Source organism: Myotis yumanensis, unplaced genomic scaffold, assembly GCF_028538775.1.
Source record: "Myotis yumanensis isolate MYYU_CA2020_CCGP unplaced genomic scaffold, mMyoYum1.0.hap1 SCAF_18, whole genome shotgun sequence".
Classification (NCBI taxonomy): domain Eukaryota; kingdom Metazoa; phylum Chordata; class Mammalia; order Chiroptera; family Vespertilionidae; genus Myotis; species Myotis yumanensis.
Window position 1 is genome coordinate 14,726,613 of NW_027223769.1, and position 107,883 is coordinate 14,834,495.

General features: G+C 52.9%; 1 protein-coding gene across 1 annotated transcript; it reads right to left on the reverse strand.

Annotated features, from left to right (window-relative positions):
• Positions 1–41,945: 41,945 nt before the first annotated feature.
• Positions 41,946–107,112, reverse strand: CRISPLD2 (cysteine rich secretory protein LCCL domain containing 2). Its single transcript, XM_070398188.1, has 15 exons — positions 107,002–107,112; positions 89,926–90,239; positions 84,238–84,356; positions 81,604–81,736; positions 81,080–81,195; positions 76,759–76,859; positions 71,122–71,256; positions 69,446–69,506; positions 66,608–66,674; positions 66,007–66,137; positions 64,314–64,357; positions 63,040–63,112; positions 60,327–60,402; positions 53,525–53,658; positions 41,946–44,388 (listed from the first exon to the last, which is right to left on the reverse strand). The coding sequence occupies exons 2-15, from the start codon at positions 90,163–90,165 to the stop codon at positions 44,334–44,336; spliced, it is 1,485 nt and encodes a 494-aa protein (XP_070254289.1). The 5' UTR covers positions 90,166–90,239; positions 107,002–107,112; the 3' UTR covers positions 41,946–44,333.
• Between the last annotated feature and the right edge of the window lie 771 nt (positions 107,113–107,883).

Genomic DNA, 107,883 nt, shown 5'->3' on the forward strand with positions numbered 1-107,883 from the left:
GGAAAGCGATCTAACAAGTTTGTCCTCAATGTGGGAGGAGGAGGGAGAGGGACTTACCTGGCGCCTCAGTTAGCATCAGGGAAGAGCCCTGGAGCCTCAGTTTCCCCTTTAGAAATGCGTGATGACCCAGAGGCCTGCCAGGCCCGCCGTAAGCCTCAGGCGGACGAGAGGCAACCGTGAGCCGTGATCATCAGTCCGCACCTGGCGCCCAAGGCCACCACGGAAGGAGCTTCTTTCTGGTTGGTTTGGGCCCGTCCACGGTGTTCAACTACCCACGTCCCTTTCTGACCAAGATGAGCTGGCAGTAAAGTGCGATCAAGACAAAGTGCCAGCTCTGGCCGAGCCTGTCGGCCCGGCCCTGCCATCCCCCACCAGGATCTGCCTGCAGGCAGCCTGGCCTCCTCACGCTGTTCTTGCTAATGAGAGGTGAGTGGCAGGCTGTGGGCAAGAAATGCCTTAGCGATGGCAGGTGGGCCGAAGGCAGATAAAATGGGCCAGAGTGGGGGGTCATTTAAACACTCACGTAGGATGAAGAGCCAGAGCTGGACGGGCACCGGGCAGGAAGCGTGGTCTGCTTCGAGCTGGACAGTATCTTTAAGTGGAAATGGTCGATCGACTTTTCGAGGAAGACTCGGTCCTTGGAGAGAAGCCAAGTCCTTCCCAGGACAACAGCCTCGGGCGGTGCACAGGCTGACCCAGAGTGGAGGCGCTCCTACGTGCAGTAGGGAGTTGGGGGGTGTTGAGGACCCCCCAAATGGGGCTGAAGAATAAGGAGGAGAGCTGTGTCATTCCCTCCCTCCCTCCTTGCCTTCCTTCCTTCTTTCTTTTCTATTCTTTCCCTCCCTCCCTCCGTTCCTTCCCCCCCACTTTTTTTTAAAATATGTTTTTATTGATTTCAGAGAGGAAGGGAGAGGAGGAGAGAGATAGAAACATCAATGATGAGAGAGAACCATGGATTGGCTGCCTCCTCATGCACCCCACTGGGGATCGGGCCCACAACCTGGGTTGGTGGCCTGACAGGGAATTGAACCGTGACCTCCTGGTTCATAATTGACGCTCAAACCACTGAGCTATACTGGCCAGGCCTTTTTTTTGTTTTGTTGAATTTTTATTAAATTTTTATTATGTCCCAGATACTCTGCTAGGCACTGGGGATACAGCAATGAGGAAAATGAACAAAATTTAAAAATTATGCCTTTGCAGATCTTACATTTTCATGGGATAGACAATATAACAAATAAGTAAAAAAAAATGTTTTAAAAATGTGCAGAAGAGAACAAATGAGTAAGGAAGGGCGGGGCTGCAGAACTTGTAGCTCAGGTTGCCAGGGAAGAAAGGTCTCCCTGAGAAGGTGGTAAGATCACTGGGGAAGGGCATTCCAGGCAGTGGGAACAGCAGGTGCAAAGGGCCTGGGGCAGCACTGTGTGTGTGAGTAACAACAAGAAGGCTCAGCCCTAGCTGGTTTGGTTCAGTGGATAGAGCGTTGGCCTGAGGACTGAAGAGTCCCAGGTTCGATTCTGGTCAAGGGCATGTGCCCGGGTTGTGGGCCTGATCCCCAGTGGGGTGCGTGCAGGAGGCAGTGATGATTCTCTCTCATAATTGATGTTTCTGTCTCTCTCCCCCCTCTCCCTTTCTCTCTGAAATCAATGAAAAAAAATATTTTTTTTAAAGAAGAAGGCTCAAACAGCCCTAGCCAGTTTTCTCAGTGGTTAGAGCATCGGCCCGTGACTGAAGGGTCATGGGTTCAATTCTGGTCGAGGGCACATGCCTTGGTTGCAGGCTCAATCCCTGGCCTGGTTGGGGCATGTGCGGGAGGCAACTAATCAATGTGTCTCTCACATGGATGTTTCTCCCTCCTCCTCCCTTCCACTCCTTCCAAAAATCAATGGGAAAACATCCTTGAGTTAGGATTAACAAATAAAAGGAAAAAAAAAGAAGGCTCAAACGTACCCAAGTCCTTTCTATGGAGTATCGCAGACGCCTTCTCTCTGTCCCCTGCTTCCAGTTCTCTCTCTCTGAGCCATGGATGGGTTACAAGTACCCATGTGGGTGAGGGGGGGTGGGGGGGTGGGGCAGGGACACTCAGGTGGGAAAACTGACACAGGTCTGCCCTCCTGGGGGTGACAGTCTGGTCCAGAGAGTGAACATTGGCAGCTCCTGGGCTCACCTTGACCAAAAGGCTTGTTTCGTTTGGCCGCGATACATGTTTTCTTATTTGGTAACTTTTACTTTTGATAGAGTTTCACACTCACAGAGAAGTCGCAAGAATAGTACATGAAACTCCCATACACTCTTTCTACAGACTCACCAAGTGCTTAGATTTTGCCCATTTACGTCATCGTCTGTGCTGTCCCTCTCCAGGTGCACTGACCTGCCGGCGTCTTCCCTGCACCATTTGGGAGTGAGTCACAGCCCCTCCTCCCCATAAGTACTTCGGTGAGATTGAAGCCAGTTAAGTGTCCGTGGTGGGCGGGTAGATAAAGAAAATGTAGTCTGGCCACACGATGGACGGTTATTCAGCCTCCGGCCTTAAGACAAACCTGTGCGGCAGCGCGGAATGAACCTTGAGGACATTGTGCTAAATTAAAGGAGCCAGACCCCGCAGCTCAAACACTCCCCGGTAACTCTTACAGGACGAGTCCCACCCTCACAGAAGCAGAGAAGGGTCGAGGGCGTGTGGTTACTGCACAGCACGGAGCCTACAGTTGACAATCATGCATTGTGTACTTAATAACTTGCTAAAAGGATAAGCCTGATGTGAGGTGTTTTTACCACACACAGAAATAAAAGATAAATAGAGAGCCGGGAACCCTTTCGGCGTGAAGGAGATGTTTAGGGCATAGATTGTGGTGGTGGTTTCACACAAACCCATCGGGTTGTACACACTGAATAGGTACAGCTTTTATTTCTAAAATGTTTTTATTGGTTTTTAGAGAGAGAGAGTGGAAGGAAGAGGGATAGAGAAATAGAAACATCGATGAGAAAGAAATCGCGATTGGCTGCCTCCTGCACACCCCCTCCTGGGGATCGAGCCCACAACCTGAGCATGTGCCCTGACCTGGAATTGAACTGGTGACCTCTTGGTTCATGCTCAGCTACTGAGCCACACTGGCAGACACTAGGTACAGCTTTTTGAGTGTCAATAGCTCCTCGATAAAGTGGTTACAGAAATATCTGGGTGTGTGGTCCAGAGAATAAAGACATGCTCTCACATAAGCACCGGGGAGATCAAAGGTAGGAAACGCACTGAAACAAGTCTAGGATCTATGCCACCCTAGTCCTACTTCATAACCTGCTCTAGCTCACATTCAAACTTCATCAGCCATCCCAATACATGTCTTTGATAGCTGCATTTCCCAACCCCCCCTTAAAATCTGATTCAGGAGCACAAAGTGCATCAGTCGTGTCTCTTTTCACTCCTTTATTTTTGTCTCCCATGATGTTGACATCTTTGAGTTGCCCGGGCTAGTTATTTTATAGCGTGACTCTCATTTTGGGTCCGTCTCACAGTTAGACTAGTGTCTGGTGTGGGGCGGGATTAGCACAGAAGTGAGGCTATGTCCTTCTGAGTTCATCTTATCCACAGATGCATGACTCAATATGCGTGATCTTAATGTTTTTGAATTAAAAGTTTATTAGCCCTAGAAAAAAATTGATTCCTCAAAATCAACTTTTTTTTTTACTTTATTTCCAACTTTTTAAAAAAAAATTAAACCTTTATTGTTCAGATTATTACATTGGTTCCTCTTTTTTCCCCCCATAACTCCCCTCCTCCCAGTTCCCACCCCACCCTCCGCCCTCACTCCCCACCCACTGTCCTCGTCCATAGGTGCACGATTTTTGTCCAGTCTCTTCCCACATCTCCCACACCCCTTTCCCCCCCAAGAATAGTCAGTCCATTCCCTTTCTATGCCCCTGATTCCATTATAATCACCAGTTCATTCTGTTCATCAGATTATTTACTCACTTGATTCTTAGATTCACTTGTTGATAGATGCATATTTGTTGTTCATAATTTGTATCTTTACCTTTTTCTTCTTCTTCCTCTTCTTCTTAAAGGATATCTTTCAGCATTTCATATAATACTGGTTTGGTGATGATGAACTCCTTTAGCTTTTCCTTGTCTGTGAAGCTCTTTATCTGACCTTCAATTCTGAATGATAGCTTTGCTGGATAAAGTAATCTTGGTTGTAGGTTCTTGGTATTCATCACTTTAAATATTTCTTGCCACTCCCTTCTGGCCTGCAAAGTTTCTGTTGAGAAATCAGCTGACAGTCGTATGGGTACTCCCTTGTAGGTAACTGACTTTCTTTCTCTTGCTGCTTTTGGGATTCTCTTTGTCTTTTGCTCTTGGCATTTTAATTATGATGTGTCTTGGTGTGGTCCTCTTTGGATTCCTTTTGTTTGGGGTTCTCTGCGCTTCCTGGACTTGGAAGTCTATCTCTTTCACCAGGTAGGGAAAGTTTTCTGTCATTATTTCTTCAAATAGGTTTTCAATATCTTGCTCTCTCTCTTCTTCTGGCACCCCTATAATTCAGATGTTGGTACGCTTGAAGCTGTCCCAGAGGCTCCTTACACTATCTTCGTATTTTTGGATTCTCTTTTCATTTTGCTTTTCTGGTTGGGTGTTTTTTGCTTCTTCTCATTTCAAATCTTTGACTTGATTCTTGCGCTCCTCTGGTCTGCTGTTGGGAGTCTGTGTAATATTCTTTATTTCAGTCAGTGTATGCTTAATTTCTAGTTGGTTCTTTATCTCAACATCGAGGGTCTCACTAGACAAAAATCAACTTTTATTAAGTTCCCTGTGAAATCGTGAGCATACAGAACCCTTCCATTCCATGAACAGAACATCACTGATTTTTAAGTGTCTAACCACAAAAAAAAGAAAGAAAGAAAACCACTATGTTTTTGGTCCAAGATATGTTGGGTTTTGTCCTTCTTCTACCGATGGGTAGAGCTGCCTCTGTGAACTAGTGCAACGTGAATACAGACGTGATGAGTAGGAGACTCGTAACCAATGCCTGCGCAGGCCCACCTGGAGCCCAAGTGAATCTCCTGTGCAGTCTCCACGTGCCCCCAGTGCCTGCCTCAGTCTTCTTCCAGCCCGAATGTACTCCTTGTTCCGCACTGGAGATTGTCCTTTTCCCCGGGGATCAGCCCCTGCTCTGCTGGGACAGCTCCCTGAGGAGCCCGAGTGGGTGCCACAGGGTTGGGACCCGCATGCTGGGCGGTGGCAGGGGCTGAAGAGGATAGGATGGCTGGGAAGTTGTGGATGTCAGTTTTGATCACTTGACACGCTTGTGTCTGCTTTCTGCACTGAAAAGTTATCATTTTCCCCTTGTCACTAATAAATAATTTGTGGAGAAATACTTTGAGCCCATAAATATCCTGTTCCTCCAAAAATCATCACTAGTTTTCAGCTTCCACTGATGCTCTAACTCCATCATTCTGAACATATTTGTTAGTTGGCAAACATTAATTGGCAGATAGACAGTTGGCAAAGAGAAGCTTCAGTTTCAAAGACAGCTTTCTCTTCTCCCTCACTTGTTTATTTATTTCTGTCAGCGTGGCGTGGGTGTTTCAGCCATGAAAGGATCATTCTGGCTGATTTAAGGAGATCGGATGGAGGTGGCGGTGGGCGTATTAGTCAGCTATTGCTGTGTAACAAATCACAAAGCCTTGATTTGTAAATATTTATTCTCTCTTATGGTCTCGGTGGGCCAGGTATTTGGGAACAGCCAGAGGGGCTGGTATGGTTTGGGGTTTCTTGGGGTCAAGATGCAGCCTGAAGGCTTCATTGCAGATGGAGGATCCACTCCCACGGCTGCCATGCAGTGTTGGTGTTGGCGGAGGCCCCAGCCCCTCTTCACAGGCTGTCTGAGTGTCCTCGCGGCATGGTAGCTGGCTTCCCCGGAGCGAGTGGTCTGAGAGAGGGAGAGCCAGGCGGAGGCTGTCCTTCCCAGGCCCTGCCCTTAGAGGCGGCACAGCACAGCTTCCACCACATCCTGCCGGTCAGGAGGGACACTTCGCGAGTCTGGCCCAAGCTGAAGGGGGAGGGAATGAGCCCCCATCCTTCAAAAGGAGGCCAAAGAATGTGCAGGCATTTGTGGGTTCCTCAGAAAGCTAAACACGGAGTCACCTGATGACCCAGATATCCCCTCCTAGGTACAAACCCTGAGAATCACAGCAGGGGCTCACACAAGTAGCTGTACACGCATGCTCACGGCAGCACCATCCACAGGGAAAAGGTGGAGATGGCCCACGTGTCCATCACCCGATGAGTGGGCAGCCTAGATGTCCTTTGCTTATCCAATGGGGTATGATTTGGTCATAAAAGGAGCGAAGCCCTGAGGCATACTACCGAGTGGATCAACCCTAAAACCCCTGTGCTGCGTGGAAGAGGCCAGACACAAAAGGTCACCAATCATGTGACTCCATTTATATGAAATGTCCAGCATAGAGACACCCATGGAAGCAGAAGGACTGGTGGGTGCCAGGGGCTGGGGGAGATGGAATTGGGTGGGGTCGGGTTTGACTTTGGGGAGGTGGACATGTTTGGGACTAGAGGGAGGTCGTGTTTGTACAGCACCGGGAATGTTCTACATGCCACTGAACGGATCACTTCAAATGGTTAGGTTTTTGTTACTGTGAGTTCACCTCAGTAAATTATTCTAAAAAACAAAAACAGAAACAGAAAACACCACAGTGAGCCCGACTGGACCCTGCGAGGCCAGCTGGAGCCGCGGTGGATCGGAGAGGGGGCGGCGAGGGCAGGCTGGAGAGGAGGCCAAGGTGGGCAGAGGGCGTGCAGACGGCTGGCCCCCTGCCTGGAGGGGTCAGAGGGGAGGGAAGGAGGGAGATGCCCAGCTTTGAGAGCATGGGGGTGGGGGTGAGGGGGGGGGGCTCAGTGGCGTCTGGAACACCCTGGTCCCCAGAAGCTCCTGGAAGAAGAGGGAGAGGCTGTTTGGATGTTGGCTTTGTGGTGCAGGGGAGCCTCCGGGGGCTGCTCATGTGAGCATCTTCCAGGAATGAGTCAGAGGGAGGATGTGCTAATGGCATCTATCAAAAAAACAGGCTGAGTGTCCTGTCATCTAAAACCATCCCTCCCCACATTCCGGGGTGAGCCCCAATGTCAGAGGGCTGGCGCTGAATGTGTCTGTGCGGTGTGGGGTGGGGCCGTGTGGGCTTGGGGTGCTCGTGGGGGGCTGGGGCTGCGCTCTGTCAGAGGCACGCCCTGGGACCCCCTGTGCTCCCTCAAACTGCAGGGCCACCTCCCTTGCGTTTAGTGGAGTTCCCTTCGCCCAGTTCTCCTTTGGGGGCTGGAATCTGGCCCCTTGGTGCCAGGCAGTCCATTCCTGCTCTGGAAAATGCCCAGCAGTGAGACCACTAGGGACCAGATGGATGGCATTTTCATCAACACCGCGCCCGAACAGCATTTATGAGGATGTGAATCCCTACTTAAGAAGGTGGGCGAGTGGACAGCAGTCACCACCGTGGCACGTTTTGGGGTACACCACAGGGTAATGAACTTGGGCTCGGGGTCAGATGGACTTGCTCTCCGTCCCCCTCACTAGCACTGGACTTCCCTGTGCCTCGACTTCCCCTTCTGTAGACGGGGGTGAGGCCTGCCCGGTAGCCCTGTGAGAAGCCTGGACATGCTGGGCGCCGGGCACACGAGGCGTGGTTACCAGCGACGATCTTCACATCATTCGGATGTGCCCGGTGTCGGCTGAACCTCACCTAGTCCCCCTCCTAACAACCCTCTGGGGTGAGGACAGTGCTCCCCATTTTCTTAGGGGAAGGAAGCGAGGCTCGGTTCAGGCGTGATCAGGGGGTGGGTCACACATCTGTCTGATTTTAAAATTCACCTGCTTTTCTTCACTCCGCGAGCCCCTCACAACCTGTGCACATCCTGTTCGGGGACACATCTGAGAGGCTTGCTTCTTGAAACGGCCCCGGGGTAGGGACTTACAGAGAGTTCACCTCGGCTGGGAGCAGCTCCGGGTGGGACCGGGCAGCCATGGAATAAGAAGTTTCTGTTTGTTTCAGGACCTACAGGGTCATGGGCAAGCCACGGGTCAGGAAAGGTGCTGGGCAGGGCAGGCCCCTGGGCACCGAGGGAGGCAAGGAGCCCTCTAGTGCCCAGGTGTGGGCAGGGAAAGTGGCGGCTGCTCCCTGGCTGGTAAGGGCAGTGGGCGGCGGGCACCAGGGCCTGAGGGTGGAGAGTGGATGTGGAAGCCCGGCGGGAGCCGTCAGACAAGCCCGCGTCCTCCAAGGCCAGCATCCTAGGCCGGGAGGGCCCCCATCAGGAGCCCTGGGGGCTGCCTAGGGGCTGCAGGTGAGCCGGTGGGCATCCCGGCCCCCAGGCCTCTCACACACACATGACCTCCTGAGAGGGGCGGGAGCCTTGTCCTGCTGTGTGTAAGCCTCAGGAAGCCAAACAAACAGTCCCTCTTAGAAGCCAGGTTCGGATTTGCCATGGACATCTAGAGAATGTTACCCTGATTCCCAATCTCCGCTGACTGCCCTCGGGCTGTGGGAGCGTGGCCCTGGGTGGTGAGTGTGGGGGGCAGAGGTCTTCCCTGCAGGCTGAGCCGACAGGGGCCAGGGAACCTGAGAGATGTCACTGTGGACGCCAGAGGGACAGCTAAGGGCACACCTCACTTGCTGTGGTGCCACGCGAGGCCGGGCATGTGAGCAGGGTGTTCTGGACCCTTCAGGGAGGTGCAAGAGGCGTAGCTGAGGCTCTCTTACCGAACCCCAGGCTTCCTTCATTTCCCAACACGCCCCAGCCCCGTATGGCTGCGGGGCCCCCAGCCCTGCTGCCTGCGTGTGGAATGCGCGCCCAGCCCTGCACCCCCACTGCCCTCCCTCTCAGATCTCACGGACACATTCCCCACCGTCTTCAACTGGATCCGAGCCTATTGTGGGCCCTTAGAGCCCCCGTTTCCGTAATAAATCGCAGGGGCTGCCTCCCCAGCTGTCAGCCCAGCAGGCAGGGGAGTGTCCGTCTGGCTCATGTCTGTGTCCATGCCTCGTACGTGGTCGAAGCCAGTAAAGAATTTGTTGAATAAATGCATGGACCTTTGAAAACCCCTGATAAAGGGTGTTTCCGACTCCAACTGTTTTCTCCTCTTGTGAATGTGTTAGAAACACGTGGATGACAAAGTTCCTAACTTTTCTGAGATACGTTTTTGATGTTTTAGAGGAAAAAGTAGCGACAAGAAAAAGTGACTCGTCAAAGTTAAAGCGACCGTGAAAGTTGCCGTGGGACACTCTTCACAGCCCTTCAGCTGTTCTAACCCCCCCGGCCCCCAACCATGGCCCCCAGTGCAGGCAGAGCCGCCCATGGGGCTGGGCTGGCGATCGCTAGAATCCTGCATTAGCCTAAGCCTCAGGCAAACTCATTAGTCAGCAGAGCCAAATATCAACAGTACGATTGAAATTTCTTTTGAGAGCCAAATTTTTTAAACTTAAACTATATAGGTAGGTACATTGTTATTAACTTAATCAGGGTACTCCTAAGGCTTAGGAAGAGCCACACTCAAGGGGCCAAAGAGCCGCATGTGGCTCGAGAGCCGCAGTTTGCCGACCACGGGCCTAAGGGACTCTTTCCTTCAGTGAATGAGCTTAAGCCGAAGCCTTGGGCTCCGACTGTGTTTAGGAGCTACGGTACAGGATTCAGCCTGGCCCGGTTTTCTTCAGGAGAGCAGGGACGTGCAAGCAGGCGCCTAAAGGCAGGCTCCTGGGCCTGCTGACCCCAGAGACCTGGCTGGGCCCTTGGCAGGGAGGCGCTTGCAGGAGCTCAGGCTGATGGGACGGCCTGTGTCCTCTCCATGAGAGCACCCCAAGCCTGGAGCCTTAGGGGCAGGAACCCTAATGAACTATTCACGTTTCGACAGCCCCCACTTTGGTGACTTTGCCTGAAGATAACTGGGAAGCGGGGTGCCCTGGTTAGCACTTAGATAAACAGAACCGTTTGACTCATCAACAGCCTCTCAGAAGACCAGGTCTGGAAAACTTGAACAAGAAAAAAAAAAAAAGTTGAAATAAACAAATACGAAAAAAGGAGGAAAACGTTTTTAAAAGGCTGGAACCAATTTGGGGGTTAAACCCAGCTGCCCACACAGATTCATTTCAGCTTTTCAAGCGTTATTCTATATGATTTATTTCCTGCTAGAGCATTTGACAGCTATTGTATAAATGGTTTCCATTTATTCTGGAAAGGCGTCTTCTCCTGCTCCGGGGAGGTCCGACCAGGACCCAACGAAATCAAAACAACAACAACTGGGTTTGATTTGGAACAACAAAACCCACAGGAAGACAGAAGAGTAGACTAAATGCTGATCCCGGAGGAATCTTCAGACACTGTGGAATGAGTCACCCAGGGCACCTCTGGCCCTCTGAGAAACCTAGGCCTGAGGCCTGCTGTGTGTCCCTGGGCCAATTACTTAACCTCTCTGAGCCCCTGTTTCCTGATCTATAAAATGGGGACAGTGGATGGACCACCTCTCAGGGAGGTGGTGAGCATTAAGAGAGACTGGACATGGCACACTATAAACACTTAAAATGGTAGCAGTTAGTATTCTTATAAAATAGAAACATTTGCCCCAGCTGGTTTGGTTCAGTGGATAGAGCATCGGCCTGCAGACTGAAGGGTCCTGGGTTTGATTCCGGTCAAGGTTACATGCCCGGGTTGCGGGCTCAATGCCCAGTAGGGGGCGTGCAGGAGGCAGCCAGTCAATGATTCTCTCTCATCATTGATGTTTCTATCTCCCTCTCCCTTCCTCTCTGAAATCAATAAAAAGATATTTTAAAAAAATAAAATAGAAATATTCGAAGCATAAAGGACTTCACCTCACTATGCAAGGGCTCCGAGGGGAGCTGACACACCTGGACTCCAGCTGTGGCCATAGAAGTGCTTGCTGCAGAGCACACGCATCAGGTTCCGGAAAGGACAGGGATTCATTTGTCTGAGGGCTCACAGTCCACCACAGTTGTCTTTTGAATCTAAAAGAATCTTTTCATATGAAAGAAGGAGGACCCTCCTCGAGAAAAAAGTGGTTTCCAACCTCACAATCAAGTCATTCTTTCATGGCTTTGACCAAAAAAAAGAAATTTTTTTTTTTAATTTGGCCAATTCTGTGAAGCTAGCTGGAGAAAAAATAAAAACTTTCCATGAGCTGATAGGGAGGCAGCATGGAAAGCTCATCAGGGTGGGAAGAGAGCGGGTTTCCTGCAACGTGTGCCGGGTCTGGGCAGTTTGAAAGGTTGGATTTTGCCCTGAGTGTGGGGCGGGGGCAGGGGCCGGGCAGGGTCACTTGCCGCTTGCACAACGCCAGATGCTGCCGACGCTCTGCACTGTGGAGCTGGGTCCAGAGGCCACGTCAATGGATGCCCCTGGCCTTAGCCGAGAGCAGCTGGGGCCCCCAGGCTGGTGCAAGAAGGCTACCCTGACCCAAGTCCGCCAGCTCAGCCAAGGCCCCTGAGGTCAGGGCACAGGGAAGGGCGCTGTCAGCCTGGTAAGTTCATCAGCACATCTGGGCACCCAGTGGCAATAGGGCGAGAGAGGCCAGGGGCTGGAGGCCAAGCAAACGATTTGAGGTCAGCACCGGCAGAGCCAAGCAAAGGAGAGGGAGCAAGTGCAGGCCAGGCCAGCAGGCCATGTCAGCTCCTGGGCGCCACACCAAGCCGCGGCCGAGTGCCGGCCAGAGTCAGCACAGGGATGCTGACTGGGCCTCGGAGAGCCTGGCAATGGCCAGGGCGCTGCCTCCCAGCCCCGGGTTCCCGGCAGTGACCCAGGCTGCTGCCCGAGGACACAGACCGCTCACCCTTGGCTATGACCTTGGCTGCCTCCTGCTGGGAGAGGCAGATGCAGGGCTAGAGGGGGAGGCAGCCGTGGCAGAGCAGCTGGGATGACCTAAGCGTCTGGGGAGGCACCCATGGCTCTGGCTTCTTAGCTCAAGATCAGCTTATCACAGGCCTGGGGAGGGGGTGCTCAGGATGGACATCCCCAAATGCCAAGAATCTCCCTGGCAAGTCACAGGCAGCTCAGAGGGTTTGCTTAGTCTCCCTGTCCCCCACCCCCACCCCCCTACCCGCCCCTGCAATGTTCATAAGCTCCTCTGCCTTGTGATTAAGGTTGGGCTCTCCAGACACAGAACCTGAAGTGAGGGAGTGTGGGAGGGAGGTGGGTGGGGAAAGATGACAAAGAGAGCAGCCCTGAGTGGGGGGCTGGGGGCGTGCCTCAGAGTTGTCCCCCAGGAGGGGCAGGACCCAGGTCTGTACACCCAGGCTTGTCCTTCCCAGCGTGAAGCCTGCTCCCGAGACACTGCTCCGCCTCAAGGTGACCAGCCATCAGTGTTCCTGGGACGGAGGGTTTCTGCATTGAGACTTTCAGTGCCAAAGCCAGGAATGCCCTGTGCAAACTGGTACGAGTTGGCCACCCTACTCTCTGGTCCTTCTGGGGACTCCTGGCACACGCTGAGTTTGCTTCCGTGGCCAGAGAACAGCCTTGGACAGGGCACCGCAGTAAGAGTCTGTTAGCATGAGCCACAACCGCACGTTTAGAGGAGACGTGGGCAAGGGACATCCAGCAGCATCTGCTACACCAGACCAGCCACACCCGTGCCCTGCGACTGTCTCACCCCCCCCCCCCCCCCCCCGCCCCGTACCCTTCCTGCTGCCTCCTCTTACTTACCAGCCTGTGTTCCACAGACACTGTGCCCGCACCGCCCACCTTAGGGCCTTTCGTACACGGGTTGTTCCCTTTGCCTGGAAATCGCTTCCCTGGACTCGCCCATGTGTAACCTTTGTGAGGGGAGTGGTTGGGCATGACCAGCACACTGTTCCCTGGCACATAGTAAACACCCAAATACATCAACAAAAGTGATCTAAAAACCACACACAGCAGGAACAATGGTCTCAGATGCACCTGGAGATGAGACTCCAGGCCTCTCCATCCAAGGCGATTGCTTCCTCCACAGGGAATTGGGGAACTGTGAAACGCGGACGCCTGGAGAGAGCTGGGGTCTCTGGCGGCAGCCTCACACCGAGAGCCTCCTGCACCCCCTGAAATCAGCACTAGAGGAGGCGTGGCCCGGACCCAGGACTTTCAGACGCCTCTACGGTACAGGTTAATCTACCTAGGACCCCAGCAAGTTAATCCAAAAATGTGGTTTTGCCTTCATTAAACAGGCCTTCCCGCTTGGGGGGCCCAAAGGACAACCCAGGAATCTGGGGACAGCTTAGCAGAAGGACAGATACAAGGCTCTGAAGGGCTGAGACCAGAGCTTCTCACTTAGTGGCATGCACCCCCATTTGCTGGGGGTCGTGTTAAATGCATTTGGTGCCGACGGTGTGGGCCGGAGCCAGGGCCTCTGCGTTTCTAACCAGCTCCAGGTGATGCCTCTGGTCTGTGGCTGAGGCTCTGAGCATGCCCACAGGGGGGAGTGCCCCTCTCCTGGAGTCGGGAGAATTTGATCATCTTGCCTGCAGTGTCCACGGCTCGGCAGTGGTGAGGCGCAGGAGAGGGCCCGTGGGGCCACCGGCAGTGTGAGGGATGAGGAAGCTTCTTGGGCACACAGGCCCATGTGTCTGAGTCAGGGTACTGAGTGTGCTGCTGTGACAATGAGGCCCCCTGAAACACTGGCTTACGCAAGATAGGCATATCTTTCTCTCACCGTCCAGAGGGTGGTGCCTACTGGTGGGACAACTTTGCTAGCTCCAACACCTGGTTTTTATTTCTAAATCCAACGTGGTTGCCGCAGCTCCTGTCACCACATAGTGGGAAGAGTCCACATAGTGGGAAGAAGGGAAAGCAAAGGGGGCTCATGACCATTCTTGTTAAGGGCCTAACCCAGCAGGAACTTCCGTGCACACTCACTGGCCCGGCACAGTCATGTGATCATTCCTAGCTGCAAAGGAGGCGGGAAAGCTGAGGCATTCTATCACTAAAGGAAGTAGGGGGTATGGATATTGGCTGCATTGATAGCAAGAGAAGCTATTACTATATTGAAACTCTAACATTGAATTTGTATAAATAATATTTTAACAACCTGATTGGACAGAGGCTGCCTGCTCACGTGGTAGGTGGAATAATGGCCCCCAAAGACGTCCACGTTCCAGTCCTCAGAACTTGTAAATATGTTATTTTATGTGACAAAAGGGACTTTGCAGATGTGACTCCGTTAAGAACCGTGAGTTGGGAAGATTGCCCCGGAGTATCTGGTGGGCCCAATGTGATCACAAGGATCCTTACAAGGAGGGGGCAGGAGGGGCAGAGTCAGAGGTGGAGATGGGATGACAGAAGCGGAGGCTGGAGGGATGCACACTGAAGACAGAGGAAGCGGCTATGAGCCAAGGGAAGCAGGTGGCCGCTGGAAGTTGGAAAAGGCAAGGAAACAGATCCTCCCCGGAGCCTCCAGCAGGAACGCAGCCCTGTCAACACCCCGACGTTAGCCTGTAAGACTCATTTGGGACTGCTGGCCTCCAGAACCGTAAGAGAATACATTTATGTTGTTTTAAACTGTTAAGTCTGTGACCTTTTGTTGCAGCAGCCAGGGAAAACTGACACAGCTAGGAAAAAACACCCTACTTAGCTTCGCTGGGTCCTTCGCATTTGGAAACACAGTCACAGCGCCCTGGGCCCCGTATTGGCCCCACGGGGGTCTGCTCTGAGAGTGGTGTCTGCACCCTGACTTCCGCCAGGCCTTCTGTGGGCTGAAAAGACCACTTTTTGGTCTGGCACCCGTCCCCCTTCTCCAGCCTCCTTAAAAATTGTAAAAGGCAAATGAAAAATCGTGTCTTACCTACAATTATCAGTGATTCTGTTTGTGTGTATGATCTCTCTCTGTGATATGTATGTTTGTCCATGTTTATATATGGTATGGTGTTTTCTACCTCCAGATGGTACTACTGGTTTGATTAGTGTAAAGGAATTAAATTCTTATATAAATTAAGAAGGAGATATAATAGAAATGAACACAAATGCTTTCCAGGATCAAATGATCTAGGGAAATATTTGATATGAAAGCTATTTTAAGTGTGGTTTGGTTAAATAGACATGTCTTTTAGAGTTATTAACATCAAATATGGTACTTTTGTCTTACCTGGGTTTGTAGAATAAGTGCATGTTCTGTTACAAATTTGTCAAGAAAATAGCTTGGGTAATAATTGACTTTGAAATATCATCATGTCATTAAGAACTAATAATCTATATATATATAAGCCTAAGCGACTGTTTGACTGCTCGACCGGTAGCTATGATGTGCACTGACCACCAGGGGGCAGACGCTCAATGTACAGGCATGGAAACATGGAACAGACTGATGAATCTCAGAGGGAAGGGGGAAGGGAGGGAAGAGATTAAGCAAAGATCATATGCATATTAGAGGCCCGGTGCATGGATTTGTACACCAGTGGGGTTCCTCCTGTGGGGATGGGGCCGAAACCAGCAGTCCAACATCCCCTGAGGGGTCCTGGATTGCGAGAGGGCGCAGGCCAGGCTGAGGGACACCACCAGTGCATGAGTCTATGCTCCAGGCCTCTAGTACAGTGGTTCTCAACCTTCTGGCTCTTTAAATACAGTTCCTCATGTTGTGACCCAACCATAAAATTATTTTCGTTGTTACTTCATAACTGTAATGTTGGTACTGTTATGAATCATAATGTAAATATCTGATATGCAGGATGGTCTTAGGCGACCCCTGTGAAAGGGTCGTTCGACCGCCAAAGGGGTCGCAACCCACAGGTTGAGAACTGCTGCTCTAGTAGATAGAAAGAAAATGAAAGACTCTGATAAAACTTTCAGCAATAATTGTTAAAATATGTTTAATCACAGTTTTCCAAAATCTGTTGGTAACTTGAAACTTTAGAGTTTTACTAAATAAGTTGAATGATGAAAATGATTGAATATCTAAATATTTCAAAATATTGTTCTAAAACATTCATAGAGTAATCTAAAATTACCCACTTTTGGCTTCTTATTACAGAAAATATAAACACTTGATTTGGATCTGTATTTTATTAAATATATGTTTATAAAAATTGTGAATCTATTTGCCAATGAAAGAGCTTATATCTCTAAAGACTATGAAATGTATTCATACATTTGCCAGTTTAAAGAAAACTAATGACTTACTTTTTAGTTGTCATTATGAATTAAGGTTTCTAAGAGTTAAGAGACCCAATTAAGATGGAAAAAACAGTGCCCTAGCTGGTTTGGCTCAGTGGATAGAGCGTAGGCCTGCGGACCCAAGGGCCTCAGGTTCGATTCCAGTCAAGAGCACGTACCACGGTTGCAGTCTCCTCCCTGGCCTGGGCCCCGGTCAGGGCACGTACAGGAGGCAACCACTCGATGTGTTTCTCTCACGTATGTGTTTCTCTCTGTCTCTCCCTCTCTCTTCCACTCTCTCTAAAAAATCAATGGAAAAATATCCTCGGGTGAGGATTAAAAACAAAAAAAGATGGAAAGAAACTGTATGTCTTTGTAATGGAAGGTATGAGGTACAGAGATATATTTGAAGAAATTAAAGGAAAAAGTTTTGTCCTAAAGTTGGTTATTTCTGAATGAGGCAAACTAAAAGGGACAAGGAAAGTTGTAGAAGGTTTGCGAGAGAAATCTTAAATAAATTGTGTAGATGGTAAAGTTGAATAAGGTTGGAATAAATAAAATTAAGTAAATGAATTTAAATATCAAAGGTGAGCTGTTGCAAAACCAGAATTTAGTTCTTTTTCAGGCTGTGGGGGAAGTTCCTCCTGCATCTGCCTACCAAGCCAAGATTCTGTTTCATTAGAATAGTTCTGTGTCAGATTGTCTTAAGCAAATCCTTGCTTATTCAAAACAACCTTCTCAGTCCTAAGAACTAGCCCATATTTACGTCTCATACTTTTTATTATCACTTTGGGTAAATGAATCATTTAATATTGTCTCATAATGATATGTGATCTTGTAGGTCAAGAATGTTTGATTAACTTCCCAGGGTTTAATTTTTAAAAGGAAATTCTTTTCTTGGAAATAGCGTTGGGTTATTCCAATGGGCCCCTGGAATACCTCAAAGATTTGTTCTCTATTTTTTCATTTATTTTTTTAAAATATATTTTTTATTGATTTGAGAGAGAGAGAGAAAGGGAGAGAGAAACATTGATGGGAGAGAAACATTGATTGACTGCCCCCTGCATGCCCCCACTGGGGACAGAGCAATCCAGGCCTGTGCCCTGACCGGGAATTGAACCTGTGACCTCCTGGTTCAGACTCCAGGCCCTGGAGGGAGTGACTTGCCCAAGGGCCTGAAGATGCAACCTGGTGGAACCTTTGGATGACAGCCTGTGCAAAGGCCCGGGGGTGCGAGGGAGCTGGGAGAAGTGTCAACAAGTCTGTAGTCTCTGTAGAGGCAGCCAGAGGCCTGGCCATGGGACCTGAGGACCCCCTCACCCCAAGCCGGAAGGCCATGTCAATGATCAAATGTAAATGATGAGTGATGAGCGAAGGTCTGAGCCGGGAGGAGGCCGGGGTGCAGAATCCTGCAGCCCCTCGGGAAGCCTGCGTGCCAGAGCCCCATCCGCTCCCTGCTCAGCGACTTGTTCCAACAAGGAGGGGAGGAGACCTTCTGCCTGGTGGGGGCTGTGGGGCCGCCTCGCCCCCTGAAACTCTGCCTGAGCCTTCTTCTTCTGGACAGACATTTCAGGGCAGGGACATTTCCTCCTGGAGATAAGGCCCGGGCAGGCCTCCCTGGCTGGGGCCTTCGTGGATGGCTGGGATTTGGAGTCTGGCTCTCTGCGCATGGAGATGCTGGAATTTTTCTGACGATCAGTTAGCCTCAAGTTCCCGAAGATCCCGGGGGCTTAACCCACCTCAAAGTCTGCATGGTGTTTACAAACAAAACCCAACTGGAAAGTCTGCAGCCTTAAAAAAATATACAGCCCACAATTTGATGGGCTGCTTTGCTTGGCTGTGTTAACAAGGCCTGTCCTTGAACGAGGGGCCCTAGGACAGAGCCTCTAACTCGGGAGATGTAATCAAACTCAAGTATCTTTTCTAACTGTTTTTGCTTAGGGGTCAATTTTGGAAAACTTAAAATGTCCATAGGTCACCCTCCCCACCCCCTTCCAAATTAACAATAAAAATAACTCAGGGCATCTCATGGGAAAACATCTTTTTTTTTTTAGCAGCTCTCTTGAGATCTAATTCACATATCACACAATTCGCCTGTTTAAAGTGCATAATTCAGCCTTGGCCAGTGCGGCTCAGTGGATTGGAGCATTGTCCCGTGCACCGAAGGGTTGTGGGTTCAATTCCCAGTCAGGACACATACAGGAGGCAACCAAGATGTTTCTCTCTCTCAAATCAATAAAAACATATCCTCGGTGAGGATAAAATAAACAGATAAAGTGCACAATTCAATGTTTTGTTTTTAGCATATTCACAGTCAGGCAACCATCAATACAATTAATTTTAGAACACTTACTCACCCTCCGAAGAAACCCGTATGCTTAGTCATCAGCCCAATCCCCCCAACGCCAGCCCAGCTTCCACAACCACTAATCTACTCTCTGTTGCTGTAGATCAAACATGTCAAACTCGCAGCCGGCGGGCCACACGCCTCGTTTATTTAGCCCGTGTTAGCCTTTGAGTTTGACATGCTTGCTGTAGATTTACTATTCTTGTTGTTTCATATACAGGGAATCCTACAGTGTGAGGTCTTTGTGACTGGCTTATTTCCCTCAGCCGAATGGTCTAAGGCTTATCAAGAAGTCTGTGGTACGGGGCCGTCTCAGTGCAGATGTTCATGGCATGGCGGTGCCCAGCCACACACTCATTCAGCTGGAGAGGTGGTTCACAGCCACAGGCCAGACTCGTGTCGCTGTAGTCAGACCACCCCAGGCCAGGCAGCGGCTGTTCCTCATGATGGGAAGCTTGTGGGTGGGGACTCGACCAGCAGGCCCGAGGCCTTGAGATGCTGCAGCACGTCTGAAGCCAACCGCTGACAGAGGATGACGGAAAGGCGTCCCCAGCATTCAGCTGCACCCCACAGCCCTGACTCTGTCAATCAGGATGGAAGTTCAGCTCCAGGTCCAGAAAAGCAGCAAAACCAGACCCCGACCCCATGGCTGACCTCAGGACCAGCGGCATTGAATAATGACCCCCTGCCCTGGTGCCAGCCAGTCAATCAGTGGAGACCACCAGCCTGCCAGGACACACCCGGAAGACTGCTGGATATTCTACTGAGATCTTCTCCTGGGGCCTCCCCTAAAATCTCCACCCTTAAACCCTTAGGATGGAGGAGCCAGTGCGCTCTTCCTCCCGCTCTTCCTCCCCAGAGCACACTAGTGCCTTTCCCTTTCCCTTCTCCCCTTCCCCTCCCTGCCCAGGCGTCACCATTAGCTCCCTCACTCCCAAGCTCCTAGGGCCCTTCCTTTACCTCTATAACTTGTTTCCTAAACCCACTTCTAGGAATTATTTTCTACCTCTGTGATTAGCCAAATAAATGTTCTCTTCTTTAAAAGAAGGAGGAGGAGGAGGAGGAGAAGGAAAAGGAGAAGGAGAAGGAGAAGGAGAAGGAGAAGGAGAAGGAGAAGGAGAAGGAGAAGGAGAAGGAGAAGGAGAAGGAGAAGGAGAAGGAGAAGGAGAAGGAGAAGGAGAAGAAGGAGGAGAAGGAGAAGGAGAAGGAGAAGGAGAAGGAGAAGGAGAAGGAGAAGGAGAAGGAGAAGGAGAAGGAGAAGGAGAAGAAGGAGGAGAAGGAGAAGGAGAAGGAGAAGGAGAAGGAGAAGGAGAAGAAGGAGGAGAAGGAGAAGGAGAAGGAGAGGGAGAAGGAGAAGGAGAAGGAGAAGGAGAAGGAGAAGGAGAAGAAGGAGGAGAAGGAGAAGGAGAAGGAGAAGGAGAAGAAGGAGGAGAAGGAGAAGGAGAAGGAGAAGGAGAAGGAGAAGGAGAAGGAGAAGGAGAAGGAGGAGGAGGAGGAGGAGGAGAAGGAGAAGGAGAAGGAGAAGGAGAAGGAGAAGGAGAAGGAGAAGGAGAAGGAGAAGAAGGAGGAGAAGGAGAAGGAGAAGGAGGAGGAAGAGGAAGAGGAGGAGGAGGAGGAGGAGGAGGAGGAGGAGGAGGAGGGAAGAAGAGAAGAAGTCATCGTCTTCGGGACGGGGCTGGTCCATAGGACCCTTCCTTGAATAACGTGTAAAGTGCTTCAGTGTCCCTTTCGGGACCTCCGCCTGGCGTTGTATGTAGGAGGCACGGGTGGAGCAGGCATTCAATCAGAAGGAAGGAGAGAGGCTGCCTAGACGGGGTCGGGGAGGAGTTTTACAAGTTATCCAGGTATAGATTCAGACCCTCCGTTTATAAAGCGATCCCTGGTGCACTGCTGCCCCCTAGTGGTGGGCAATTCTGCACCACCTCCCCTGGGAGGCTCCCCTTGATTGCTGCTGGAAGCTGGGGTCCTACACTAAGGACCCCAAGGCCAGGCTCTTCATATGACTCTGTCTTGGGAACTGGTCTGCTAGCAGTCATTTGTACCTTAGCGAGAGTCAATCCAAGTCCCTGATTCTCCTCTCCAGGGGAGATTTCCACTTAAACCCAAAGCTCGCCACTGAGAGCTGGAAGGTTCTGCCCTTGGCTTTAAGTTTTATGGACCATAGAAGAAGGAGATGGTGGGGTGTCCCTCTGAGAACCCTGCAAAGCAGCTGTCTCCCTGACCTGGAAACTGGGAGAACCTGGCGGAGGCCTGCTCCCAGCCCTGGGCGCCCTCCCTGGAGGGATGGGGGCGGGGGGTGCAGTTTGCATCCTCCTGGTAAGACGTAACCTCTGACTCTGAGCACTCACCTGTGATGAGCTTTAGTGCTGTAGCTCTCCGCACACTTATACCACCCTCCAATGTCAGTCACCATTAGCCTTATTGGACGGACACGGTGATGGGCTCAGACAGGCTGAGGGCTCGCTACCTCCACAGCTGGTAAGCTGGAGTGACTGGGAGACGTCGGGGGGAGAGGCCGGAGGCCAGCTGGCCCCATGCAAGAGCTGAAGCTGGGTGTGCGGTTACTGCACATGGATGCCCCTAAACCCAGGGATGCAGTGAGCTCTCCAAGGGAGGGTGGGTCCAATGAGAAGAAGCCCAGGGTCAGGTGTCAGAGGGGACAGGAAAGGACAAGATGGGAGGGTGGAGGCGGAAGGTGCAGATTGTAGGTGCTGACAGATGCCAATGGGAGTGTGTGGTCTCTAAGAAAACTCCATGTGACCAGCCCCTTTGCTGGCTGTGGTGCAAAGCCTGCCACTTCAGAGAGGGGCCCAGGGACAGCCTGAGGCTCCCCCCTGGGGTGGAATTGAACTCAGCTTCCTCCTCTGTTCTTTTGCTTGAAGACCAATTTGCAAGGGAAGAGAATGTGGTGGGGGGAACGGTGGCCTGTGAGAAGGTTTGTCCACGTCCTAACCCGAACGTGGGAAAGTGGACTGATTCGGAAAGAGAGTCTTTGCAGATGTGATCGAGTTAAGGATCTCAAGCCGGGATTGTCCTGAGTCATCCAGGTGGGCCTCATGCGTCCAGCTGGCTCATGAAAGACAGACCAGGAGACAGACACAGCGGAGAGGCCCGGTGACACGGGAGGCAGAGATGGAGTGAGGCGGCCACAGCCGAGGACCACCTGGGCCGATCGGGAGCTGGAAGAGGCAGGAAGGATGTTCTCGTAGAGCCTTCACACTGTGGGAGAATACACTTCTGTTCTTTTAAGCCACCCAGTTTGTGGTAATTTGATATGGCAGCCTGAGGAAACTCATGTAATATACTGTATATGAACATATTTATAACTATATCTCTATCCATCTATATTAATATATCTTTATATACATATATAAGATAAAATAGCTATCCTACCTTACATATAGATCATCTGTCATATAAATGAGACTATACCACCTGTCTTAGTGTTTCTCAAAGTGTGGCCCGAGGAACACCCGCGCCTAAACTGCCTGGGGACCTTGTAAAAAATAAAGACCCCCGGGCCCACTCCCAGACCTACAGAACTCAACCTCTGGGTGGGGCCCCCAAATGGGCGTTTCAAGCCAGATTTCCAGGCGATTCTGATGGACCTGGGGGTGTGGGACCCCTGGTCCTGGATACGGCGGTGAGCATGCATTGAGGGCAGGCAGGCAGGCTGTGCTGGCTGAGGGGAGGTCACGGATGTGCCCCCTTGGGGCTGGTTTGTGCTGTGGGCCAGATGTTTGGGGTCACGGGGACCGGCTCTGCCCTGGGCCAGCTGCTCCGCAGAAGGGCCAGGAACACACAAAGCCTGTTGTTGGGCTGATGTCCGCACTCGCACGCTTGGCTTCCCAGCAGTTTCAGCAGCTGCTTCGTGTTGGGCTGCTCTGGGAGTTCCGGGGCCCAGGAAAGTGGCTGGGGTGGGCCGCAGGGCCATCTGGAAGTTTCCGGGCCACAAGGAACACTTATGTAACTGTTTCAGAGGGGAGGTTTGATGAGGGGCCAAGGACAAACGCAGTGTTCCACACACTGGGCTGGGGGTGGGCCTGGGTGCCACCTCCAGGCCAGTCCTGGCAGCAGGGGCCTTCTCTTAGTCCTCCCCTCCCCTCTGCCCCCCAAAGTGCTGTCAAGCCTGGAAGAGCAGAGGAGGGGAGCGTCATCTCCACCAGCAGGGCCATCCACCTGTTCGCTGCATCACCACAGTGCTCACGCCAGGGCTTCTCACACGCAGGTCTCAGGAGGCGTTTGCTGAATGGACGGGGCATCAACCGGGTTTCTCCCGGGGGGGGGGGGGGGGCGGGGGGAGGGTCTGTACAGAGCAGGGCTCGGCGTGCTCCCGGCAGCATTAGCATCCCTGGGGACTTAGCAGGAGTGCGTGTGGCTTCATAGCCTGGCCCGGCCTCGGGAGGTGTCGGGGTTCTGATGCCCCTCAAGCGTGAGGGCCACTGTGTGGTGCGTGATCTTCAGCCCTGGCTGTGCTTTAGAATCAGGCACAGAGCCCCCAAGCATGAAGCCAACGCCAGCCCAGCCCATGCCCGCTTCGGACTGAACGGATCCGCGTCCCTGGAGGAGGGCAGGCCTTTAGATGTTCCCCTTGCTTCTCCTGGGCTGGGGGGGGGGGGGGGGGGGGGGGGCGGGGGGGGCGTGGAGATCGGCTGGTTGGATGAAAGGGTACACGGGGTGTGTGAAGTGACATCCAGGAACACACATTTGGATTCAAATCCTGGCCCTGCCCCTTAACAGCTGGGTGACTTTGGGCCAGTCACAAGCCCTGTGCCTCAGTTTCTTCATCTGCAAACCGAGGATAGTAATAACGTACCTGCCTCCCAGGTGTGGCGGGAATTCTTGTGTTCATTTCTATAAAGTACTTATGACAATGTTTGGGACACAACAAATAATAAATGGAAGCTGCTATTATTGGTAGTGGCAACATTGCTATTACTATTACTATCATGACTGTTATCATTACTAATCATTACTCCTATTAATATTACTACTATAACTACTACTACCCCCACCAGTATTACTATTGTTACTATCATTACTACTGCTATGACTTTTACTATTATTACTACTACTAGAGGCCCGGTGCACAAAAATTTGTGCACTCGGGGGGGAGGGGGGTCCCTCAGCCCGGCCTGTGCCCTCTTGCAGTCTGGGACCCCTCGGGAGATAACAACCTGCTGGCTTAGGCCTGCTCCCGGGTGGCAGAGGGCAGGCCCAATCCCTAGGTGCAGCCCCTGGTCGGGCTCAGAGCAGGGCCGATTGGAGAGTTGGGGCGCCGCCCCCTGTCATGCACAGAGCAGGGCGGATGAGGAGGTTGTGATGCCACCCTCAGTCACGCTCAGGGTAGGACCGATTGGGGGGTTGGGGCACCGCCCCCTGTCACACTCAAGGCAGGGTCGATGGGGAGGTTGTGGCGCCACCCCCTGTCATGCACAGAGCAGGGCCAATCAGGGGGGTTGGGGCTCCGTACCCTGTCACACACAGAGCAGGGTCAATCAGGGGGTTGGGGAGCTCCCCCCTGTCATGCACAGAGCAGGGCCGATCAGGGGGTTGAGGAGCTCCCCCCTGTCACTCACAGAGTAGGGCCGATAGGGGAGTTGGGGCACTGCCCCCTGTCACACACAGAGCAGGGCAGATCAGGGGGTTGGGGAGCTCCCCCCTGTCACACACAGAGCAGGGCCGATCAGGGGGTTGAGGAGCTCCCCCCTGTCACTCACAGAGTAGGGCCGATAGGGGAGTTGGGGCACTGCCCCCTGTCACACTCAGGGCAGGGCTGATGGGGAGGTTATGGCTCTACCCCGTCACACACAGAGCAGGGCCCATGGGGCGAGGGGGTTGGGGTGCCGCACCCTGTCACACACAGAGCAGGGCGATCAGGGGGTTTGGGAGCTCCCCCCTATCAGGCACAGAGCAGGGCTGATCAGGGGGTTGGGCGCCTTCCCCTGTCACGAACAGAGCAAGGCGGATAGGGAGGTTGTGGCCCCACCCCCTGTCACACACAGAGCCGCAGGGCGATCAGGGGGTTTGGGTGCTGCCCCCTGTCACGCTGATCCTGGTGCCAGGAGGCCTCGCAGTTCCGCTGATCCCGGTGCTGGGAGGCATATTACCCTTTTACTATATAGGATAGAGGCCTGGTGCATGGGTGGGGGCCAGCTGGTTTGCCCTGAAGGGTGTCCTGGATCAGGGTGGGGGTCCCCACTGAGGTGCCTGGCCAGCCTGGATGAGGGGATGATGGCTGTTTGCAGCTGGTCACACCCCCTTCAGGGTGGGGGTCCCCACTGGGGTGCCTGGCCAGTCTGGGTGAGGGGCTGAGGGCTGTTTTCAGGCTGGCGGGTGACTGAAGCTCCCAACCGCTCCTTTTTTTCTTTTTTCTTTTTTATTCTGGGCCAGCTTTAGCTCTGAGGCTTGGCTCCAGCTCTTAGGCCTCCGCTGCTGAAAGCAGGTATCTGATTTGTTTGGATTCTATAATCGAAACACTGTTTCAACTCCAGCTCTGAGATCCCGGCTGGCTGAAAGCAGATTTCTGGGGTTTTGTTTAGCTTCTATATTTGTAACAATGTTTCAAACTACAAGCTCAGAGGCTGGCAGCGGCAGGCGGGGAACGTTGGAGTCCTCCATCACTGAAGCAAGCAAGCCGCCTGTTAGCTTCAAGCTGCCTGGCTGCCGGCCGCCATCTTGGCTGGCAGTTAATTTGCATATTGCCCTGATTAGCCAATGGGAAGGGTAGCGGTGTGACACCAATTTGCATGTTTCTCTTTTATTAGTGTAGATGAATATTATTATCATCATTGCTATGATTTCCACCGCTACTACCATTATTAGTACTATTAGTACTATCATTATTATTACTATTGCTACCATTATTGCTACTACTATTGCTACTACTGTCATTATTACTGTGATTGCTGCTGCCACTACTGCCATCACTGCTATTACTACCCCTGTTAGTACTATATCATTATGACTGTGATCGGTACTGCTATCACTGTTATTGCTACCATTAATACTGTCATCATTATCGCTACTATTACTACCACATTACTACCATTACACTTTCTATGAGTGTGACTATTATTGTTTGTGCTATTGCTGTCATTATTATTACAACTATTACTATTTTGTCCGTCCTCCAGCTTTCCCAGGGAGGGGCAGTTGCCTCTCACGCGTGCTGATTCTGGGCTATGAGAGCAGGAACTCAACTGAAAGCCCTACTCTTTGCAGGACCACAGCCACCGGGGTCCAGGTCTCCCAGAACCCATGCAGAGGCCAAGAGAGGCTGTTAGAAATCACTGGCTGGAGGTGGCAGAGGCCCCCTCCCCCCACCTCACCCTGGGGGTTCATCTCCTCTGGAAGCAGTGCCCGCTTCCCAGAGGCTCCTGAAGGCCAGGCGCCACCACGCATGCCCAGTCTCTCGGGCTCACGTTTTAAAAGGATCTCAGCCAATCGTTTGCCTTTCCCAAGCGAACAGACAGGATTTGTGCTGGAGGTGTCTTCAAAGCAGTCCTTCCCTGCCCAAATCCTATCTTCTTGGGGCCAGAAATGAAACAAAACAGAGCGTCTCTCGGCTTTTGAAGCCAGAGAAGGGAACGCCTCTTGTTTTTTGAGAGGCCCGAGTGCTGCAGGGAAGGGCCAGCCACGGCAAGCTGGGCTTTGCTTTGCACGTCTCTTTAGGAGGAAGGGAGAACATGTAACATGAAAGTTTAAAGAAGAACTGGGCAATTAACGTTTAGAATTCACAACATAATTCGCGATCCCGGGTTTAATAAATGGAGCAAAAATCTCCCTCAGAGAGTGTCCCTCGGGGGAGGGCTGAGCCTGGCTTTCACTCCAAGTGGAAATGGGTGGGGTTAAGCCAAGTGTTCCCTCTCCCTGCTCTGACCAGCCAGAGTTCGTCTCTAAAAACTTACCTCCACAAGAGGCATGGAATGGCTCAAATGTGCATTTTCTCAAGTGTGGTTTCCCCTAACCATCGTATTATACTGATCATTAATGCACATTTGGGAAATGGAGAAGAGCAGAAAGAGGGAAATCCCGTGTTCAGAGAGGACCTCTGTGAGCCTTTAGCGGGTTTTCTTTCAGTCTTCTCTCTGTACATTTTGTTATTTTTTGCATGTTTTTATATTTTTATTGATTTCAGATAGGAAGGGAGAGGGATGCAGAGAGAGAAACATCAATGGTGAGCGAGAATCATTGATAGGATGCCTCCTTCACGCCCCCTACTGGGGACTGAGCCTGAAACTGGGGCATGTGCCCTGACCAACCGGGATGGAACCGTGACCTCGGTCGACGCTCAACCACTGAGCCACACAGGCCAGGTTCTCTGTACATTTTAAAACATAGATGATATCATACTGTAGGTCACATTTTGCATTTTTAACTTCCTGTGGCAAAGGTTTTTCTTTCTCCCTGGCCGAGGGTTACCTGGACTGCCAGCCCCTGGTCCAGTTTCACCCCAGAACCAGCTCTGGCCCTGCCTTCTTCCTCTTCCCAAACCCACGTACCCTCCAGGGGTGCCGCCCCAGTGTTCCCAGCCCGCCCACTTCTCTCCATGCCACAGCCAGCACCCAGGCTGCCGCCAGGCCGGACGCGGGGGGAAGCACTTTAGAAATAACTGGCTGAAAGCCTCGCACTGGTTAGGCTGCGACGCCCTAGTTTCCACCTTCGACTCTGAACCCTTCGATCCAGTTCACCGTGTCACCGAACAAGCCTTCAAAGTGCAAGTCTGATCACATCTCGCCCTGATTAAAACCCCCAGGGTCCTAGCCCGTTGCTTCTAGGATCAAGACCAGGTTCCTCCTTCAGGAGCCTCCCCGACTGCCCACACGAACACCCCACTTCACGGCTCCACATGCCGCTGCCGGCCATTCTCGCAGGTGTTTGTGGGTCCCCGTCTGCCCTCCCTGAATCGTGGCGCCTCTGGGAACCACTCAACCCGGTACTCAGTCTGAAACCGCATTTGTGGATGGAATGAATGAGAGAGCTGTCGCCGCAGGTCCATGAACAGCATGAAGCCGCATTATAATTCACATTGTGGAGCCGTGACTGTTCTCCCAAGCCTTGCCTTTCTGATGGAATGTGGGACATGCAGTCACCCAGCACAGTGCCCATCTGTGCACCCACCACACTTTGGCATCCACCGTCCCAACGCCGAGATCTCTCGATCGCTCGGATTTTATCAGGGAAGCAGATCTGGTTCTCAGGCTAAAGAATTTGTGGGAAAATAGCTCAGCACAGAGAGGAGACCACAGACAGCATTTCTCTGAAAATCCTGTTGGGTTACCTGCACTCCTGGCCTCCAGGGAGAGGGAGGCCCAACTCCCGCCATCAGATCTCCTTGCTCCCTGGAGCTTGGGGTGCAGTTGTCATGTCACTACACTGACCACTGCCTGCGGTTGTCGCCCAGTGAGCCGCCTGGGCCATTTGGCAGGACAGCTGCAGGGAAAGCGGAGGCCGCCGGTGTAGGACCCCCCGGGTGCCAGCCTGGAAGCACCCACGCAGTGGGTGCTTTTGTCTTCAATGAGGCCGGAGGAGGGGGGTGGAAATACTCAGCGCACGTGCGGCCTCTCCGGCTGAGCGTGCGGCCCACCTGACCTGCGATAACTTTAGGGTTGTCACTGAGCCCCTGGAGCCAATGCAGAGATGTCACAGGAGGAGGTCACTGTGGGCTGAGATGCGGAGAGTCTGAGGTCACCCCAAGCTGGGACCCATCGCTGCCGGCCCCTCAGGGCTTTCCTGCTGCAGTCGGCGTCCTTGGGGTTAAAATAATCTAGTCCCTGATTAAAGTGGCAGGCTTTGGGCAAGCAACAAGAGGAGAAACAAACCCACAGTCTGGAAGGAAAGGAGTTGGCCAAGGAGGGAGACCTGGACTAAGCTCCTTAGCAGCTGGGCCGTGAGTGGAGAGAATAACCAAGTGTGTGAGCCTGGAAACGCTGCTCATTCTGACCAGCATCGCTGCCGTCATGACGAAGCTTGCCCAGCACTGAGCCAAAGCCTTGGGCCTCATTTTTTCTTTATTTGGGGGGGGGGGGGGGGGGGGGACAGCACTCATGACCGTATTTAATAGACAAGAACGTGGAGGTTTAGACTCACGATCACAGGGCTCATACATGGTAGGGCTGGGTTTCCCTCACGGCGATTCCTTACCTGCTTGGCGACGCCTGCAGTGCCCCTGCTCCCCGTACGGCCAGGCAGCTCCAACCGGTAGAAGACTAAAGAAGTTGATGACACCCCGGAGCCTCAGTTTTTCCACCTATAAAGTGGGCTAGTGCCACCTAACTCACAGATTTGCTGGAAACCATTTTGCCTCCTTTCCTCTTCCCCTAGTTTTCTCCTCCTCTTTCAGGCCTGGGAATAAACTATTTGCACCTGGTGCCTTCCCAACTCCCACCTTGCCCCAGATCACGTGGGTTCCCATAGCACCTCGTGCCTCTCCCTAGGCCCTCTTCCTCTGTAATTCCTGTTCTGTGTCTGTGGGTTCCCTGAGGGCCAGGGCAAGTCTGTGTCTCCGTGATCACTGAGCCGCCAGGGTCAACTCCAGTGCCTGGCACTCAGTGGGTGCTTTTGTCTTCACTGGGACCGGAGGAGGGGGTGGAGATACTCAGCGCACGTGCGGCCTCCCCGGCTGAGCGTGCGCGCCCACCTGACCTGCGATCATTTCCAGCTCCCCTGGGTGGACTGAGAAGGCCCAGGTGTGTTTCAACGTTGCCCCAGATTCACTGCTACTTACTTTTTGGGGTTTTTTTGTTATTATTTTTTGTAACTTTTTATTTTGGTATAATTTCAAACTCACAAAAAAGTTGCAAGAAGAATATAAGGAATTCCTGAGCACCTTTCACCCGGATTCACCCGTCGTTTCCATTTTGCCCGTTTGCTTTATTCTTCTTTCTCTATACATGTTTCCATATGTAATATATTATATATAAATACAGTGGGGCCTTGACTTACGAGTTTAATTCGTTCCGAGACCGAGCTCTTTAAGGAGCTCGTTAACTCAAATTACTCTGTCAACTCAATGCAAAAAATCGGCAGAGAGACAGCTGGTATCGTAAAAAACTCATTAGTCGGGACACTCGTAAGTCAAGGCCCCACTGTACATGGATGCAAATAGCAAGCATCAGTCCCTTTTATCCATTGATATTGAAGTGTTTGTTTCCTAAGAACAGAACTTCCTTTTACCTAACTACAGGAGGAGGACATTTCACATCTAACCTAGATAAGCACTACGGTTGTGGTGTAGGACTTAGTCTGCTGTACATACTGCACTGCTATTCCTGACCCCGTCCACCGGCAAGCTCTCCCTCAGCCCAGTGAAGTCGCAGGCTGCCCTGTATCCCTGGGTCCCGCGTCCAGTGGGTGTAGCTCCCACATACCTTTCGTCTCTTCTCATTTGGACAGTCCCTCAGCCTTTATCTCTCTAAATTATTGTTTTTGAAGAGCGTGCTTCTTGTTTTGACCCATGAGTTGGGAACTATGAATTCCATTCTGAGTCAACTTTGGAGAATTTTGTGTATTATGAAATGGATGTCCCCACAAGTGGTCACGCCCTGTCCCATGGCTCCAAAGTGTGGCTGTGACCTACACTCTCTTTTCTAGGTTGGGGACTCCCTCTGAGGGTGACGTGGCCCACGGTTAGGAGCGTGCGCTCTGACCCGACGGCTCAGGCTCAGATCCCAGCTCTGTGCTGTCCAGCCTGTGTGGCCGTGGGTAAATCACGCCTCCTCTCTGTGCCTCAGTTTCCCTCGTCTGTGGAATGGGGATAATAATGGTGCCTACCTGATGGGGTTGTTATGAAGATTAACAAGTTAATATTTATAAAGAGCTGAGAACCGTGCCCGGCACATGCAAAACAAGGAGAATTTTTGGAATATGGATGCTTTCTGGTTTATTCACACGATCTTCAAGAGGCAGCTTGCGTCTCACCTTCTGGGCACAGTGGCTCAGTCACATGAAACATGTTCATGCTTCTCCCTCACAACAGCCACACCTTCCCTTCCCCTTGGGCTCTCTCTTCACATAAGCACACATGTCATGCATGCGCACGCGCACACACACACACACACACACACGAAACACAAGAGCTGGTTTCCTAGGCCCAGGACACCAGATAAGGGACTTCGTTCACTGCTTCCAAGACCCCGACCAGAAAGGGCTTGGTCACCGTGCGCAGCCACCTGGCCAGGAGAAAGGATCCCCTTGACGTCCTCCCCTACTTTAACCCCATCGTTGAACAGGGGCCCAGGTGACACCTGGGAAGACGGGAGTCACAGAAATAAATCCTCTTCTCACAGGGCTGAGAGCGTGGAGCAGGAAGCTGCCTGTTGCTCTGGCTCGTGGGTTCCTGCCAGGAAATCACACTTCACTCCCTTCCTTCGTGGGGGCCAGGTTACAACCACACACACCCAACCTGTAGCCAGAGCCCCACACCAGGAATGGGACCGGCTTCCGCACGCGTCTGCAGGGCCGGTCTAGTCACTCTTGTGTTCATTCACTCACTCGTTCATTCATCAGGGTTACTGTACCAGCACTTTGTTGCTCAGCTATTTTTAAGATTGTTCCCCTATTATTGTGATATCAGCAGACACATTTGCTGTGCTCTCTTTGTTATTGTCCTATCGATCAGTCTCTATGAAGCAGTCCAGGTGGACTCCTCATAACTACCCTGTGAAATAAGTACTGTAATTGTCCTCCTCGTCTGCATAAAGAAATGGAGGCACAGAGAGGTTAAGGCACCTGCCCAAGGTCACACAGCCAGAAGGGACCAGGCCAGGACTCTAATCTGTGGGCTCCTGGGGATGATAGTGGTGGGGTGGGTGATGATGAAAGCAGAAGGACCTGGGGTGTGACATCCTTGGAAGGGGGAAGTGCAGGGGTTTGTGAGATGCTGAGGAAGTGTCATGAGGTCACACTGGGGGGGGGGGGGGTGAAGCCCATCTCAAGCACTAGCAGTCGTGTGAGGGGACTCAGTGACTGTCTACACTTAGCAAGTCACCAGTGGAGCAGGACGACAGCGCAGGTTTGGGGGTTCTCGTGTGCATCTGGGTGCATGCCTGGGGGGGTGTCCCCAGCATCACGGCCCCGTTCACACAGGGCTGCTAGGTCTATGGGGAGCCGTGCCAAGGTTTGGTTCTGCCTCTTGTCTCCCGTGGCCAAATGATTTCATTCCAGCTTCAGTTTTCTCATCCGGCCAAAGGGCAGAATAATAGTCTATGCCTGGGGTTGCTGTGAGGGAAGATGACCGTTTCCGTAGGCTCAGGGCGATCGGAGTAGCAAACGGCCCTTCCTTTCAGGTTCCACATTCTGTTACCTTTCCGAAGGGAGCTGGGAAAACAGGGGCGGAGGGTGGCAGTATGGTTCGAATTAAGCTGTTTTTTTTGCATCCTTGTCCAGTGACAAATGGCTGTAGTGACGGAGAAGCGTGGTTTGAATTTTCCACTTGGGATGAGACGTCTCCTGGCGTGGCCAGCCTCCTCCGGAAGTGGGCAGGTCACCCCAGTGCCCTTGGGAGCCAGGGAAGGTAGATGTTGACCATCACACCGGCTCTGTGCCTGCTTGGGCCACCAGCCCAGCCCGGGGAGGAAGACACTCCTCGCAGACCCTGGGGCCGCTCTGGGACATTCAAACTGTCCTTGCACACTGGTGCCCACACACCCCTGAATGACAAGGTCATCTCATTTTGGGGCAAAACCAGTTAGCACATGTCCTCGCCCATCAGCACAGGCTTCCGTCTCAATCCTCAACCGACCCACTTAGCCAGAGCGGGCCAACCAGGCCAACAGGGAGGGTGGGGCGGCACAGGCAGGTGGAAGGGCGGGCCGGGCTTTGGTAATTTCCATCTTGATTTTCAAAGTCCTGTGGATGCAAAGGCAAGCCAGAGGCAACTCACACTGGAAGGAAGCTTACACCGAAGGTGCTCCATGGGGAAGGCAGACCTGGGGTCTGTGGCCGGGGACCCGGGCAAGGTGCTTCCCCTCATTGGGCCTCAGTTTCCTCACCTGTAAGTGGGGATTCAACACCTGCCTCATGGGCTTGTGGTGAGGATTCAACAAGAAGAGGCCTGAGTTTTTGAGCCACATGCTCAGGTGTGAGAGAAAAGATGCGTCTTTATTCTTCTATAATCAACCTGGACCTTTTGCTCTCTAGTCCTGCCCATTCCCCATCTCTAAGGAACTCGGCCGAATAAAACTGATCATTCAGAAAAAGGCACCCTGGTTTTTCTTGTTTCAAGTTTAAATCAGTGGATTCTCCGTTCCCCAGCCCCACCCACTCTGAGGTGGCATTCCTTTACAAACGGAAGTCAGAGCCCCCCTCTCCTGGGCTCCGAACCCTCCCATGGCTCCCAATTCTTTCCCCAGTCCTTCCCCCAGCCTGATGCCTTCTCTGGCCTGCCCACCTGCTCTCTGCCCTCAGGTCTCCTCTCTTGCTCTGCTCCCTCCCCTTCCTTGAAGCCCTCCTGGATTCCCTTGGGCCAAGCACACTCCTGTCTCAGCACTTTGGAGTTTGCTGCTTCCTCCACCTGCAACTCTCCTCCCTCTGATAGCCACCCTGCTCCTCCCTCACCTTCGTCTCTCCTTTTTCAACATCGCCTTCTCAGTGATCCCCACCTCACTTCCCCCGACCATCTGTTTTAAATTTAAAATACCAACAACCTCACCCTCTGGCGTTCCCCCTCCCATAACACTTCTCCTCACCTGATAATATGTGTAAGGGGGTTGCTGGTTTACTGCCTGCCTCTCCCGCACGAATGAAAATTTCACAGAGGAGAGGACACATTTGTGTGTTGTTGTTTTTAGGTGCTCAATAAATACTAGATGGAAGAATGGATTAATGGATGGATAGATGCATGGATGCATGGATGGATGGATGCATGGCTTCAGTCTGGGGAATTCTGCAAGTTCTGGGGAACAAGTTCCTTCTACATTCCAGTTTCTCAGAACTAATCTGAGAGCTTCCTCCCTTCCTCCCCACCTGATTTCAGTACGAGAGGCGTTCGCAGGCAGCCCTTCCCAGCCCCCTGCAGAAAAGGCATTTGTAACAAGGACATGGAGGGTCCCATCGCCTCTCAGGGAGGGCTGGAGGGCCAGACAGGATGGTCTGCAGCCAGAACCCAAGATCATGCCATCGACTGCTATGGTGGAAGCCACCTGCTGGGTGGCTGAGCCCTGAGCAACACAGTTTGCTAACGCAGCTCCCTGGGGCGGGCATCTGGACTCTCCTGTTAGTCAGGGTTGCCATATAAAACACAGGAGACCCAATTCCCTTTGAATGGCAGATAAGCAATGATTCACATTCTGGTAAGAGTAGGTTTCATATAATATTTTGTTATTATTTTGCTTTGTCTAAATCTGGCACCCCTATGTGCTACTCCTGAAACCCCCACTGCTCTGTGGAGAGAAGTCTCTGGACACAAGCTTCCTTGCGTCAGGGGCTCCCAATTCAGCCTCACAGAAGCATGTCGCCTGCGGGCACCCTAGCTGCAAGGGAACCTGGGAAAGCAAGCGTCAGGCACTCCGAGCTTCTACAGCAGGAAGGGCTGCCCCGCATGAAAGCGAGGAGCCCCTCAGGCTGTTAGCAGCTCCTGGGTCTAGGCTTCTGCTCTCCTATTGTCAGAGCCTTGGCCGGGAAGACGCAGGCTCTTCCAGAATGTGCTGTGCGTTCCCTGAGACACAGGCCTCTTTCCCCGCAATCGAGTTCCTCTGCCAGAGAGTTTTATGTCTATTTAGATATCATTTCCACTAAAAGGAACTGGGGCTCCTCGGAGAAATGGTTGATTCCAGCCCTGGGACAAGGAAAGTACAAGATGAGCCGGGAACATCTTGTTGTGCCAGAAAGTTGTGCCAAAACTGATGGGGCCACGTCAACAGCACACAGAAGGCAGCTGGAAGGAGCTCCCATTGTTCCAATCAGGGAGGATCTGAGCATCAAACTAAAACATGATAGTAAAGCATTGCAATCCACTGTGTAGAACAAGAAGGAATGACCCCATATCAATATGTGTGTGTGTGTGTATAATACATATAGGTAATGCATAGTATACAGATATGTAATGTATATATTTATAAAATATAAAATACATGTGTATGAATAAGCATACCGATAGGGGCAAAGGGGAAACTTTTCCTTATAGCAGTGGTTCTCAACCTTCCTAATGCTGTGACCCTTTAATACAGTTCCTCATGTTGTGGTGACCCCCAATTTCATTGCTACAAATTGAACATAATTAAAGCATAGTGATTAATCACAAAAACAATATGTAATTATATATGTGTTTTCTGATGGTCTTAGGCGACCCCTGCGAAAGGGTCGTTCGACCCCCAAAGGGGTCGCGACCCACAGGTTGAGAACCTCTGCCTTATAGGATGGTGACTAATAAATGTGGGATATGTGATGGATTTAGGAAAGCCACCACTTGGCAACATGTTAAAATGTTTGCTTAGGCAAGAGTCTTCAATAGAGGCTAAAACTTGTGAGCGAAGATTTTATGGGGTATCGGATTTTTACATACTCTCAATATCTCTCTCTATAAGGTCATTGTTTATTGCAAAAAACATAGGACTTTCACCTAGAGAAATCCGGCAGACACCTTCACCAAGAGGCCAGAATTGCCATCGACAGCAACAGGCCGAGTCGGCAGGCACACTGGGAAGCACACACGTCACTTCCGTGAGATTCCGGCCGACACGTGCAGCCTGACGCTGATGATGGAGAAACACTCGCTACACTCAATTTGAGGGACATTCCACAAAACAATTGGACAGCAATGTTTAAAAAAATGTCAACATCCTCAAAGAACATAAAGCGAGCAGCTTGTTCAGATTCAAGGACACGGAAAAGACCTGAAAACGTAATGCGATTCATGACCTGAGAGCTTCGTCTGCCATAATAGACATTCCTGGGACCAATGGCGAGCTCTGAGTAAGGCCGGCAGGCTAGGTCATAGAAGCATCCGTGTTAATTTCCCGATTTAGAGGCTTATACCAGGAAATGTAAGAAAATGCCTCCTTCTTACTAGGAGGATGTCCTTCTTTTAGGAAAATATACACTAAAGTACTTAGAGATAAAGGGGGTCTCATATCTGCAACCTCCTCTTAAATAGTTTAGAAAAGGAAGAGAGAAGGGAAATAATCAAGCAGAGGCCGGAGATGCTAATGTCTGGGGAACCTGAATGCAGGTTACATGGGAATTCTTTACGCTACGATTGCAGCGCTTCTGCCAGTCTGAAATTAGGTCAAAACAAAAAGGTAAGACAAACAAACAAGTCTGTTTAGAAACTCAAAAGCTAACATTGCGTCCTTTATTCCTGCAGTTCAGCTGTGGTCTCCCTTCCCTGAGAGAGAAGCCAGAATCATGGTTTAAGTAGCTGCAACCACCTCCATGTATTTAGTACTTGTTCTGTGCCAGGCTTCCCAGTGCTATTTAAAAAACCGTATTCCCTTGTTTGAGCCTCATAACAACCCTATGAAGTAGCTGCTCCTATGGTCCCCATGTTATATATGAGGAAACGGAGCCACAGAGAGGTTTCCAGGTCATAAGTGGTAGAGCTGGGATTTGAACTCACACCGTCTGGCTCCAGGCTTCTCTCCTGCCCCTCGGAAGGTCATATTGGGAAAATTTCAAAGGTGTAGACCATGAGAGACTGAAGAGGAAACATGGGATAAGGCACTCAGAGGTTCTGGACCCAATTCCAATGTGGGGAGGGGGAAATGTACCAACTCCTGCTCAGGAAAAAAAGACAATTGCCCTGCCCAGTGTGGCTCAGTGGTTAGAGTGTTGATCCGTGCACCGAAGAGTCATAGGTTCAATTCCCAGTCAAGGGCACATACCTGGGTTGCAGGTCTGATCCCTGGTCCTGGTCAGGGCACTTGCAGGAGGCAACCAATCGATGGTTCTTTCCCTCCCTCCTTCCCCCTCTCCTTTCTTCCCCTCCTCTCTCTCTCCTTTCCTTCTTCTCCCTTCTTTAATTCCGTCCACGCTTTCTAAAAATCAATGGAAAAAATATCCTCGGGTGAGGATTCACAAAAAGACAATCAACAGTGACTGACTCATGATGACGCAGATACAGGAATCCGTTCATCTCTAGGGTGTTCCAAAAACATGCACACACACACACTTTGAATAATTAGAAAGGCAGTGTTTATTAAAATACATTTCGTTTTCAAAATTGAGCTATCAGCTTTTAAAGTGCGTATACATTTTTGGGGGACGCCCTGTCTATCTCTGCTGAAGTTGAAAAGGAAAATATCTTCAAAATAAAGGAACGAGTGAGAAATTTTGCAGAAAATTAGAAAAACAAACAATTGGCCGTCCCATACTTGAAAATGTCTCTGAAATCAAAGGGACCGAAAGAGCTGCCATAGCGCTTCGCCTTTCGCCATAGTTCCTCTTGGCTCCCGGACATCCACCTGTGGCGCTGGAGGCGAAGCAGCCGGTCACCTTTCAGCCAGGAGGGCACAGGCCATGTGGAGGCTGACAGGTCGGAAGTGGGAGGAATCTGGTCCCTGGGGACTTCCCAAGCACTGTCCCCTGGACCTCCTACCTCCCACCGCAGGGCGTCTCCATTACACGAAGCTAAATGCATTTCTAACGGACACTTTGACAAATGAAATCAAATAGCCCCTGAATTATATTTGGCAAATATAATTGAATAAGCAAGTGCTTGAAAGACATGTGTGCTTATCAAATCAGATATAATATCCTTGGTGCCCTCCTGGTACCTAGCAGGCACGTGACACAATGAATTTCTTTGCCACCTTCCTGTGTCAGACAGGGGGTGGGGGCGGTGGGATGGAGAGGAAACATCCTTGGGACCACGGCCAGGATGGGTGAAAGGAGGTGAAAGCAGGTGAGCTGGGAGCCTGCCTGCTGACAAGCCGGCCCCTTCCCAGGGCACACAGGGAGGCTGTCTGCCGCTCGGGGCCAGGCCAGGCGCTGACAGAGGGAATTGGTTTAAGGGCCCGTCTTCCTGGTTCTTGGCTGAAGACTGCTACCAGTTCAGTTGGCCAAGATGAAAGAGTAAAAGGAATGTCATGAGGTTTTCAAAACCTGTGCCTTTGGCACCAAATTTGTTTTTTTAAGGGTCTAAGAGATTTTTTAAGGTCTAAAAGATTAGGACAGGTTTTGGCTTGGGGTGAAAAATTGGAAGGAAGGTGGATAAACGAATAAACAAAAATCAACCCACTAAAACCTAATGACTCCGGGACCACCTACATAGCTGTGGGGTTTGCTTGTGTGTTTTTTTCTTTTATAGAATCAAGTTGCCATGACTTGAGGATCCAGAATTCAATAGCTCCGTGTCCCCGCTTCCCTGGGTTCCCAGGCTCTTCTGGGCAGGACTGATGAGGGAAAGCCTTAAAGTCAATCTAGTCCAAGATTCTTCTACCTTCTGCTTGTATCCTTCCGGAGATGGGAAGCTCACTCCCTATTCACAGGAGCCATTTCATCTTTGGACAGTTCTGTCAATTATAGTGTTAGTGGCGGGGAAAAGGCACCAGGTGTTAACCTCCTTTCTGGCACCTCAGTTCTCGAGTTCTGGCTAAGAGAAGAATTCAGAGCCAAGACACAAATTATAAGAGAAAGTTTATTTAGAAAGTCACAGAGGTAGGGGGGTGGGGCAGGCTGGAAGGAATCAAGGAGGGAAATGGGGGGCCATATGTAATACGTTCAACAATAAAGAATTATTTTTTTTAAAAAAAAAGAAGAAGAGAGAAAAGAAAGTCACAGAGTTAGAAGAAGTAGCTGTAGAAGAAATGGGCTCAGGAAACAAGTCATTGCAAAAGAAGGGCCTTTGGAGCTTAGCGAGGAGAGAAAGAGAGAGAGAGAGAGAGAGAGAGAGAGAGAGAGAGAGAGAGAGAGAGAGAGAAGAGAAAGCCCTGCTGGGTCCTTTCCTGAGGGCTTCTATCTGAGGTCTCAGGGGGAGGATCTCAATAGAATATTCATCAGCTTTCCAGGTGTGTCGCCTCAGCATGTGCTTTCTACTGATTGGTGGGCGCCAGGGGAGGAGCTCATTAGTCCATGCGGCTGGTCCTGATGTCAGCGTGGCTTTACTCTGCCTGGTTTTGCTGCTCCTCTGGGCCGGGGGCCGAAACATACCCAAGGCCTAGGTATGTTAATGCTGAAGGAGTGGTCCTGCAAGAGCTTGCAGTTTTGCCGTTGCTAGGCATCCGGGGCTCTCCATCCTGGTAGCACTCTGCACCTGTCCCATCGTTCCTACTCTGCTCATGCCCATCTAGCTGCCTGCTCCAAACCTGTCTCCCTGCGACATGCCGTCATTGGCATTAGTTCTGCAAAACAATGAGAAGTGACCACCTGTGGCAGCTGTCTGCGCATGCCAAGTACTGAGCATGTCTCAAGTCTGACCTCATTTCACCACATCACCGCCCTGTGGAGTGGACACTGCTATCATCACCCTTTTGTGGAGGAGGACGCTGAGGCTCAGAGAGGTTCAGCAACTTGCCCGGCATCACACAGCAAGTAAAGAGCTGAGCTGGGATTCAAACTCAGGCATGTCCAAGTCCCGCCTCTTAACTCACCTCATACCTCCTCCTATGAGAGCACATTTTTATGTAAAGACAGCAGTCATGGTCTCCTAGTTCCCCTCTTTCCACTCTAAACCTTCCTGTTCCTTCAACAGTTGCTTGTGACAGATCTGGGAATAAACATATGATTGTTTATGATGAAAGGGATTTCAAAACAGGCCTACTGTGTGACACCAGGAAAGGTGTCCTTCCCTGGTCAAAGAGAGAACATGGGAGGAAGTCCTTCCACTGCCGTCCATCTTCCTGTCTCACATCAGTGTGTGGGCACAGCTGTGGCCCTGCCATGACCACAGGGGAGGGGACAAGCCTGGAGAGATGTCGCCGGGGTGTCCTGAGCTCACTGAACTGATGCCCCAGAATCACCTCCTCAGACTCCCGAGGCTGAGATATCGGGATGTCTTTAGAGTGATGCTCCTCCCACCAGAACCAGAGCCCCCCAGAGGCTGGTTAGCACGCAGGGTCTGGCTGACCTCCGAGGATCTGTAGGTCTAGGTGGGGGCCTGAGAACCTGCATTTCTATCAGGTCCTTGGCCATTCGATGGGATTTCTGTTACCTGCAGCCAAAAGCATTCCAACTGGGGCAAATAGTTAGCATCACCTGAGCACATACTTTGAGGACTTTTATCTACAGCTCCTCTAATCCAATCTTTACACGGCTATGAGGGGCCTATGATAAATTTCCTTTTTTGTTGTTGTTGTTGTTGTTAATCTTCACTAGAGGACATTTTCCCATTGATTTTTAGAGAGAGTGAAATTGAGGGAGAGAGAGAGGGAGGGTGAGAGGGAGGAAGAGAGAGGGAGAGAGAGAAACATCAATGTGAGAGAGATACACTGATTGGCCTCCCGCACGTGTCCCACCAGGTCTGTGCCCTTGACCAGAAATCAAACCTGCGATCCTTGGGTGTGCAGGCCAACACTCTAACCACTGAGCCCACCAGCCAGGGTGATAAATGTCCACTTTATAGATGACCAGCCTTAGGCCCAAAGTGGCACTTGACTGTCTGAGGTCCCGCAGCTGGTAAGAGGACTTTCAGGTCTGTGCTCTCTGTCCCTGTGTCACCAATTGATGGAGCTCCCTGTCCGTGGGTACCTGTGGCGAGCCGGCATGGCCATGGCATACTCAGCCCCAGGGCTCCTCAGTCAGGTTCAGTGACCCTGAGAGGGGGCGGTGAAGGATTGAGAAAAGACAGATAAGAGAAGAAAGCTGGGTCTGGGTGGGACGCTGCTCCCGGATGGAGAGACAGCACCACAGACTACAAGCCGTGTCTTTATTTTATAGCCAGATTTCACCAGGCAAAGTAAGGGCGTGGTCAAGATGTTTACAACATTCTCATGGGTTTCGATCCTACTCAACTGCATGCACCTGAACTCTATCAAGCCCACATCACTCAGGCACGTGGGGCCACGTGTTCGGACCATAGGTTCAAGCTTACAACTAGAGCTGTTGGCTATAATTGTGCTGGAAGGGCCCTGCCCTCCAAGTTGGGACTTGCACGTGGCCATGAGAGGACTGTGCCTGCTCTCACTGTAGCTGCTCTCCACAGGTCCCTAAGCAGCGTGACTTGGGACCAAGGTACTGCAGCATTCAACGTGAAGTTACACAACTCTCGCAGCCTTTGCCTCACCCCAGAATTCTGCAAAAAGGAAGCACCAGCCCTGCTCCCCACCCCACCCCCCCGCCCCCTGCTTTCTCCAGTGGTCACGGCAACGCTTACATGCCGGAGGTTTGGGGACAGGTGCTGGGGTGCAGGGGGGTGGCACCCTGGGATGTCAGACCCGGGGAAGGCTGGGAAGGCGGCAGATTCTGAGGGAGGCGGCCGGACAGGGGGGCTCTCCAACACCCTGGGGAGCTGCCCATGGGGTCCTTTCTGTGAACCTGGCAATGCTTTCGTCAGAAACCAGTGGTTCCCACACATCAGTCATTATCATCCAATCTCGGTGATTGTGGCAATTCATCCGCACAATTGGTTACTTAATACTGTAAAATTACCACCTAAAAAGCCTTCGCCATATTTAGAAAAGAGGAAAGCTCTCCCCCCATCAAGGAACAAGAGCATAAAGAGAGGGCCTGTGAAAGTGAAGGCGGAGCATTGATGGCGAGAGGAGAAAGGTCAGCCAGGGCCCCCAGCAGCGCTTGTGGGCTACAGTGCGTTGGAGCACGTGGGGACACAGGGCTGCGATCCCGTGAACGGGGGCTGATGGCTGTGAAGAAGGCGACTATTTGAGACTGAATTGTATCCCCTTCCCCAAGTTCACATGTTAAAGCCCTAACCCCCAATTTGACTGTATTTAAGGAGGTAGTTAAAGTTAACTGGGGTCATAAGGGTGGGGCCCTGATCCAGTAGGACTGGTGTCCTTATAAGAAGAGACACCAGGGATGCACTCAGAGAGAAAAGGAACACAGTCAAGAAGGTGGCCGTCTACAAGCCAAGGGGAGAGGCCTCAGGGGAAACCAGTCCTGCTAGCACCCTGATCTTGAACTTCCAGCCTCCAGAACTGAGAGCAATAAAATCTGTTGTTTAAGCCCCTGAGTGGTTTGTGGTCTTTTGTTATGGCAGCCCCAGCTGATTAAGACAGTGACAGAATGAGGCTGAGCCTGTCACCACTCGCCTCTCAGAGTAGGACAGGGATCAGCATGCCAGCATCACCAGGAGCTCCCGAGGAATGCAGACTCCGGCCCCACTGCACACCTGCTGGACCAGAATCCGAATTTGGCAAGTCCCCCACCCCCTGTGATACACACACTTTAAATGACACCTTTTCCTGCTTATCAGGTGGGGGTCTCCGAGAGCCTCTGGAAATACCGCAGTAATTAGCATCTCACCACGCTCCTTCCTGGTAGAAGCCATGTAAGCAAAAATAGGTAACAGCCTGTGAGGAGGTTTCCACAGTTGTATTTCACAAACTGTTCCGATTTCTCCATAAAAGAGACGTCACAGAAATGTTTTAGAAATCAAACCAGTTTTATTGAAACAATAGCAATGTGGTCCCTGTTCATGCAAAGCACACAAAAAAATTTTTTTACAGTAAACGTTTGTACATAGGAAGTAGTAAAATACATCATTTTTCATAGAAAAAAAGCACACATGTAAGCTGCGGGCCGAGTGAGCCTACAGACGATATGAAATCTCAGAACACAGGGCACAGAAATCCGGAGGAAACCGAAACTTTTCATGTCGGGGGCAGGAGACCCAGAAACCCTGTTGGCCTGATTCTCCATTTTCTTATGGGTTAAGTGCTGATGGCGCAATGGGTGTAAGCAGGCACCACCTCGAAACACATAGAGGTGGTCCCTGATGACAAGGGCTTATGATTTGTGGTCTTGGTTTTCATTTTCAGAAGAAAAATGGTTCCAGTTTCTAAATGTTCGTGAGGATGAAAAAGACACAAGGTCTGGCTCTGAGCAGGCCGCTCGACCGATGGGCCCACTCACGGAGGCACTCGGGGACCTGGGAGCATAAAGTGATGGGTCTGCTTACTCTGGAACCTCAGGTTCTGCCTCGGGCTCGAGGCTTCAGAAGCCACGGAAAGCCCCCTGGGCTGTCACTAATTCTGAAAGCCCAGCCTTGCAGGCTGGACAGAGCACAGCCACAACCACCAAAGGCTGGTGATGGACACGCAGGAGTCCAGCAGCAGAGCTGGTACTACCCAAAGTTTCCGAGGACTCGGGTCTTTGCAGGGAACCGGACACAATATCTGACAGGCTGACCCAATTCTTTCACTCTGGCACATGGGGTTGAATAGTCAGAACCTATGAATTACTACAAGCCCACAATGCACACGGCAAAAGCATGGCCCCACAGATTTCAGCTCCGTGCAGCGAAGAGCTTCATTGCTTATACAAACTCCCTGGAGCGGGGAGGGGAGAAGCTGTTCCCCTTCAGTTTTTGCATTAAGAATGCACTCAACGCACCAGTTGTGTTTTGTTTTTGGTTTTGTTTTTTTTTCCTGGTGATTCCTTTGCCTTTGAGATATTTTGATGGGGAGTGAAATCAAATTTGAAAACTGGTGCTCACAAAAGTGATCTACTGGCCAGCCTGATGCTGGAGGGTGGAATTTTACCTTCTGTAAAGAAACACTATTTACAAAAGGGTATTTTATTTCACTGTGGGTTTTGGTCTGGGCTTATGAAGAACTTTTATAAAGTGAAGGAAGCCAGAGAGCACCACACTCCTCGGAGTCTCAGGAACATTTGGCAAGAGTTGTTCCACAAAAACAGGAAGAGGAATCCTTCTAGAGTGTTACTCTCTCTTGTGGTTATTATGCCGCAGGACCATTTCATAACCACAGGCTGTTCCTCTTCCCAGAGCTGCTAACCTCGGCGAAGAAGGTATTAAGGAACCCATTCCTCCCACTGCTAAAAAATAGGTCATCTGACAGAAGTTGAATCTGCACGTTTAATTGTCACTTTTTAAAAGCAGCAACCAAACACCTCTTCTTTGGCTGTTCTTAGATATCTCGGTGAAACCAACAGAGACTAGGAGTGTTTTTGTTTTTTTAAGTGGGCTTCAAACAGAATCTCTTGCAAAGCAAATACCCCGGTGTGAACTATGACACATAAACTAGTCTGGGCTGGTGTGTGAGCCACAATGGGTAGGGGGTAAAGAAAGGGTCCTGGTTCATTAGTCCTCAACGAGACCAAACGTCACGACAGCAGACGGCCACATGGACGAAGGGAAGGACAAAGACAAGATAAATCTCTGGAGTTACTACTGAACTCTAAATAAACCAGCACTGCTGTTTATAGAATCAGCCTGCTCGAGGCAGGACGCCAGCCAGGACAGTTGCCAGGGCAGAGCCTGAGTCTCGCTTCCCCAGCCCCCTGTTCTGGCCCATTTGTCTGACCAGCAAACATTAAACTCATTTTTCTCCATTGATCTGAACGGACTGTGTTTTAAATTTTTTTTTAAATAACTACCTTCTACCCCATTCCTGAAACTCCCCTTGCGTGTGCTCAGCCTGCCTCCTCCTGCACCCCTGAAGGCCTCAACCTGGGATCCTCAAGTCTGGTGCTCTCTCCGCAGGTCTGGAATCCTCGCTCCCCATGAGGCTGCATGAGGAGGAGCATCTTGAGTGACTGCCTGTGCAGAGGGGGCAGCAGATGGAGGCCACCAGGCCTCGGCAGGACCAGTCGCCAGTTATCGGCCGGGCCACAGGGGATGCTGTTTCTCCACGGCACAGAGATGAAATGAAGGCACAAAGGACGCGACATTGAACACCACTCAAGGGAAGTTTCCTGCCACTCCATATCCCAGCCCACCCCCAAATGACAAAATAAAAACAAGAAGCAAAACCCAGAAGCCCTCTGGAAGACCCCCTTCTCCCCAGCACTGCAAGTTCACGGCCTGACAGCAAAGATCCGGAAGGCCTTTCCGTCCCGAGCCGCCTCCAAGCTGCAAAAGAAGGGGAGGGCGTGTTATCTGAGGAAGGGTGGCTTTCCACAGCGACTTGAGCGGGGAAGGAAGAGCTGGGTGTCCCGCGTGTCCCCGTGGGGGAAGGACCGGGGCGGAGGGACACCTCCCCACAGCTGCTGGAAACGGAGTCCGCCCCCGCCAGGAACAGCTGGCAAATTCCATTCTCCTTGCCTGGGTCTGAATCTAGGTCAGGGTTGTTAAGTTATTTTCTTTTAACTCTGGGACTTACTGGCCCCAGTCTGTCTGAATTGAATACCCCCTCCAAAACTCCTGCCTGGTTTTTACTAACACCTGTCAGCCCAAATAGTGGCCATCTGGCTGACAGATTAACCGGTTGGCATTATAACAATAATGCATGTGCTGCTGTCATTAAAATAGGCACGCCGAATGCACTCAGATTGTGTGTGAGCTCTGTGCAAAGCACTTTGTATGCGCCTTTTTACCTTCCTCCCCTGGTAGGTACCATTATGTATCCCATTTTGCAGGCAAGGAGATTATGCAATCATCTCAAATCTTATTTTAAATTATTACAATCACCACCACCACCACCACCACCACCACCACCACCCCCCCCCCCCCCCCCCCCGGCAAAAGATCTTTCATGACCATTTATAATCAACTAGAAATTCGTGCACGGGGGCGGGGGGAGGGGGGAGGGTCCCATCAGCCCAGCTGGGACCCCTCGGGGGATGTCCGACTGCCGGTTTAAACTGGCAGTCAAACATCCCTCTCGCAATCCAGGACCGCTGGCTCCTAACCGCTCACCTGCCTGCCTGCCTCATTGCCCCTAACCATCCTGCCTGCCTTCCTGCCTGATCGCCCCTAACTGCCTCTGCCTTGGCCCCCGCTACCACGGCTTCTTCAGGAAGGATGTCCGGAAGGTCGTTCAGCTGTCCGGTCTAATTAGCATATTACGGCTTTTATTATTATAGATTCCCCTCCTCTCAGGACCTGGGAACTTTTCTCTCTACAGATTTGCCTATTCTGAACATTTCGTGGAAATGGAATCCCACACCATGTGGCCTGTTGTGGCTGGCTTATTTCACCTAGCATAACATTTTTGAGGTTCGTTAATGTTGTAGCAGAGTCGGTACTTCATTCCTTTTTATTGCCAAATAATATTCCATTATATGGATATACCACTTTTGTTTATCCATTCTTCAGTTGATAGACATTTAGATTCCACCTTTGGCTATTATAAATAATGCTGCTATGTAAGTGAAATAAGTCAGTCAGAGAAAGACAAGTATCACATGATCTCACTCATGTGGAATCTAATTAACAAAATAAACTGATTAATGGAGTGGATCCAGAGACATGGAAACGTGGAACAGAGTACGGAATCTCAGAGGGAAGGTGGAGGAGGTTGGGTGGGTGGGAGATCATCAACCAAAGACCGTGTGTACATACATATATGCATAACCCATGGACCCAGACAAAAGGGTGGTGAAGGCCTGGGGTGGGGGTTTGGGGGTGGGGGGCTGGAGAGGGCCACTGGGGGGAAAAGGGGACATACCTGGTATGTAATATTTCAACAATCAAGATTTAAAAAATAATAATGCTGCTATGAACATTTGTGTACAAGTGTCTGTGTGGGCATTTGTTTCAGTTCTTTTGGGTGGATATCTGGGTGCAGAGTTGCTGGGTTGTATGTTAAATGGCCTGTTCAATTTCTTAAAAAACTTCCCAGCTGTTTTCAATAGCGGCTGCACCATTGTACATTCCCACCAGCAGTCCCTGGGGGGTTCCAGTGTCTTCACAGCCTCACCAGCATTTGTTACTATCTGTCTTTCAGCCATTGCTGGTGACCGTCTGCACATAGAGAGCTTCCTCAGGCTTTTTATTCAACTGCATAGCCTTCTGTTCTATTAAAGTATTATACTCAGGTAGCAGTGCCTTTAAATAGGTATTTAGTTATTTCTAATCTCTTGTTTTTGCAAACAGTGCTAAGGAGAACAGCCTTGTCCGTGGCTTTTCACGTATGTAGGAGGTGCCTGTGGACAAGCTCCTGGAGGTGAAATTGTTGGATCAAAGGATGTGGGCATTTGTAATTTGGAAAGCTCGCCAAATTGCCCTCCATAAAGATTCTACCAACTGACAACTCCCATCCACCAAGCAAATCATCTAGCTTTGTGTTCTCAGCCGATCTAAACTAGGCCATGGAATCCAAACAGTTTTAATTTGCATCTTGCTCATTATGCATGCGTTTGAGTGTAAGATGAAAGCCCAGCCATGATCCAAGCATGATTTCCTCAGAGTCCCCCCTCCAGATTGGAAACTGCTGGACTAGAGAGCTGCCCCCCACCCCCACCACCACCACCACCACCACCACCTCAGGCTGTTCGCAAGGTCAGGGATCCTCGGGAACAGGCTGCTGGAATTCCTCCTTTTTTCCCCTTTCCCCGTGGCCAGTCCAGGCTTTGGCTACCCTGGGATTGAACTTTGAAATGTGGATCTGATAGGAGCCCTTGGCGAGCTGGAGCTGTGAGGGAAGGCCAAGGGCCCAGAGAGAGCAGGATGCTTGGCCTCGGGGCCTGGGAGCCAGCTGTCCAGCAGACTACTCAGAGGGAGAGTGGCCACACAGGGGCTGGGTTACCCCGGCTGCCCTGCTGGTTTCTGGAGAGCTCAGATTCCAGGCCTTCCTCAGGCCTCCGGGCTGCAAGATTTCCCCGGATTCTTCGCCCAAATGAATCATCTGGGAGAACCACCCAGAGCCACAAGGCAGTTGGCTCTTCCACGTGGTGGGCAAGCCACACTGGGGAAAATGACCAGGGTGTGGGTCTCCTCTGACTCCTGATGGGGCAGGGGGTTCTCCCATTCCCAGGGCCCAAACAATCCAGGGGCCAGGGGGCCATTCAGGCTGGTGTCCAGATGGGTACCTGGAACCTGGACGTCTTGCCTGGATCTACCAAGCAGCCCCACTGAGCAACTCATCCTCCTCAGAGGCAAGCGCAGGCCCACTGAACTGGCGTGTGTTCATTAGCACATCAGACACCGTGCTGACTGCTGGAGGGTCAGGGAGACCACGCGCCGCTGCGGGCAGAGAATCCCCCTCGTTTGGGTTGCTCAGAACCTTCAGTGGGTCCATCTGTGCACACCTCAACTATTCACTGAGGCCCTCCAGGTAAGCTGACAGTTGTGTATGTTTGAAATGAGTGTGATTTGAGAAATCATACAATAACCTATCTTCCTAAATCTTGACCTCTGATTCTATTTTTGGATTAGCTTGTAACTCCCACACATATGTGAAGGGAGTGTAAAGTGGCAAAGCATTTCTTGGCAATTTTCATAAAAGGTATCGAGCAATTTTCATACAAAGGGTATTAAAAATCCCTCAATTAGTTCTGAACCAACTTCTGACCCAGCAATATGTCTGTCATTCGACCAATGTTGACTGATATGTGCTGGGCACTGGGTTAGGTGTTGGGGACATGGGGTTAACAAAACTAATAGGGCTCTTGTCTTCATGTCATTTACAGCCTGGGGGTGGGAGATAAGCAGCTAAATGTGTGAACGCAATAGTTTCAGAGAGAGGCGGGTCCTGGGAGGAACATAAAACCCGGGACAATGGGATCACATCAGATGGGGGAGGAGGAAAGCGGCTGTAGGCTCAGGGGAAGAAGAATGCTTCCTCAGGGAGGTGGCCTTTGTGTAGGTCCGAATGACAAGGGGGGGTCCAGCTGCAGGAACATATAGGAGCTGGGAGCGTCCAGGGTTGGATAAAGCACCAGCAAAGGCCCTACAGTGAGAATGACCTTGGCACATTCGAGGAGCAGAGAGAAAGCGAGTGAGGGAAGTGCTGTCCTGAGGAGGAGCAATGCGCCAAGAGAGGGTGCGGAAGTGGGCAGGGCTGGCCGCAGGCGTGACCTTGCGTGGTAAGAGGAGGGGGTTTTGTTCTCCATTGCAATGGAGAGCCGTTGGGGGCAGGGTTTAAACAGCAGAGAGAGAGAGAGACACCTGGGCCTTATATAAAGAGATCCACACGTCAGCGGTGCTATTCTACCACAAGGAAGTTACCTAAAGAAAGTGTCAATGCAGCACACGGGCTTGTGCAAAGGTGTTCTTTGCCGTGTTGTTTAATAAAAGAAAAGAGGAAGCAACACGATGCCCAGTGGCTGGGGAAATGGTGGTCTGTCCACGCAAGGGAACAGTGTGTAGCCCCTGAGGCGATGGTGTGGCGACATCGAGCCTGACTTGGAGCGACACTCGCAGCCTGTGGCTGACTGAGGAGCTAACAGGACGAGACGGATAGCACGGTCCCATTTTATAAAAAAGTAAAAAACAAGGTGCTTGTGTGTAATCAGAAGAAAATGGGAGGAAACATACCAGGATGTGGAGTGGTTCCTCCTAGGTGCTGGAGTTCAGTGACGGTAATTTCTTAAAATTAGTTGCAGTATTTTTTGAAGTTTCTCTAATCTTATTTTAAAAAGAAGGAAGGAGGGGAAAGAGAGAGAAAGGAAAAAGAAAGGGAGGGAGGAAGGGAGGAAGTCAGGAAGGGGAGAGGAGGGAGGGGAAACCAACACGAAAATTCCCCACAGAACTTGGAAGAGCGGGGGCGGGGGGGGGGGGGGTCCCTTTGGCTGACTCAGTTCATGCGGGGCCTCTGACCTACCTGACAGTGTGACAAGGTGCTCTGGGAAAGGTCTGCAGCCTCAGGCGGTGTCCCCGTCTCTGCCTGGTTACTGACTCCCAGCCTTCTGATGGCCATCACCCTGCCCCAGGCACTAACATTCACCTCCTGCCAGCAGCCCTGCCCGGCACACTCACTACACAACAGGTGCTGCCTCCATCCCAAGGCCTCACTTGTCATCCATTCCTTGCAGCCACCCCACGGGATCTCTAAGGTTCTTCCCACTTTCAGGGGGCAACCAGGGCTCTGAGAGGTGACACAATCAGCTCCAAATGAAACACCTGTTCCAGGTGCAGCTGGGATATGGACTCAGGATGTGGGACCCCTTTCTAACCGTTACCCTAAATGGACGGGCTGTGGCCAGGCCAGCCCTGAAGATGGCATTGGCTGACCCAGATGGCAGTGGGAGCCCCTCGGAGGCGGGGCCTGCAGGTCCACAAGGAGCTGCAAAGTTCAGGCTGAGTCCTAGAGGCTCCCCCGTCAGTGAGAAGATCCCCATTTGGCGCCGCACAACACAGACTGGATTAAAGAGAGAGGGCAGCTGGCAGTTCTGGGAGCAGGGTGACCTGTCCTGGGAAGGATGGAGGAGTTGTCCATGTCACTGGCGGCATATTTCCCAATCTCCTTGTGAAATCTGCCTTTAGAAATGGTCCTGGTCTAAGAAAACGTCTTGAACCAATATTCACCCAGACGTCCAGCTTCTTCCCCAGAATACTTGCACAAAGCCCAGTCCCAATATCAAAACCTCTCTCTGACGTCCTTTCCTTCCTCCGCTATCCTCCACGGGCACACGTGTGAGAGCAGGTGCCTGTCCCCTTACGCTGTCCTAATTCGGCACGGCCACCTTTCAAAACGTTCAGGAAATCCTCTTCTAGAAGTCATTGCCTAAACCAGGGGTGGGGAACCTTTTCCTGCCAAGGGCCATGTGGGTATTTCTAACATCACTTTCAGGCCATGCAAAATCATCAACTTAAAAATTAGCCTGCTATATTTGGTCAAACATTTGACCAACTCACCCCGAATGCCTTGGCAGGGCCAGACTAAATGAGTTCTCGGGCCTTCTACGGCCCGAGGGCCAGACGTTCCCCACCTGTAAACGTAAACCGATACCACTTTGAAGCAGGACCAGCTGTTGGCCGCGTGCTGGCAGTGCTGTTCGGGAGTTTTGTTGGTTTGAGTGATTGAAGGATTCCCTACATTTAGAACCCAGTTTGCTGGGAATGGGCTGCCGATGGCCAGGGCCCACATCTCCCTTGAGACTGACTGTGACCACTCCAGGGTCCCAGCCAACGTTGGGGACAGAGCCACCCCCTGGCCCAGATTGATCCCCACAGTCCCTAAGGGGAACAGGCTCTGGGGAAATTCCTCAGCCCTGGGCTCTGTGCAGGGTTGCTGAGGCCCCATCTGAACAAGGGGAGATGGGGCAGGGCCACCCTGGAGACGTCCAGCATCTGCTGCAGCCACGTCACCGAGCAGGCGCCTCTGGACAGTAAGTCGGGGTCCTGCTTGACACACTGAGCTCCCTGCACCTCCTTCTATAGCAGAACCACCCTGGGCCCTGCTACTACCGTATTTCCACGTCTTTCCCCCGAAAAGACTGTAAGTCCCACGAGGGCAGAGGGCAGGCAGGTTCCCTGCTGGTCCTAGTGCCTGGACACTAGGGCTCACCCTGCGTAAGACGTGTGATGTGAGTGCATGTTGGGAGGGTGATGCAAGAGGAAAGATTGCATTCCTTAACAAGCCTCTTCCTTGTCCTGAAAGGTAATCTATCTAAGGCTGTTTCTTATGATCAAGTTGATTGGCACCATGTTAAGAGCCACAGCATCTGGAGGTTCGCAGCAGACCTTAGAAGGAATGCCACAGGAAGAAGGGCCACCAGTTTCTTCGGACACTCACTATGAGCCACCAGTAAGCGCTTTGCACACACCGTCTCATTCATCGTCACAGCAACCTTTCCATGCGGCGGGACCGCGGCTGGGGGAGACTGCCTACCCAAGGACACACAGCGCAGCAGGGTCCCAAACGCCATCGATCCTACGTGCCCTCTGGCCTAGCCTCTTCCCTCCGTACGTGCAGGGTGGACCTTGTCATCTCGGTGCCATGGACCCCAGCACAGGTCCTGGCTCACCGTGTGTAGTAAATGAGTGACTCTTAATGGCAAAATGTCAGAATCATGTACAGTGTTGGCTACGTGTGCCGGGGACACGGTCCCCTTCCATCCCCCTCACAGTAGCGGCCGTCACCCTCCAGTGCGCCAGCCGAGCCCCTCCTGGAGTTTCTGACTCAGGTCTGAGGCGGCCCGAGGATCTGCTCTCTAACCAGTACCTGGTTGACTGGGACGCTGCCGGCCTGGGGAGCCCACGATGAGTTCCCCACCTCACCTCCACTCAGGGGACGGGAGCTCTCATTTCCCCCTTCACAGGGGAGGAAACCGAGGCCCAGAGAGTGGAGTAACCTGCGCAAATACCATCACAGATTCCAGCCTGTAGGATGCGGGGTGTGGGGCAGGGAGGAGTCCAGGGAAGAGGGGAGCAGAGTCCCCGCTAGGGGGGCGCTATGGAAGCTAACACTTTCTGAAAGTCACCAACACCTTCTGAACAGTGCAGCGGGCTTCGGCCACGCGGGGCCTGGGCAAGGCTGCCTGGCAGATGCTCATAACAACAGTGGCCATTCAGGTGGGTCCCTGGGGAGAGAGAACGAATGACGGGCCTCATGGGGAGGGGGCGTCACAGTGAACAAGAAGCCCATTCTGGGACCCCGTCTTGGCCCCCTGCCTTTCCCAGACACCCGCCTTTTGGAGGCCACACAATAAGCCCTTTTGCAGCCCTGGGAGCTGCTGTGATGTCCTCAGGATAGTACAGGCAGAGGACAGAGGCCGACCCACCACGCAGCTTCTCTTAAAGAGCTCAGTAGATTGGTGCGCTGGGATTTCTTCCCGGCCTGGCCAGGAAATTCCACCTCATGAGCTGCTTCATTTCCCTCCCATTAAATCAATGGAATTTCCCTTCATTAAGCTTTTCCCAAACAAAGGTTGCAAATGCTGAGGGAGAAATTGCATGAGCAGTTAGCTGTGGCTTCCGGGCTGAGGGCAGTGACTGTGCAGGGGCCCCTGGGAAGCAGCATGTGCGATTCCCGTCACGGGGTTCAGCCAGGTCTTCACACACAGCACCGCCCGGAGGCTGAGCGCGCTCCGGGAGGAGGGGACGGGGGGACAGGAGGATGGAGCCACGAGACCTTCAGGTTCAAGGGGCCTTAGCGCATCTTGTGTTCTTGACTTTATACACCTTTTCTAAAGAGGGCCCTCAAATGTAAAGTCTTCAGCATTCCCTGTGTTATGGGCTGAACTGAGCCCCCTCCCCAGCTCACATCCTGAAGCCCTGACCCCAGCACCCTCAGAATGGGACTGTACTTGGAGATGGGGCCGCTAAAGATGTACTTAAATTAAAGTGAGGTCACTGCGGCGGGTCCTGCCCCAGTACGGCCGGTGGGCTTCTAAAAAGAGCTGGGCATCATCTCAGGGAATCCCCCCTCCACCCTGAGAGGTAGAGACTACTGTTATCCCCCTATCACAGATGAGAAAACTGAGGCTCAAAGAAATCAGGCGGCTGTTCAAGGTCACAAAGCTGGTAAGAAGTAGAGCCTCCAGACTCTCTGCTCTCATTTATGTAACAATATGTAAGTACATTATTATGGAGCTATATCTAACCACTATCTAGATATATAAAAGCCCAGCAACCGTTATGGTGGAACAACCAGAACAACCGGTCACTATGACACACACTGACCACCAGGGGGCAGATGCTCAACGCAGGAGCTGCCCCCTGGTGGTCAGTGCGCTCCCACAAGGGGAGTGCTGCTCAGCCAGAAGCCAGGCTCATGGTTGGCGAGCACAGCAACAGTGGCAGGAGCCTCTCCCGCCTCCGATGCAGTGCTAAGGAGCAGCGAGCCTGGCTTCTCAGGGATTGGGCCTAAGCTGGCAGGCAGACATCCCCTGAGGGGTCCCGGACTGCAAGAGGGTGTAGGCCGGGCTGAGGGACTCCCTCCCCCAACCCCCCCGCCACCGCACCAAGTGCATGAATTTCATGCAGCTGGCCTCTAGTGTAACTATAATTTGATCCCACTGTTTGTGGGGGAAGCAGGAGACAGGCACACATGCACACATAGAAAAGGGACCATAGGCACAGGCACCAAACATCTAACAGCAACTCCCCCAGGTGACAGGTGATGGATGGCTGTTTTCCTATGGACTCCTCTGATGTTTCTAAATTTTCTAAAAAATTGTGCATTGGTAATAGAAAGAGACAAGCTTTTGCTTTGAAAAGAGAAAGGAAGAGGAAAGTACAGGCTTCTCGGGGTGTTCTGGTAAGAGCTAATGCAAGTCTGCCCGAGTTTCATCTTAACAAACATCATCCTGGGCCCTCTGCCGGGCCCCCCAGGGGCACCACTGTGGCCTTGGGTGTGGAGAGTCGAGGAGCACAGTCCTACCTTTCAGACTGGACCCCGTTCCTGAGCGAGCCCACGTACGTCTTCTTTTTATCGACCGGCATCACGTCCACGTAGCCCCCGCTGTCGTTCCTGATGACTCCCGCGTGCACGGCCGTCTTACAGATGCTCGAGGTCTGAAAGCACAGGAAGAGCTGTGGTCAATGTCGAGGGTCAGGCTCCGGGGTGAAGATCAGCCTCCTGCTGGGGGTCAGCCTCCTGCTTGGTGGCCAACCTTGAGGAAAGGACCGTCACTGCCTTGATTCCTCAGTGGTCTCTCCAGAGAGACCCGACATCATTCATTCGTTCGTTCATTCATTCATTTGTTCAACAAAAATGTTCTGTGCTGGGCACTGTCCTAGATGCAGCGGGGTTCCACAGGGAACAAGACGAAGACCTTGCCTTCACAGAGTGAAGGGAGACAAGTAAACAAATACAAAAACAAATAACTCGGGCTATGAACAAATAAAACCAGATCGTAAGATAAAATGACGAAGGACAGTTAATCAGGGAAGACTGTTCTTGATGGGCCATTTGCACTTAGACCTGAGTGACGAAAAGGAACCAGCCACAGCCATGGGAGCCTCTCTGGGCAGCAGAGCATCCCAGGCAGAGGAAGCAGCTTGTACAAAGGCCCTGGGGCCCTGTCCCAGGATCAAAAAGAGGACTGGGGGCTGAGTCAGGCAGAGTGTGGCGGGAGAGGTAGGAGAGGGGAGCAGGGGCCAGTCACGCGGGGCTGTGAGGACCACAGCGGGAGTCTGGATTTATTCTAGGTGCCAGGGGAGCCGCTGGCTTTCAAGCAGGGGCAGGGTGTGCTGTTTTCTATAGTCATCACGTAGTCCAATTCCTGTGTAATGAAACCCTCGAGTAAAACGTTCATTAGGGCCTTGACTTATCCAATAGAAAAGTGGGCTGGGTTGTCTGAGAGTCATGAATCAGCATTTCTCAAATTCGTTCAGGGGTGGAGTGGCTGGTGTTGGCTGAATGCCGGCTGCTGGGCCGCACCCTGACCTATGGATGCAGAGTCTCCCCAGACAAGGGCTGGTGGTCCTGATGCACTCAAGGCTAAGAACCTGGTAGGTAGCACCTCATGCCTCTCCTATGATCCTCCCAATGGCCTGTGCTAAAGCCCCACGCTAGCCGTGGCAGCGGGTCCCCATCTTCACAGCAACTCAGAGCACCTTTTCCGGATGACAATGCCTGGACCCCTCCCCTCCCAACCCCACCAGTTCGGTTGCTCTGGGATGAAGCTTAAGACTCATTGTGTGAACATGAGTGAACTTTTGGAAAGAGGGGGATACTTGTTGGTAGAAAACAGAGTCGCCCGGAGAATGGCCCCAGTGGCATCTAATGATACACTCAACCAGGCTGATGGAGCCGGCTGCTCAGTCTAGCTCAGCCATCTGCCGACTTAAAGATAAAAAGTCAGACCCGACACCACTGGGCAGGAAGACCGACTCCAGGCCCCACAGGGGCTCGGCCCGTGGCCTGTGGACTCCGTGGGGGCGGGGGTGGACAGGGTAGACGGGGCCAGGTTAGCTGTGCCTTAGTCCATCCTGTGGGCGCATGGAGTGGGGGACACAGGCCCCTGCCAACCTGTCCTGAGCGGGAAAACGTGAACATGCCACGCAGGCTCCCTCAGCAGGAGGCGGGCCTGGGCTTTGTGGTGGCTCCATGCCGCCCGCTGCACAGTACGGGGGACCAGTCATCACTCTGGGGCGACTGAGGTCCCAACCGCTGGTTAATCAACCAGCACCTCCTTCATGAAGAGAGCAAGAGAGGGAAGAAGACAAGCACATTCCACGTGCAGGGGGTACCTGAAGGAGTCAACCTCACAGACAGGGAAAGGAGAGTGGCGGCTCCCAGGGGCTGGGGGAGGGGGAGGGGAGGGGGAGGGGAGGCGCTGGGCAAGGGACAGAGCGTTTCAGATTTGCAAGGTGAAAAACTGGAGCTCTAGTGCCGGACAATGTGCATATAGTCAACACTGCCAACTGCACACTTACACATGGTTAAGAAGGAAAATTTCACGTTATGTATGGTTTCCCACAATAAGAGAAAGGAAAAGGAAGAGCAGGGGAGAGGGAGAGGGAGAGGGAGAAGGACAGGGGGAGAGAGGGAGAGGGGGAGAGAGGGAGAGAGGGAGAGGGAGACCGAGAACACACCCCAGCCTAGAGAACGCTTTCCTCCCAGAGCTAAGCAGCGCCCCCCTAAGCGTGGTCAGCCAGGCTCTGTCCCTGGCACGGCCCTCCACCTTTCTTTGTCCCCCTGTCCTTACCACTGTCCCTGGCCTGTCTGTGTTTGGAAAATGTACCCTGAACTGCTCTTTGAATGGGACAAGCAACCCACCTCGCAGGTTCCTAACACCAGACAGGAGAGGATAGATTCATTCTTTGAGGAGTGAAATATCACTGAGCTTCTTACTGCTCAGAACCCGCAGCCGTTCAAAAATTGCATCATGCCCTCTCAAGGGATATGCCCTTCAGATCTGCCCTTCAGCCACAGCCTTGTCCTTCGAAAAACCAGGTCATTCTGGAGAAGTTGCTGATTTTGCACAAGAAGAAAAATGCTTCATGCAGGAGACCCGTCACGGCCGGTCCCCTGGAAAGTTAGCTTGCTGTGAGAAAGGTGGAGAGTGCCCTGGCCGGCTGCTCAGTGGTTAGAGCATCAGCCTGTGGATTCCCAGTCAATGGCATGTACCTCGGTTGCAGGCTCAATCCCCAGTCTGGGTCACAGTGCATGTGGGAGGCAACCAATTGATCTCTCTCTCTCTCTCTCTCTCCCTCTCCCCCTCTCCACTCCTCCCTCCCTTCTACTCTCTCTAAGAATCAATGGGAAAATATCCTTGGGTGAGGATTTAAAAAAAAAGGTGGACAGCCCAGAGCCCACACACATTCATACTAAATGCTGGAGAACTGGACTTCTTGCTTCCCATGACTGATTTACCTGGTTTAACTGAAGGCCAGTTCCTTAAGTCCTGCCCCAACTCATCTCATCTTCTTCAATGACTAAATGAATGAGGGCAGGTTCCTTAGCCCGAAGTGGCCCGCAGGGGGTCTGTGAGGCCCTGAGGGTGCAGGCAGAGCTCTGGGTGTCTGTAGGGCCAGCAAGAACCTTCCCGGGGCCAGTGCTGAGCACAGGAAGCCCCTCCGTCCCAGGCCAACCCGGACAGTTGTCATCCTGTCACCACCTCCAGAGAAAGGACCCCCAACTTCTCAGTTCTCAACAGGGTCTGTGCCCTCGAAGCTGCAGAAGCAACCCCTTTACAGCCATCTCAGAGCGGCAGGGAGACGAGAGGGAAACGAACTTGCTGGGACTCCTCTGCGTTCGCGCTGGCGGGCGAGCTTTGTCAGTGGGCACAGCGCCCTTACTGCTCTCACTGGCAGCGGAAGTGGCATTTTTTTTTTCTCTCCTGGTATTGCTCACCCTGCTACCCAAGTTACCAGAAGTGGGGCCCTGGGGCTATTTCCAGGGGGACCAACACCTCTGCTGGCCCGCACTGGCCCTCCTGCAGGCCCTGCCTGGCGAGCCGAGCCGTACAGACTAACTGTTGCCAAGAGGCGGTGCCCTCCGGTTGTGTGCCCTCTGAGACAGGCCTTTCCTCCGCTGGAGGACCTCCGGATGCCAGAGGCAACACGAAGCCACGGCCAGGCCTACGCAAACCTCACACCCACGGCTGCTCTTTCTCACGCGATAGGCCCAGTGCTCGCCCTTATCTACACACATCTTCATCCTCCAGGCCGGGCAAACACTGTTCTTCCCTTTTCTCCCCCCCCGCCCCACCTTCTCCCACAGCGCTCCTCTCACCGTAAAGGGACAGGCTGTCCCTTTCCTCCTCGCAGGGCCCCACGTCACACGAATATCTGACTGTTTATTGACAACGGTCCTCAGCGGGATCTGTCTCCGTGAGGCTGGAGCCGCTCCACGCTGCCCGCGTGTCCCTGGGCGACTGTTAAGTCCCAGTGTCTCTATTTTCTAATGTAAAGGGGGGATCAGCTACAGTTTTGAGCACCCCCAAGGCAGGCCCTGCTCCCAGTGTTTCACATGCACTGATACAGTCAGCTCCCAACAACCCTGCAACGTAGGTGTTCTTAGTGGTCCCTCTTGACAGTCGGGCAGACTGGGGCTGGGGGAGGTTAAGTGTCAAACAGCAGAGCCCTGACCGCCACCCAGAGCCGGCGAGCTGCACCCTCTGCTCCAGGGGCCACCTCATCAATGGGCAGATGAAGCAATGGCTGAACGCAGGCTTGCACCTGAACACAGGCTTGCACACGGTCAGTGCTCAGTAGATGTTTGGTAACCAGACAAAGGCCACCACCCTAATCATCACGGTCACGCTATTATTGAAAATTCTCAAGGGACGGTCATCTCTCACCTGGTGGTCCTCTAAGTGTATTCCTGGACCAGTGTGGGAGCATCGCTGGGGATTCTGGCTCTACCCCAGACCCACTGAGTCAGAACTACTGGGGTGGGGCCCGGAAGTCTGTTGGAACAGCCCTCCGGGGATTCTGATGCATAAGAACGAATCCAACCACCAAGGGAGACAGGGAGGACAGATAAGAACACTGAGGTTCAGTGTGGTGTGTGTGTGGAGGGGGGGTCAGGGAGGGGCTTGCCCACCACCCCCCAACTAGTAAATGCCACAGGTGGGGCTTGAACGCTTGCCTTCTGACCCAGACTTTGTGCTTCGGGCTACACCCTGATGCTTCTCCCACCTGCAGCTCACCACAAAGTGAGGGGTCTGCCAAGTACACTGGGTGAGCAGGCAGGGACTGCAGCCCTGTGAGGCCCTTCGAAGATCTGGAGACAACGCTCCCAAAATAAATCTCTTAGCTAAACAAACACTTTCCAAAAGACATCACCATTTCCCAGAATACAGTGAGTGACCTAGAAACCAAGGCCAGAAAAGAACCTCTGGGACGGAGGTAGCTTTCTTCCTTCCTCCCCTCCTCCCCCTCCCCTCCCGGCCTCCTCCTCTCGTGTTCTTTCTCCCTCTCCTCCTTCCTTCTCTTGCTGTCCGAAGAGCTGTGTAAGTATTGACCACTGTGGCATCTTCATTGAGTTCGTTCTTCAACAAACGTTCATTGAACACTTGTTGTGTGCCAAGCTCTGCCCATGAGCACGGTGGTTCCCAAAACTCAAAACGCTAGAGAATGAGTTCAAGCCTTCACACAGGTTTCCGCCTCAGGCCTGCTAACATAGTGTCCCCATGAGTGCAGGTACATTCAGGCACAATGGGATGGAAGGAAGAGAGCCGAAGGCAAGACACACCTCATGGCATCTCACCTCGCCAGGTACCAGCTTGTGTGCTTTGGGCAGGTGATGGGACAGGTTATTCTGACCTTACTTTCCCGCTCTGTCAGATGGAGATAACAAAACCTGCAGGTGGTGTTCTTAAAGGCCCTGACACATAGGGAAAGGCAGCTTTATGTTATTACTCCGTTTGTATCCAGTTCTTGTATGTCTTACCTTTGGGGAAGGGCTTGTGTTTTAGACGGTGAGCTGCTATACTGTTTGCTGCAGGTAGACTTCGTTTTCATATCTTTATAGAGATGACACTTTTTGTGTCATTGCATAATGAATTGTGTTGTCCCATTCAGTATGCTTAACCTTCGATTCTACTTTATAGGATAGAAATATTGCCACTCCTACTTCATTTGTTTGCTTCTTTGTATTTTGCTGGAATCACTTTAAGTCATTTCAAAGTCAAAGTCTCTGTCTTTTAAAAGCAGACTTTGGTTCAGACATTTAGTATAATAGCGTGTGTGTGTGTGTGTGTGTGTGTAATTTTACTCCTTTATTAAACTTTTAGAACTCAGTTTTGGCCAAGCAGTTTTTGAGGAAAAACAATGACTCATTTAAAGAGGAAAGAAAAAAAGATAGGAAAAATGTTGGCCATTAGGCGGCTCTGACCTCGTAGAACTCATGTCCTCACCTTCACAGGGATCCAGAACAAACGAAGGCGGATGAAGGCAAAGACAGACGGCGATGGTGTGTGAGAGAGAACCACACCAGTGAAGGTGAGAAACAGTGGAGGGAAAATGCTTGCTGGGGATGAGTGGTGCTAATCTAATCATGGGAATCCAGATCTAGAAGAGGCCCTGGACTAGAAAGCCCCAGCTGGCTCGTTTCACAGTGAGGTGAATGACTTGGCGAGATCACACAGGCTGCTGGGCAGAGCAGCGACCATACTCACATCTGCTGGGTCACCATGTCCCTAAACCCTGGGCAGCTGGAGGGAGCAGACTACGTCCTGAAGGGCTTACTTAAGGAAAATCAGGCTGAAGCTTCCTTGCTAACGTTAGGAGGGAAATGTGGAAGAACAGGCTCCAATACAATCAGTGATTATTAACGAGAAGAAAATTCGTATCTTCCTCTGTGTGCTCATAGCTCAGGGTATTACCCAGCCTATAGGAAACGCAGTGAGCAGAGTGGACCGGTGTCTCTAAAAGCATCAGGAGAGCTGGAAAGGTCACCAAATATCTGGGAAGTGAGTATGTGACACATGAAAGCTTTCGGGTTGAACACGCATATCAATGGGGGAAGGCAGGGTTCCATTTACCAAACTATGAAAACGTTTGCGTCTGATGAGGCACCCCTGCATCTGTATTCAGACGCATCCAGAGGTAGCCGTACAAATAGCTCTGTAAGTGGGAAACTAGGGCAATGGTTGCAGAAGTGACTGGTCTAAATTTAGCTGGAGGCCCAGGAATGAGATCTCGGGTTTCTGGTATCCAGACCTTGGAATGTGGTTTCTGAGGGCTTAATAGGCTCTGAGAGGTGGTCACTGAAATGCCAGCGTACTCACGTCTGCGTAGATGTTGGTGCCAAACACAGGAGCCCAGTAGGATGGCTCGTCTTTGCAGTGCGCCGGACAACGAACTCTGGAAAACAAGAAGCATTTGTGTGATGGTCATGGTCAGCGGGAAACAAAACTCCTTGAGAAGCAGCTGGACCTCTTTCTTTGAATTTCAAGATGTCAGTTCTTAGATGGCAGGAAACTATCATACTGTTTATTCTTTTTTAAAAAATAAAAGCCCTGGCCGGTGGGTCCGTTGATTAGAGCATCATCCTATATACCAAAAGGTTGTGGGTTCAACCCCTGGTCAGGACACATACCTAGGTTTCCGGGTGTGCACAGGAGGCAACCAATTGATGTTTCTCTCTCACATCGATGTGTGTGTCTCTCTCTCTAAAGTCAATAAACATATCCTGAGATGAGGATTAAAAAAAGAAGAAAAAGAAAAATATATACTCCTCCCACTCTAGCAGTGGTAAAGATATGTTTCCTCTTCTTAAATAGTTCATACAGAAATTAAAAACCCCATACCAAAAGACACTCACAGACAACAAGGTGAGAGGGGATACACATCTGAGGGAGGGAAGTGGGGGACTGTAAAAGGTGGTCCCTCCCATCCTTGGGTGTTGGCCAGTTCATACGTGGGCACATTATGGAGATTATAATCAATAGACTTTTTAAAGGTCACTTCCCCGTGTGGGGGAGGAAAGGGTGGAGGGCCCTCACCTCCGTGAGTCACGGACTATTCCCGGGAGGGGGTGCCGATAACCTGAGGCGGAAAGGCGTCACGTCACCGCCATGTCAGCCACCACATCCCTGATCCCCGCCCTCAGCGCAGGGGATGAGGCGCTGCCTGGAACTGGGGATGGGTGGGCCCAGCAAAAGGCAGGAACTCCGCTTAAGAAAAGGCCTTTTGTCTTGATCTGGAACAGTGCACCTCAGCGGGGGCCGAGGGAGGGAGGGGAAATCCAAAGGTGGCCCGGAAGCCACCTGGCCCCAGGACAGCAGGATGGCGGGAGGGAGAGCAGCCAGGCAGGAGTGAGGGCCTGGTTGGCGCGGGGAGGGCGCAGGGGTGGCAGAGAGAAAGAGGGTGTGGGTGAGGGATTTCGAAAAAGAAACCAGAAGTCAGGTAAGAACGTTCTCTCCTAGATCTTCTGGAGTGGCAGGCCAAAGCTGACCGTTTGCATAGGTGTCCTATGTCAAGTTTGTCTTTTTGTGTTTTATTTGGTTGAGATCACTTCCTTCCGCTTCTCTTTAATATTTGGGGAAATCTACTAAGAGGTTGCTATCCCCACTTGAGCATTTGGTGGGGAGAGAGTCAGAACGGCGGTGGTGATGGTCGTGGTGATGGTGGTGGTAGGAGCCTGTGAGAGAGCTCCAGAGGAAGGCGAGTAGCAAAAGGGAGGAGTCAGGGCCCCCTGTCCAGTCTCTAGCCTCCTGTCCCTCGCCCACTCCCTCCGTGGGCTGGACTCTGCTCGCACCTCAGGGGTGTCCACCTGTCAGTTTTCAGCTCAGTCTTTCCCTGGGAGAACCCACAAGCTTCCAGGCCCAGGATAAGGGTTCACTGGATGCTACATCACCAGCGTCTGAGAGGACCTTGTGGGCACTTCAGACACAAATGCTGCGAGGACACTCTTTATTTTACGTTATGATGCATCCTCCTCCAAAATCAGCCACTTAAGGTTTGGAAGATGCGTGTAAACCTGGTCCTTAAACACACGGTGGCACATCCGCAGAATGGAACACCATCGGCGACATGAAGGAATAAACCGGACACGCTCAACAAACACGAATGGCTCCCGGAGCATGCAGAGCGTGAGGGCCCGACACAAGGTCTGCACGCTGTGGCGCTCCACTTATAGAAATCCCACAAAAGGCAAAATCAGGGTGACAGAAGGAGATGGTGGTTTGTGGGGATGTGGGAGGGGAGAGGGAGGGGAGAGGGAGGGGAGAGGGAGGGGAGAGGGAGGGGAGGGCCTGACCACAGGGAACTTTCTGTCTCGATTGTGGCCAGGGCTGCACGACTGTGCATTAATCAAAACACGTTGAATTGTAAACTTATAATGGGTGAGTTTTAATGTGTGCAAATCATACCCCCCAAAACTGGGTTTTCATAAGCTGTTTCTAAATTGAGGCATAGAAAATATCACAGCCCCAGCAGAGGAATCAACGAGCCGATTGAAATGGACCAGCAGCGCGCAGCCTGCAAAGTTCTAGACTGATCTAAGAGGTCACAGTGACAAATCTCCAGGTCGGCCTGAGGGGCTTGGGAGGAGCCATGTGGCGAATGAAGTCATTTCTACATGTGTGAGCACTCCGACCAGTGAGGGGAGGAGCAGCAAATGGACAGCTAAGTTCCCAGAACTGAGTCTGGGACCAGCTGCCCACTGAGCTCAGCCAGTAGCATCTAATGAGGCTGGTCCCTGGCTGGGCCATCCCAGAGATCCAGCTCTCAGCAGTCAGGGTAGGGTCCCCGGGAATCTGTGTGTCTAATGCCTCTCAGACTATTCCAATGTGCAACCAGGGCTGAGAACCAGCGGTGCCAGGGAAGGTCGAGTGGCCCTTGGCTTTGAACACGAATGGACTGCTTTCCTGGGCATAGGCATTCAAGGGCCATATCCGGATCTCCACTGTACTTCGCTGCCAGGAGATGACCCCCAACCCAGCACGGCACCTTCTCTCAGGCCCCATGTTTGCAAACCCAGATGCCAGTGGGCCTTACCTTGGGCAGTGGGTCCCTGGCTTCTCAAATGGGCAGAGCTGAGCGACGGTGGTGTAGCAGTCCAGGTCTTGTACTGTGAACAGGAGCCATCAGGAGAGGGTCAGGTCAAGAGCTAGACTGGGCCTCGGGTCACCCGCCTTTGAAATGGACTGCCTGACACCTGGGTTCTAGGGGTTCACTGAGCCCTCCAATAGGGCTGGTGAGAACAGGTGCCAAGTCCCAGCGCTCCTGGCACTCCACCTGAGACCACTCAAGGGATGAGACAAGCCCATGCCTGAACGTGTTTACTGGCCAGGGATGCTACCACCGCAGTAGCTTCTCCGTGGATCGACTATACTTCTCATTTGCAGAGTGCTTTTCGATTTTGAAACCTTTTCCCTACTTCGTCATGTTGGATCCCCATGGCAGGTATTATTGTAATTATAAGAGGAAACGGAGGCTCAGAAAAGCTGAGACCTCGCAGGACATGGATGAGAATTCAGGTTTCCAATTCCTGGGCCTACAGCTGTTTCAAAGGAGGCCGGGGACTCTTTTCTGCAAAGTCACGTGTTTAAACAACAGATGTAAGAAAGTGGTTCTAATACTGACCACCTGCTGTGTCTGACAGCATGTCCCCATCTAGTCCAGAGCTGAGTAAACTCTTGCTTAAAAGACCAGAGAGTAAATATTTCCAGCTTGGTGGCCCTATGATCTATGCTGCAAAAAAACCACACATAGACGATGCATAAATGAATGGGCATGGCTGTGTGCCAATAAAACTTTATTTCCATAAACAGCAGGATTTGGTCTGAAGGAGGTCGTGACTAAAAAGCATGCTCTCCCGTGGATGCATCCCACCCAACCAAATGAACATACCCCACGTTTCCCTCTCTTGTCCATGGCAGACATTACTAATCTATCAAGCTCTGTTTTCTGCTGAGCCCAGAATGAGGCCCTAGCATCCATCTCAACACAATGCTCTAGGAACAGGTAGTCACTATCAAGCAATAGAAACTGATCCTCCCTACGCAACCTATTAGCTACTCCAGACCCAGGTGTTGGCGTTTCTGTGACATTCAGCCAGAATGCCAAGCCTGTGCTTCTGATTTAGCTCTCTGGGGCCAATGCCAAGTTCAGATATGTTTAGGAATTAGAGGACCGATTCCTAAGAACAGCATTAGTAGCAGGCAGAATAGACATTAAATCCATAACGGAGGGGAATGGCATTTCCAGGGAAACCCAAGATAACCCATGTATTATGGTCACATAAAAAAAAAAAAAAGCCACCAGCTTACCTTTCACTTTTGACACCGTGAATGAGCTGGATGCCTTGTATTTGCTATAGAAGGAAACATTCGGTAAATGCAAACAGAATGGCTTGTGCACTTGCTCCCATGTTTATTTTATTTACAGCTTCAATGTTTCATTTCCCTACTTATCTCCCACCAACCTGAAGGCCCTGAGAACACCTAGAGCAGGATCTAGAATGAACTTTCCGAACACAGCTCATTAACTTCTTTGGAGCAAGGACCCCTCAGGCAGCCCGAAGGAGCCCATGCATCCCTGCTCAGAGTGACAGTTTTAAAATGCATATGATAAATTGAAAAGACTACAGAAAAATCAGTTATTATTAATATCATTATCAAACGATTAAAACAAATTAGCATTAGAGTAATAGCCACACGTGTTATGAACGCATTAAGAACAGTTTAGAGGTGGGCCTCTAACTGCCATCGCTTCAGCGTAAGGAAGCAGAGACTGTTTTTGCGATGTCTGCAGCAAGTCCGCGTCCACCAGTGGAAGAGTCGCCAGTGCTGCTAACCTAGTCTGGTTAGGGGCCAACATTCATAATGGAAGGACATGCTGCATTGCAATGAGAAGCTAATAAAAATAAAGCTTTAATTTGCTTTATGTTGATTTCGCACATTCCCTGAATTCTAAAATGTGAAGAGCCCATTCTAGGTGCAAAGCTGGGCATTGAACGAGAGGTGGCTCTAGGACAAGCGTCCCAGGCAAGCAGGATCTGAACCTGGCCACGCCCACAGCCTGCACTGAGACTCCTCATGAGGTCGCCCAACTGGCATCTCTGTGAGCACCTCCTTGACTTTGGCTGACAATTCCTTGCTCTTTTTTTGTTTTGTTTACATAACCCTAGGTCCTTAGCTAAGATGGAGAGGGGGTACTCGGACACCCCTTGAAGAGCTGGACCTTTCAGAGAGGATGTCTCCTGTCATTTTTGAACGCTCAGAGTGGCCTCACAATTCGCACAGGACATGCTGCCTTGAACAATCACGGAGCATTTGCTCGGTGCTTCCTTGTTACAGACGCCGGGCTAGGCCCTGACACGCTGTGCCATCGTGGATTAGTGGGTGTCAGCCCCGGGGCCTACCATGGTCCTCATTTACAAATGAGGGTTCGGCCACCCAAAAGAGATGAAGAAACCGCCCAAGGTCATGCACAGGGAAGAAGCAGAGCCAGGTCTGTTTGACCCCATGACCACTATTGGGCTTTATGGTCCCAGGTCACTCTAGCGGCTAGCCTCTTGTCCCATAGAGGTCAACACATGGCCTCCTCGCCGAGCCCCAAAAAATCAGAATAGCCAAGGACTGTCTGGCCCATCCACCAGCCACATACCTTATGTGAGAAACATTATCGTGAAAAAAAAAAGTAAGTATGTTTAAAAAATGAAAAGCCTCATTCTTGGGAAGAAAAAGTGCTAATCCAGAATTAGCCTATAAACGCAAAGATACCATCAACTGTTAGTGATAACGTGTCTGATGGTTCTTGGGGACAAGGAAGCAAGGCAAAGCGGAAGCCGAAACCCAACCAAACGAGAGAGGGAGAGAGAGGGAGGGGGCGCACACTACCGGAGTGAAAATATGCTGAGCTGCCTACGGGCAAGTTCCGAGTCATGGGCTAAGGTCATCTCTCAACAATACTTTTATAACTAGGAAACGTTGTAAGGAACCCCGCTCACAGAATAGTTACCTCAGAGACTCCATGCCATTTCTCTCAGACTTGACGAAAAAGGGGACCCGCCCATTCCTGGTGATGTCCACCAGGCCTCCTTTGTTGTCCAGGATCCCGTAGTGAATGGCGGCCCGGCATATGCTGGACGACTGTGGAGGGGAAGGCCGTGAGTGCCCGGAAGTGACCCTGGTCAGCCGTCCCCAAGATGCTTGTCTTCAACCCACAAGAAGCCAAACAGTCGTGCCGAAGCTCACCCCACCTCCGACTCCTGCCTCTCTCCAGAACACGTGCATCTTTGTCCCTGGGCTGCTTATCTTTAAAAGCCCATCCGAGGGGCTTGACACAGTAAGAACAGCGACAAACAGCCCTTCTCCCCACGCAGTGGGGCATGTTAACGCCATGTTAACGGGGCGTCTACACGGACACGGGGCTTCCCGAGGGTCGGCCCCAGTGCCCCAAAGTGGCTACACCAGTTTGTGAGCCCACAAACACTCACAGGTCATCTCTGCAAACGAAGGTCGGACAAAGGCAGGGAAGGGAAACCTTTTCCCCTGAAAACCACCAACCTTCTTTAAAAACACACGGCAGCAAGCCATTTAAAGAAAAACTGGCCACTTACACTTTCATAAAAGAGAGTTCCGAAGACCTTCGCCTTGTTGCTCAGGCAGCCTGCTGGGCACTGGTACCTGAAGGGAGAAAGGAAGCGATTTCCACAGGTGAACACGACTCCACATCGCCGTGCAATTACCCCTGTTTTCTTCAGCAGCTCTAGCATCACACGCAGAAACGCTCCGGTCATGTGGAATCCATTGTTTTCTGGCAAGTCCCAGATCGTCCAAGCTGAAGTTGATAGTCACGTGAACACAATTACAGGTTCAGTTTGGCCTTCGTAACGACTGCTTTCAGGTGCTTAATTTACATTTGTGTTTAAGGCAGAGATGTGACTATCAGTAGTTCTCAACCTTGGCTGCACATTAGAATCACCTGGGAATCTTTTTAAAATCCTGATTTCTGGGCCTCATCCTCCAGAAATTCTCTTTCTTTGTTATGGGGTGGGGCCACAACATTAGTAACAAAGAAACAGAATTTCCGGAGGATGAGGCCCAGAAATCAGGATTTTAAAAAGATTCCCAGGTGATTCTAATGTGCAGCCAAGGTTGAGAACCACTGCCCTAGAGAACGTACTGACTTTGGGAACTCATGTGAAAGCAATAACACACGAGATCACCTAAGCAGCATGAGCGAGTCAGTGCCTGGGAGAAGGCTGGAACCACGTCAAACTGCTGCCAGTCCTGGGAGATTCTGGACACTGTTTTTTTCTTTATACTTTGTTGTTGTGGTTGTTCTCCTGAGTTACTTGCAGTGAACAAGGATGCTTTTTAACGTCAGAAAATAAGCCCAGTAAATGTTATTTTTATAAAAGCACCAGGTCCAGAAACAGGATGTGCCAGATGGTGGGACGGCTTCTCGGCCAGACCTTGGGACACTGGGAACACTGGTGTGCACAGGTGGGGGTGAGCTATGCTTCTTGACTGGAGGTCTCGAAGAGTCGTGGATGGACCCTGGCCTTCTCCCTGCCCGGGGAGGCTCCCATCTGGGACTCTTTCGATGCTACCTCACAAGGGATACTTTTTAAACCTTGGCATTTTTCCCCATTGAGCACGCGGGCGTGATGCTGTCATCATGAGCTTGCGGGAAAGAAGTCCCATTGTCACAATGGGACAATCAAGAGCGTTCCTAACATCCTAGAGCCATGAGTATGGGCGTGGATACCCCTCGCCAATGCTGTGTGCTTTTTCCAAGTCGCCCAGCACACAGGGAGATGTGCAAATGTCCCCGACACTGCAGGGCACGGTTGCACCACCACCATTGCCACATCTTGCTCATCTCACCAACACATGGACAGTTGGCTTCTGCAGTACTTGCTGGCCCGCACCAGCTGCTCAAAGCCTCCTGAACAGCCTCATCCTGGGTTGCTAAAGCCTGTTTCCTGACACGCCTGCCCAAGGCGGAGCCAGGCGCTCTAGCGCACCCACGTCCCAGTCCCTGCGGCATCAAACGGAACCCGCGCCTTCTCTTCTCAGCGTGCGCGTTACATGACGCGATTCGGCTTTAGGTGAATGAGTGCCAGCATCCAGAGGAAGCCGAGGAAGGACCCCTCTACCAAGGACGTGGTTTTCCAGCCGAGAACCTGAGGTTCTGCGTGAGGCCGCTGCACCTGTTGGCCGTTCGCTGCCAGAAAGTGCAGCCCCGCAGCACTGCCCAAACCAAACTCCTTCTTCTTGGGACACATCCTTCAGCATCCGAGTGGACGGTACCTGATGACTCCGTCCGCCAGATGAATGCGTTCCACTCCCCGGGGCCACACTGGCAGCTCTTCCTCCAGCGGGGCCTCAGCAGCAGGCCTGCGGGAGCCACCGATGGCCACGGAGCTGCCACCCGCACATCCTAACACCACCCCAGCCATGATCCTCTGTGCACAGGACTGTGGACCATCGTGTGGCCCCCTCACACAGAGGTGTGATGGAGTCCCCAGTTACACAAAAACGTTGGTCAAGATTGTCACGTCTGCAGCACATGAGCCATGTACAAGTCTGGCATTTCTGCAGCTTGCAAATTCCTTTTGAGACAATAAGGCCGAGCATCTGTACTTTGAACACATCCTCCCGACGAGGGATGAAACACAACTGGAATGTATGTCCCAGCAGGAGGAGAACCAGAGCTTGGGACAACCGTCTAGGTCAGCAGTTCTCAACCTGTGGGTTGCGACCCCTTTGGCGGTCGAACGACCCTTTCACAGGGGTCGCCTAAGACCATCCTGCATATCAGATATGTACATTACGATTCATAACAGTAGCAACATTACAGTTATGAAGTAGCAACGAAAATAATTTTATGGTTGGGTCACAACAGGAGGAACTGTATTTAAAGGGCCAGAAGGTTGAGAACCACTAGTCTAGGTCAAAGGTTATCAATTAGGGGTGCTCTTGTCCTCGGGGGATGTTGGCAATTTCTGGAGACATTTTTGGGGATCCCAACTAGAGAGGTGCTGCTGACTTCCAGTGGGCGGAGGCAGGGGTGCTGCTCAGCCTCCTACACGGCACAGGGCCCCCACCACAGAGCAGTATCTGGCCCTAAAGGTCAGTAGAGCCAAGGCTGAGGAACTCTGGTCTAGGCCGACAGAAACCGGTCATCTTTGTGTGCCACACTCTTACCTTAATAAAGGTTGGCATTCAGAGGGACCTGAATTTATGACACAGAGCAAGCTGAGTTACCTCCCCACTCAACCCTGGGAGCGCACCGTTGTTGCTAAAAGTAGAGAATACCATCATTTTTGTGTGTGATTTTCTATCCAGCTTGGTTTGGGTGGCCACCCACTGGCTGATCATGACGTGACCCGTAGCCGGCAGCAGGGGCTGCAGGGGGCAGTGAGAGAGGGATCCCGCCCAGGCCTCACCTGTTGCATGTGGATCCCTTGCACTTGTCCTTCATCTTGGTGTCACACCTGACAACTTGGGCTAGGAGAGAAATGCAGAAATAGTCATCCCTGCAGGAACCAAGAGGATGAGACTGCGCTGGAAGACCCCGCCCCCCACGCTGAGGAGCTCTTTGGAATGTTCTGGAATCTAGGCCATTCCGGAGCAGGAGCATTGCCCAATGGCTGCAGGCTTCGGGGGGGAGGTTCAAATCCCAGGTCCACCACTTTAGAGTAGTCGTTTGGCCTTGGCCATGTTACTTCCCCTCTCTGAGGCTCGATGTCCGAGTGTGAGTAACGGGTGGAAGCACAGTGGGTACAGTGTCTGTGGCATCAAGTGAGAAAGTGGCTGTAACCTTGGAGGGAGCCTGGCACACTCTGAGTGCCCCCTGGACCCTCGGGCTCTGGAGAATAAGCCTGATGCAGCCTGGAAGCGGAGACCAGGCATTCCCACCTGTGCCGTCTCCCCCACAGCCTTTGCCAAGCTTTCCATTTTGCTTATTTTATGGGGACGTATAGAAGCCTCAGAGTAGTGTGATGGTTGGACAAAAAGACATATTATGATTTTGCATTATTAAAAGAACCAATGGAACCGTTTCAAACCTCTGAACAGAAAAGAGTGTCAATCTATTTCCTGGTCAAAGAAGCTAAGGATGGCTAAACAAGCAGCAAGTCTGGGAAAAGGCACTTGAAGCCCAAGAGGATAGAGTGGCTGTCAGGGGCGGGGGAGAGAGTAGTTGAAAAAGAGGGGATGGTTTCTGAGCAAGATGGGCACGAGGTGGGCCCTGCGCAGGGTGAGTCCAGTTTACGCTGTTCACGGTCTAGGGGAGGATCAGAGAGAACCAGGCCGGGGGCAGACTGCCCAGGCCCACTGCTGTGTCTGTAAGAAAGTGCCCTCCAGATCCCCAGCCTCCAGGAAAGGCGCCCAGCGGCAGTGTCAGGGGAACCAGAGCACTGAGCTCCAGCCGGGCAGAGAGCGAAGAAAGGAGAAGAGCCCTGTGAGGGGAGGTGTGCTGGGAACCAGGGGAGGGGGAAGGGCGACAGAGGTGAGCATGGGAGCGTTCTGGGACTTCCAGAAGTCTGGGGGAAACATCTAACTTCCCGCCCCAGGGGCTGTCTGAGGCAACTTGATGATCTCAAGTACAGGGAGATCCCCCGCTGACACCAGGGCCCACAGCACTGCAGACATTCCTCACAGCACCTCGTATTATTGCCCCATTTTATGGATGAGCAAATTGAGTCTCAGGGAGTCAAATGGTATCCGAGTCCCAGAGCTGGTGTGTGGAGAAGGACTGGGCTCACAGGCACTAGCCTCCACCCTGCATGCTCTGTGCTCTTCCTTAGAGAGCCTGGCGCTTCCAGGCAGAACCCAGTTTCAGCCCAAGTCCCCTTTGGAAGGATAAGGTCTCACCTTAAAACACCTGCCTGAGGGGAACTGTCACTCAAGCACAGCTCCTATAAATGGCTTAAAAATACCATTTTTTAGCAACACCTTAGAGTTATACTTCTGCAAGCTGCAGGCCACCCTGCTTCTGCTGTTTGTGGACTTGGAGCCCTCTGAACCCATCAGCTCCCCTCCCCCACCCACCCCGAAGAAAATGGGCCCCTTCAGAGGGGGCTCGAGGGGGCACCCAGGGCAGAGAGGGAGCCTGACTCACTCATGTAGCTCACGGTGGACGTTTTCTTGGGTCTGACCACCCTCGGCTGAACCCAGTCGTGTTTCCCTTCAGTCACGGGCGCTGTCTCCACCTCGTTCATCTCGTCTGTTTCAGGTTTTTGGACGTAAGTCCCTTCTTCGTAGTGAAGATAGAAGGAAAAAAAATAAATTCTGAGATTCAACAAAAATGCACTTTGCAAAAAACAACAACACTTGGAACCTAAACTTGTTTGAGGTTTAGTTTGACAAAGAATCATTTCAGTGGCAAAGAGAAAGTTACATTTCAGAACAGACCTGGCCAGGTGGAATTCTACCAGCGAGTGAGACGGACAGGCCCTGCTCACTGTGTCTGCTCTGGCCCCAGGGGCTGAGCAGGGTGAGAGGCCCAGCTCCACACCTGGATTATCATCATGGTTTCCTGTCCTGCCTCCTCCTGCACCATCATGTGCCCAAGGAAGTACATCCTCTGACCCCACACCATAGCTGCCCCCCCCCTAAGTTTTCACTGGGAGAAGGGCCTTCCTCGTTTGTACACCCATGAAGGTGCACGAAGACTGGTGTCAAAGGCCTTGGGCCCACTGCCCCTCATCTCCAGCACATCCTGCTCCCTTCTCTGCCCCAAGATCACTTAACCGAACTCAACTCCTTTCCTGCACTGAGGTGTGGCTACCCACTGACATTGCACCCATCATGTAGAATGAGACTGAGAGACCCGACTCTTGTTTTTTAAAAAAAGTGAGTTCATTGGGTCCCAATCTTTTCCCCACCCAAACATTATTTCTCCACAATGATCATGACAACCGTATATTAAGACATTCTGATTAACCGAACAGACTGCATTTCTTATAAACATCAGTTCATTTATCTTCTAGTCTTCATCACAAAAGATAACTATTCACTGCTGGCCAGAACCTGTCATCAGGTTACCAAACTGTAAATTTCAGCCAAAGCAAAGCAGAGGTTTGCTATTTGCATTTGCCTGAATGGCCTCCTCAAAGATCAACTGCTGCACATCTCTGCTGGGGGACCGTGGCACCTTTACCGCATGTGCCCCTGTCCCCCTCGGATGTCTGTGGACCAGGCTTGCCTCCTGCTCTCCCTCCATGAAAGAATCGACAGAAATGTGTTTGGGTAAGAAGGGCTTCAAGGAGGAGGAATGAAGCACCCTCGTAGACCTCTTTGTGTCATTGGATTAATAATATTCAAGTCCCGTCAATCCCTCAGCCTTGTTACTACTCCGTAAGGGCAATGGCCTCTCTTCTCCAAAGGGCAGACCGTGTTTTGTGTCTATACAAGACAAACATCGAGTGAAGGGCAGATGAGTGGTTCTCCAATACTTTTGGAGGCTGGAATTCTTTGCTTCTGTTTCATAGCCAATTCCCTTTTGTTCAACCTCCACCCCAGGCGAACCCAGTCCTGAGAGAATGGACGGGATTTAAGCTGGGAGGTGAACTGTGATCTTGAGCCCCAAGTCCAGTCCCTCGGGGATCATCCAGTGCTGCTTTTGGGCAGCTAGCTCACAGCCGTGACTTCACTACCACCTGCTTTCCTACCGTTGTGAGCTCCCCGAGGCCTACAGCTAACCTGTTTCACAGCCCTCTGGATACCCAGCTCCCAGCACATAGTAGTTGCTCAATAAAATTTGCTGAATGAAAGATCATTAACCCCCCCCCCCCCACCAAAAGAATTCTGTCTCTGAATTCCTTTGAAAAAAATATATTCCCCGTGACATTTAAAAACATTAAGGAAGGGAATTCTGAAAGTACCATTTGTAGCCAAGAGCTATTAGGTGAAATCTTTATGAAGACACCAGGTTTGCAACGCCATTTGGCATGATCATCCGTCTCTGGTCTGCCTTCCCGTCAATGTAGCTACTCAGGTTTGCCCTTCACTGAAAGCCAGAGCTGTCTCTAGAATAACCGGGTTTTCTTCCACTGGCCTTTAGGGTTTTTATACCACATAATCGTGGCTTTATTCAGCCGAATATAGTTTGGTAAGGCAGTCTAAAGCATTTGAGGGCTCACTATTTAAGAAAATGGGCAGACAGTCCTCGCCCTCAGACACACACATGAAAAGTGGAATGCTTGCCCAGAAGACCGGCTCTATTTGAGCACATCCTAATTAAGATCCCCTGTGTGGACCCGCGCAGGCCTGGGGAAATTCCATGCCCGAGTTCACGGCCAGGTTACTGTGCGCACTGTCCATCCCGGACCTGGGGTCTCGGGGCACATAGCATTGCTTACATCATTCTGCAGATGCCCACTGCAGTCTATGAGTGATAACAGCGCTCACAGCTAATGTTTCCTGAGCGCGGGCCTTTTCCCGTGTGTCCTCACAGCATCCTCTCGCTGCCCTGACAGACGTGATGAGCCTCATTCCACAGACAGAGAAACCGAGGCTCAGAGAGGCTAAGGGACCTGCCCAAGCTCACAGAGCTGAGAGTCAAACTGCCTTTCCCTGAAGCCCACACCCTTTTCACCACACCTGGCAAGGCGAGAGGGAACAAACCTCTCTTAAGGCCTGTCCTTATCCCTGCTCCATCTCCATTATAGGCCAGGCCCTGCCGTGCAGGCTTCATAAGTAGCTTATGCAGGTCAGTCACTTGACAGGAGACTTGCTGCATGGTTAGCTAGGAAAACTGGCACACCTGCCGGGTGAAGCTGGCGATTTTCCACCAGAAATAAAGAAACAAGTACAGGGGCTTCACTGGGTGGGTGAACCAGCATCTATTCTAAGGCATCGTTGTCTATGTTTGTTCTTAGAAGAAGTTGGCTCTCTTGGGGATGCGGGTATTGAAGTAAGATGACGTGAAGAACACGCCCGCTCCGTGCCCCCGGAGGCACTGGTGTGAACCAGCAGTTGTAACTACAGGTGGTCAAGGTTCAGGGAGAGTCTGGCTGCTGTAAGAGCAGGAAGGCAGGTGCACTGCCAGTCTGTGTAGTCAAGGAAGGCTCCCTGGAGGAGGTGTGACACCAGAGCTGTGTTTCTAAGGAGGAGGAGGCATCTGTCAGGTTCCAGAGATGGATGAGACCCCCAGGCTGGGAGAGGACCAATATTCCTCACCAGGGGATGAAGGACACTGTGCAGGCATAAGTACAGTCATACCTCCCACTTCTTCAAGGAGCTAACCACCTGTGTTTATAAAGCACTGACTATGTGCAGGTTGTTACGCTAGCAACTCACATCCTTCTCATTGCTTTAATTGTGGGAGAAAGGAGGCAGGGGTTTCCAACTCTAGTCCACAGGCATCCGAGGGGGGCGGGTTGCATGCTGTAAGGTACAATGGGGTCCCCCACCCACAGAGATGAACTGTGCATCAGTTCATCTTTGAGAAGGCCAGTCAGCAAATGCAAATAGCAACTCTCTGCTTTGCTTTGGCTGAAATTTAACAGGACTTTACTGTCACTGTTACAGGGTGGGAAAACTGAGGCCCCAAGAAGGCACGTGGTACGCCTGAGTCCACACAGCCTGCGACGGTAAACACGACCCTGCTCCACCTGAACCCAGACAGCTCTGGGCCGCGCACACACCGAGCCCCTCGCCGTGGGGGACTCAGGAGGCGCCCCAATGGGCATCCTCCCTTACAACCCCCAAATCTGATGGAGACTCAACCCCTGTGGGTGACTGGGTGCTGGAGGCTTCCTTTGGTGCGTGAACCAGCATCACAGTCTAGCTGTTTGTTTTTAATTCCTTGTTTGTTGTCTGTTTTATATCAAACTATCAGCACAGTCCCAGGGCCTGCCTGAATAGGGCCGTGGAGACGGGACCTGACATGCCTGCCTGTTGCCCTCAGCCTGCACTCTTCTCCTAGTCCTCCAGGCCCCCGGGGTTGACACCATAACCCTCTTTTCAGACAGGAAGACTGAGGCTCAGGGCCCCACCACTGGGATGGGCGAGGTTGATAGTCTCAGAGCAGGTTGCCAGCCTCTAAAACCCATGCTTGGCTCACAAATCCAGGGAGCAGAGGGGGCGTATCAGGGAACAGTTCATCAAAGACGGGCGCGTGGAGACAGAGAAGAGGATGGCCTGAGAGGACACGGGAAGCAGGAGAAATTCCATTTAGCAAACGCTTACGGGTAGATCAATGGAACAGAAGAGAGCCCAGAAATAAACCCACACCTTTATAGTCAATTAATATTTGACACAGGAGGCAAGAACACACAATGAGGTAAAGATAGTCTGTTCAATAAGCGGTGTTGGGAAAATTGGACGGATACGTGCAAAAAAGTGAAACTAGACCACCAACTTACGCCATACACAAGAGTAAACTCAAGACCATGCTGCCTCATCCCTCCAGGCCCTTGCACATGCTGTTCCCCCTGCCGGAAATGCTTTCACTTCTCTCATTACTAGGCTACGTCTTCTTCCTTAAGGACACCTGCGGGGGGAAGCCCTCCCTGGCCCCATTAGCCAACAGCCGATGTTCCTGCTCGAAGCTCCCGGCAAACAGTTACTTCCCCTGGAAGACGAGAATCACTCCTGGTGGCCATGACCCCCTGGACCTCAGTTTCATGAGGGCAGGTCCATGACTGTCTGGTCGCCATAGTGATCCCCACTGATATCACCCAGCAGCGCCCTGACACACAACAGGTGCTCAATGCATTTGTACCAAAATGCATGAGTTCTCATTGGTGCCTGAGATGTATTACGGAAGATGGTGTAATCACACCCATTTGCTGATGGGTAGAGTGATCGCCTGGTTGGAACGCCAGCCGCAAACCTGGTTTGTTGCTTCTCCTGTCCCCTCCTCCTCCCCCAACGGGCAGAATCAGCAATGAACCTGGGCCCCTGAGAGGGTCTGGGGCCCCCCACTAGCCACTAGTGTGTTCACCCCAGAGCCCACAGAACTGACCCCACGACCCCTCCGTCAGGGAGGGCCTGGCACAGAGGGTGGCTCTCGCTGCGTACCCAGCCCCTCTGCCAAGCCCCTCTGAGCCATCACGAGGCCTGTGGATGGAGCCACATGAAAAAACTCATCCTAAACGTAAAAACACAGAGAGGCCCTTTGGCCCAGCTATGCCTCTCCTGGGACGGAGCCTGGGAAATATTCCCAATTGTGAGCAATGCTTTAGGCACGAAAACTGTGCATTGTTTACAGTAGAGGGGTGAGTGGAAACATTCTGAGTGGCGACAACAAACACATGGGGTGGGAGCTGGAACCTGCCCAGCCTAGGAGAGCCCAGGTTTGCCTGGGAGGGGGCGGTAGGTGTCGGACAAGGACGGGAAGGATACCCTGAGGGACAGCCTGCCTAGCCGGGAGCTCCCGGGAACATCGCAGTCTAGCTGTTTGCTTTTAATTCCTTGTTTGTTGTCTGTCTCATATCGAACTATAAGCACCAACAAACAGGAACAGGGACTTGTCTGAGGGGATGCTGCGTTCAAGTCCAGCTCAGAATCTGGCCATGAGATGCTCACTGGGGGCACATCCAGGGCAGCCGTGGGTCCCCCAGGGAACGGGGGGACTGAACCCCGAGTCTTCTTGGGCACAAGGAGGAGGAAGGAGGGAGGGAGGCGAGGGTGCTGAGGGCGGCTGCAGCAGGACTGGGGAGGGGGCACCTTGGGCTCCATTGTTCCCGTCTCGGGGTTTGTGCTTTGCATGAGCTGTTCTGTGACTCATGGTTTTGAAGTCATTTCCTACCTCGGTAACACAAGTTGTTCTTGCAGCCACCTCCGTAGCTGGGCGGGCACTGGGAGCAGGGCCGGCCGGTTTTGTACGGGGCCTCTCCAATCCAGTTCCCCCTGAGGACAGACAGAAAGAGTCAGGAGGGGCCGCCACTCGAGGGCCCAGGTCACCCTTTTCCTGGCCCCACTCGGGGCTGAACACAGTGGGGGAGGAGGACGGTGGTTGCCATGTAAAGGGAAAGAGGAGCTGCTGGGGCCCCTCTGAGCACAGAGTCTAAAGAATTCTAGAAGAACCCCAGCTGAGAGCGACATGTCCCCTCCCTGACCTTACTGTGTGCGCCTACACCCGCTGGCCCCACAGGTACCGCTGCTGCTCCCCTCACACAACTCTGAACACTGTCCACCCCACCCAGCCCCAGCGCCTTGGTCCCGGAAAGCTGCCAGAACCCCTCTTTTCAAACATTTTCAAATGAGTGAAAGTCAGTGTGCTCGTGTGTTTGGATCACACACCCAACCCAGGTCACCCATCCTTCCAGCACCCCGGGAGGGACATGCTGGAATCCAACCCTTTGACAGGAAGGGACTGAGGCTCAGAGAGGCTCAGCGACTTGGCTGAGGCCACACAGCGAGATGGGAACCCAGGCTGTGGGGCTCAGAGCCTCTGACCACACTCGGCTCTTAGGGCTGAGACCAAGGTCCCTCTGAGCAGCCCAGGCACCGTCCATCTCCCTCGGAAGTTCCTGAGGCAGGAGGAACACCACAGTCTGGAGGCCACTCGGTGAGATTTCTCCGGGGGCCAGGGAGCAGGTGGTGAGTGGAATTCCCAAATACTTCTCATAGCATCTAAGTCTTTGGCAGCACAAACTGGAGCTGTGAGTGACCGGGGACCAGGCTCTGTGATTTGTTCTAGAAACTTCCTACGTGGTCGCCCAGTCATCCATTTGTTCTCCCAGGAAAGGAATTCGGGCCTGCTGCTAGGCCATGCCGGGCCCCCGCCTCCTCCAGCTGAGTGGTGAAGAGCAGATGCCCTAGTTCGGACCCCAACCCTGCCAGCTGGGTGACCCCCGCTTTCCCCAGCCCTGAGCCCATCTGCTCTGTAATGGAGAGGGTGGGGGTGACAGGTGAGTGACTGTATGGACACCTCAGACCCAGGCCCAGCTCAAGGTGAAGACCACACGCTCTGAGCGCTTCCTAAGCCAACAAGCGTGTCCAGGTGATGTTTCTGACAGCTTTCCAGGGAGGCCAGGGAGGCCAGGGAGGGCCCTGCGGGTGTTGGCCAGAAGACAAACTGCAAAAACACGCTCTCTGTTTAACCTCCGGCAGCTCAAAATAGCGGATGGCATCACCCAGGGCCGTGTGGGCATCAGGCTGGGGACGGAGGGCGGGGGCCCATTACATGCTCATCGCTTCAACCCCCACACACCCGGGTGACGAATGGTAGTGTCCTCACCATGCTCAGAGCCACCTCAGCTGGCCACCTCTGCTCGGGACTCCTGGGGGCCTTTGGAAGGACTCCCCCGAACAGCCCCCTGCCAGGCAGACCAAGAGGGCCCCAGAGCCTGTCCTATTGCTGGGTTAGACTCAGTAAGTTTCTTCAGACAATCTGGACCCCCAGGTGACTCATCCCTCCCCCGGCTGAGACACCAGCCGATCGAGGGTTCTGGATTTCCTCGAGGACGAGCCACACCTCTGATGTCCAGGAGGAACAATGCTCGAGTGAGCGTGTACGGAGGGCTGGCTGGGCGCCAGGCTCTGCACCAACGCCCTGGCCATGGACAACCGCTTTACTCTTCCAACAGCCCCGTAAAGTAAGTGTCCTCTCCAATGCACAAGGTTGTGAAGGTACAAGACCCTTCACTCCCCACCCTTGCCCAAAAGGATCTGAGCCCAGACACTGCCCCTGGGCCCACCCTCTCAGCCTCTGCCCGCTGCAAGGCCAGGGGCTCTGCCCGCTGAAGGAGAAGCCATGGAATACCACACAGCCATCAGAGAACGGCCAATTGAACACACGATACCACAGACAGATCTCACACAAGTGGTGCTGGGAAGTGGATGTTGGGTCTCATATGAGACAGACTGGCAGATGGAAAGAGAGGTCAGAATGGGGCCACTCAGGTTGGGGGGCATCCTGAGGTGCTGGGAACATTCTCTGTTTTGACCTCGTGGTAGTTACATGGGTATGAGCTGAACTGTGTGTGCCCACAAATGCATAAGCTGAGACCATAACCCCCCTTGTGGCTCTAAGTGGAGGTGGGACTTCTAAGGATGTAATAAAGGTTAAATGTGGTCATAAGGGTGGGGTCCTGGATGGGATTGGTATCTTCATAAGAGACACCAATGAGTGCATGCGCTCTCTTGCTCTCTCTCTCTCTCTCTCTCTCTGCCTCTGTTTCCCAGTGTGTGCACCAGGAAATATCACGTGAGGACACAAGGAAATGCCATTTACAAGCCAGGAAGAGTCCTCGCTAGAAATTGGCCCTGCTGACCCTTGAGCTGAGACTTCCAGCCTCTAGAACCGTGAGAAGTAAATGTTAATTATTTAAGCGCCCAGTTTCTGGGTGCCCAAGCAGACAAATACATGTATGTAGGTGCGAAAATTTATCAAGCTCCCTACTTAAGATTAGTGTCTTTAAGCCCAACCTGGCGTGGCTCAGTGGTTGAGCATTGACCTATGTACCAGGAGGTCATGGTTTGATTCCTGGTCAGGGCACATGTCCTCCCCCACGGCCACCACAGGCTCAATCTCCAGTGTGGGGCATGGAGGAGGCAGCTGATCAATGATTCTCTCACATCATTGATGTTTCTATCTCTCTCCCCCTCTTTTTTCCTCTCTGAAATTAATAAAATATGTTTTTTAAAAAGATTAGTGTATTTTACCCTCATGGATTATTCCTTTTTCAAGAAAAGGAGTGGGAGCTAAAGAAGAGAAGGGTTGGATTTTTAATAGGGTCTTCTAGTGTATTCCTTATATAAAGAGTCAAATCAAATTATTCCTCACTCCCCACCTGCCCCTCTGCCAGGAATTCCACCACCGTGGACCGGTTTATTGCTCTTCCATGGGCTGCGTCCCTCCCCATCAATGACATAATCCCCCTTATCCCTGTGGGCTGCTGAGACACGGCCACCACAGGCGTGCCAGATGGTTGATGGAGAGTTCTCTTTTCCTCCCAACCTCAGCAATTCCCCCTTTATCGCACCCATGGCCACTCCGGACCCAAACCAAATAAATGAAGTCATTCCCATTTCATTCAGTCACTGAGCAAATACACCTCAAGGCCCACAATGTGCAGGGCATGGTGCTAGGATGGCCGCCAGCGTGCAAACCGCAGGCCGTAAGCTGGGCGAGCAATTCCCCGAGAACGAGCACATGTTTGCCTGATGAGCAATGGAGGTGAAATGAGTCAGGGAGAAATGCCATCGGGCTGCGTGAGGAGGAAGAGGGGCTGTGACATCAAGACTCGATGTGGTCCCTTCTGAGAGGGGAAAATAGAAAGATGCAAAAACTCCATCTAACAGGAATACCTGTGTCATAGAGTGCTATCTGCTGCATATTTTCAGAGAAAATAATAATACTAATATTGCTGTGGCAGACCCCACTGGCTGCCCAGGCGACAGCTATTCCTGCTTCTGGTTTGTGCAGGTAGTCCCATAGGAGGCTTGTGCAGTCAAATGGGGCAATTCCATCGGTCAAAGCCAATTGGAGCGATCTGGTTCCCCCCTTATCTGCAATTGGTCTAGTGCTAGCCAATGACCTAGGGAGAAAGTGGGCCGGGGTGAGAAAGGCCTAAGGAGAGAGGTCTTTTCTACCATTCTCTTTCCTTCTGCTTGGGCAGATGTGATGCCCAGTGCTTTGCAGCCAGGGGTCCACGAGGAGATGATAGTACAGCAGGAGGACAAAAGAAGCCTGAGCACTGGTTGACACTGCTGATCTGTTAAGCTAACCCAGATGCTCCTATATAATAAAAGGCTAATATGCAAATTGTCCCCTCGACCGGGAGTTTGACCAGGAGTTCAACCAGGGGGCGGGGCCGGCCGGCCAACTGCCCGCGGCCCCTCCCCCCAGCCATCCCTGCCCCTGATCTGCATCCCCACTCTGATCAGGGATGGGGCTGGCCCACCAACCTCCCGCGTCCCCTCCCCCCGGCCCGCTCGGCCCATTAGGCCCCAATTGGGATAGGCAGGCTAGATGACCCCCCCCCCCCCCCAGCATGAATTCATGCACCAGGCCTCTACTGTGAAATAATGAGGAGACGCTGCTGTTGAAGACAGTTTCAGTTGGGTCCTCCGCAGCTGGCGAAAGCATCCCAACCCACAGCACCATGCCGACTTGTTCTTACTTTGGAGAGTAATTGCAGACGAGGTAGACGGCATTCTCCCAGAGGTCTCCCCAGACGTTCATCCTTGGGCAGGTGTGCACCGCGCAGCCGACCCTGTTGGTGGTGGCCCACACTATCTGAAAAGACCACAGCCCTGCGTCAGAACTCAGGGGCAAGGCACACCAGGGCACACAGTCTGGCCTGGATCACAGGGCGCTGGTTAGAGGGTCTGTGGTGAAGGGATGAAGGGCCAGATTCCCCCCAACCCACGGAAGATCTAAAATAAACAAAACCAAAAACTGAAAAACAAGCCACACACAAGGAAATGCCCCAGCGTGTAAAAGTGCCATAGAAGCTTCTCGTGCTCGGTCTCAGGGCTCGACCTGTGAGCCGATCAGTCCACCAGCTACACTTTGAATAGCATCAAATTGAAGGAAAAGGTTAAGGCGATGACAGCGGCGGTTTTCCGACTGGGCAACAACCCTGCAGGGCCCGGTGAGCGACTGGGGACGGTGGGCTGAGGCCAGGCCACCCCTCAGTGTTACCTGTGTGTAGTGGGTGCACATGGCCCCGGAGCACCGCTCTGGGCACCAGGGGTTGCACTCGTGGGGGTAGGGGTAGGTGTAGTCCTTCACCTCGTCATACCAGGACTGCACGTGGAACCCGGGAGAGCGATACCTGCAGGGACAGATCAGCTGGTTATGTTCCGGCCACCACACACCCGACAATGGAGACGGCAGCTGGCCACCACCACCCAGGGGTCGACTGGAGGAAGGGCTCCTTCAGGGGCAATAGCCCCCAATCCTGCCCAGCACCTGTGAGAAATGCTTACAACCCAAATCAGCTAGGGGCTTACCTGGCGTCCCCGGGGTGTCCCTCGGGAGGCCCACATGCCCCCTGAGTGTCCAAGAAACCTTTACCTGGCCCCCAAGGAGTCATTTCATAATTATATATGTATTTTCATGTACATTTGGGAAAATATATGCAGTCCATGAACCCTATATTTTGCTTAAGACAAAACTTGATTTAAGAAATTTGAAGTCAATGTAGAAAAAAATATTGAGTAAATATTTAAACAGGTGCTGCACAGATGGGACACCCGCTGTGGCCGGGAAGGGTCTGGAAGCTGGGAAGCAGCTAGCTACAGGGGGCCAGGCAGATGGCCCCCACCACCCGCCAATGGATGGTCATTGTTGCTCAGCTGCCTTGGGGGACCCAGGGACTCAAATGCAAGGTGGGAAATTCATTCGGGCCGGAGCCTGTGGCATACAGAGCTCTGCAGTCAGTGCACGGACCCTCTTGAAAACTTCCTATTTAGGATTTCTTACTGAGCCTCCTCAGCCACAATAAGGAGGGCCCGGGGTCATCATCGTTGGTGGCCACTGCCCCTCGCTGGGCCCCATCCGCCAGGCCGGCACCGGTTATTTTCTCAGGAAAGAAAATAAACTGGATGCAAATCCCAGGTCGCCATCGCCAGCGAGTGTAAACAAAGCGGTTTCAATAAAAGAGAAAGGAGGCGCGGGGCCTGGCCATTTCTGAGAGCGCTGCGGTGAGATGGGCAGTTAGAGGTCTTGTAACAATTACTGTCGGAGCCCAGAGCGGGCGGCAGCGGTCAGGGCCGTGGCCGGGGAACGGCCTGCGTTCCTGGAGCGGCCGGGGAAGGAACACAGCCACCGAGCGGCAGAGCGAAGGGACACCCACCACCCGTCGGTCCCCAGAGCCCAGCCAGGCGGGGCCGCGGGGGCTTGCGAATGAGGAGCTCTTTAGGAACGCAAGCTAGTAGCGTTTACCAGAAGGGGAGACCTTGGTGTCCTTGGCCCGCCCAGCCACTCCTCAGAGTTATCCTAATAAAGCAATTCAAACGAGCCAACAACAACAACACAAGCAAGCGAGGAGAATGGGATGGCTAAATTAGGCCTGTCTCCTTGATAGCCCATAGGCAGCCTTTGCGAGATGCTAACCATGACAGCTATGTAGTAGGGAAATTGTTTGGTATTGTAGGAGAAGGGGGAAAAAATGAATTAAAAGCTGTCCTGGCCACAGTTACAACTGCGCAGAAATATGCCGGCCGACAGCCAAAGGCTACACGGGCGCCCGGAGAATGAAAGGCGCTGCGGCAGGCGGCGGGATGATGGATTTCTTCCCCTGCAGACGTCCCGTCCGGTGCCATCGGGGACTGACTTTATGAAAAGCGGAACCCACCCAAGGAGAGAGTGCCCCGTGGATCTGCTTCCAGGAAGTCATGTCTCTCCAGATCCAGCGTGACACCTGCCCAGGTCTGTCCTAAGAGGGAGCTGCCCTCAAGGACAGCGAGCAGCTGGTGGCCAAGTTGAACTCCGGAACTCCGGGAGCCGAGAGACGTCTGGGGCAAAGTCAAGCAAAGCCTGACCTGTATTTTGAGGGGAGAGGTCAAGTCCGGTCCGACTTTTCGATGATTAGGACAAAATGAAAGTGACCCGGGACCCTGGCCTCCCTGGGTCTGATTCAGAGGCCTTGGCACAGCTGCTGGCTGTGGCTCCGTAAGTCTTAATTGGTCAAAAGACGTTTTCTCCACTTTCTCTGATGAAACCAGCCCCAGCCTGGAAGGGACTTTCAGCCGGGCTGCGTGCCTGCGTATGTGGCCCAGCTGACTTTGGGGAAGGCCAGGGAATGACATTCCACTGACCACTGTCAGTGCCTCCCAAGGGCAAGGCGCTGCCAGCCCAGGAGGCCTTGGGGGTTCAGCGATGTGAACGAGCCCCTCCATGGCCGGACAAGGGGGACAGTGAGGGACACCTGCCCATGAGGTGGAACCTGGCTGGGCCTTAAAGAGTGAGCAGGACCCAGAGGTGCTGGGGCAGAGGAGACGGTACTGACCCGCCTAAAGGGGCGAACATTCCCATCTTCCCAGCTGCCCAGCCAGCCCCTTCCTGGCCAGCGGCAACTGCCCCGAAAGCCCTTCCAAGGAGATGGGATGGGAAGTCCACGCTCTGGAAACCCCGAGTCCCTTGTCCGGCGTCTGGAGTCAGCAGTCAGGCTCACATCCATGTTGCCAATTACTCGGACGTGTTCCCGGGCACAGCCTCCATTTCCCCAGCCGTAAATGACATGGGTGGCCTCTCGCACTCCTAGTGGGTGGTCACGAGGGCTACATGTGATAACGGCCAGTTCACCAGGAAGGGGAGCCCCGCAGCTCTTACCTGCCCCAGTGGACGGCCAGGTTCTGCCCGATGGCCACCAGCAGACTGGTGGGCCCGTGCTCCCAGATGCACTCGTGGGCCCACGCCGCCGCCGACCTCGCCAGGTCTTCATCCCAGGTCTGCAGGGGGAGGAGAGATGGCACCGTCAGAGTCAGGGGTGGGTGTGAGGTCCCACACTGCTGTGACGCCTCCCGCCGAGGCTCCGGGGGAACCCACGGCCGGTTCTGGCCCCGGTCACTGGTTGCGTGCATGTCTCCACTGCGTCCCTCACTCAGCAATGGGAGTGGCAGGTCAGCCGCGGACTCGGAGGAGCCTGAGCCACGGCTGCCCTCCGAGCTCCTGCTCCACCTCTAACCTGCCGGGGACCTTGGGCCAGTCCCTTCTCTCAGCCTCAGTCTCCTCACCTGTGAAATGGGGATGAATGCGTCCAGCAGAAGGGATGGTGGTGATGGTTGTACAACAGTGTGAATGTACTTACAGGTGCTGAACTGTACACTTAAAAATGGCTAAGATGGTAAATTCTATGTCATGTACATGTTGCCTTTTTTTTTTTTTTTTCAGTATCAAGAAATGCCTTCAACTTGCCCAGCCCTGCTCCCCTCCGGCATCATGGCCCAACCTAAACCAAGGGGGCTGGGGCAGGGGCCTGGGCCAAAGATTCTGCAGACAGGCTCCGCAGCCGGCCCTGCCTCCCAGCTGGCCCCGGGAACACACGTGACTCCCCAGGAAAGAACAGAGAACAAAGCAAGCGGGTCATTTCTCTTCTGCGGAGGAGCAGACGCCAAGCGGCCCTCCGAGCCCACTGCGAACCAGCTGCTGCGGCGCCCCCTCCCAGTCCCTGGGCAGATGCTCCAGCTCATGGGCAGGCAGGGCCGTCCCCACTCCGCGTAGCCCCAGCCCCTGGCGCACAGTAGGTGCCCACTGAAAGGCTGTCTGGGCAGAGCCCCCGGGCCGTCCAGGAACAGGAGCTGCTTAAACCAACTGCGAGGCCCCAGGATGGAGTGTGACGAGGCTGTGCTTCCCTCTCCTCCTCCTGTCCTGCTGCCCCTTCCAGCCAAGACCGCCAAGACTCCTCACCTCCGGGGGCAAGTCCTGCCCTAGGGCAGAGCCCCTGGGGACCCGCTTCACACCCCTGACCCCCTCCCATTGAGCTGCCGTGGACATTCTGGGCACCCTCAGATCCATCCCTCGCCGACAGCACCCCGCCTTCAGTGCCACCAAGCCCTGAGCTGCTTCTGCCTGGGATCTCTCTCCCATGTCCAAGCAAAGCCTGAATGGGGTGGAGGGGGGGGGGGAGGAGGGGGAGAGTCAACCTTCCTGGGACCACCCTCAGCCAAGGGGGACAGGCCTGTGGATAAACGCACCCACCTCCTGCCCTCAGGAGGGAGAGCTGCCTGCTGCTCCCTTCACTCAGCAGATCCGGGCAGATCCCACCCCCACCGGGACCCCCGGAGTGCACTCTGAAGTTGGACTTCCTCCCTCCTATCTCCCGGACTCATGCGTCAGCCCCGTAGACCACCTGCACCAAGTCAGTGACTCGTTCGTCTCCAAGCAGGAGAGAGGTGGGCAATGGGCATGAGGGCAACTGGCACATGCACAAAACCCCTCTGGCGTGGCCAGCTGAGGCCCTTCCCAGTGTCCAGAGAGGCAGGGCAGAGCCTGGGCGGGCGCCGATCCCACCTGAGGGTCACGGGCTTCTCAGAAGCTCACTATTTATTCTGTGCACGGCTCAAGAGCGATGTGAACCCTGCTTGCCGTTGGTCTGAGTCCATGGCATTTCCTGCAGCTCCGAGGGGAGGGGAGGGGAGCTGGGAGGGCAAAGATCGAGTTAGGCAAAGAGGACTGGCCAGGCGGGACCTCTGGGGGGTTAAGGCTTTTGACATTCTGGCTGGAGACACGCAGGCCTGATGTCTGGCCCGCAGCAGGACACAGCCTCGAGAACCCAGATCTGCCCCCCTCCATCCTCAGACCCTCACCTCCCACCCTCCTCTCGGCTCCAGCCATGCCTGCCACACAGTAGGACCTCAGAACACTGCTCCCCAGCCCTGACCGGCAGCTCAGGTGGTTGGAGCATCACTGGTCAGGACACATCTAAGTCGTGGGTTCAATCCTGGGTCGGGGCACATATGGGAGGCAACCGATCCATGTTTCTCTCTCTCCCTCTCTCTCAAATCAATAGAAACATATCCTCGGGTGAGGATTAAAACAACAACAACAAACAAACACACAATGTTCCTATGCAGAGCTGGCAGTCGAGGGTCTGGCTGTGTGGTGAGCTGTTGACAACTGACACTATTGACTAGTGTCCTTTCCACGCAGTGTTACATGTCTCGACTATCACCCAGAATAAGGCATGCGTAAGCGAATGCATGCATGCGTGGATGAATGCACACACAATGAAGCTCACTTCCCCAGCTCACGCCAGCCCTCACGGACCTCCTCCAGTCCCCACCTGCCCTCCTGCCTCCCCACCTCCCACTCAGCCAGTGCTTCCCCAGATGAACACTTGCCCTCCAACTAGTCCGTGTCCCTCCGAAGGAAGGCGCAGGTGGACATTCTTTACCCCTCAAAGGGACGGCTCGAGGAAAGAGAAGGGGAAGAATAGGGCAGTGAGATTAGGAGAAAGGGAAGAATATTGGTGAGAGCATTTGTGTCAGGTGAGCCTGGGTATGACACCAGGCTCTGCCGTGCTGGCTGTGTGACTTTGGGCAAGTGGCTTCACCTCTCTGTGCCTTTGTGTCCCTGCCTCTAAACGGGATAGCAGTACCTGCTGGAATAGGGTGTGGGGGCGGCTGAGAGCGGGCATCAAGCCTCGGGTGGGATGCAATGTGGCCTCAGTACTCAGTGCCACCGTTAACTTCCTCCGGCACCTACTGTGTGACGAGCAGTGCTGGGCCCTGGTCCTCTGGAGCTGCCATCATCTGAGCACCTGCCACTTGCCACAGCATTAGCACCATTTTCATTTTTAATTGTCACAACAGCCCTTGAGGTCTGTTTTATTTTTCCGTTATTGCAGACAAATTAAAGCTGGAGGCTACGGGAAGTTGATTTACTTCTCTAAGATCACACAGCCAGGAAGTTGGAACTTTAACAACCCAGCCTTATCTGGCTCCCGAGGGGTGTCATCCTATCCGCATGCTGTCACCAAGTGCTGGTCCCACTCTACTCAATGAATAACAGTTCCTAAAATAATAATAGCAAAAGTACAGTAAACATTTATTTAGTACTTATCATGCATTGCCTCGTTGACTCCTCCAAACAACCCCACGAGAAAGATACTTTTATTGTCACCATTGTGCCGTGAGGAGAGATAAACACAGAGAGGCCAAGTAGCCTGCCCAAAGTCACACAGCGGGCACGTGGCAGCTGCCTAAACCCAGGCAGGCTGGCTTCAGAGCCTGTTCACTCATAAATCCTCAAAACACGTATCTTAACCCTTTGGAACGTTAACACTCACCCTTCAGTGCTGAGGCTATTTCAAAGGCCTGTGGCTTGAAGCCTCGACAGGCAGGGCTGAGCAGGAAGCTACGTGTTCAAGACACTTTCTCAATCAGTGCTGCCTGTTCAGGTGGAAACAGGAGCAGATGGGCAGCACCAGGCCTTAGCTGCTGGGTGGAGGGGCTGAGCCTTGACTGCCTTCCCTCCCAGATGGCCCCTGCACAAGGCGTTCCCAACCACGCCCCCGAAGGCTCAGTTTCTCTGACAGGCAGGCTACTGAGACCTACGGACCCAGATCCCAACTCCAATCCTGAACTATCACGACGTTGACAAAGAGGAAAGGATAGCAGGCTCGCTACAGGCGGTCCAGGAGGCCTGGCCTTGCCTGCTGCCTGTCTCAGCTCCTTCTCTCGCCTCCAGTCTTCCATACGACCACTAGACAAGCTCAGTGCCGCCAGGAAAAGACGAGCAGAAACCCAACCTGTGCCAACAGAGGTGGGAGGCAGCCGGGACCCAGGGGCTTGGGGCTCCGCAAGCTTCAGGCTGAGGGAAATACCGCCCCCTGTGGGCACCACTCGGGGCCTTGGGGTGGGAAGATCACTGGGTGACCTGGCCAGAGAGAGGTGCAGCATGTCCTTCCCCCAGGGGGACCAAGGTCAAACCCACAGGTCAAGGAAAGGGTGGAGAGGAGTCTGCTTCCAAAGCCCCAAAGAAATCTACCCTAACTTCCTACAGCTTTGACCTTAAGAAAGTCTGCACACGCTGCCCCATGCGTTTTGAAAGGGTGCCCATTCTTCCTCCTAAAATTAGCACAGCCCCTTTGGAATAAATGCCTGGATCATTTTCCTCAGGGAGAAAAGGAATGTTTTGTAACGAATTCCCGAAGCCTTGCTCGCAGGGCTCTTCCCGGACGGGTGACCCGTTCGTCTGCCCTACGCTGGTGATGGGCCACCTCGTGTGGGTTCATACAGGGACAGTGAGGGGCTCACAGGCGCACAGGCGCACGGGACGGTCCCCGACAGCGCTACCAGGTCAGGGCGCAAGGCAACATGAAAGCGACTGCTGAGTCCAGGGGAAGAGGGTGTGGCAGAGGGTGGGGCTGCAGAGGAGTTGGGCAGGGAAAGTGATGACGGCAAAGTGTTCTCGGGGAGGGAGGGGCGGCGGTCCCCACGCAGCATCCTCGGAGGATGCTGGGAAGACCTCTCTGGCCACAGGGGAAGGAGGGGAACAAGTCATCCAGGCAGACAGGACTCCCGAGAGAAGCCTGGGATGCCAAGCAGGAAGCATTGGGGCTCCGTCCTGGGCACAGGGGGCCCTAGAGGCTCCTGAGCAGGAGAAAAGTGAAGATTCAGGAAGCGTAACATGAGGGCAGGACTCAGAAGGAGCCAGATGAGGGCAAGGTGGGCAGTGAACACCCAGGGCTGAGGCTGTCCCCCTAATCGAGGCGAGACAGGAGCAGGATGGGAAGATGGGGTGGGAAGCCCATTGGATACAGAATGGTGGCTGAGAGCACAGGTCCTGGAGTCAGCGGGACTAGGGTTCGAATCTGGCTCTGTCACTGCCAGCTGTGTGACCTTGGGCCTCGGTTTCCTAATCTATTAAATGGGCAAAATAACCGCACCCATTTCCCAGGGCGGGGGAATGGGAGATGGTACCGACAGAATGGAAACGGGTGAGTGAAGGCACGGGGGAGAGGGGAAGAGATGTGGACCTGGGAGAGCGGGCTGCCCCTTCTGCTCCTAAGTGTGGGGTTTCTCCAGATTCAGAGGTTTCCCCCCCACTGTCCCTTCTCTCTCTTCTCCCTCCCAAAAGACACCTTATCTCACAGACTCGGCCACACCCCTCAGACAGAGAAGGTGCCGGAGGAAGACCAAGCTGCCACAGTAACCACAGTACACACAGCCCAGGTGTGAGGTCTGCGCTCAGTTGCCACAGGAACCATGGCAGCACAGGATGCTCACAGTGGAAACTGAGGCTCAGGCTGGCTGGTGTCCAGGCCACACAGCTAGGAGGTGGCAGCCCAGCCCCGAGGCCCTCCCACTCCGCCTTCAGGGCAGCACGTGGGCTGAGCTCAGGGAGGTGGCAGAGGAGCTGGCGACGAGGTGGCCTCTGCTCACGGGTGCTGCTGGGCGGGGCATCAAGAACAAGGCAGGGGACCCTCTGCTGCCCGGGACCCCACGCCTGCCCCACCACAGTGACTGGGGACAAAGCAGAGAGAGTGCAGGCTCCGGGCCGGGTGTGCAGACTCACCATGTGCTCCATGTTGGAGGCCGGGGGGTGCACCTGGCCCCGCAGCTTGTTGTGCAGCATGAGGATCTCCTCCTGGTCCGACCTGGGGATGGCCCTGCGGGCCCGCGAGTGGGGCTCGTCCTGCCGGTACTTGCTGAGCAGCTTCTCTAAGCGCGTGACGTTGGGCAGGAAAAAGCCTTGGGCTCCGCAGACCAGCAGCACCAGCCCCAAGGGGACGAGGCCGTTCAGGACGTGGCTCATGGCTCCTCTCCTGCAGCCGGAACTGGGGCGGCGGGGCGGCCTGGGCTCCTGGGGCAGAGCTGGGTGCTCGAGCTCTGAAAGGAAGCAGAGGACAGCGGGAGACGGTCAGTCAGTACTAAACCAGCTAATGCAGGGGTCCTCAAACTACGGCCCGTGGGCCACATGCAAATACAAATATTGTATTTGTTCCCGTTTTGTTTTTTTACTTCAAAATAAGATATGTGCAGTGTGCATAGGAATTTGTTCATAGTTTTTTTTTAAACTATAGTCCGGCCCTCCAACGGTCTGAGGGACAGTGAACTGGCCCCCTGTTTAAAAAGTTTGAGGACCCCTGAGCTAAGGTGTTGGCTTGAGCAGTGACTGGAGTAGACAGTATTCGCCCCACTTTGCAGATGTGGAAACTGAGGCTCACAGAAGCTAAATCACCCAAGTCCCACCGACAGGAGATGGCGGAGCTGGGATTCGAGTGGAGGGTGTCCAGCAAGGCCAGCTGCCCGGACTCCACATAGGACATCCTGGCACAACCTCTCCTGGGCCCAAGTTCTCCTGTCCCATCTTTTCTCATTTCAAGTCAGCGATTCTACTCATTCAGGGCTCAGGTGGGTCTGTGTCTGGATTGAGCTCTATCTCCCGCTCCCAGTGGAGATTGAGAAGGTCATTCACATCGCCAAGGGAGTTGCCCTGAACCAATGCTCCTGGTCCCTGTGCAGTAGGACTCGGTTTGCCAAATGTGGTGAACAGGCGCCCCCAGACCCCGCATTGCAGAGGCTCCTCCTATCACGTCCCTTCCACTGGCACCACCCACACCGTCGCCAACGCTCAACATGTCACCCCGCCCCAGCCAGGGGCCCAGCTGCCTGCTCTGTGGAGCAGCAAGTCACCTGTCAATGTGATCCTCAGAGGAAGTGACAGAGGAAAGAGGGAGGACCTCCAAAGGGGGGCTGTGTACCCCACTCTCACCCCCGACCCCGCCTGGAACACCTGCTCAACAGCCGAGCACATGGTCTACCCCAGACACTGCCAGGCGTTACCCTTTTGGCTGCTAGGTCAGTGGTTCACACGGGTAATCAGTACCCGACGCACACGTCAGGATGGTAACCAACTGTAGGTTGACAAAACCAACAGCAACGCGAGGGGACAGAAAAGGGCGGGCAGGGACACCTCGGCCTTCGGCCTTCGCAGCACCTTATCAGAGCTGCACTTCCCAAAGCGCGTTCCTGGAACCCTAACTCTGACACGTGTCAGGGCTGCGGGGCTGCGGGGTCACATCGCCCCTGTCAGGGAGCCACAGTGCCGACTGCAGGAAAGAACGCTCTCTCACTTTTACTACCCATCCAGGGTCTTGGTCCTTCCTTGCCTCTGGGCTACAAGTCCTTTCCCAGCGAATCCTCTTCCTAACCTTTCTTCCCTGGCACTCGTCATGGGAAGAGCTGTCTTAGTCTTCGAATACACCTACTAGCTTTAAAACCCCAAGGTCCAGTTTCATTAGGTGAATTTCCTCTGTGCCTTTTGCTCTTTCTAAAAACTCCTCCTGAGCATCCACATGGACCGGTCGCTTCATTCACATCGTTTCCAATCCCAGGACAACCCATCAGGTCGTCTGTCCTCACTCCCGTTTTCCAGGTGAGGAAGCTGAGGCCTCGGGTGGTGACACAACGAGCCCAGGGCTGCTGCACCGGTAAGTGCAGATGCTGAGACGTGCAGATGCACACGCCAGGTGTGGTGACTCTGGGGGTCCAGGATGTTCGCTCATGCCACCCTGGCTCCTCTCTCCCTGGAGGCCAGAGGTCTCCCCGCCACTAAAGGGACACAAACTGTGACCCTCCTCCTGGCTGTCGCCTGGTCCGAAAGACAAGGCAGGGCTTCAGTGAGTGTGTTCATCTACGTCTCTCTCTACCTCTGCTCTCTCCCCGGGGAGAGCCGTCAGTCACCTGGTGACCTTCATTGAGCACCTGTTTTGTGCTAGACCCTGGGGCATGAAGATGAAGAGGACACTGTCCCTGGCCTCAAGGGGCTCCCAGTCCAGCTGGGGAGAGAGCCGCGGAAAGCCACAGCCCCCATTGGTGGGACAGGCTGACTGAGGGCGTCACAGGGAGCGGGAGGGCGAGGCTCCTGGGTGGGGAGGCTGACGCTGTGCCTCGGTGCTGACCCACTTGGAACCTGAGAGGCTTGATCCTCTCAATGAGGCTCATTAGCGACAACCAGGTGCTCAGCAGTCGCGCTGGCTGGGACCGAAAGATGGCAGCCGGAGGAGGACACCCTCAGCGGCAAGACACAGAGCGGGCAGGGAGGGGAGGAGCCGAGCCTGGAGCTTGGACAGTAGAACCGGGAATCCCAGGAGGCAGAGCAGAGGCCAGTTGCTCTGGGAAAGAGGCAGTTCTCATCGCGGACCCTGGAAACTCTCCAGGGTCCTGACGGAGCCCGAGCTTCAGATAAAAATAACCGCCATCCAGAGGGGAGGCCTGGCTCTCTCTGGCATGAGCCACATGTGGCCCCCCCACTCCTGCGGAGTTCCCTCTGGGGCAGAGCCCGGGAACCGCGGGAAGGACTTCTGCGCGCTCACGCGCCCCACTGGGACTCAGCCCGTAATGCAGAGCCCCTCAGGGTCCCTGATGTCTCTCCCAGGTTAGTCACCCCACCAAATAAGAGCATTTCCCAGCGGCAGAAGGCCAGGCCGAAGGCGATGCCAAAACACACTGACGCTGGACCAAGACTTGAGACGAAGGGACAGTGAGGACTGACATCACGAGGCGTCCACTCTGGCATCACAACAACACTCATTTGCTTTACTCTACGCTAAAGAGCTGGAGGGGCGGGGCACGCAAAGACGGGAAACAGGAGCTGCTTATATAACTCTCCTGTGGCTCACAGACTAAATTCTGGGTTTGGTTTAAACTGCCAATGGGCACAACTCAAACAGCTAACAGTGGGGCCAATCAGTAAATAAATCGTGGAGTGGCCATGGGTAGAACAGTATACAGCAGGTAAAAGGAATGAGCTAGAGCTATGTGAGTGTCAGCATTAAATAAAACTCAAAATCATGCTGGGCTAAGAAAAGCAAGTTGTAGGATATCATGCTCATGGTACCATTTATGTAAATTTTAAAACATAAACCATACTTTGTATATTTTTGGATATACATGGGCATGTACACACAAATATTTATATGTATATATTATATACACATACCTGTATGTTTGTATTGTGTACATGTATGTGCATGGATGTGTGTGTGTTTGTATGATAAAACCAGGACTGAATCAGAAAAAGTTCATGGTGGCGGTGGACTCCAGGGTAAGATGGAACTGGGAAGGAGAATGTGAGGGACTTCACCTTTACCTTTAATATGTTATTTCTACTTTAAAATATCAAGCGAATATGGAAGTGAGCACCGCTGCTCCCTTGAGGTGGACAGGCTGAGTCGGCAGGAACGGCGAAGCTGTAAGCAAAGCAGGCGTCCTCCACGGCCGGGCCTGCATGGTGATCGCGCCCTGTGGACTTGTCTACTTTAAAACAAAGCAAAACGCTGGCGAGTGAAAGGGCAGTGAAACCACTGAGGGTCCCACGTGCATCCTTCTGGCATGTTCCCCTGCACAAGAGCAACCTTATTCCAAAAGAGTCAACAAGCCACCTTCCCTCGAAGGTTCCAACGAGAACTGATAAAGCCTCAGGTGGAGTTTTAGAGTTGGGAGAACCAGGGAGTTTCCTGGAACGTTCCCAGTGGAAGAAAGCAAAAGTGAAACGATTTCTTCAAGCCTTCTCCTCTCTGCGCCAGTCGCTGGCCTGGGAAAGCCAGTCTTGCCCTGGGTCCCACCATCCGTGGCACCATGCTGGGCGGCAGGTCCAGTATACTTACTGTTGGGCTGGGAAGAGGTTCAGCCTGACTGAGGCCCAGGGCGCCTGGGGGTCCATGCTGGAGAGGGGCAAAGCCTGGATCTCGATGCTCCTGCTAAATTTGGGCAGCAGGGGAACACTGATGACTTAAGCAATAGGAGGGCTGGCGTCTCCCCCATGTCTGTCTGCAGGCCCAGAGCCCAGCATGGTGCTGGCACAGAGGAGCGAGCACACGGTTCTGGGCTGGGTTGTGTCTCTCATAACTTCCTATGTGGAAGCCCCAACCCCCAGCAACTCCGAGTGTGACTGTATTTGGAGATCGGGCCTTTAAAGGCGCGGTGAAGTTAAATGAGGTCATCAGGGTGGGCCCTGATCCAATACAACTGGTGTCCTTATAAGAAGAGGAGGTTAGGACACAGACACACACAGAGGGAAGGCCGTGTGAGAGCACAGGCAGAAGATGGCCGTCTGCAAGCCAGGGAGAGAGGTCCAGGAGGAACAGCCTTCTGACACCTTGATCTCGGACTTGCAGACCCTAGAACTGTGAGAAAATAGAAGTCTGTTCTTTAACTCCCAGTCGGGGTCCTTGGTCACAGCAGCGCCACCAAACTGATCTGAGCATCAGACACATGGATGAACAGGTTCATGTTCCAAATGCCCTGCTGGGCTCTCTACGGAAGGAGGCACGGCGGGAACACAGAGGCAAATGAGGGGCAAGGCAAGGGCCCGGCTGGAACCCGCAGTGACACTCAGCCCACTTCACCGGCAACGCCAGCACCTTGGCCTGTTCTGACCATTCAGCTTCCGCTGCCCAAACAGCTCAATCAGAGCTTCGGGCCAAGCATTTCAGTCCCTTTTCCATTTACAATTTTTTTAATAAAAAGCTTTTTACAAATGAGACGTACACATTGTCCAAGGCTGCCTGGAGCTTTCCAATGATAAGTACACGCTCCCCCCAGGGAGGCTGGCAGGGGGCTTAAGAGGGAGACCTACTATGTGCCAATTGCTGCATTTCTCAATTCGCCTCCCAATGTCCCAGAGGTTTGGTTCCATTATCCCATTTTAGAGATGAGGAGACTGAGGCCTCTGGTGTTTAAGGAATCCATCCGAGGTCATACACCTACCCAGCGGAAAACCTGGGTTGGAACGCAGCTCCATCTGACCTCAAAACCCTTTCTTACTGCAACTCTGTGGATTCCCTGTCACCACCCAGGCAGGGGTGGGGTCCCACCAACCCTATCTTCCTCTGCAATCCTCTTCGCCCTCCCCTGCCTCCTGGCAGACTGCTAGGCTCAGTGGAGCTGAGGCATTGGGCCCTGGGGCAGATGGTGGCTCTGTTGATGAGAAGGAACCAATGTGTCACCCCCAGGGGACTGAAACCTTCACGTCATGGTGACATTTCACCAAAACATGACCCTCTTATTGGGCTTGAAACCCTGCCAACCTCCATCTGCTGACCGGCCTCTGACTCAAATGTGGCCAGCTGACCTCTGACCCCAGGCATTGATGCGTACTCTCTGTAGAGCGCTTTCCACCTGCTGAGGTCCCAGCTGTTTTCCTAACTTCCTGGAGGAGCTCGAACTCTGGTACCCGGACAGCACCGCACACACTCTTCTGCGCCTCCAACTCTCCTAGGGTTGCCGAAGTGGCGAGGGGGGCAGGCCCCTCTGAAGGCATTTTCTAGAGAAACCCCCTTCAGCGTTTTGACACCCCTGGCCTCATGCCACCCTGGAAACATCTGCCGTGGACGGCTCCAAGACACGGCAGAAATGCTCTCTGGAAATGCTCTCTTGTTCTTTTTCACCAAAGTTGCAAAAGCCAGCCCGGCAGGTGTGCGGGCATGATTAAGCAGACCACAAATATGATAAGGACACCGCGGTCTCATGGGAACATCCCAGACATCAAGCCACCGAGATGGGGGGCAGGACCAACAAGGCTTCCAAACCCCGGGGTCGGCGGGGAGACCCAAGCCTGGTGACTGAGGTCACAGGAGGCAGATCCCTGCAGCACGGCCCGGAGCGCTCAAGGGCTTTGATCTCTGCTGCTTTCAACCCCGTTTTACAGAAAACACAACTCAGCCCGGGAGACACTGCCTGGTGTTTGGGAGGTGGTGTAGCTAGTGGAACCAAGACTCAAATGGAGCTTTCTGAAAGCTTGGGGAGCTTCCCACAGCGCGACGCCCCTCCCACCTGGCCAAGGCTCTATGGGCGCGTAGGGGTCAGCAGATCTGCGTGTGCCCAGTCTAGGAAAGGGTCTCCTTGAGGGTCACCTCCTGGGTGATGCCACCACCATATTCAACCCTCAGAAGCGAGAAAAGGAACATGGTTTAAGTTCGATGCGTCATCTTGCCCGGCAGCCTTTGCCTGTGTTTAGGAAAGTCTGCCAGAGAGATGAATCTTAGGAGCGAGTCTGTCAGCCCTCAGCTCCGAGACTGTGCCAAGCTCTCTGCTTTCGCACATGCTGTTCCCACAGCTCATCCTGTGACCCCAACAGGCCCTCTCCGCCAGCCCAGGCTAGGCAGATTAATTCCTGCTCCGCACCTCAGACTCAACTCCGGGGTCACCGCTTAATCACGCCTGCAGACCTGTTGGCTCATTCACAGCTGAATCACCAATGCCTGCCAAGCTGGTGTTCAATAAATATTTATGGAATGAATGTGTGGCTTTCCTCCTCCTCCCGAGATCAGAAGAGCCGCATAGCAATACACATGCTGTTTGGCTTCTTCATTATGGCCTGAAGCTTGGGCTCTCGGGGACCAGAGACCTGGGTTCCATGTCTGACACTGCCCCTCACTAGCTGTGTGACCTTGGACATGGCACGTAGCTTCTCTGCATCTATACGGTAGAGGACAATTGCAGGGCTTCTCAGACTTTGGCAAACAAGACCAGCAGGTCTATAGCATGATTAAGCTCCAGCAGGTTTCAAGGAGGCAGTGACTCTTCAGCTGAATCTTCACCAATGAGCAGGGATTAATCTGCCCGGCCTGGGCTGGGGGAGGGGCAGGTTAGGGTCCAGGGATGAGCTGTGGAGTGAGGAACGAAGGAGAGAGAAACATGACCGTGTTAGCTATGTACTGTAAAACTAACAGTGTTAGCGATGATGATGATGATGATGATGATGGTGGTGGTGCTAAATGCCCCGCAGACGGCGCTGTTTGAAGGGATTCTTAGAAGGCTGACATTACTAGTAATAATGCAGAATGCAGCAAAGAAGACTCTTCCCTCTTCCCCACATTATTTCAGAGCCCACCCCTGCCTTGAGAGGAAATCTAACTTTTTTTTTGCTGTTAATCCTCACCCAAGGATATTTTTCCATTGATTTTTAGAGAGAGAGGAAAGGAGGGGAAGAGAGAGAGAAACATCCATGTGAGGGATACACATCAACTGGTTGCCTCCCGAGCGCGCACATGCCCCAAACTGGCGCCGGGGATTGAGCCTGCAACCAAGGTACGTGCCCTTGACTGGAATCGAACCCAGCACCCTTCAGTCCACAGGCTGACACTCTATCCACTGAGCCAAACAGGCCAGGGCCAAAATCTAACTTTTAAAAATCCTATTAAATCTCTAACGCTGGTGAGGCGGAGGAGAGAACCTCCCTTAAATTTAAAACACACTTTATTCAGCACATGCCGTGAGCCATGGCCACGCTCCCCACCTTCCGGGGAAGCAGGTGCCGAGATGTCACGAATCAGGTCTACGGCATTGATGTTGACCAAACGGCCAGGAACCATCGGTACAGGTGTAGGTGGTAATTCATGCTGATGCCAGTGACCCAGCTCCGATGCCACAGCTGCCATGGAGCTCTGTCTCCTTCCAGGCTCAGTCCTCGCTGAGTGAACTGGCCCCTGGTGCCCTGGAACTCACCAGCCTCCACTGCGTCTGTTCACACTGTTTACCTCGCCAGCCAGACTATGTGCTTCTTGAGGGCTGGAATCAGGGGGGTGTTGGTAAATGTGTAACAACCAATGCTCAAAATAAACTTTGTTTAACCCGCCCTTATTTGTAGGGTTTGCCAGTTGCCCTGGTATGAATACTCCCGCCATGGCCAATTTCAAGCCAGCAACAGGAGGTACTGAACGTGGGGTTTCTGGAAAGACTTGCGCTAGCTCACCAAATAACCTCAAGCGCAGAGATAATCGTAAAGTAAAAATTTGGGATATGATGAGTTTTGAGTATTTATTACCTTTCTTTTAAATATGATTTATTTAACTGTAAGTTTTTGTAAGTCAATATTTAGTGATGGTTGTCTAACTGGCTCATGCCTTTCTGAAACTTGAACTAGGGAGCTGGCCCCAGCACACCGCTGGCTGGCACTGAGCCTCGTTCAGCTTCAAGTTCCAGTGGATTCAATGCTCAAGGAACAGTCATCACCAACAACCCGGCCGAAGCGCAAGGAGTGTGGACTAAGCAGCCTCTACTCCCAGCATCTCATGCTCATTCTCTCCACAGACTAATGGGGTCCCTGCGGTTATGAGGCCTGTGATACTGATGAGGAGACTGAGGCTCAAACCGGATAAGCAACTTGCTCGCGGGAGCACAGAAGGCCTGTGGACAGGGCCGATGCGTCTGTCACACTCCGTCTGCTTACCGATCCTGGCTCATCCAGGCAGTGCCCCCGCCCCCAAAACATCAGGGCAGTTCTGGCCTCTGGCCCCATGTCAGCCAGACTCATTCAGTGAGACACCCCACCCCTAGGACAGCAGCTAACCCCAAAGGCGTAAAGAACTCGACATCCGAGTGAGGCCAAGCACAGATCAGAGTCGTACCCACAAACCACCCAGAAATCCCAGGAATGAAGTGGTGGCTGGGAGGAGGGAAGAGGACTCCCCAGCAGGCACGTCTTGGGCAGATCCCAGGACTGGGCAGCACCTCTCAGGAAGAGTGTCTGGGTCAGCAACAGACACCCGGGGGTGGGGTGGCAGGCGATCTGGTTAGTTTTCCTGAAACCCTTCTCCACAGGACTAGGGCTGGACGGGAGGAAACCGGCCCCTGGACTCCCCACAGCCAAGGACAGATGGACAGCAGTCCACTTGGTTTGAGAGAAAACCCACCCCAGGCACCTTTTTTCCTCCTGTCCCTTTGGCAAAAGACATTTCCTTATGGGAGATTTACTGAACAAGAACAATACACAAGAAGGAAACTCATCCAACAGACACTTAATCTACTTTGTGAAAAAAAAAAAAAAAAAAAAAGAACTAAAAACCAGGTGCATTCAACTCAAGCCAAGAGAATATATCAAGGAAGCCACTCTCCAGGGACTGGGTAATAAATTAATACAGTCTTAAGCTATCCAGCCAGGACTCCAGGGCCCTTTCTCTTTTCTTGCAGGTGTGTGGATGTTTGCCGGGGAACAATGCTCTCGGCAAAGCTTTGGATAAACAGCAGAAAATGCCACCTCCACAGGACAAGGCATCCAGGACTGCCAGAGGCGTGTGGGAAGCATGGCCACTGGGTCAGACCTGGGTTTGAATCCTTGCTCCTCCTCGAAGAAATGCCCAGAAGGGCCCTTCGCCTCCAATTCCTCATGGGCACAACGAGGCCCGGGGCTTCCTCCTCTGGAGGAGGGAGGATGCGAAGATCACTAAAACAGTGGTTCTAGCCCTGGCCGCTTTGGCTCAGTGGATAGAGTGTCGGCCTGCGGACTGAAGGGTCCCGGGTTCTATTCCAGTCAAGGGCACATGCCCGGGTTGTGGGCTCAATCCCCAGTAGAGGGCGTGTGGGAGGCAGCTGACCAATGAATCTCTCTCATCATTGATGTTTCTATCTCTCTATCCCTCTCCCTTCCTTTCTGAAATCAATAAAAATATACATATATATTTTTAAAGTTTAAAATAGTGGTTATAAAAAGCCCAACAACAAAGTCCTTGGACCTAGCAGTGTTTAAGGACTGTTTCTCTCCCTTGTGTCCTGGGTGAATCCAGGCTTCGCAGATCATCTCGGCTCCAGCTCCAGGGCTGGCAGCACCTGGACCAGCCGCTTGCCTGAAATGCATGATTCACTGGTACTGGGTGGTATCCACCAGGATGAGTCACGGCCACTGGGTGTGAACCGAGCTCATAGACACAAGCTCGGGAATTCTATAGCACCAGGCTATGGAATCTCCGCACTGCTTTGCCGGTGAAAATCCCCAGGGCAAGCCCTCGGGTGGCCACGGAGTCCTAGGGAGACGCAAAGGAACAAGACAGTCCGCTCTTGGGAAGGGAAGGAGACAAACAGCAACTAAATAAAGACATGAGGAAAGCAGCCCTGGGAATGGGGCAGGGCAGCTGAGCAGAGGTCGGAGTAGGACCACTCTGGCCAGGATGGACAGTGGGGTCCCGCTGACATCTCCAAGGAAAGGGAACTCCGGGCAGCAGGAACAGTGAGGACAGAGGCTTAGAGGTGGTCACAGGACACAGGTGGTCTCAGCATGACCCAGGACAGGTGGAAAGAGGGAAAAACGGGGTCACAGAGGCAGGTGGGACAGGTGGCCAGGGGCCTTGAAGGCCATGACAAAGACAAGCATGGGGGTGGAGGAAGAAGCTGATGGTGACAGGGTCTGGTTTATGATTCAAAAGCCCGTCAGCATGCACCAAGGTAGACAAAGCTCACAGGCATAACGCTGAACAAAAGAAGCCAGACTCCAGTGATTAAACATGCGTAGTGCATCATGTGAAGTTCAAAACCGGAAATCCAACCTTGGTGGCGGGGGGAGGGGGTGCGTGAGTGAGGGGGGAGGGGAGTGGTCAGGCCTGCAGCTTGATCCGGGATCCTAGCATGTACATATGCACTTCGAAAAAAGGCATCTGCCAGTAAAGGAATGGGCGTGCGGTCCTCTCTCTGGCTTCTGTTTGAAGGATGGACCAAGAGCAGCGTGAGTGGCTGCAAGGGGAACACCATTATGCAAGAGAGACTCCTCAAGGATTCTCCCCAGGAGTCTCGGAGCTGAGACAAGTCTGGAGCCCGGGCTCCGGCAGGACAGCGCTTCAAAGTGAACTGACTTGCTGGAGCCCAGATAAAGCCCTGCGGCTGGCCGGGGCTGCCCACTTGGACCAGACACCCACTCTCCCAGACAGGGCCCAGTTCATCCCACGTCTGAGAGGGCACTTTGTCCAGCGATGCCAAAGCTCAAAATATCTCCAGTCCCAGCGAAGCCCAGGTCTTGAAGGTTTCTGGGAATAAACAACGTTTTCAGCTGCCCTGCGCTTCTGCCGGGAGAACAGACTGGCTGTGTTGGGAGCCGGTGTGGGGCAGGAGGGAGGGAGAGGGTGGTAGCAGATAATACACGTACACGCACATGTGTGTTAAATGGTATCCTGGAAACAACGCGTTCTTTCGGAGGGGACACCCAGGGTTACAAATAGATGTCCTTCGAGAGCTCCTGTGCACACAGGGAGACTAAACACGCTGGGAAGGCAGATGCCGGCAACCTCAGGACACGTGCTGAGCTTTTTCCCTGGAGAAAGACTTACGGATCCGCCAACAACTTGTTCTCAAGGGGCTCCTGACTCTGGCGCTCACTTTAGCTCCCAAGCCACTTGCTGCTTTCTCACCGTGTGACTTCTCTCTGTCACACCAGGCCCCGTAAGCAGAACCTTCTGCACAGCTTCCCATCTACCCACCCCCCAGTTCCCCCACCCCCCACCCCCCACCTGTGTCAGGCCCCGGGCAAAGTCTTCATCAGCTTTCTAGTAGGTCTCACATTTGAGTCTGTGCCAGAAAGTGCTGGAAGCCTCATTAAAACACAGATTACTGGCCACACTGATTCAGGGGGTCTGGGGAGCGGCCTTGGAATCTGCATTTCTGGTACGTTCCCCATGTGCTGCTGTGTCCCGCCAGCTCAAGTGGGACCCCACTTTGAGAACTGCTACTCCAGATTACACCAGCCTCTCAAACCTCCTCAGGCCCTCCTTAATCCAGGAGTTCCCAAACTGTACCCTTGGCACACCCTCTTCCCAATCTTGTCCAGCTTCACTGTCTCCTTGTACAGGCACATGTTCTGTGTTTTTATTCAAGTTGGCCCACTCTGAGGGTTCAAAAATGTTTACTTATAGAAGGTAGCTTTCCTTCTCCACCACTTGCAGAGAATTTGACCACTTCTGCCTTGAACGGAAGCAGGAATCAAATTAAACACAATGAAAACAGAACAAAGTGAGACCTCCCAGCTGGGCCCTGATACTGGCCAGGGGCTGTCATAGAGAATGTCTCTTTGTTGGAAAGGGAGATGTGGGGGCGGGGGCGGGGGGGCGGCATTAGGGACTGAGGGCACCACCTGAAACCCTGGCCTTGCTATACGCGGAAGGATTGGTGAGCTTTGCTGCTGTGCCAACGCTCGGTCACCTAGGGCAGTGGTCAGCAAACCGCGGCTCGTAAGCCACATGCGGCTCTTTGGCCCCTTGAGTGTGGCTCTTCCACAAAATACGGACTTCTGCGCATGGGCCACGAAGTTTCAATCGCACTGTACGTGCGCACCTGCACCTGGTATTTTGTGGAAGAGCCACACTCAAGGGGGCAAAGAGCCGCATGTGGCTCGAGGGCCATGGTTTGCCGACCACAGACCTAGGGGACCAGCCAGGATGGGATGCTCACAATTTGGGGGACACTACTCATTCCATAGTGATGTGTTCTCAAGTGAAACCACCACCCTGATACACTCCTAGCCCTGCAACCAGTGGCAGGGGATCCAAACTCAGTAGAGCTCACCCCACTCTCAGGGCAGACCCTCGCTGTTCCTGAATCTGACCCTGAACTCAGCCACTCGGAACGTCTTGTCTTTCTCCCTGGGTGCCAAGCCTTCTCCTACCCCCGGGCCTTTGCACACACACACGGTACCTCCACTTGGGGCACCCTCACCAGCACCCCACCTGCTATCTCCTTTCCCTGCCAGAGAACATTGCCTCTTTGGTCTGGAAAGATTTCTCGGGCTCTGGTCAAGTCAGCTGGATGCCAGCTAGAGAGTTCGGGTGGGCTTTTTCCAATTCGCAGGAACGCTGGGGCAGGGTCCATTCCAGGACCACTTGACTGCAAGTGAGATGGACGCTCGAGCCCTGGCCGGTATGTCTCAGCTGGTTGAGCAGCGCACTGTGCGCTGAAAGGTCACCCGCTCGATTCCCAGTCAGGGCGCATGCCCAGAAGGCGGGTTTGGTCCCAGGTCAGAGTGCCTGCGGGAGGCAATTGACTGATGTTCCTCTCTCTCTCTCTCCCTCTCCCTTCCTCTCTCTTGAAAATAAATTAAAAAAAAAAAATTAAAGAAAGGGAAGCTCGATTCTTTTTCCAGCTTGGGATATTGTCATTCTGCATTCACGATGGGACACAATCCAGACATTCAGATTGAAAATGTGGGATTTCATAATTTATAATATTTTTTAAATGATGATCCAGAAGTTGCATAATCCTCTCCTTTCCCCCCGAATCTGTGGTTTCTGTCTAAGCTGACAGAGCACTTGAGACAATGGAGAAGATAAATCTCCTTCAGGCTGAATCACAAGAGACGGCCTGTCCTCACAGCCTTGAAAGGGGGGTGTCTGTCTGCGAGTGCCCACAGGGGCACAGCCTGGGGGACAAAGTCAGGTGCTGCTGTGACCCTGGGTGGAACGCTAACACTTCCCCCAAAACACCCGGATGCCAGATTTCCCTGCACCCAGGGCAGAGGGCCTCGACCAATTCTGAGAGGACCTGAGTTGATGCTTCTTTAAGAAGGGAGTCAGAAAAGAGAACATGGTTCCTCAATAGGTTCACGTGACCCAGCAATTCCACTCCTGGGTGTAGACCCAAAACAGGTGTTTAAAATAAGTGTTTAATCAAAAACATGTACACAACTGTTCATAGCAGCATCATTCACAATAGCCAAAATGTGGAAACATCCCAAACTTCCAACAACAGAAGAATGGAGAAACGAAATGCAGGCTAGCCACGCAATGGCATATTACTCAACCATGAAAAGGAATGAAGCCCTGACACACCACAACATGGATGAACCTGGACAACATCATACTAAGCAAAAGAATCCAGTCACAGAGAGCCACACGTGTATGAAAAGTCAAGACTAGTGGATCCATGGAGACAGAAGGTAGATCAGTAGCTCCCAGAGGCTGGGGAGGAAAGGAAGGGGAGTGTCTGCTAGTAATGACTATGAGGTCTCCTTTTGGGGTCATGAAAATGTTCTGGAATTAGATCGTGGGGATGTTGGCACAACATTGCGAGTGCACTAAATGTCACTGATCTATACACTTTAGAATGGTCAATAGGGTAGCTTTTACGTTTATGCCTGTTTTACCACAATAAAACCACTTTTTTCCCAAGGGAAAGAGAAAGAGAAAAGGGCATGGCTGGCCCTACCAACCGCCACCCAGATCTGCCCAGCCCTCCCTGTTCCAGAACAAAGCGTGTTCCATGTGAGGGGCCCCAGACCCCTGTCCCATGAAGGCCTGAGAGTCTATTCAGCTCAAGGAACTGAAGATGAAATGAAGCGATGCCTGTGTTGTACTTTCCTTTCTTGACAAGCCATCAGCCCCTTTGAGTGATGCTGGGTTTGCACATCTGGGACTGATCAAAAACCAGTGAGTTTGCAAAAGAAAAAAGGGAAAAAAGCCTCGTAGGTTGGGAGCAAGCAGACACAGAGGCACCTCCCATGCATAGTAAATTACACTGGTGACAGAGAAAAGAAATGTTCCAGCTCCCGCAAGGCCAAAGGGGTCAGCGCTGGGGGTCCTGCCTCTGAAAGCCAGTTTTCACATGCAGCAGACTGAAGGCAACTGAGTCGAGGCTGGATAGCCCGAGGGGGGCGTTTGAGGGAGGGGTGAAATGCGGGAGCTCCCAGAGGCCTCGAGCTCGTCTGCCAGGACTCCATTCCCGCCCCCAGACAGCCAGCCAGCTCTTCTCTCGCATCTAGAAACAGGATTCTGGGAGCCAATATTGACCTGGGTCCTGGGGCAGGGCTCTCTGCACTGAGCAGTACCTGTTGGCAGAGTGGAGCCCAAGCCCCCATGTAATGCGTCCCCTTTCCAGACCCACCCCTAACCCAGGCAGGGACCTCGATCCCAGTGGCAGGAGAAGCCTTGACGAGCGCAGGCTCTGCTGGGACAGTCCAGTGGCTCACCACTGGATGAGCATTTCCTTCCAGAATCTGGGGCAGGGCCCAGCCAGGATGGCAGCTCTCCCCTGCCCTGGCTGTGTCATGCTGGGTACATGCCTCAATCACTCCAAGCCCCAAATTTCCTCCTGGTCAAGAGGAGGACGGGCCAGTGCCCACCTCATAAAAATGTCAGTGAGATCATCCATGTAAAACCCTGGGCACGGCTGGCCCATAGTGCTGGGTAAATGTCAGGCTGCTATGATTATAAATGTTATTATTACTGTTCCAACTCCTACATCTTAAGAGACTCTGTAAAATTCAAAATGACCCTCTTCATTCTCCTCCCGGGTGCACTGTCAGGGACTTGAGGCTTGGGATCAACTTGGCTGACAGCGGTTTTACCTGGAGCCCCTCCCAGACAAAGCAACACCTTGTGTGATGGTCCGGCCCAGAGGTGGAGTTGGGGGTTGAGCAGAGAATTATCTTAAAGGAGGCAGGACCCAGGGGTTAAGTGGGGTCTGCAGCTAGACAGACCTGGGGGTGACAGCAAGGCACACCTGCTAGGGGACCTCGGCATGCACTTCACCTCTTTGAGCCTTGGTTTTCTCATCTGTGAAATGGGCATCAAGAGGCCTGCTGCCCACGTGTGTTGCAGGGATGATAATGCAGGTAAAGTGCAGGGCCTCATACCTGTTACACTAGCAGTACAGCCCCCACACCTTCTGCTCCTCCCATGTGAAAATAGATCAGAGGCAGAAGCCGAAAGGCAGGTACACAAAACACAAAGAGCCCTCTCAGTCTATCTGGGGAAGGGGACCTGCCCCTCGTCTTTTTCTGCAGGACCTGTCAGACTTTACACCCTAGATGCCCTGGCCCAGCTGGGAAAGGTGGCTCCCCCTATCCTGCCAGAATAAGGGGCTCGAATGCTCAAGGTAAAAACTCACAAACCCACTCTGTATTGCAAGGCAAGCTGGGTATTTGCACAGCCTCCCACCCCCCAGTTGCTTTTCTTGACCAGAGCAGCTACTCACCTTTTGGCTCAAAGATGCCCAATTCAAGTTAGACTTCAATGAGCAGGCATCGGCTAAGCCCTTTCTGGCCTGTCCACAAGCCCAGCACTTGGCAAGGGAGGCTCTGGGGATGCCCACATGAGGGGCTGGCCCTGGTTCTGTCCATCTAGGGCAGCCCATCTCCCCGGGACTGCAGAACCGAGCCCCCAGCTCTCAGCAGAATCCTCCCCACACAAGGAGTTTATGCAGATGCCCACTCCAGCGGAAGGTCCCCAGGAACCTGCAAGAACGCTGACATGCCCCAGGCCTGGGGTCATCCCCGGCCATCGGGAGCTTTGTGGGCAGAGAGACCTGGGTTTCAGCCCTGGCTCTGCTGGGACAACTCACTTCACCTCTCTAATCCCCTTGCCTTCGTCTGAAATATGAGAAGAGGAAGGCTACCTAGAGGTTTGTTGCAATTGAAACAACATAAAGGGGTGTGGTCCTGTAAACTGTGGAGCAAAATGCACACACCGTTAGTATCTGCCCCGCGTCCTCGCGTGTATAGACACATTCCGCCTCCTGCCACCTCCACACGATCAGCTTCCCATTGACGGACGCCCCGCGTGTACACAGGCGCACAACAAATGCTGGCGAACGGCATCGGACGGCAAGGGCACACAGCCTCCCGGAGCACGAGCTGCAGCCAGACTGGCTTTGAGTCCCGGCTCCCTCCCTCCCTGGCTGTGGTCTCGGGCCACTGACTTGCCCTCGACTAGCCTCAGTGTCTCCAGCTGTGAAAAGGCGAGCCGCTGAGCCCGGTGCTGGGATGCAGGTACACCGTTCAGTGCGTGCACACGGCAAGCCCTAAGAGCTGGCATCTGCCCTGGATACTTCAACTCGGAGATGAGGGGAACGGATCAAAGCTTGGAGCGAGGAAAGGACTCGAAGCCACACTTACCGCCCTGGGCTCCAATCACCGGCTCGCAGGCTTCTCCCGCGTTGTGCAGCGGCGGCGGCGGCGGCGGCAGCGGCAGCGCGGGCACAGCGGGACAGGCCGGTCGCAGGACACGGGACTCGCCGGCAGCCGAAGGAAGCTGTGGATGCGGGGACCCAGAGCGCGGCTTCTTGTATGCTGCCCCTTCCCCCGGAGGCCCCGCCCCCCCGGGGCCGGCGGAGCTGATAGGGCCGCACCCCGCCCCTCAGGCCCCGCCCCAGCCCGCCCCTCCCCGCGAGCCCCGCGAGCCCCACCGCGTCCAGGACCACCCGCACCCTAAGAGCTGGGTTTGAGAAGAGCACGCGCTCAGTTTCCTCATCGTGACCATAAAAGTATCGGTTCCATTGAGCGCTCACTAGGGGCCCGGCGCGGCGCCAAGCGCTTTCCACTAGAGGTTTGCAAATTTACCAAAATGCTTTCTCTGCTGGAAAAAGGGAATAGGGAGGTGACCTCCCGGGATTGTAGGAATAAAATCCGGAAGGGCGTGGGCCCCGTAAACTGTGGCACAGAATACACACTTGCTATATTTACTCCCATCCTCTGCACATGGGTAGAACTTCGCGCATGCCACCCCGACTCAGTGTCAATGTCTCTGCCTCCGCCTCTCTGTCTTCTCTTTCCCTGTCTGTCTCCTCTCTGTCTCTGCCTCTCTTTCCCTCCCTTCCCCACTCCCTCCCTCTTTCTCGCTCTCTCTTCTCAAAGTGCAAATGAGAAGACTAGGAGATGATACTGGATGAGAGCAGTAAAACCCCTCATCCATGTTCTGGGCTGAGCGCCTTTACCTTCATTATCCAAATACATGTTCACAGGAATCCCGTGAGATGGAGATTATCCATTTCACAGACT

What these genes read in the sequence shown, in the direction of transcription:
- CRISPLD2 (XM_070398188.1), bottom strand. Translation starts at nt 90,165, where the DNA reads ATGAGCCACGTCCTGAACGGCCTCGTCCCCTTGGGGCTGGTGCTGCTG. An exon ending in AAGGGATCCACATGCAACAG is followed by an intron (nt 66,675 to 69,445) that starts GTGAGGCCTGGG and finishes TTCTCCCTTCAG; the next exon opens with GTACCAGTGCCCAGCAGGCT. An exon ending in CCAGGGACCCACTGCCCAAG is followed by an intron (nt 60,403 to 63,039) that starts GTAAGGCCCACT and finishes CTTGTTTTCCAG; the next exon opens with AGTTCGTTGTCCGGCGCACT.